This window comes from Antechinus flavipes, chromosome 1, assembly GCF_016432865.1.
Source record: "Antechinus flavipes isolate AdamAnt ecotype Samford, QLD, Australia chromosome 1, AdamAnt_v2, whole genome shotgun sequence".
Taxonomy (NCBI): Eukaryota; Metazoa; Chordata; class Mammalia; order Dasyuromorphia; family Dasyuridae; genus Antechinus; species Antechinus flavipes.
In genome coordinates, this window is record NC_067398.1 from 9,315,299 (window position 1) to 9,456,349 (window position 141,051).

The window sequence follows — 141,051 nt, forward strand, 5'->3', positions numbered from 1 at the left end:
ATGTAAAGGAACCTCTGAAAACTAGAATGAAAAAACTAAACAGAAATTAATAATGTGAACTAACAAGAAATCTTAGAACAAAATGAAATGACTGAAAAAAAGAAGAAATGTAAGCTATTTTAAGCAATTAACATGGAAAAGAAGTCAAGAAAAAATAATTTAAAATTCATTAGTCACTCTGAACATTATGTTTTTTAAGGCCTGAATACTATTTTTCTTTCTTTTTCTTTTTTTTTTTATTATACTTTTTATTTACAAGTTATATGCATGGGTAATTTTACAGTATTGACAATTACCAAACCTTTTGTTCCAATTTTTCTCCTCCTTCCCCCCACCTCTTCCCCCAGATGGCAGGTTGACTAATACATGTTAAATATGTTAAAGTATAAATTAAATACAATATACGTATACATGTCGAAACAGTTATTTTGCTGCACAAAAAGAATTGGACTTTGAAATAGTGTCCAATTAGCCTGTGAAGGAAATCAAAAATGCAGGCAGACAAAAATAGAGGAATTGGGAATTCTATGTAATGGTTCATAGTCATTTCTCAGAGTTCTTTCACTGGGTGTAGCTGGTTCAATTCTTTACTGCTCTATTGGAACTGATTTGGTTCCTCTCATTGCTGGAGATGGCCACGTCCATCAGAATTGATCATCATATAGTCTGAATACTATTTTTCAAAAAATAATAAATTATCTGAAAAACCTGAAAAGACTTACTTGAACTTATGCTAAGAGAAGTAAACAGAGCCAGGAAAACAACATGCATAGTAATAGCAATATTATGCAATGATCAACTATAATAGACTTTGTGCTTCTCATTAAAGCAATGATCCAAGATAATTCCAAGGGACTTGTGTTAGAAAATGCTGACCATATACAAAAAGAAAAAAGAAAAAAAAAAGAACTATAAAGTTGGAATACAGGTCAAAGGAGAATATTTTCACTTTTTTTTGTTTTTTGCTTTTGGGTTTTTTCCCCTTTGGTTCTGAGTTTGTTTTTGTTTTTTTTAACAACATAACTACATTTGTAATAGAAATATATTTAATATGATTGTACATATATAACATATCATATTGCTTGCTATTTTGGGGAGTGGGAAATAAAGGGAGGGAGGGAGAAAATTTTGGGACTCAAAATCTTTCAAAGATGAATGTTAAAAATTGAAAAAAGTAAAATACTATTAAGTAAAAAAAAATCATAAATGAAAATAATTTCAATTAAGTCCAAAGAACAAAGTAAAAAAGAAAGAATCTAGCAATCTCCTCTTGAAGGGAACCCCAAAAAAGAAAAGTTCCAGGAATATCATAGCTAACATCTAGAGTTCCTTCATTCAATATATATATATATATATATAAAGAGAGAGAGAGAGAGAGAGAGATGACATCCTGAAAAAAAGCATTCAAATACCCAAGCTCTAATTAGAGTCACACAAGACCAGAGAGCTTCTACTAAACACAAAATGAAATCTTAGGAAAGAATATTTCAGAAGAAAAAAAACCATTAGCTTGCAACCACCAAAAACTTACCCCAAATAAAACTGTTGAGGAGGGAAGTGAGCCTTCAGTGGAATAGGAGACTTTCAGGTATTTCTGATGAAAATGCCAGAGCTGAATAAGAACTCTGCAATATCAACAGGAGTTCAGAGAAACTTAAAAAAAAAAAAAAAAAAGTGAATTTATTTTAGCAACCGGAAAGAACTGAATGAGGATCTAATATTAATATTCTAGTGGGGAAGTATTAAAAAGCATCCCTTCAGAAATTCAATTTCATCAGCTTATAGGAGGGAATTAAATTAAAAAAAAAAAAGAAACTGTTGGTCACTTCAGGTTATTCTTGGCTCTTTGGATTTCAGAGTGCTGGATCTTTAGGGCCCTCTCTGGTATCTTAGGATAAAGTGCTCTGGTCCTGGGCTGTTCTGATCCAAGTACTACTTGACACAGCACTGGTCAGTACTTTGATAGTCGATACCTGCTAGTGCTCACTCATACTCCTCGTGTCTTTCAAGGATTCCATGTTGGTGTTTCTGGTGATGTTGGACTTTTCTCAGGGAAGCCTATGCTCTTGCTGCCCATGATATAGAGAGCCACCTCTGTCCCATCTCTGACACTTGTATTATTAGCAAGGCTCCTTCTTCTATTGCCTGTGAATTTCTTGTTGGCCTTTTTTGCCATTCTGGGATGGCAGATTTCTCTTGGGTTTTCTTAATCATCTTTTAAGCTGGTATAGGCAAGCCTGTGTCTCCCAGGGAGAAATGAGTTCTGTGCAGAGGGTCTGAGGAAGAGGAGGGGGAGGAGAGAAAAATAAGGATAACAGCGTGAATGTGCTCATGTAGGAAGGCAAAAGAAGGGGTGGAATTTGCTATTTCTTATAATTGGGGTACATGAAAATATACAAACACGGGAGAGGGAGTGGGGTGAGCTTTAGAAAAGCCTCACTCAAATGGACAAAGAAGATTCAGAAAAAGAAAGCAAAAGGGCATGGGGACAGGAGTTGAGAGGGAAGGTAATTTAGAGAGGGAACAGTCGCATGCAGAGCTGACTTCTTGACTCTAAAATGCAGATTAAACGGAGGAAAGGAAAGAAAAGAATTAGAATCTAGGGGGGGGAGGGGGGTGCTTTCCATTGCCTCAGATAATTGTGGAATGTCTGAGCAAATTGTGGTAATGGAACAAGATTGTGCCATAAGAAAGAACAAGAGAAAACAAAGAATTCTGGGTTATATGAATTAATAAGAATGAAAGAAGCAGGAACAGGAGGATAATGGATACAAAGGCCATACCCTGGTAAAGGTCTGAAACCTTTGCCAGTAAAAATCATCATCATCATCATCATAATAATCTTGAAATAAGGACTCTGATCAAAGAAATGACTTAACAATGTCTCCAAAAAAAAAAAAAAAACCTGTGATGAGGTATGTTCCCATCTTGTGAAAGGAAGGTATGAATGTATGAAAGGTGCAAAGATTATATTGTAAAGATTGCTTTTCTTTGACTTGTCTTAATGGGTTTTTTCCGCCTCTCAATTAAGGAAAAGGTGGGAAGGGTTGGAGAGGGTTCATTAAGAATATCGATGCAAAAAAAGGTGGGGGGAGGGGAGAAACCATTGAATTTTTTTTTTAATGCACAGAAGAGAATAGAAGGAGATTCAGAAGGAAGCATAAGCAAGCCAGAGTTTCAAAAATAACATGTGGTATTTATTATGCACTTAAAAAAAAAAAAAAAAAAAAAAGCAAGTCTTGGAAATAGAGATTCATTCTTTCATGTAGAATCCTCTTTTGTTTTCTCCTATATATGTGAAAGTGTGTGTGGGGAGGTTAATTTTGGAATTTAAAAATAAAATTGAAAAAGAATGTAATGGGATAAATGTAAATTCTTAAACTTGGATTTCAAAGATTGACTTCACAAGAACAAGATGGGGATTTAAATATGGGACAGAATCCTTTGAAAAAGATGTGGAAATTGGAGTGAATTGCAAGCAAGCTCATTGTGAGTCAGTCCCATGAGGAGGTAGTCAAGGAAATTAATGTGATTTTTTTTTTAATTTCCATATTAGTCATGCTGTGAAAGAAAATACAGACCAAAAAAAACAAAACACAAGAAGAACAACAACATTATAAGATGATCAATTCTGATGGTCGTGGCTCTTACAATGAGGTGATTCAGGCCAATTCCATTAACGTGTGATTGAGAGAGCCATCTGCCCCAGAGAGAGAGCTGTGGGCACTGAATGTGGATCACACCAGAGTATTTTTACCCTTTTTATTATTGCTCTTTGTTTGTTTTCTCACTTTTTTTCCTTTCTGATCTGATTTTTCTTGTGCAGCATGATAATTGTGGAAATATATATAAAAGAATTGTTCGTGTTCAACATATATTGGATTACTTGCTGTCTAGAGATGAAGAAGAGGAAGGGAGAAAATTTGGAACACAAGGTTTTGCAAGAGTGAATGCTGAAAACTATCTTTGCATGTATTTTGGAAATAAAAAACTATTTTAAAAATATACAAGGAAGTAAAGTGAAAACTAGCAAGCTTCAATTTGCATTTTGATGCCATCAGTTTTTTCTTTGGAGGTGGATAGTCCATTTCCAACAGGAATTCTTTGAGATTGTTTTTAATCATCGCATTGCTAAGAAGTGCTAAGTCATTCACAATTTTTCATCATATATTATTGTTATCACTGTGTGCAATGTTCTTCTGGTTCTACTCATTTCACTTTGTATCAGCTCATATAAGTCATTATGATTATTTTCTGAAATCATCCTGCTCATCATTTCTTAAAGCACAAATTTTTTCCACTACAACTTGTTCAGCAATTCTCCAAATGATGGACATCCTCTTAATTTCCAATTTTTGTCACCACACGGGAGTGCTATAAATATTTTTATATAAATAGGTCCTTTTCTCTCTTTAAGAAAATCTCTTTGGGCTACAGAATGTGATTTCTTTTTTGAAAAAAAGAAAGTTTCAAGGCAGCTAGGTAGCACAGTGGATAGAGCACCAGCCCTGAAGTCAGGAGGACTTGAGTTCAAATCTGACCTCAGACACTTAGCACTTCCTAACTGTGTGACCCTGGGCAAGTCACTTAACCCCAATTGCCTCACAAAAAAAGAAGAAGGAGGAGAAGGAGGAGGAGAAGGAGAAGGAGAAGGAGAAAGTTCCGGTGTCCTGGGACTGGACTAAGAAAGGTCTAGCTCTCAGGAACCAAGCAAGTGAGAGTAGTCTTTCATGGTCATTCCTCATTTAGATCATCACCCTTGGTTCTGGGCACTACTTTGGGAAGGACTCCGTAATCTGGACTGACCAGAAGAGGGCACCCAGATGCAAAGAGCTCTGAGCACATGCCATAGGAATCTGGCAGAAGCAGAAAGTTTCTCCTGGAAAGGGAGGCTTTAGGGGATGATGTCATGGAAAAAGAGGATTCAGAGCATGATGTCATAACTATATTTAGTACTTGGAGGGCTGTCATGTTGAAGAGGGATTCCACTTGTTCTGTCTGACCCCAGACACAGAACCAGATAAAAGCTGCAGAAAGGCCAACATGGGCTCAATGTTAGGAAACAAAATGGTAACAGTTGAAGTGATCACCAAAGGATCTGGCTGCAGAGCTTCCAATGAAGACTGGGTCTCCATTTGGACATATTCTGGGAGACTCTTTTCCAGACATGGAACACACTAACTGCTGAGATGAGAGCCCTTCCACTTGTGATACCACATTAAGGTGACCCACATGGGGAGGGGGCTGGCTTCTTTATCAGCATTATTTTAAACAAGAATGAGTGATTACTTGTTGAGTTTGTCACTTAGGAAATTCTTTTTCCATATGAAACGGACTAGATAGCCTCTGAGGTCTTTCCAACTCTGTGGTTTTGCTCTGAGGTTCCCCATAACTCAAAAGATTCTGTCTTCCTGACTGGAAACATCCTACCTCACGATATTGGCAACAGGTCTAATTTTGTCCTACCTCATATGGTGAAGAAGGAGGAGAGAGACTCTGCTGTAAGAGGAAAGGCCAAGAGAACTTCTCCCATAGACTATCTGACTCTCAAGAAACAGTTCTGCATAAATGATTTAAAATTATGAATAGGCAATTTTTGGAGGAAGAAATCAAAGTTATATATGGTCATGTGGAAAAATGCTCTAAATCACTATTGATTAGAGAAACCTAAATTAAAACAACTTTAAGATTCCATCTTATCCCTATCAGGTTGGCTAAAATGATAGAAGGAGAAAATGGCAAATGTTGGAAGGGATGTGGAAAAATTGGGACACTAATACATTGTTGGTGGACATGTGAAATGTTCCGATCATCTTGAACAACTATTTGGAATTATGCCCCAAAAGTTATAAAACTGAATACTCTTCAACCCAGCAATACCACCGTGAGATCTATTTCCCAAAGTGATTAGGAAAAAAGGAAAAAAACTCATATATTCTAAAATATTTATAGTATTTCTATTTGTGGTAGCAAAGAATCAGGAATTCAGAAAATGTCCATCAAATTGTGATAGGTGATTTTAATGGAATTATAATTTTATATATATATATATATATATATATATATATATAATATATATATATATATATATATATATATATATATATATATATAAAATGAAAGCACAGTGGTATTCCATTAGAATTAGAATTATATAGTTTTATTTATATATATTATATTACTCCAGGGCTGGATGAGGACACCACAAAGGACAGAGTGAGAAAACATCACTAAATTAAGCTCTGGGCTGAGAAGCAGGAAGAAGATATCCATTGTTACCCTTAATGAAGGATATATGTGTCTCATATTCCAAACAGCCTCAAGCTGGCTCTGGCTGAAGTCTGACCTAATACTCAAAAATTCCCAGAAGACCCGAGAAAACCATGATGTTCTGCTGGTTTACCCCCTCTTAACTCTAAGCCAGTTGTTTACCATTTTGAATTGAATTTCCAGCTGTTGCTGCTAGGAAATCTGCTAATGCACTGAGAAGGGAGACTGGCTCTCGCCCTGACCTCCCACCCACGGTCCTACAACGAACTTCAAAGCCAAGTAATTAATCTGAAGCAGAAAGGTGGAAGTCATGGCCAATGACTCCATGAGGCTATTAGCCACTCTGTTGCTTGGATTGTCTTGGAGCCCAACTTTAAGGCTAGAGCTAACCCAAGTTTCCCAGCTAGTGCATCTAGCTCCAGGATGGGAGGATGAGGAAGAGAGCAAATTACCTGACTGTGAGTGTCATGCTGTGGGCAGTACTACACACCCATGGCAATCTGAAGGCTTTCGCTGGGTTGGGCAGAGATGACACCGGGCCCTGATCAGTGACTACTCTGCTCCTCTCCACCTCTCCAGGGCTCCAGAAGCTGGAGGTCACGGGCCCTGACACATCTGTCCTAGAATTTCCTCCTCCCTCTAATCCCAGCTTGGGAACAGTGAGTCAGCTTTGGGCTCCATCATAATCTGAAAGCCTTGAAATTGTTCCTAATGATGTGTCAGTCAGTGCCAACTGCCAGGCAGCTGCTCCTGTCTCCGAGGAGCTGTCGTTGAGTTGGACGCTGCCAGTCCCAGAGATGTGGCAGCACTTCAGGGATAAGATCCATGACTTTAAATAATAGGAGGTTAACAACAAGCTAGACGGATGACAGGCAACAGCTGAGGTCGTCCGCCAAAGACAAACCCCAAAATCTGTGTATTTGGACCAGAAAACCCCCACCATAGTTAACAGTAAGAGTAATAGTGTTAAATAATATTTAACAGTAAGAAAAATATTTCTGTAATGCTCTCTGTGTGCCAATCACAGTGCTAAGCACTTTATAAATATTATCTTATATTATCTCATTTGAACCTCAGAACTCTGGGAGGGGTTTTTAATCTTCATTTTACATATGAGGAAACTGAGGCGAACAGAGGACAAAGACACAAAAAGTATCAAGGAGGTCAATTTAGACCTCAGGTTTTCCCAACTCCAAGCACAATGCTCTGCCCTCTGCCTACATACGTGGATAATTGGTTGGTATTGTAATTAACACTACAGCATAAATGTTAAACTGACCCACCGTTTGGGAGCTTCAGGGGGTAGTTAGTGTAAGGGGAAGTTGTTGTTCAGTCATGTCCGACTTTTGTGATCCCATTTGGGGCTTTTTTAGTAGAGTTGCTGACTAGAGTATTTTGCCATTCCCTTTTCCAGCTCATTTTACAGATGAGGAAACTGAGTCAAGTGGGATTGTATGCTTCTATCTTGCTTCGCACATACGGTGTTTACAAATCGAAGGCTTGTGGTACTCCTGCATCCAACAGCACATCTCTCGCTACCATTTTCCCAACAGTGTAAGCTCAAATCATGTCACTGTGTCCCATTTCAGTCATCCTCCCAAAATTTCTAGTTTTTTAGTTATTACATTTGTTATGGTAATCTGTGAATAGTGGTTTTTTAAAAAATATTTCCCCCAATCACAATAAAGACAAATTTTAACATTTTTTTTAATTTTGAGGTCCAAATTTTCTCCCTCCCTCTTATGTTCCCCCCTTCCCTAAGACAATAAGCAAACTGATATGGTTAGATATCTGCAAGCATTAGTCATGTTGTAAAAGAAGTAACAGATCAAAAGAAAAAAAAAACCAAAAAAAAGTAAAAACCGTGCGCTTTGATCTGTATTCAGATTCTGTCAGTTCTCTGGAAACAGCGCTTTTCATCATGAGTCCTTCAGAATTAATTGTCTTGGATCATTCTGTTGCTGAGAATAGGTAAGTCATTCATAATTGATCATCATACGATGTTGCCTTTACTGTGTACAATGTTCTCCTGGTTCTGCTCATTTGTGATCAGTGATGTTTGATGTCATTTTTATAATTTGTGGGAGTGCCACAAACTATGCCCAGACAAGACAGCGGATTTAATCTCTAAATGTGTGTGTTGTCTGTCTACTCCAACGCCTAGTCGTTTCCCCATCTCTCTCCTCCTCCTTGGGCCTCCCGGAGACACAGTCATATTGAATTTAGGGCAGTTAAACCTGTAATATCCTCTAAGTATTCAATTGGAAGGAAGAGTCAATCTATGCGGCAAATTTCAGCGTCAATTTACTTGGAGAAATTGCCACATCCACCCCAACCGTCAACAAGTAGCATCTTGTTCAGTAAGTAGCCATCAACATCAAGGCACAACTGTCCACCAGCAAAAAAGATGGCTGACCAAAGGCTCAGTACTTTTTAGCAATAAAATATCTTTTTCACTTACTAGTATTTTTTTTTTCTAATAACATGTAAAGATCGTTTTCAACGTTCATTTCTGTATGATTTCGAGGTCCAAATTTTTCTCCCTCCATTCCTTACCTCTCTTCTTCCCAAGACAGAAAGCAAGCTGATCATGTGTAATCATGTTAAACATATTTCCCCATTAGTCATGTTGTGAAAGAAAATCAGAACAAAAGGAAAAATCCATGAAAAAGAAAAACAAAAAAAGACGAAAATACCTTGTTTCCATCTGCATTTAGTCACCGTAATTCTCTCTCTGGATGCAGATGGCATTTTCCATCCCAAGTCTATTGGAATTGCCTTCGATCATCACATTGCTGAGAACCAAGTCTATCGCAGTGGATCATCATGTAATCTTGCGGTTACCGAGTACTGCATTCTCTTGGTTCTGCTCACTTCACTCAGCATCAGCTCATCTAAGTCTTTCCAGACTTTTCTGAAATCAGTCTGTTCACTTTTTAATAGAATATTCTATTATACAGATATAGAACAATACATTCATGTACCATAACTTTTTCAGCCATTTCCCTAATTAATGGGCATCCTCTCGATTTCCAATTATTCGCCACCACAAAAAGACCTACCGTAAATATTTGTGTGGGGTCCTTTTCCTTCTTTTATGATCTCTTTGGGACACAGACCAAGAGAGACACTGCTAGATCAAAGGGTCGGCACAGTTTTATAGCCCTTTGGTCATAATTCCAAATTCCTCTCCAAAATGATCGCATCAGTTCACAACTCCACTAACAAGGCATTAGTGTTCCTATTTTCTCACAGCTTCTCTAACAGTTATCATCCTTTTTCTGATTGGTACAGGCGGTACCTCGGAGTTGTTTTAATTTGCATTTCTCTAGTGAGGATACTTTGGACCTCAACCCTGGGGGCAACGTGCCCCCTGGCACAATCTCTCCCTTTCAAATAAAATATTAAAACTCTCTAATCTCTATCTTGCCTTAGTTTCTCTAGCATTATAGTGATTTGGAGCATTTTTTTTCTCCATTACTAAAATAGATTTAGCTTTTTGATTGAGAAACAGTCAAAAGGACAGTAAGAAAACTTGAAAGGTAGGAGGGGGCTGGTTATTAAGGACTTTGAAAATCAGAGACTGTGGAGATCATTTAGTCCAGCATCTCTTCATTTTATACACAAGAAACTGAGGTCCAGAAAGACGTAAAAGGAAGTAATTTAAAATTACAAGATTCAGCCCCACACCTTCGGACTTGACCCTGAACCCAACCCTCTTTTTGTAGTCAATAAATATTTCTTAAATCCTGACTATAGCTGGGAATTCAAAGAAAGGTAAACTCCACCCCTCAAGAGTTCTCTGTCTCTACCGGGGGGAGACAAGATGGGAGCAGCCCAGTACAAACAAACCATTTACTGGATAAACTGGAGGTAATTGCAGAACCCACTGGCTCCAGAAGGCTGAGGAATGGCGTCCAGTGGGAGGTGCACTAGAAAGAAACCAGGAGGTGGTGACAGGAGGGGGAGCATTCCAGACTTGCTGATTAGCCCAGGGAAATGCCCGGAGAGGAGGTGGAGAATTTAGGAGCGAGACAAGATCTCTGCAACTCGGAAGGAAGGGATGGGCCATGGGGAAGGGCAGTGTAAGGTGCTGGGAGAATGGAAATGTGGGGGAGGGCCAGTTTATGTAGGGCTTTAAAAGTCAAACCAAGGATTTTACATTATATTGGGAAGACCATTGGCCTGGAATGGGAGAATGACGTGGTCAGACCTGAATGTTAAGATCATCAATTTATCATATGAATGGAAGATGGCTAGAGGCAGGCAGACCCCACCTCCATCCCTCCCCCCAACAGCTATTCCAATATTCCAGGCAGGAGCTACTGGGGGGGAGAGGGGAGGGGGGAAAGCTGCACTAGCTGTGTCAGAGAGAAGGGGTGGGGGCCCTTGTGAATCGTTATTGAAGATAAAATTAACAGGCCTTGGCAACATGTCAGATGGGGGGGGGGGGAGGGGAGTGAAGGAAAGTGAGAGGAATCAAGAATGACAAATACATTGCAGGTCTGAATGACTGGGAGAATGATGGCGTTCTGGATGATAAGAGGGAAGTTAGAGGAAAGGCAATGTTTGGGGGCAATTATTAATAATTCAGTTTTGACACGTTGAATTTATAAACTTAAATTCATAGAGTTTGAGATACCTAATAAGCAGCTGGGAATCAAAGATCAGAGGTCAACAGAGAAACTAGAACTGAAAAAATAAATCTGAGAATCAGATCACTCAATTCATGGGAACTGAAAAGATCACCCAGGGGAAAGAGGAGAGGGAGGACCCAGGCCAGAGCCTTGGGGAACCTCCAAGGAGACTCGGATGGAAATTAAGCAAAGTAGAGGAGAAAGATCAAAGAGAAGAGAGAACCAGGAAGGGTCAGTATTGAGAAACCTCTAGAGAAGAGCTGGGCTATGTAAAGGCTGCAGAGAGGTCAAGAAGGGTGGGAACTGAGAACACTGGATTTGGCGATAGTGAGATCACTAGTAATCTTGGAGAGAGCAGTTTCAATTAATCTTTGAGGTCAGAAGTTAGACTGCTAAGAGTTAATGAGAATGGCAATAGAAGCACTTAGTCTAGAGACTTGAGGGATGGGGGATTCTTGGGGATGGATATGTGATGGATAGATGAATGGGTGGGTGGATGGATGGATAGATCAAGGGAAGGATTTTTGAGGATGGGGAAAACATGGGTGTGTTAGTAGAGAGTAAGGAAGCAGCAAGAAGACTGGGAGAGATTGAAAATAAGGGAATAGGGATGACAGGGGAGGCAACCTGCTGGAAGAGAAGGGAGGAAGAGAATCACATGTGTGGATGTGAAGAAGTTTACCTTGGCAAAAGAAGGCAGAATGAATCCTCATTGTGTGCACTGAAGTGGGAGTGAAGGCAGAGATATTGGCAGAAGTCATTTAGGAAACGATAGGAGGAAGGGAAAAGTTCTCAACAAAAGATCTCAATTCTTTCAGGGAAATGAGGAAAAGTTCTTAGCTGAGAAGGTGGGGGAGGGTTTAAGGAATGATGAAAAGGCTTGGGAAAGCAGCTGTAGTCAATTCCGGAGCGATTAAAAGGGATTGCTTTGCAGTAGTGAGTGCTCAATCGAGATTACTTAGCATAAACTTGTGAGGGACGCAGGGAAAGGCTCAGCATATTGTTTCAAGAGCAGGCAGAATTTGACAATCCCCCAAGCTCACCTAGAACTTTCCAATGAATGCTGGGTTCATTCTTTGTAGCAACGAGCACCTAAAGGAGTATTTCAAAGAACTAAGGATCAAAAAAGCTAAACCCATTGATTTTCAAAAACTAGGATGCCAGCGTGGAGTGGGAATGGTTGGACTAGAGTAGTAGTTTCCAACAGAAATTGAGACTCTGTATGAAAATGGCAATAGTAATAATATTTCCCTTCTTGAATATTAAACCTAAAATCCTATATACAAAAAATATACTTGTTATAAGAGCTATTTATCCAATGGGGAAATAAGACTTCATTTCCTCTATTTTCTCTAAAATGTCTTAGATCACTTTTTTATGGACTTATGGGAGCTCTCAGCATTTATCAGAAGTAGTGAGATGCCAAATTGGTTTGGGTGGAACTGGAGTGGATGAACACTAAGGTGTCCTTTGAGTCTTTGATTCCTTGCAACAAGTTTAGATGTCTGAATAGTGTATGCTCTAAAATTCAGGTGATATCTCATCTAAAATAAAATGGATTTCACATATGTGTGTGTGTGTGTATCTAATGCATATGTATATAACTACATAATAAAAATTATTTTAAAATATGATTTACTGTAAAAGATACTACCCTGTACAGGAGGATGAGGATTATCCTCCTCCCCCCTCTGTGACCCAGCTGCTAGTGTTTTCACCATTAAGCTGGTATGTCTCATATACACACACTATACATTATATGTTCATATACATCTGCATATACACCCATACACTTATATATACTTGCACCCATATATGTCATCTCCTTCCCAGTGGAGTGTAAGCTTGAGCCCTCCCCTGTCTAGCACAGTGCAGACAGCAGGCACTTAATGTCTGTGGGTTGTTTCCTTGATCCCAGTGTCAGGATTTCAGTACGGCAGCTTCCTAGACCAACCACCACCTGATCAGGAATCTGCTTTGCCGGATACCCCACAGGGAGTCTAACCCTTGAAAGTGTCCAATGAGTTCCAAGCCCCAGTTTTCCTAGGGTGGACCCATTCATTTCCCTTTGGGACGGCTCTCACTGACAGGAAGTTTTTACTGTATGTCAAACTCAGCAGATCCCACCCTTTGCTCCAGATTCTCTGGTTTTGGAGCCAAGAAGACTAAATCCTTTCCTCACATGACCGCCTTAAATATTTAAAGACAGTTTTTCTGTCCCCATCTCCAGGACATTTCTGTTCTAGGCTAACCATCCCCAGTTCCTTCTACTGAGTCTCACAGAATGGGAATTCAGGACTGTTTGCTATCCTGATTATCCTCCAATAATAGACACAAATTCATTGGGACTCCCAGCACTGGGTACACTGTACCATCTCTTCATCAAGGATCCCATTACACCCATCAGAGGAAGCACCTTGCTATAGGGACAAATGGTTTTTTTCCCTCGCCATTTTCCTGGATCTTTAGGGATTGAGGAGAGAGTGCTGTCAGATGTCAGATCACACTGTCCTTGCCCTAGCCGGGTTGGAGGTACAGTGTTCTCTTTGTGGCATTTGGTCTTTTGAGATGGCAGAATATTCTAGCTTCCCTTGGAAAAGCTTGGGAAATAGCTATGGCCTCGGGGAATTCCCTGGAACTAATCTATAAACTAATGTCCAAGTGGCCATCTGGAACACGGGAGAAAAAGGAAAAGGTCATTGGGGGCGAATCAGTTTCCCCCTTTTTCCTTTTGATTTTGACCCTGAGAAAGCCTGATAGCACTTCTCTACAAGTGGCCTTTGGGGCCATCTGTCCTACTATGAGTTGGAAGGGGCAGAATTCAGCATCGAATTCAGAGAATTCCGATTTGGCCAGAGTGGAAGCAACTCGTTTTAAGCCCTTTGGTTGTTGTGATTACAGGTAATTTTCAATTTCCTCTTATGTTTCCTTTACTTTATAGGCCATGTGAGTGAATTATTTGAAGGACACTGGACTAGGAAAGGAAAAGAATAGGGACCGGAGTGGGGGCAGGAGCCAAGAGATCTGAGGTCATTTATTTAGTATACAAGGAAGCTTTAGAAAAAAGTTGGAAGGTTTCCCAGGTTCAGAGTTTCTGGGCTTGCTAGAGTCTGGTGAGCCGGTAGCCCAAGCTTAGGCTTGTCTTCAAACGTGCACAGTGAGCAAACTGGCACGGTCCAAGCTTCAAGCATCATCTGGGGACTCGAACAAGGCTGAATGGCCCACGCAACATCCCCCTGCTCAGCTGCAATGTCCCCAGGGAGTCCCTAAGAGGGTTTCAGGTCAGTGGAGTTAGGGCGGGGCTGGGCAGAGTAGGACACATGAATATGGTCAGCTATCATCGGGGATCCTGCCCAAGACCATGAGGGAGGCTGGAGATCATGTTGATCTGGCAACTATATCCCTCTGTGACTCTTGAGCTGTTGGTCCATTAGAATCACCAGATCCTTTCCCAATGGGTACCCAGTTACCTCTAACTGAAAATGTGTCTTCTCTCTCCGATGCCTCTTCCTAACTTCTCTAGACCTGTTGACTGCCATTCCTCCCACTGCCTGGCTGGAGAAGATGGGTTTTTCCCCCTCTCTAGTTCTCCTTTACGCCCTCACAACAGTCCTTTCACAAGGTCTCTTGTATTGGGCATTTCACTCTGGGGGGGGAAGGGGAGAGGTGTATGGGCCTAAAGTAGGTAGGGAGATAAGGCAGAAAAGGCAGAAAGCTATGGAAGAGAGCTTGGGGTCCAAGGGAAGAGAAGTCCATGTCCCTCCCCCCTTCTTCCTTCCCACCTCCACCCCACTCTGCCTCTCCCAGGCGGCACACGGTGGCAAGGAGGCGGCGGCCACGTGGGCTGGGAAGCGACACTATGTCGTGAGGGATTTTGCCACATCAGCACAGCTTCCAATGATAAAGAGGCGCCTTGGGGAGGGCTTGAGCAAGAGCTCCCGGTGCCAATCTGCATTAGAAGGTATAAACAGGAGAGCCAGGCTTGGTAGAACCCGAGCCCAAGGCCAGGGGTGTGAGGGAGCCAGGCTGGGTTTTTGCTGCGTCTACACAACTCCCCATGACAGAGAGGAGCCTATGGGAGGGGTAAGAAGGGAAGGCTGGGTTGCCAGACAAAAAGAGCTCTTGATGCCAACTGGTTGCGGAAGTGTGGGCAGGGGAAGCTGCATCTTGGCACTGGTTTAGCAGAGGGCTCTGCTTATAGGGGTTCTAGCAAATAGATCTGCCTCTCTGAGTCCCACGTTAACAGCCCCAGTCCCATGCCAGTGTAGAAACAGGTATTGCCAGAGTCTCTGGGCTACAAGATCAGCTGATATAGCAAAGCCTCCCTTCCCCCTTCCTCATGGGCTGGGGTTATGCTCCGGGATCCACCAGCCAACCCCAGGCTGTGGAGGACCATGCCCGGGGGGAAGGGGCAGGTTTCTGGGAGCCGTGGAGATCACTGAGCTCTTAACACAATTTACCCATGAAACATCCCTTCGAATCATCCCTTCTTCTGGGAAGAGGCTGCCAGGCCAGGTCTATTTCCCGGCACTGCCCTGAGCCAGGTGGCAGAAGGGAGTGCTGGGAGCGTTCCAAATGTCATGGCCTAGTAGGAAGGGGAGGAAGAAGCTTCTGTGGAAAGAGCCTCGCTGCCGGCCTGTGGGATTTGGCCTTTCTTGGCATCCACAGCACTGAGCACGGCACCTGGCACGTGGGCAGCGGGGCTTAATTGATGCCCGTTGGTTTAACTCGGGTAGAAAGGCGCTTAACAAACGCTCGGGACTAACTGACGAAGTCCCAGCCAGTTGCAGGGCTACGAGAGGAAACCCCACAGAAAGAGCTGGCCTGTTCTCGTAGGAAAACACCCACTCTATGTATATTTCTGGACTCAAATTCTGAACCTGCTACTTACACTGGGGTTGAATGGAACCTCAACTTCCTCATCTGCAAAGTGGGGGGATGGGATCCTACGACCCCACGGGGGCAGCAAGCTGCCGAGGTAGAGCTGCCATCCCCATTTTACAGATGAGGAAACTCAAGACTCCTGAAGGTGGAATGAGGGTCACATAGGTAGCAAGTCAGGCCTTGGAGTCCCTGCTTGATGCTCCTAGTGTCCCGGGGCCGGGAGCCCGAGTCCCTGCTGGGAGAGCCGCACTCCAGTGCGCCCCGCCGCAGCCCGGGGTTCCCGGGCCGAAGGAGCCAGTCCGTCTACTCCGCCCCCCAGCAGCCCGCCCCCGGAGCGTTTTCGGACCGTTACTCCCGGAGCTCGGACCCTACTGGATGCCCAGGGCAGACACCGGAGCCACGTCAGCGGTCAATCATCGGGAGGCGGGGGCGTGTCCCCTTCCGCCCCGCCCTCCTTTCCTTTCAAAAAAGGCCAACAGCTGCGGAGACCCGGCTCCGGCAGGCCAGGCTGTCCAGACCGGAAGTGGGAAGAGGGGAGAGATACAATGTATCGGGAGGGAGCGGCCGGCCTTCAGTGACGTCAGGCGTGCCGGCGTTCCAAAGGAGATCGGCGTTCTTCTTCGAGGCTCTCCGGGACCAATAGAGCGCGGCGGATATGGGGGGCGGTCCAAGGAAAGGGGCGGGTCTCCAGGAGGGGGGAGGGGAGGGCCTGGGCGGGGCCGAATGAGCCTCCTGGGCCTTGTAGTTCCCCGGACCGGCCGGGAACGGGAGGGTACTGGAATCGAGCCGAGCGCTTCGTCTCGCCTCGCCTCGCTGCGCTTGGGGCGGGACCGGCGGCCCGACGCTCCTCTGGGCAGACGCGGTAGCGGAGGCGGCGGCGGCGGCGGCGTTCCGGGTGAAGGAGGTCCCCAAGGACCGGCGCTCGAAGCCGGAGCGGAGCCAGGGCAGGGCCAGGGCCCGAGGAGGCCGGTGGGGCGGCGGCGACAGCGGCAGGGACGGCATGGTCTGAGGGCTGCTGCAGCCCCATCCCAGGCGAAGCGAGCGGGGAGCCCCGTCTGCCGCGAGCCGCGGGAGGCCGGCATGGGCGGCCGCCGTCGCTGCCGCCGCTGAGGGCCGCCCGGCGGGCAGGCAGGCACTCTCCCGGCGCCGCCCGGCGCAGCGCAGCCAGCTTCCCCCCGTGTCCGCCCCCGCCCGCGCCCCGCACCCCTCCGCACTCAGCCGCCGCGGCCCGGGACCATGGCGGGGCCCATGGAGGAGGAGGAGTACACCAAGCTGGTGATGGAGTCGCAGCCCGAGTGGCTGCGGGCCGAGGTCAAGCGGCTCTTCCACGAGCTGGGCGAGACCACCCGCGAGAAGATCCAGGCGGCCGAGTACGGGCTTGTGGTGCTGGAGGAGAAGCAGCAGCTGAAGCTGCAGTACGAGGAGCTGGAGCTGGAGTATGAGACCATCCGCAGCGAGATGGAGCAGCTCAAGGAGGTGAGTGAGCCCTGCCGGGCCCGCCGCCCCCTCCCCCCCACTCCCGGCCTGTCAGGCTGCGCGCCGTGGGGTTCCTGCGGCATTGCGGCGCCGCCTGCCCCTTCCCCGGGGGAGGGGAGCCTGGGCGGGCGCCGCTAAGGGTCGCCGGCCCTGCCCTGTCCCCCTCCCCGTCCTCCCGCCGCCCCGTCGGCCCCAGCTGCCACTTCCCGACTCCCTCCTGGCCAGCGGGGATCCCGGGAGGTCATCGCCGCGGTGCCACGAGTCGGTCCGGGGCACCTTCCGTGCCAGCTCCGGTCCGTCATTAACGGCAAGGCTGAGCAAGCTTGCCTGCGGAGAGATTACTGAGCAGAGGAAAAGAGAAGGGCCTTCAGCTGGCAGGGAAAGGGGGCAAAACGGTTTGGCAGGACCCTCCTGGGCCGCCCGAGCCCTTGGCTGAGGGGCTCTTAGGCAGTACAGTCTCCCCTTTCCCCAGCAGCTCTTATGGCCTTTGTGTGTGTTCTGGTGGTCTGGAAGCGGATCCGAACCCGGGAGCTGCTGCCTTCCTTCAGTGCCCCTGCCCCAGAGGAGTATGTGGCACTGGAGCATTTTCTTGGCTGGGTCTTGGCAGTAGCTGAATCGCCTTCTGGGATATCAGTGCGTGTGCGTTTGCGTGTAAGATCCGGCAGCAGCATCTAGAATGCCAGTCTCAGACGGAGGCTAAAAACACAGGAAATGGGTCCTGGCTGGCACTGTCGGCCAGACTTCCCTCCTAGATAGATGCCCTGGCCCAGATGGCCAGGGAAATCGCAGTGGACAGAGACAGGCCGACTGGAGGAGCATTTGTGTGCGGCAATGCTGGCTTGCCGTCACTGGAGTCACTTGCATCCTCTCTGGAGTGGGACATAGGTCATTTGATCGGTTATATAATTCTGGGTTCTAAACTCAACAGCTTTCAGCCTGGAGGAAGCTGGGGGAATGAAGTCGCATATGTGTATGTGTATGGATGAGAGAGAGCGAGATCTGGTGCCTAGAGAAGGTTCATTTAAGAGGGGCTCTCCCCTCCTCTCCCTCCCAGGTATCTTGCTTGGAAGCGTCTCCCTGACTGATTCCAGCAGGGGACTCTGGGTAGGTGCCCTCCCTTTTCAGTGTGCTAGTGGGAGAGCAGTCAGAGGAAGCTCACAGCAAAGGGACCTGGGGAGAGAGAATCCATGCGGGGAGCAGATGGCCTGTGGGAAACCCTCCCAGCGGGGGGGACGGCTAGAGGGAAGCCCCGATACTGCTTGGTGACAGATTCCCAGTAGAGGCCCAGAGAGGGCTACTGAGATCAAATGGAAAGAAGCTGCTGTGTGTACTTGGAAGTTCTGCAGACTTGTTTCCCATACTGCCTCGGATACAATCAGTGTTCTGTCCATCTTGAGTCTCGGTTTCTTCTTCTGTAAACTGGGACTGATAGCAATAAATTCACTTGAAGATCAAGTGAGATAGATAATGTAAGTAAAGCACTCCATGAACAGTAATACATCAGGTACACTAAATCAACTTGGCCTTAGTAGATTGAGTTACTGTGCTTGGAGACAGGAAGAACTGGATTTAAATCTCACTTCCCCACATCTTAGCCATCTCGGCGCTCCAGGCACTAGGACTTTTGTAGAGTTGCTGCCGAGTAGCCTGATGGGAAGGGGGTTCTCTCCAGGAGCTCCCCATCTCGAGGAAATGACAAGTCAGACAGAAAGTCTGAGGACTTCCCAGGTGGGAAAAACTCCCTCTGTTAATGCAGGTCAGCACACCTGTCAGCTCGAGCAGAGGTGGGAACTGGGCTTCCTCTCCACCCACTACTTCCTCAGTGACTTTATTTCCTCAATACCCTTGTGGAGACCACCTGATATTCTTACAGAGGTTTTTTGACACACTCATTTTTTTTTTCTTACTTTGTTAACCTATTATCTATATTAAGTCACTTTTTTTCAATTACTGAGCATTTCTTTCCTTCTCACCTTACCTCCTCCCCCTGAGAGTAGTTTTCAATTATATGGTTTTTACAACTCTTTCCTCCAAGTTGGAGGCCCCGTGCTAAGCTCCGGGGAGCCAAAGAAAGGCAGAAGTCTGGTCTCCGCTCTGGAAGAGCTTTCCCTGGGACGGAAGAAGAAATTGCAAGAAAATTACTCAGAATTGCTTTCTCTTCTTGTCTGATCTGCCTGTGGCTCCCTTTTTAGTAGCTGATCAAGGAGGCTCTTTGGAGGGAAGAGCAGGAGGCTCATTTGGGCCAGAGGGAGGCTCATTTGGGTCCGATTTCTCTCCGGATTTCTATGTGAAGGAATTTCAGTTCTCTGGAATGTTTGTCCTTGGAAGCCCTGGAATTCCTTCTCCCTTCGGAGATAAGGCTGGGGCTGGTTGCGTGATAAAGGAGGGCTCCGGGCTCCTGGGGGAAGGAACCCTCCCCGTGCCCTCTACTATAGTTCTAGAGTTGATTTGGAATTAAGTGATGATTGTGGGAACGGTGGATGGGACTACTGAGCTACAGTCTGGAAGATCTGAATCCAGATCTGACTCTGGATACTTCCTAGCTCTGAACCTGGACTAGACATTTAACCTCAGTCTGCCTTCGTTTCTTCATCTGTACAATGGGGATCATACAGGCACTTCCCCTCCCAGGATTGTGCTGAGGATTGCCTGATATTTAGAAAGCGGTTTCCAGACTTTAAAATGATACACACCTGCCTTATTATTTTGTGGTGTTGTTTTATTGCTCCAGACCCCTTTTGCAGCCTATCTAAGCTCCCGTTTGGTTTTGAGGGCTTGCTCTGCCCAGTCGGCCTTGTTTCCTCTCACTCCTTGCCCTGTCCTGCTCTAGGCTTCGGAGCCTGGGGAGCCACTCGGCCTTCATCCGCCCCCTCCAAACTCACAGGATTCCCAGCCTAGGCCTCTTGCCTCGGCTTTGGGGTGGCTTGGGTGTGCGCCGCGGTCATCCCGAGCACAGGACTCGGTTACTTTAGACTTCTCCTTTGTCCGCTGTCCCCTCGCTCCCCGGTGCCTAGACAGTGCTAAGCCCTCAGCAATTCCCCAGCAAAACAACTGGCCGCTTCCTCTGCAGATTCTCCGGGTGTTTATCCCTCTCTATTTTTAGTCTTTGTGTACTGGAGGGAGAGATGGTAGGGGAGGGGCTGCTCTTCCCTTCGGCACCTCCTCCTCGCCCATTCTGGCACAGGAGCCTTCATCTGAGGAAGGAGCCATGGATCTGGAAGGAACACGGGCTCTAGGAGCCAACGGGTCACTTCCCATCACCCCCTGCTGCTTTCTTTCTCCCTGTGGGAGCAATCATTCACTCTCCCTGAGCCCCCCAGCTAGCTCTTTGGTAAAGTAAGGGCCTTGGGCCTCTAGGCCTCTTCCAGCTCTCCGTTTAGGCTACTTTGGTCATCCGGCCTCCGCTCGAATGCTGCCCGGGATGGGACCCGCTGCCTTCCAAGGCGTGCCCATGTAATGTGAGGCCACTTCCTCATATTGGGCAGAGGTTCTATGAGCCTCAGCTTTCTCATCTGTAAAATGGGAGTAACAGGATCCTGCCTCACTTCTGTGAGCCCCTCCCACGGACCCTCAGCTCCTTGAGGGCAGGGACTGGCTCCATTGTGGCTCTGTAGTCCCTCAAGCCTGACACACACAGTTGAAGCTTAATAAATGCCTGTCCATTTACACAGTTGATGCTTAATAAATGCCTGTCTGTTTCATTGAATTCATCAGAAATTCAATCAGAAATCAGTAAGACCACCCGGCCCCCCAGTTTCAGTGTCACCAGCCGCCCTGCAGCTCCTTTAACTTGCTCCTCCCCCCACCCCCCCAGACTAACCCATTCTCCATTCCTTCTGCTGATCCCTCCCTGCTCTGTGGATGTGCCGGAGCTTCATCATCCTTCCTTGAGCACCGACCTCCAGACGTGGCCGTCCAGGGGCAGAGCAGGATGGGCCGGGCGAGTGCCGAAAAAGCCCCCTTCCCAGCGCTTTCCCGGACCTCGTCCTACACCGAACTCTGCACTCAAAGCCCCGGTACCATCCGGGGTACGGTTTGAGAGTCATTGTCCTCAGAGGTGACTGAAAGGGCCGGCGGCTCACCTGCCTTTTCTCCTGGCAGGGAGCTGTTACCCCCTCACCAGAAAAAGATCCTACTTTGTTTCTATGTTTAAAAAAGAAAAAGTTTATTGACACTTTAAAATCGCCACTGTTGCCCATGGTGGCTCCTTTCCCCTTTCCTCATTGCAACTTGTTACACGAAGTAACAAGTCTGAGCAAACAAAACAAGCCTGTGGGTCCCTCGTGTCTGAACGTGTTTGCTGCGTTCTGCCCCCTTGGCCACCGCCTCTCTGGAGATGTTTCACCGAGGCCGGCTCCCTCACAGTCACTAACGGAGCACTTCTGGAGCTCTGGCCGGGCCCGCTGCATTTATCCCAGCCGGGAGAGTCCTCCGTGTCGTTTTCCGTTCCGGCCTGCTAGCCACCGGCCGGCTTGGTCTCCCCCATCTGCCTGTGGGAGCCGGCCCGGCTTTCAGTGGCTCCTTCAAATCCATCTCTTGCAGGCCGGGACTAGTTCTCCCCCTGGGATCCCTCCTTTCCTTTAGCGGCTCCCTTTCCCGGGTGCCCCCTTGATCTCCGGCTTTTGCTACTATTAAAAAGGGGGCGCCTATTCCTATTTTAGCATGAATGGACTCGTGTCTTTGCCCTCCCTGTGGCCGCCCAGACCCTCGTCAGAGAGACGGCCGAATTACTTGGAGGTGATGGTTCCAAAGTGGTTTCTCATCTGGGCCCAGCCAAGTGTTGGGGGGGGGGGGTCGCTTGTTCCTTGGTCATTAACCTCTGTGGTTCAAGACAGTGAACCCCTAACGTACCTTAACAAGCTTTGTTATTGCACCCCGCTCCTACCTTATCCTTTGTAGTAATGATATTAATAGGGTGATATTAACACTAATAGCATCATCTGTGTGCGTCAGAGCCACAAAGGAGCCAGTCCCTGCCCTCAAGGAGGGGCTCAAATAATCCTCCCAGAAATAAGGCAGAATCCTGTTACTCCCATTTTACAGATGAGGAAGCTGAGGCTCAGTCTCTCCCCAATGAATATTTACTAATAAATATTAAATTTGCAGAGGGTCTTACAAATATCATCGCATTTGATCCCCACAGATTTGGGAGGAAAGTGCTATTATTATTTCCATTTGAAGTGAAAAAACGGAGGCAGGCAGGTTAAATGACTCACCTGGGGTCACCCAACACTGGTTTTCCCCGTCTCCACATCCCACCCTCTGCTCCCTCTTCCCCCCCCCCGTCCCCCCCCGTCCCCCCCCACCCCCCCAGCTCTGCTAGTTTGCCTGTAGGAGTGGGGATCCCAACAAGAGGTGGAGCTCAGATTGAATTAATGAACCAAGTAATTGCTTTGCAAGCCCCTCCTGAGTTGGGCAGTGGATGCTTTGTCCTCATTTCACGCTCAGAATCGCCCAGAATTGTCCGGGGTCCTGGCGGCCTTGGCTAGAGCTCAGGGTGAAGGCCAGACCTTGACCCCAGTCTCTTTTCTTCCCTTTTTACTCTACTCCTTTAAGTGTCATTAGTCAAATAAAAACAAAGATTTCAGTCGGGAACTGAAGGAAGGAGGAAGGGGGGGAGCTTTAAATCTTTTTTTATATGTAATTGGGGAAAAAATCAAATATTTTTAAACTAAAAATGCTGCTCAGGTACCCCCCCCCAAAAAAAAAAAAACTAGGTAAGCCACCTGCCTTTAGAAAATAAATTTATTTTTGCACTGAACTTGACTGAATGGGGGCCAGAAAGGCTTTGCCCTCCATCCCAGGGATGAGTTCATTCTCACGTTTCTTGTCTTGGGGAAGGGTCAAGCTGGACATGCTGGGAGGTTGTGGCCACCGGAGAGGGGGGGAGGGGTGCTCTGTGCAGATTCTGACTGGGCCATGGCTGACCTGGAAGGGGCCATGTAGGTCATGAAGGGTCCGAGCGTGGTCCCACAGGTCCCAAAACTTAGACTTGATTTCTCCCAGTTGGGGTCGAAGGCCGTACAGAAAGAAGGCAAGTGCAATTGTGTCATCCGCCGTAAAAGCACAGATCGGGAGCCCCAGAAGCGCCCCCCATTCCTCTCCCATGGGGCCACGTTTTGAGTCCTTGGCAGAGCCGGGGGCCAGATTTTTCTTGGCTGTTTGACCTTGGTGTGTTGTGATTTAAGTCCCATTTTGGATCCTTATTGCTCTCAAAATAATCAGTTTTCTAATCTATAAAATGGGGCCATAAATATTGGTGGTCCATATTTAACCTACATCCAATTGCTTGTTGTCTAGGATAGGGGGAGAAGAATTTGGAACACAAAGTTTTGCAGAACTGAATGTTGAAAACGATTTTTGCACGTGTTTGGAGAAATAAAATCCTGTTGGCGAAAAAACAACATACTGTTGGTGTCCCCCCCCACAAGGCTGTTCTTTGCCCCCTTCCCAAATCCTACCCACCTCCCCTCATCAGTTCTTATTATTGGGTCAGTCACAGGAGTCCCCATTTGTACAAGGCTGCTCCGGTGATAGTGATTTCAGGATCTCCTCCTAGCCCTTTTCTGGCCTCCGTCCTGGCCTCTTTGTGCTCGGGGACACTGGTTTGGTGGTGTTGCTGAAGAGATTGTGCCTGGGAAAGCTGTGCTCTCTGTGGCAAGCCTCCTCTGGCTTGAGGCTCAGTGGAAACTTGGCCGGGCCTGCCATGTGGAGCTGGAGCACCAGGGTCGGAGCCTGACATCAGCTTGGCAGCGCTCTCTGCCCGCCGGCCTCCTTCCCAGCTGATCTCTCACTGACTGGGGAGGGGTAGAGTGGAGAGTGAGTCATGGGAGGCGAAAGCTGGCTGGGACCTGGGAAGGCGGCTAAGCTGACCCGGTGACATGATCCTCCAGTGAGGGGCTTTGTAGCCTCTGCTCCCAAGGCTTTGGGAGCAGAGAGCCCACAGTTGCCCACAGTTGCCCAGGTTGCCATTCTCACCTGTCCCCCTTCCCGATGCCGGCCCAGGCCACCCGTGCCGGCCCGGGCCACCCGTTCCGCCCCGTCCCCCTTCCCGACGCCGGCCCAGGCCGCCCGTTCCGTCCTGGCCACTGGCCTCCCTCACAAGGCTGGACTCCAGGGGCGGCACCATCCTTTGTCCTCTGTAGCTCTGTTGTCCGGGAAACGTCCAGCTCCCATCTCTCAGCAGAAGCTTACTCACCTGAAGGTTGTTTTTTTTTTTTTTCCTAAACCATAAGATCATAAATCTGGAGCTGGAAATGCCCCCAGTCAGCCATCTAATCTCTCCCCAGCCACCCAGCTCACAGCCGAGCAGAACTGAGACCCAGAATGGGAACGTGGCTAGCCTCGCGGGCAGTAAGTAGCTGAGCTGGGATTTGAGCTCGGCTCCCCTGGGTGCTCTTCCCATTACCCCGCACTGCCTTGGCATATAAGACGCCCTGGGCACGGCGGGTCTGAGAGGAGGCGGCTTTTGAAGTCCTAAAGGCTCAGCTGCCAGACCATCTTCTCTCAGATAAGGGTGGGGTCGAAGGCCCCAGATAACTGTCTCTGTGGTAACCCGAGTTCTCAATGCCCGAATCATCCGCCGATATGGCAGGAATGAGACCGCCCGGTCCGGAGGCACGCCCGGCACGCCAGGCATGGCACCAGACCCGTCGCTTGGCGCGACCCTCCGTGCCCCGGGAGGCCTCGGGCCGAGGAATGAGGGGGAGCCTGCCAGGGCTCCTGGCCGAGCCGCCGCGGGCTTCACGCTCGCTTTATTATCCGTCCGCCCTTGGAATCCCGGTCTCGAGTTTCAGGTTTCCAGATTTAGCCAGCCCGATCGGCCTTGTGAGAATCCGAAGGCAGCCCGCGCTCGCTTGGTTCCCCCGGGGAGGACGGCCTAACGGAGGGTGCTCTGAGAGCGTCCTCAGTGAGGCTCAGAGAGGGCCCCCGAGTTTCCAGATTGGGGAAATGAGGCCCAGAAACATACCATCGTTTCCGCGGTAGTGAGAGTGATCAGAGGCCAAATTTGGGGTCCAGCCCTCCGTGTCCAGAGGATTCCCAGCTTCCCAGCCAGCCAGGAGTAATGATAAAAGGATAATATAATAATATGGAGTGATGATAGTGATCGTGAGAGGGGAAAAAGCCTTCTTCCAAGAGGAGGGAAACTCACAGTAATATATTTTTTTGGATGGTTGTTTGCCAGTTGGGAGACAGTCTGAAATAGCCCAGGACTTGCCTCCTCCCCCAAGGAGATCATGAGCCCCCAGCCCCCTTAAGGTGATATCAAACTCACCTGGAAATGGTGGCCATGAAACAGTCTGTACATAAGGATCCCTGGGAGCTGCAGAGCCACCTAGAAAACCACATATTAACATTAGCTGTGTCCTATTGTATTTTTTATTTTATTTTATTACTTGTTTTCCCAGTGTGTTTGAGGAATAAGAGGGACTTTTACTTAAACTTTTTATTTTTAAAAAACATGCATGGGTAGGGTTTGTTTTTTTTTTTTAAACACTGATCCTTGTAAAACCTCATGTTCCAAATTTCATCCCCCCTTTTCCTCCATTCTCTCCCCTAGATGACACGTAATCCAATATAGGTTAAACGTGTTTAAAAATATATATGTTAAATCCAATATAATGTATGGATATTTATACAATTAGCAAGTTGTACAAGAAAAATCAAATCAAAAAAGGAAAAAAAAATGAGAAAGAAAATAAAATACAAGCAAATGGCAACAAAAAGAGTGAGATGGCTAGATTGTGATCCACACTCGCTTCCCACAGCCTCCCCTCATGCTCTCTTCATCACAAGATCAAAGCCCACTTTTAAGAGTCCTAGCCTTGTGGCAAACCCACACCCCTGGTCCCTTTTCAGCTGCCCTGGCAGCTTGCGGGAGTCACTGGCAGGTGCTTGATGGCTCAGGTGGAAAGGATATCAAGTGAAGGAGAGAGGTCATGGGATGGGCCGGGCAGCAGGAACAGCCAGTGGGATAGCCCATCGTCCCACCGTGTCCTTACAGGATTTAGGGATTCGGAGGAAGGCCCCCCAGCCCACAGAGCGATCTCCCTGTGGAAGGTTCATGGGAACAGATGGCTAAGAGCCCGTGGGCTGCTCCAAGCCACTGTCGAATGGCTTTTGGATGCGGAAGGGGCTCTGGGGATCGGCTAGTCTAGCGTTACCCCAGCTCAAGTTCAGTGGTCAAGTTTGGGGCTCGGTAACAGATCCTTAAGTGGGGAATAAAGGGGGTCGGGGAGCTTGGAGAGGAAATACGCTCGATTCTCGGATTCCAAGCGTTTTCGGGAGATCCGTTGTTTTGGATTTCCTGTTTCTCAGTAAAACAGGGACTGCCGAGGGTCCTCCCTGGGGGGGGGGGGGGGGGACTCCCCAGCCAGTAGCCAGGAGCACTTGTGAGCCCAGCCCAGGCTTTGGAATGGAGTTTTTTCAGCTTGGCTGGCCCCGGCCCTCCAGGAATGCAGCAGCGGGGATTGCACCTCGGGGTGCTGGCGCGACATCCAAGCAAAGGCCCTGGCCCAGTTGGTAGTTAAATAACAGTTGTGCTAACTTGAGTAATAACTTGGAAGAGAGCTAAGAAAAAGGTCTTCAATTCCCTCCCTGTCATTGGCAGATGAAGTCAGGTGACAGGTTCAGGGTCACCCGGCTGGAAGGTTCTGGAGGTCACGTCAAGGTTAGGAAGAGGAAAGCAGCTGGTACTGTGGAAGGAACCTTGGGTCTGAAACTGGGAGCTCCCTGGGAGGGTCTCAGTTTCCTCATCTGTAAAATGAGACAGTTGGCCCCTCTGGTAGCTGAGAGCAGAGAATGACTGATCTCCTTGTGATGGGGAAGCCCTTGGGCTCTGGGAGGGAGGAGCCATCTCTAGGGGAGTAGAACGGTGGGAGTTTGGTCCCAAGAGTGCCGAGGATGTGCATTCTCTCCTGGGCCGCAGGAGCCCTGCCTCTTCCTGGCCTCATAGGGCAAGTTTCTGGTGCCCTTTTTGAGCTGGGGAGGGGGCTGAGGAAGAGGGGGTTCTCATGGAAACGGCGCATCCTCCGGATTCGTCTGGGGGGCCTCCCCATGGAGTTCACTTATGCTCTGCTTTATCCAGGGGTGGGATGAACACTGCAGCCTCCCCTTCTCCCCAAGTTACAGCCAGATTTCTTTGGGGCCCCAGGGTGGAGAGCTGGCCAGGCTCCCCTAGATCCGAAGGGTCTCAGACCACCCAGCCCAGCCCTCCATTTTACAGATGAGGAAACTGAGGGAAATCACTGTCCCAAGGACACGGAGCTGCCTGATGGGACATGGCCCAGGCCGGGGTGCCGTCCCCTCCTCCTCGGGCTCTGGCTGTGGCTTGGGAAGATCCGGGCGGCTTCTTCTGGCTTCCTGGCCGGGTGGTTCTAATAACTGGCGCTCGGACGGTTCCCCTCTGCGTCCCCCTGGGCAGCAGTGCCGAGAAGTTGCAGTGCTGGGGCGCTGGCTTTCTGCATGGTGGGACGGCGTCTCTTGGGCTCGCACCCTGGCAGGGGTGGCTCTTGGGTGTGGCTGGCAGTTCCCTGGCAGGTGTGAGTAGGGGAGGGGCAGAGAGCCCCTCTCGCCTGAGAACCCCCAGCCTGGCCACTTGGATGGGCACACGCTGCCCTTGGCTTCCAGGAAGGCCCGATCCTGGTGGGAAGAGCCAGTCTCCTGGCCAGCAGTCGCATGGAGGGCGGCACAGGGATGGGGCGCCCCATCCTCTGCGCTGAGCCCCCTTTCCAGAATCCCCTTCCCCAGAATTCTCGCTGGCTCTCCTCTGGGGTGGATCGGAGGCGGCCATGGGGAGTCGGTGGGAGCCATGCTCAAAGCCAGGATGAGCCCTAAGGCTGCCCTTGCCCAGAAGGTGCCAGTCCACTCTGGCAGAGGGAGTTTCCTCATCTGGAAATTCCTGATAGCGGCCCCAGGTCTTATCTGAGCTGCTGCGGAGGGCAGCCCGCCCCCCACTCCTGGGCTGCTGGTGGGGGAGGGGGCATGGAGGGCCTGGAGCTCTAGATTGGGAATGGGGGGGTGTTTGTGACTAATGGAAAGCCCTAGTCTGGGTGCTGCTGACCTCGGCGTAGGGGTCAGCTCTGCCCCCACCCGGGATCCTGGCATTGGAGGGGGTCGGACGTTCCTAGGTGGTTGGGTTGGGGGGGAGGGTGCCAGCTGCAGACCAGGCTGTTGTTCGGTCGCTCAGCCGGGGCCCAGCCGTCTGGGGTTTCTGGGCAGACACCGGAGCGGTTAGCCAGCGCCTTCTCTGCTTTTAGGCAAGGGTGAATTAAGTGACTCGTGCAGGGCCTGATGAGTGTCTGAGGTCAGAGCTGAACGCGTCTTTGTGCCCTGCCGCTGTGGCAGAACTGTGCCCGGTGCCCCAGTACCCAGGCAGGCGGGGCTGGTGTCCCCAACCGCGGGGGGTCCTTCCCAGCGCCAACCCTCGGGCCCTCCCGCTCCCTTCTTCCCGCCTGGTCCCGGGGATGGCAGGAGGCCGCCCGGGGCCTTCCCACCAGCGCCACAGCCTTGGGGTCTCTAGGCAGGGGAGGGGGCCCGGCTCGGGGGAGGGGGCCCGGCTCAGCGGCTGCTCTGGAGGGCACACACCGGCGGAGATGTGGGGCCCGTGCCAGGCTTCCAGGAGCAGGCCTTTGTAAACGGAGCCTCTGCCAGGCCGGTGCCAAGACGCGGCTCCCTTGTCTGCACTTCCTGAAGTAGATTGACATCACGAGTCCTTGTTGCCTTTGAAACTCAACCCTCCCCTTCTTACCCCTCCCGCAGACTCCTCTGTCATTAGTGGTTGTGTTGAAGCAGCAAAAAACCAGCCTGACCCCACCCTTGACCTCTGACCCACGCCCTGTTGCCACCCAAGAGGAGGGGGAGGGGAGGGGAGGTGGGGGAGATGGGCTGGGGGGAGGGGAAAGGAGCCTGCTGAGGCTTTTCTCCCAGGCCCTTTCCTTCCCCACCCTCCCTGGTGGCCACGCGGAGGCTCCGCGGAGAGACCTTTTGAAAGAATTGTGGGAAGGCCGAGCAGGATTCCTTTGGAGAAGAGGATGTTGGGGGGGAGGGGGCAATGAGGTTAAACTGATGGGGGGGCGGCTCTCTGGGCAGTCGGGCCCGTGGGCCCGGAGATGGAATTGCCAAGTGAAAGGGAAGGTCAAGGGCCATGGGGAGCAGCACAAACACACGGGCTCGGTTTCTCCAGATTGTTCTGGGGAGGGGAGGGGAGGGGCGCGCCCGGGCATGCTGGGTAGTGAGCAGCCCGTGTAAGGGGAGGAGAGGGCCTTCCCCACCCCCAACGTTCTCCCCAAACTGCCAGCATCGGCCGGGAGCCCGCCCCTGCCCCATTGCTCCCCGCTTTGGTTCTGGCCACTGAAGGCCTTGCGCCTTCTGGGATCCCCCGCCCTGCGCCCCCAGACCGGGCCCTCACGGGCTTGGTGAGGACTTCTCTTCCCCCAGGCTCCCCCACAAGGAGCCCCCCTCTCCTGGGACGGTTCGGGGCCAGCCCACGTGGGAGTGATCGCCCTGGAGCCCAAACATTGCGGAAAGTGAAACTTGGGCGGAGCGACGCCTTCTGACCTTGGGCGGCTGCTGTGCTGCCGCAAGCACTGGCTGAGGCCCCCTGGGAGGCCATTAGTGACTGACCCAGAGGCAAGTGGGCGGGGCCGTGGCCAGGAGCCTTCCTGAGCAGCTGTGGGCGTGTCGCCAGCCCCTCCCAGCCTCAGTTTCTCCATTTGTAAAATGGGTGTAGTGACGGGATTGTGGGGAGCCAGTGAGGGCACAAGCATTAAGGGTCACAGAAGCGTGCGACTCCTCCTGGCCCCGGCTTGTCCAGGCCTGGCAGCCTCTCCGCCCCCCCACCCGCGGCCAGGACTGCGGAGAAGTCCCTGGGCCGGGCATGGAGGCGCCTCCTCAGGCAGGGCGCAGTGGGAGGGCGCAGGGCGCAGTGGGAGGGCGCAGGGCGCAGTGGGAGGGCCCAAGGGGAAGAGCCTCGGGCCAATGGGAGCCGAGCTGGGCTAATTATGGACATGACAGCCGGGCACGTGGTGGGCTCCGGGACTGCCAGGGCTTGCCTGCCGGTGGAGCTGGAAACTCTGCCGCTTTCCGCCTCGCCCTGCGCCCTGGGTAGGGGAGGCCTTCGCTCCATTTTGCGGATGAGCCCAACGGCCCGGAAGTTCAGGGACTCCCTGTTGGTCCCGCGGCTGGGGAAGGTCATGGGGCTCCGATGCTCCTGTTAGTGGCCAGTTGGAGCCGCCCTTTGGAGAGCGGGAGCCAGCGGGGAGAGCTCGCAGTGCCCCCCCCCCCCTGGGGGTGGGAGAGCATTAAAATGACCACACCTTCCCCCTCTCCCCAACCTGTTTCTTATTTTCCCAGCGCTGCTGGTGGAGAAGGCAACTCCTCCCAAGTCAGCTGGCCCGGCTGTAAGGGCCCTCGGGCATCCCTGGGGGAAAGGGAAGAGACCTTTATGGGGAAGTGGTTTGTGTTTTGTTTTCACTGAGGCAATTGGGGTTAAGTGACTTGCCCAGGGTCACCCAGCCAGGAACTGTTCAGTGTCTGAGGTCAGATTTGAACTCAGGTCCTCCTGACTCAGGGCTGGTGCTCTGCCCACTGCGCCCCCAGCTGCCCGCATTTATGGGGTACTCTTGCTTTGGGGCCTTCTCTCTGGCCTTGGGGAGGACGCTTGTGCAGTCATGGGAATGGGTGGCTCGGCCCTTCCTTCCCCACCTCACCAGTCCCTGTGGGGAAGTTCCTGGGCTGGGCATGAAGGCAGCCCCTCAGGCAGGGGACCCGGATCTAGTCCCAGGGAGCTGCCCTTGGCCCTTTGGCACCTTTCCTTTGCCCTCCCCGCTCCTCTCTGTGTTCTGGCCCCTTCCCTTGGCTCGGCCCCTTCCCTTGGCTCGGCCCCTTCCCTTGGCTCGGCCCCTCTCGGGAAGAAGCAGGCCAGGATCCGGTTTCCCAGATGAGGAACCTCGCGAGGCGTGAGGAAGTGGCAGCCACCTCAGACTCCACGGCCATCGCTCTCCTGGCTGTGGCACCTGCTGGCCCAGGAGGCCTTGCTCTCGCACTGGTCTCAGTCACGGATGTGTGACTGTGACCCCTTTTGGGGGGTTCCTGACAAAGGCAGTGGGAGTCGCTTCTTCTCCAGCTCATGTAGATGCGGGAACCCGAGGTAACCGGATGGAGTCACACAACCCATGGCTGGCAGAGCCGGCCTCCGGGCCTCCTGACTCCTGCCCAGCGCCCTTTCCCCTGGGCAGGGGGGGCTGTGGCTTGCTCTCTGCTCCATGCTCTGAGGGTTGTTGGTTTTTCAAAGCTTTTCCTAACACAGAAATTCCAGAAAAACTGGGGAGCGCAGACAGAGTCTGCAGGAACCCCAGGTCAGCCGGGACAGCCCCTCAGAATCTGGGCTGCCTGCGGGCAGTGAAGCAAAGGAGGACTTGACTTTCATTGGCAAGAGCAGAGGCCGCTGCCGTGGCCCTTCCTTTGGGCTGAGCCCTTTTCTCTTCGCTCTGCTCACTGACCCTTTGATCTTTCTGCAGCCTAGGAGGGAGCTCCCTTTCTGGGGCACTGCCTCCTGCCCCCTCCTCTTCCCCCCCACCCTCTAGTTTCCCTCTTCTCTTAGCTGGAAAAGACATCTTGTCATTCCTCTTGCCCATCCTCATGTAAGCTGCTTGAGGGCTAGAGCTCTCCCTTGAGGAAAGGACAGATCCTCGAGGTTGGGCCATGTGGGAGCAGTTCTCACATGGGGCACCTTCCTCACGTGGGGTGCCTCCCTTGGGGCTCCTCCCTCCCTCGGGGCTCCTCCCACGGAGCCGGCCAGCCAGTGGGAGTGGCCCTTGGGTGTAAGTCTCCCCAGAGTTGTCATGAACTCCTTAGATTAGTATTTCAGGGATCCGTGTTTCACTGGTGTGGGTGGGCATTTTACTGATGGAAATTGCCATCCCTTTATGACTCAGTAAGCAGTTTTCAATACTTGTTGTGAGGAAAAGATCCACTGCCTGCCTGCCGATGAGCCTGTCTTGTCTTGATGGTTCCTTAAGTGGCCATTCCCCTCTGAACCTTAGCTTCCAAAACCTTCCAGATGAAGGTGTGGCACAGCATGGGGCTGGGGACTCCCAATGACTCCAGAATGAAGGCATTTAGCCCTTGGGAGATGAAGATTGATCTGGATCAGGAGCCGCTGAGATCCCACTGTTGCCTTGCTGAGGGCCAGGTGCCTTCTGGGTCGCTGCTTAATTCAACCGTTGCCTCTTTTTTAGCAAAAACAATTATAGCTGATCACCCAGGCCAGCTCATGGGCCTGTGTCCCACTGGAAAGAACAAGCTGAAATCCATCGCCCCCAGAACCTTCCCTGCCTCGGTGAGAGCTGGCTGCCAAGGCCGGTTTCCCCTGGTATATTTGACTAGAAGGATCTGGCGTAAGAGGGCTTCTTCTCCCCCTCCTTTTCCTTTTCTTCTGCTCTTGCTCCTTGACAGTCTTAGAATTTAGACCCGGCATTGGGGATCACCGTCCCATTTTCCAGAGGAGAAGATGGTCGCGGTTAATTGGAAAAGCTTGCCCACGGTCACCCGAGTATCAGTTCACTGTGCCTCTCGCTTGCCACATTTTTCTTGTAACTCGGCAAAGACGCTGATGGACTACTAAAGAGAAGATTTAACCCCCCACCAAAGTATGGTGTACAGTTCTGGTTCTCAACGGGCTTTAAACCTAGATAAGGGGACACAACTCGAAACAATTAGCGAGTGATAAATGACTAAGTTGCCAGTAAAACATGTGAGAGACTCAGAGCAAATAAGGAGCAAAGATTAGAGAAAGTTTTGTGAGAAAGTTGGGAAATACAGGCTTGATTTTATACCGACTAGTTCCTTTAGTTCCTTTACTCTTTTTCTTGCTGCCATAGTGTATGGAGTGATCAGTTGGATCTAAGTTTTAATGTCACTTTGACCAAGATGGCGAAGAAATGGATTTGATTCCTCGCTGTTGCCTTGAGACCGTAGCTTTCTCAGAGAGTATCCCATATTTTGGGCATTTAGGAAAGAAAGCACTACTAGGGCTTCTAGTACTCGGTACGACTGGGAGAAAGCCGGCCAAGCTCTCCGCCACGTTTTGTTTTGTTAGAGGTCGTTCCGGGAGACTTTAGCATATAGTTTGTGCTTTGCCATGTGTTCCATCGGACCATGTTTTTTGGTCCAATAATCGGGGCTGCCTGCGGAAATTCAATAATGGTCCAGGGATGGACTCTGTAGTTCTTTATTCTGATCAACACTGTCTCCAAATAAAAGATAATCAAATAAAAAAGAAAAGAAAAGAAGAAATTAGATTAGGAAGGAACCTTAGAGTTCCCTATCTACGGAGCCCGCCTGCCTTTCTCTTCTCTTCCTGTAGGCTAGTCCATTTAATTCAGATCACCAAACATTAAGTGCCTACTGTAGGCTTAAGTGCTGGAGGTACAAAAACTAAAAAATTAAACAGAGGTCTCTGTAAGGGTGGGTGTGGGGGCCTGGAATAATACTCCATCCACAGAGAGAGTTTTATTTTTTAGATCTGCTTTGTGTTTGCTTAGTTAGGAGAGAAAACATCACCTGATGAGGGCAGGGAGAGATTAAGAACTGCTGCTCAGCATGGGGGACCCTCCCCCCATGTGGGAGGAAACTGGAGATTCTGTGAGGAGGAAAGAATGCATTTATTCATGGGGGGGGGAAGGAGAGAGAATGGGATATTTGGGGAGAGGAGGCCCAGAAGGGAGGCCTAGATGTGGACCTTGGAGAGCATCCGAGATGCTATTGAGCATTGGAAGACAAGCTGGCCCTTCTGGCCCTCCACACACAGCAGTCTTGGGTTCCCCCCCTTCTGAGTGCAGAACCTCTTAGAACCCTGGGCTTCCGGCTGTCGGCCCAGAGGCTGCCTCTTGTGCCTGGCCTGTTGAGGTGCTCGGCTCGCTCCTGGACCGGTAGGGAGTCTGCATTTTCTCTCCATTAACTCTGCCTGTTGGATGGAAGAGGCTCAGTGCTCCCATCGGCCCCCACGGGTATGGAGGAGGGAAGGAAGGAGAGAATTGTTGGGACACCGCGGCCTCCGGCGCTTTTACCTGTCACAGGTGGTCACATTGTAACTTGCCTGCCACCATTGCCACACAGCTGGCTTCCGTCCACCCTTGTGAACACCGAGACTCCCAGAGTTCCTGTGCCCCAAATGCCTTAGTAACCAGCAGTTGCAGGGCCTGAGAGGACCCAGAGCTCCGGAAGGAGAGTCCCTCCCCTCAGGAAGCTGACCATTTAACAAAATTAAAGGTTTTTTTATTTTCCTGTTGCTTTAATTTCCCCTTATAGTCCTCCCTTTCCTAGAGACCTTTCCCCCTACAACAAAGGATTTCTGGGGGTTAAAAAACAAAAAAAGCAAAAAAAAAAAGCAAAACTAAGGGATACTTTTAAAAACCAGATTATCCATGCACAACTCCACACCCAGGGACCATCCCATCTCCTCTGCCCAGAATAGGATGGGAGTCTGCTGACATTCTGATGGAATTAATTCTCTCTGTGAAGGGCTCCCCCAGGGTCTGCCCAGCCCCACCTCTCCCAGGCTCTAGACCGGTCCTGAACGCTCAGTTACCCACAGGACCAAAGTCACTTGATCTTTTTACTGAGTGACTGGGATTTGTCTGAACCGATCGTGTCCACTTAACCGACTTCTCTTCCCTAGTGAGCAGCAGGGCTTTTATTTTCCAAGAACTTGAGTGCTCTTGCACTTCTCTCTCCTTCGGTCCCCTGGCTCTACTGGCCATTGATTCTTCCTGATTATTCTTCCTTGGAAGGCTGATTCATCTCGCTCCGGCCTCCTCATCCTGTGCACTGCATTCAGAGCTCTCTTCTTCAACACTGCTTCCATTCATTGCCCTTCCCTGCTTCTGAATCCACAATGGTGCCCTCTCTTGCTTATCAGCTCAAATCTGAACGTCTTATCCCCATGTTCTGCATCCTCCCTCTCACCCCATCCAATTAGCCAGCTCCACCTTGTTGCCCAACTTGTTTCCCACCATTCTCCATCTGCTGTGGTTAGCTTAGCTAACCAAGTACCATTTGGGAATTCATTAAATGAGCCGGGCGGATCGGAGACTTCGGGCAGGAAAAGCCCGGGACTTGGCGTTCCGTCCCCTCCTTAGAGCTGTGTGACTCTTAAGCAGCCTCTGGCATCATTGCTGGCCCCTCTCTGGGGGATTTCCTCTGTAACATGAAGAGATCAGACGAGATGGATCTCGGAGTTGTTTTCCAAGGCTAAGATTCTGTCGGTCACCTGGTATTTTATTGAGGGCTTAAGCCAAGCCCTGGGTAAACATTCGGGATACAAAGAAAAGCCAAACCATCCCTGGCCTTCTGGAGCTTGCATCCTAGGGAAGACAGGGTGCAAAGGTCATCTTACCTCCACTTCTCTTGCTCCCTATTAGGAACATTTTCTTCTCTTCTGAGGGACCATAAATCCTATCGTCACCCCCCACGGCTGCCCCAAACTCCAGTGATCTGGCCCTTCTCAAGGGCCACCACCGCCAAACACTTCTTGAATATGTCTTTTGTGCTAAGAATATGAAAGGGAATAAGGAAGTCCCTGTCCTTGACACTGACAGACTTTCTAGCTTAGAGGTAAGAAAGACTTGAATTTTCTGGTGAGAAAACCCCCTTTCTTATTGAATGCTTATTTGCATCCATGCTTCCATTTTTAAAGACTTGCCAGACTGCTCACAGAGAATTTAAGTTACTTCGCCTGTCCAAGGCAGGACCTGAGGCCAGATGTACACACGTGTATCCCATATTTGGACATACACATTTACATATAAGGTTAAAATAAAATCACAGTGCCGAGTAGCATTTCATGGATCGGGATCTTAGATGTGTAAGAAGTCTTTTTTTTTTTTTTTTTTAGATTGATAAAAGAGGTTTATTATTAGATAAACAAAGTTAAAGTATAGGAGAAGGTAGAGATAAGGAGGGCACTGGACAGAGGGTCCAGTGGACAGAGGGTCCTCACATGGTAGCCATGTTTGGAATCTCTGCCAATGTGTAAGAAGTCTTTCAGATCATCTTGGCTAGTGGATCCCAATGTTTCTTGTTCCTCAAATCCCTTTATGAAAATAATGGGTTGTAAACCCTCACTATAACTCAAAGCTTATTCATTAAGTGTTTATAATAACTATAATGACAGCTTTTGCTAAAATAAAATAACTATAAAATGATAACTTTTGCCCTCAAAAACTCTAAAATAAAATTATAAAATATAAAAATATATAATACATAAAGATAAAATGTATAAAATAAATTATAAAATGTAAAAACGGCATTTAGAATTATAAAAGAAACATCCATAGTATCTCGATCATGTCATCATGTAGCAGAAGAGGTAAGATTACAGGATGACGGGAATGCTGCTCCTCTGGAACAGTGGACAGAACATAGATGAGGAGATACACGGGAGTTTGACTGTCTACGGGGAATCGGCTTGTGCAAACAGAAAGCCCTTCTGGCTGGTTTGGAAACAATTTGATGATTGAGAAACGAGAACACATTGTATCACCGACAGCCATCGGGAGTGTTGAATAGATACAATTTGTCCTGTATATGATCATTTTGGTTTTTGTATCGCTGCAGAAACAAAAGTATAATGCTTTCAAATGCACGAAGCTCATTGTCCCAGAAGAAAAAGATATTGGTAACAATTGGACAAATATTTACTCTTTAAGCACCATCAGTTTTTTCAGTTTGAGCCTCTTAGACCATCATGAACCTCCATTGAAGGAGGAGGGGCTCAGTACAGGATTTCCCATCAGCTACGCTGCTTTTGACTTTTAGAAGGCTCTATACCTTTAGGATGTTCCTTCCCTCTCAGTTTCCTTTGTGTATTGTTTGATCCCTTTAGGATGGAAGCTCCTTGAGGATTGAATGGTCTTTGTTTTTTCTCTGCACTTAGTACATAGTAAAGGCTCAATAAATGTCTCTTGATTGATGAACTTGTCAGGAACATGGGATAACCCCTTTTCAAGTAGCTAAAAGGCACTGTTAAGGAAAAGGGATTAGGCTGTTCTGCTCAGTCCCAGGAGCGGTGAGCCAAGTTGCTAAGAAGCACATTGTGCTTCTAGGGAATGGGCTCCAGTAGCACCGAGTTGCCGTCCCTGGAGAACTGGGCAAAAGGTGAATGATCAGGGAGTGAGGAAGGAGGTTTGTGTTCAGGATTGGCCAGAATTTTCACCTTCTGCCTTTTGAGGATCCCGAGGCCGTTTGCAGCCACAGTGTTCACCAGTTATTTTGGGGGGCTAGAGTTTGGGGAGAGTCACTGCCATCTGTCCGTCTCTGGCTTGGATCGGCGGGGCGAGCGGCATTGTGAGGCTGGCACAAAAGGCAGAGAGGGACTGGGTGTTTCATTAGTGCAGAGTCACGATTCCCTCTCCAAGGCAAGTTGGTGCCCTCTGGACCATTTACAAATCAGAAGTTACAGAGTTCTGGAGTCGTGTCCACAAATATCATCGAGCGGCTTCTCTGTGTATTCTGCTTGTTGCTGGAAACTCAGAAAAAAAGCAAAAATCTCTGCTCTGGAGAAGCTTTCGTTCTAAATGGGGGAGAAACATAAACATCGGGTAATTAAAGAATAAGCTGGATGGAGATACTCTTGGAGGAAAGGAACTAAGATTAAGTTAATCGTGATCCCATTTAGAGTTTTCTCAGCAAAGATATTAGTAGTTTTCCTTCCCGGGTTCATGTTACAGATGAGGAAACGAGGCGAATGACTTGGCCAGGGTCACACACGCAGAAAGCGTCTCTAGGCCGGGCATTCTATCCCCTGCTCCAGGGACTGGGACGGCCACAGAGATCCAGGGCTGAGTACCCAAGGCTGGGCACGGCTGCGTTCCAATCAGGCCCTGCCAGACCCTCCCGGCGCCCTTGCCTTCTCCCCTAAAACATCTGGGTGCAGGCGGGGAGGTGGAACAGAGTAAAGAGGCTCGCTTCATTGGCCTAGAGAAGGTGTAAGAGAGAGATGGCTGAGGCAGAATGTGTGTGAGGGCCTGGAGTTACTCCCACCCCCCATTCCCTCTGTGCCTTGGGCCGTCTTGTATTTACATATTTATGTATTCAATAGAATAGAAATTCTGTGGCTTTGTCTCCTGGTCCCCACAACTAACACAGGGCCTCTCCCTTATTGTGGACAGATTTCTAATGCTCTAAGAGTGAGGGAATAATGAATCCATTTCTCTAGCACTTTGTCCCCATTAATCCCAAGGCACAGGAAGTAAAGGACTTGTATAAGGTCACATGGCTAAGGTCAGAGCTGGTCTCCTGACTGAAGGCAGTAGCCAGGTGGTTTTTACTCCCTACTGAGCTGACAAAGTGAAAGGCAATCGGAAATTTCTTTGGTTTTATTCATGTGGATGGATGGATGGAGGGATGATGGATGGAAGGAAGGAAGGGTGTGTCGGTGAGTGGCTGAGTGAGTGGATGGATGGGTGGATGGATTTCCTTGGTCTTTCCTGTGCACTTGAGCTTGGACATATTGGAGTTAAACTCCAAGCAAGGCTTGGAAGAGCCACACATGGATCCCCTACAGGAAGGAGCCCCAGGGGCTCTCCAGATCTCTTTTCACAGATAGGGAAGCGGGATTTCAGGGAAGTTCTTTCATTTGCCCAAGGTCACAGGTCAGAAGTGGGATTTGAATCCAGAAACTCTGATTCCAGAGCTCGGCCATTTACACAAGTGTGGGATTGTGGGCAAGCCTCTTCCTCTCTGTTTCTTCATTTGGAACATGGGGATCATAGAGCTTGAACTGGGTCGCTTACATGGTTTCTAAATTGTAACGCTTAGTGTAAATGGCGCTGTTCGTAAGAGTTGAGGGGGTTTGGGGCAAAGGGACGTTGGGGGCAGGATCCCTGGCATTCTCCGCGCTGGGCTGAGTCGCCTCTTGTTGGACCTCGCAGGCCGGGAGACCAGCTGGGGGACTTTGTGAATGACTAATTGTCTAGCCTGTGTGGCAGGGACAGTCACCAAGCTGGGACACGACAAACCCTGACTCTCCCTCCGGCACCTGCTGGTGGGATGGCACTGCCTACGGGGCCCTCAGCCATCACTCTCCGGCACCAACATCATCGCCTTGGCCACGTGGCGACGCCCAGCCCCATTTTCACAATCTAAAAACTGAGGGAAATAATGGCTGGGGTCTGTCTCAGAGTTCTGAGAATCATGAGAGGAACTAGAAAGGCATTGGAGACAGGTAGAAACTGAGGCTGAGGATCAGTACTCAAGGCCACCCAGCTCGTGAGCCTCAGAATCGGGGTTTGAACCCGTTTTGGCAGTGGCAAGTCCTTCTGGTAGGATGAGGGCTGTGAAGTGTCCAGAGTTTGTAGCAAACTTGAAAGTCTCTGTCCAGGTCAGCTGGACCTGGAGCTCCGAGGCTCACACTGGGCAGGCAATTGAGGACGCTTTTGTTCCAAAGAAATCTGGTTTTCCAATTTGAACTTCAGGTCTTCCTGAGGGAGAACAAGACCCTTGGGGTCTCCCTGCGACCCGATGGCTCCTGACTGTGGAATTCATTTGGGGATGGCTCCTGACTGTGGAATTCATTTGGGGGTGTCGGGTTTGGTGGGATGGAAGGATCACAAGACCTTGACCCCTGTCGGGATGTTTGGCCCCGAGCAGGGAGCCCTTGGGAGGCCGCCTCTGGCCAGGGAAGGCGTGCTCGGGCTCACCCAGCCTGTCCGGTCAGGGCACGGGCTCGGCCGGTTCTGGCCTCCCGCTCGCCACCGCTTCCCGTTCCCTGAACGTGGCCCGTTCCGGGCTTTGCAGTCATGGACTCTCCGAACCCTGGTTTTCTCCTGATAGATGTGAATTTCACAATATGGCAGCATTGGGCTTTGGTTTTTTTCCCTCTTCAGTTTCCCTTTTCCCTGATTTATGATTCTCTTAAGAATTTAAAACAACTCCAGTGGGCTGAGCAGAGGGGAGGGGAGCACTACAAGTTCTGCATCTCCTTTTCTCTCCCCTCCCTTCCCTCTCCTCCCCCTTATTTTATGGCTCTCTGATTCTCTCCCACCCCTTTTCTCCTCCTTCCTCTCATCTCACTTTCCCTGTTCCCCCTTCCCTTCCTCTTCTCCCTCCCCTCTCCTCCCCCACCTCTTCTCTCCCCCCTCCCTTCTGTGTGCCCACTGCTCTCCCCTTTCCCCTCTTCCTTCTCCCTCCTTTCTCCCCCCAGAGACAGTCCTTCTGTCTCCCTTCTTGGTGAGCAGTGTCCTTGAGGGCGAGCCCCTCATTAAGTCTCCTTTTCTCTCTCTGTAAGTACAGGGTCAGGCTGTATTTCTTTGGCTGTTTTAGTCCAAGATCCTTGTAGATTTGGAGCCCGGAAAACCTGGGTTCAGATGCCGCTTGTGCTTCTTGCTGTGCGTTCATGAGGGAGTCTCTGTAATCGGTCTTTGCCTCAGTTTCCCCGAATGTAAAGCCCGGACGACATTGCCCGCAGGACCTGCCTCTGACGCTGAGCACTGCCCTGCGGCAGCAGTTTGGGGGATTGTTGTTATTGCCGCCATTACCCCTCCGTGGCCGGAGGAAGGGCCAGAAGGCCGGGCCGGGACCTGCGGGGTGCTGGGAGGGCGGCAGAGGAGTCTGCCTGGCCTGGGCCTGGGCCTGCCGTCAGCACATTCCCAGGGGGTGCTGGGGGGTGGGGATGCGCAGCTGTCAGGAGAGCCCTTCCCTTTATGGCAGCGGGTGGGGGCTCCTCCCTGCGGCCTGACCTGTGGGCTGCTGAATGGGGGTCTGTGTCTCCTCCGAGGCCTTCGCAGCTGTGCTGGAAGAATGGCTGGCTCCTTCTCCCTCTCACTGCCAGGCGCCTGCCCTCACCCTTCCCTGCCGGGGGAGCCGGGTGCCCCGGCCTGGGCGCTCCCTTGCCCGCTGGGTACGTGTGACGGCTCTGGCTTGGTGGCCAGTGCCAGGAGGGGCTTTGGCCCTGGCAGCCTCTGGGTCGGGGCAATTAGGGTGTAAGCTTTTCTAAATGGGGCCTGATTCATCGGAAATCCCTCCCTCAGGCCAGGATTGGGCCTGAATTGCAGATTACAGATCTGGGAGCCTGCCCAGAGCTGGGCTGCCCGGCCCCCTGTACCTCCCCCCAGACCCAGCTCCAAGGCTGAGGCACCCAGGGAGCCCCCAGAAAGAAGCCCATCGATCCCGCAGGCTCTTGGCTCTAGTTACAGAGCTCCTCCGAGGCCGTGTGGTCCAGGGGTCCAGTCCTTTCACAGACAGGGCTAGAACGGGAAATGCCCGCCTTTGAGAAGTCTTCTGCCATTCCTCCAGCGGCTTGGCCTGACCCGGAGACCCGAACTGTGGCCCAGAAGAGGCGGCTGAGCCCGGAGCCCTGCCCCCCTCCGGCTGCCTCCCAGGCCGGCGGCTTCTGCTCCCTCCCATCTGGTCTCTGCCGCCCCGTCTGCCACTTTGGCCCCTCTCCCTCCCCTGGGGGCCAGCCTCCATCTCTCCACCTGCTCCCCCTCTTTCTGCCTCCAAACACTTCCTTGGGCTGAAAGAAACCCTGATGTAGCTGCCTGCCTCCCTAAGGAGTCTTAATCCCCCGGTTTGGGGGGTTCACAAACCCCAGGGACTGCTGGGAGAATTTCAGGCGGGCAGAAGGGCGTGGCTCCGGGCGCAGGGAAGGGCCCCGGGGGGGGAGATAAGGTCCCCATTGTCCAGAACCTCCCCCAGTGTCCCAGTTGGAAGGGGGATGGAGGTGAGACCTGGGGGAGGGACCCAAGAAACCCTCCAGGTAGACACCCCCACCCTGTAACAACACAGAAAAGGCCTGGCCGGGCCGTCCCAAGAGGCCCTGTGTTCCATGGTTCTCCTTGGGCCCGGCCCCTTGGTCTCCATCCCGGGATCCGAAAGCCAGAGATGTGCTTGAGAGCAGAGAGTCCTTCCAGAGAATAAGCCAGTAGGAAACGGGTCCTTCGGGTGCCCGGGAGGCTGGCTGCGGCCCTGAGCGACGGCCCGGCTCGGGTTTCGGGGCAGCAGAAGCCGGGCCGGAGCATCGATTTCTGGGCCAGAGGCTAAGGGCACTCCCCTGAAGGACCGGAGATGGAGGCCGATGGCCACGGCTTCCCTCTGGGCACCGGCCTCCGGGCTGGAAGCCGCCAGGGCAGGTCGCCCTGTGGGCCGGCCCTCCCCCGGGGCCAGTGGCTCGTCCCACCAGAACTCCCGAAAACCCCTAAATCAGAAGTGAGAGCAGCAGGTCGGCTCCGGGAGAGAAGGGCCCTCATCCCCATCTTACAGAAGAGGAGACTGAGGCAGAAAGAGAGAAAGCGACGGCCGTGGCCGTACAGCTAGCGGGTGTCTCCAGTGCTCTGTCCCCTGGGGCCCCCCATGTGGGAGGTAGCACAGCCGGCGACGTAGAAATGCTTGTGGAACTGCCGAACCCCCGAGTGTCCCCCTCTAGTCTTAGCGGGAGCCTGATCCGGGCGGCTCCGGGGCAGATTCAGGTCCTGGGCCTCCTCACGGACGCCTTCTCCGCCTCAGTCTCCTCGTCTGTGCCAGGAGGGGCCGCCGGCCCACGGGACGTCAGGAAGGTCGGGGTCGGGGCGCTCGCACGGGTTCGCAGTCGTCCGGAGGTTCCGGGGCCTGGCTTGGGACCTTCAGCCAGGGACTTGGGGCCGCCCGGCTCCATCTTCCTGCCCAGTCTGAGGAAGCTGCGCTCCCTGGCCCTGGGTGAAGGCTCTGGGGAAGGGGGAGGGGAGGGTGCCAGCCGTGCCCGGGGCCCAGGCTGGGTATCCTTTGGCCTCCCTCATTCTAGCAGCTGGGGGGGGGCTCCCCCAGCACTGGGGCTACTGCTTCCTGTTCTGGGTAGCACATGGCCTGCTGAGCCATGACCTCATCTGGGCTGGGGGCGGGGGGAGTAGCCGCCACATGACTCGGGCTTGGAACAGGGGGATTTGCTGCCAGGGAAACCAGGAAGCCCCTTCTCTGGGGGGGGGGGAGGGACAGCCCGCCCCCACCCCCGCAGTGCTCGGAGGGCAGCCTGGGGAGCCCTCCCCGGGCTTGTGCTACAGACCCTGCCGTGGGGGCCCAGACCGGCCCTCTCTGGGCTCTGAGGCTCGGCCTCCTCGGCTGGAGCAGGAGGGCCTTGCGCCTCCCTGAGGGCTCTGGTCCCAGGGACTATGTCTGCAGGGCCGGTTTTTCAGAGCCTGACTGTACCTGTGGGGGGCGCAGGGACCCCCACGGGACCCTTAATCCCCCTAAAACGCAGCTTTGGTTCTCTGCTCCTTTGCCCGGGAACCTTCGCTGGCTCCCTCCTGCCTACAGGGCCGAAGGCCCAGCCGTCAGCTTGATGCTCAGGGATCGTGCCGGACCCCCCGCTTTTCCTGTGTAACTCAGTCTTGGGTGTGAGGGGTGGGGGCAGGGCCTCCGAGTCCCCCCCCATCGGTGTTACCCCTGTAGTCGTGGGGAGCCACTGGCTCGGCCCCTGCTGCCCACCCTCACTCTCCTCCTGCGGACAGGGGGGGAGAAGGTCGCGGGGGCTCGGTCTGTGGCCTGGGACTCGGGGAGGGACTCGTTCTTCCCTCCCGGTGCCGGGTCCGAGCGTCTTCTCCTGGGCAAACCCTGGGCTTAGACTCCACGGGAACACTGAGAGAAGCCCAGCCGGGATCCTCCGGGAGCCGCAGTCTGGGCCCGTTCCCTCTCCACGGGCCGCGGCCCATCCTCCCCCTTGCTCCGGGCTGGCTTTCTGTCACTCAGCAAACTGAGCCCTTAATTACCGGCAGCGCTCTGGACCCCGGGGATGTCACGGCCTTGGGGGCGCCCTCTGGAGGCCCCTGCCCGGCTGGGGGGGCTGAAGGGTGTGTGAGGACAGGAGGCCCCAGAGTCCCGGCCCGGGGAACCCTGACGTGGCGCTGGAGGATGCTGGGGGCGCTGGGAGCCGGCCAGCAGGGGAAGGAAGGCTGGCCCTCTTCCTGTTTTGCACAAAGAGGCTCTCCCCAGACTCCCTGGCGGTCCCCCGGGCAGCGCGAGCCCCCGGGCTTGGGGTCGGCCCGCACAGGAAAGGCCTCTGAGAGGATGGATGGGGTGGGGGCTGCGGCCTCCCTCCTGACCTCCCGCCCCTCCTTTTCCTGCCCCTCCCGGCCCTCCCGCACGTGGCCCAGTGACCCCGGTCAAGAACCTTCCAGGGCTCCCTCTTCCCTGCTCTGCCGGACAGCTCCTCCTCAGCCAGAGCAGGCCCTCTGCAGGGCTGGCGACTGTACGGCCGTGTGCTTCCTCTCGCCGAAGAGGCAGGAGGGCAGGGGGGCGGACCCCGGCTGGAGAGTCGGGACAACCTGGCTAAAGGGACCTCTCCTCCCCTCTACCTCCGATGGCCTCCCGGGCCTCGGTCTGCTCCTGGGCTCAGGATGAGGGCTTTGGGTCAGTGGCTCCCAAGGTGCCAGGGAGAAATCTGCCCCTGGGCTGCCCCAGAACCAGCACTGGCCGTTCCCGGGTCCCAGCTCCCTCCCCCGGTTATTTCCGGGTCCCGGTCCCCTCCCTTGGCTGTTCCCGGCCCCCTCCCCCAGTTATTTCTGGGTCCGGCCCCCTCCCCGTTGTTCTCTGGGTTTGGGGCCTTCCCTCTGAGTGCCCCAGACCGAAGACTCTCCGGCTTCTCTGCCTCCCGGCTCCCCCCGCCCACAGGAAGCCTTCTCGGGCCACCTCGGTTAACGATTTTCCGCTTGGGCGCTGTGTCTCCCGCGTAGTCATCACTTTTGTTGGCTTGTTCCTCTCCCCGCTCCCCATTAATTAGACCGTGAGCTCCCTGAGCGCCAAGGGCAGCCTCCGGCCACTTCTTGTGCCCCAGCCCAGTGCCCGGCACGTAGCAGGCGCTCGATAAATGCTTATTGATTTGGAAATGTAGCTATGCTGTTAGACTGGAGGGGTTTCCACCGGGAGATGGGGGGACCCCCAAAAGCAGCTCGGAGCCTGCTCCCTCCCACTCTGGGTCTGCGAGGAGAGGGTCCCCCGACCCCAAGTGACCTTGACCTCCACCACGTCCCGTCAGAGCGGCCCCGGAAGCCCCTTGTGGCCCCGGAAGCCCCTTGTGGCCCAGAGGAGGGGCTGCCAGGAAAGCGTGGCCGCCTCTCCGGAAGGGCCAGGGCTGGCGGCCCCCTGCCCCGTGGGAAGCTTCCCGGGCCTTGGCGTCTCTGGTGGCCCGGCTCCCAGGGTGCCCGGGGGCAGAGCAGGCCCGTGGGTTTTGGCAGGAGCAAACTACAAGCCCAGACTGTGAGGCGGCAGTGGGATTTGAACAAAGGAAGCTGCCTCGCTTCAGACATATTAATGAAACGACTTCCTGGAACTCTTTCTCAGCTAATTAGGAGGCTCGGGCTCACCCCGATGTCTCACGTTGTGTGGGAGCCTCGAAATGGCCCGACGGGTTTGAAGGGAAACTTTTGAGGAGTCCCTGCCCCGCCCCAGGCAGAGAGCCCAAGGGGGACCCTCGGGGAGATCGGGGAAACTGAGGCCCGGAGGAGGGAAGCACTGCGAGCCTGGGGGGGACGAGCCACAGAGCCAGGGACAGGCGTGGGGAAGCCCCAAGCTCTCCGAGGGCCCGGCCTCTGGGGCCGCCGGCCAGGGCCTGGGGTGTGAGGGCCCCGCACGGGCTCCTGATCCGGCCGCTCCCTCCCAGTCCCGGCTCTCATTAGCTGTGACTAAGAGCCGGAACGCCCACGTGCTCGCACACTCACAGTCACACACGCGCTCGCACACACTCGCCCCCAGGGAGGCAGTCGCCCACACTTGATGGGAGCCCCTGTTCCCGCACCTACGTTCACAGCCCTTCCTCCTTCAGGGCCTGGAGCCGCCCTGCAGTCTCTGGGGGAAGCGGGAGGGGGTCAGTGGCCAGGCAGGCAGCGGGGTGCTCTGGGGGGCGGCGGGAGATGGACAGTGGCTGCGGCTCTGGGGCTGCCGACATGGCTCTTCCTGAGATCACAAAGAGCAGTCTCCCTGACTAAAGAACAAGTTGAAAATGAGCCAAGACTTTGCCCCTTGTGTGTAGACAAGAAGTTGGTGGGTCCTGGGTTCAAGTTCAGCCTGTTGCCCCGTGGCTGGAACGCAGGGAAGACTGAAAAAGCATTTCTCCCGGCAACAGTGGAATCCTGCCTGACTCCGCCCCTTCTGGGCCCCAGTTCTCCTCTGTAAGGTGGGGGGGGGCCCTGCCCAGAGCCCCCCGGCTGACGAGGCCGCCCTCCCGGTGCGTCTGTGGGCAGGCCGGAGCCCGCTCTGTTTCCAGGCGACTTGTGTCGTTACTTCCAAGGGAGACGGCCCGCCGACTGGCGAGGACGGGAGAGGCTGTTGGGAGAGGAGGGGGGAGTTCCGCTTCCCGCTGAGACAGGTGGAGAGAGCGGGATGCGGCCGGAGGGATCCCGGAATGCAACGTGGGCCCTTGCCTATCCTGGGCAGGGAAGATGGCCGCAGACCCCGTTGTGGCTCCTGAACCCGGAGCTCGACGGGAGCTTAGAGGCCGTTTGCTTCCTTCCCCCCCCCCGCCGTTTCATAGATGACCGAAAGCGTCCCCCGCGCAGCTCTCCGTTGTCCCGTCCGGTCCCTCGTTTCTTTTGGCAAGTGAGGGCCCGGCTGCCCGAGGGCGTGGAAAGCGGGTCCAGTTTCAGGACCGGGGCCCATGGTGGGAGACCCCGCCGGGGATGGAGCGGTCTCGTGAGGACTAGGAGTGTGCTTGGCCGCAGATCCAGAAATGGGAGGGGGGAGGGATGGCCTCTGGGCAAAGGCGGGGGGAGGGGGCGGCCACCCACTGACGGTCTGCAGGGTCTGGGGTCTGCAGGGTCCGGCTGCCGGCGCGGGGGGGGGGGGGGGACGCTCTGCAGTGTGAGCTTGGCGCTGGGTCTCGGAGCACAGGCTGGAGGAATCAGAGTTCCCCTTCCCGAGTGTCACTGGCAAGGTGGAAGGGGCATGATGGGAATGGGACTGGGAGGGAGGGTCTCTTACAAGCCCGTTGGTGAACAGGGGCTGTGGCAAGGAGGGGCCTCGCCCTGCAGGGGAGGGAAATGGGGAAACATGGAGAAAACGAGAATGGATGGGGGGGCCTGACGCAGGCCGGAGCCTACGGATGATGCGTTCTAATGGCGGTGATGGATCTGGCGCGGAAGCTTTCGGCCAAAGGCTCTGTGGGTGTAAAGGAGCTGCCTGCGGCGCATCTTAGCTGGCGGCCGATTCCCCGTCTCTGCTCGGGTCCTTCCTCTCCAGGGCCGACTCTCCGGCTCCTTCCGACTGCCTGGAGGCCTGTGACAGTCGCTCAGTCTCCCGGACACACCTTCCCCCAGCGCCTGTGCGCGAGGTCCCAGAGTCCCCTACCCGGGGGTGAGTGTCCGGGCCGGGGCCGGGGCCCTTCGCGGGGAGACGGGATCCTGCCGGGGGCCTTTTCTTCCTCTCATCTCGCCGCCGGCCCGGCCCCGGGACTCCCGGCTTTGTCCCCGGGGGTTGCTCTGCCCATCTCTGAGGTTGATGCCTCGGTCCTGTGACTGCCGTGGAGGAGCTGACATTCCCCGGTCCTGTGGGATCTCGGGGGGCGCGTTTGCCCTTGGACTTTGGGGTCCTCTGCAGATGCTCGGCTTCATCCTCGCGGACGTTTGGAGCCGGGACCTGACCCGACGGGGGGAGAGCGTCCATGGTCAGAAGGCCCGGGCCCGGCCGGGCCTTGCTGGGCTTCTCCCCCCTCTGGGTCGCGTCTGGTTGAACAAGCAGCTTGGTGGTGGTGGGGACTTGGTGACAGTTTCCTCCCTTGGGGAGTCTGGGGGAGCCGGGGGTGGGGGGCCAAGGGCAGGGAGTGGTGAAGCGACCCTTGGAGGCGGTCCCGGCCCATCCCCGGGTTCCTCGGAGCCGGCGGCGCAATGGGCAGGGACGCACCCCCCGGCTTTAGGAGAACAGATTTCAGAAAGAAAAGACTGAAAGAACACAGCTTGAGGGCTGGGAGGCTCTAAAAACAAAGTTCCGAGGCCGTGATCCTGGTGCTGGGAAGATGGGGAGGTGCCCGCAGAAGCGGGTGACGGTGCAGGGAGGGGCCGCCAGCCTCGGGCACACCAGGGGTGCGGGGGGCTGCCGGCGCTGACGGGGAGCGGGAGGAGTCTCGGGGTGGGGCCCGGCCCAGCGCTTGGGGGGCAGGAGGAGGGACCACGGTGCTCCCAGGTGACACACAAAGTCCTGAGCCGGGCGGCTGCTCTGCTTAGCTCATCTGCCGACGCTCAGACCTGGAACATGGGCAGGAGGAGGCGAAAGCGACACGTGTGCCCGGAGCTTTCTTAAATGACGTCAGCCCCGGGCCCCGGGCAGGGAAGGGCGGGTGGGGGACGGCACAGAGCGGCGGGCGGGGGGCGGCACAGAGCGGCGGGCACGGGGCGGCACAGAGCGGCGGGGGGGCGGCACAGAGCGGCGGGCGGGGGGCGGCACAGAGCGGCGGGCGGGGGGCGGCACAGAGCGGCGGGCGGGGGGCGGCACAGAGCGGCGGGCGGGGGGCGGCACAGAGCGGCGGGCGGGGGGCGGCACAGAGCGGCGGGCGGGGGGCGGCACAGAGCGGCGGGCGGGGGGCGGCACAGAGCGGCGGGCGGGGGGCGGCACAGAGCGGCGGGCGGGGGACGGCACAGAGCGGCGGGCACGGGGCGGCACAGAGCGGCGGGCACGGGGCGGCACAGAGCGGCGGGCACGGGGCGGCACAGAGCGGCGGGCGGGGGGCGGCACAGAGCGGCAGTCCAAAGCCGTGTGCTGCTGGCTGTATCCCCCCCTCCCCAAACATTCGCACCTCTGCGCCCGGGGAGGTGGGGGCTGGACATCCTCCCTCTCCCTCTGGCCCTTCCAGCTGTGGGCTGCACCAAATGGCCGGGGCCCCTTCCCCCGGGCTTGGGGGGCGCCGTCGGAAGAGGCGGGAGGAGGGGAAGCGGCCGGGCAGCGTGAGGCAGGATTCCCAGGAGCTCAGGAGGCCGCAACCATGGCTAGGCCCCAGACCAAGCCGAGGTGCGGGGGTCACTCCTTTGGTTTTAGCCCAGGATAAAGGTGGAGAAGAGATGGCTCGGCAGCACTTTGGGAGGTGGGGCGGGAGAGTCCGGGGGGAGCATCCTGTCCCAGCAGGCGGCCCCCAGGATGGCGGGCGTCCGCAGGTATCACTTGTGCTCTCTGCACTGTAGCTCCTGCGTGCCCGGCATGTGCCGGGGCGGGGCCTGGGCTCCAAGTGGGCCGGGATTTCTAGGTACAAACTCTGAAATCGTTGGGGCCTCCTGAGGCTGGCGTGCAAAAGGGCCCCAAAAGCCCAGAATGAAGGTAGCCGGGAGGAGGGAGGGCAGCGGCCTCCGATGTGGAAGCACAAGGAAGGTTTAAGAAGCCTCCTGAGGAGGTGAGAGAAGGGTAAAAGAACCAAAGCTGCCGGGCTCCTGTGACAGCGGGGGTTGTAGTTTGTGCTCCAGGGGCTGGGAAAGGTCACCTCCCCCCCTTCCCTCCTAGCCATCCCCTCCAGAGCCCCCTGGGCCCAGATAAGATCTGAGAGGGCCCAGGACCCCGGGGGAGGGGAGAGACCTTTAACCCAATCACCGATTAAGGCTAGATAAGACTTGAAGCGAAGAATGGCCTCTTTTACCAAAACCTTGGCTATTTACACGTCTCTGGGCCCAAACAATGACCACTGGGTTAGTGGGTCCACAGGAGAGATTTGGGCTTAGGGCGTGGTCCGGGAGGAAGAACCACAAGCCCCAGTCTGGAGGTTGTAGTGACCTGCGTCCCACCGCGGCCCCTCTGGCGGGGCTGGGGACTGGAAGGGAGGGAGAGGGGGGACAAAGGGGAAGCACAGGGGGGCCGGGGGGCCCGATGGCCGGCTCCGCGTGGCTCCCCGTGGGCAGCTCCTGCTCCTCCCAGACGCCGCCCCTCGGCCCTGTGGGCAGCCAGGAGCTGCGGGTCCTGGGAGCGCTGTCGGAAGCTTGGGTGCTTTGGCAGGTGATGAGGGGACCAGACTCTGGGAAAGATGCTAACGTGAGGAAAGGGTGAAGGAAAAGGGAACGAGGGGGAGGGGTGATGTCATGGAAACAGTGAACGGGAACTTGGACCCGCCGCGGGCTCCCCGAAAACAACAAGAGCCTCCAACCCTGATTTGTCCCAAGTTCCCCTTTCTGGAGAGCGCGAGCGCTTCTGTTACTTCCCCTGCAGCCCCTGAGGAAAGTAGTGAAAGTCTGGGTCCCCATTTACAGAGGAGGAAACCGAGATTCTGCAGGGTCTGCTGGTTGGTGGGATCCCAAGATTGCAGCGAGGAGCATTTATTTGGCGCCTCCTGCATGCAGCCCCAAGGCTGCCTGGAAGCTGTCCCTCCCTTGGAGGTGGATCCAGGGGCGGGAGCGCCCTCTCCTGTTTCGCTTGGAGAAAAGGAGTAACAAGTGAAAGGGGCAGCTCCACCCCCCCCACCCCCCCCTCCCCGAGCCTGGGCTCAGGGGGTTGTTTTTCTTAGTTTGGGGCTCGGCTCTTGGGGCCCTGTCACCTCGGGTCCCCCTGCGTCAGCCTCTGCAGCTCTTCCTGCGCTGCCATTTTGTTGAGTGACGGCTCCGTTTCCCTCTCCCAGCTCCTTCGGGGGAGAAAGTCGTTGCTCTGGGGCTTCTTTCCTGGCCCCGAGCCCGGGCCCAGCCGGGTCAGCCCTGACGGAACCAGCGTTGTCTGGCCGGAGACCCCAGGGCCTGGCTCTGTTCTTCCTTCCGTTCTTCCCTTGGATCTGCTCCTGCCCCTGTCCCTGCCTGGGCCTCCTTAAAGACCCCCCTTGAAAAGCCCAAGGCTGCTCCTGCCCCTGGGCGTCTCCAGCGGTCCTGGACCCCCCCGGCCCCCGGCCCCCGGCCCACGAGAGGAGAAAAGGGGCCGGGGCCGGCCGCCCCTCCCTGAGGTCCCGGTCTCCTCTGAGGATGAAGGGCCAGCCTTCCTGCAGTGGGTCTGATGGAGCAAGGCCCTCGGGGGGCCGGGAGAAGAGCGCCCCACCCAGAAACACCCGCACGGCACAAACATACGGGGGGCTGCAGCCCCCACCCTCAGGGCCGATGGAGGGAGGCACCAGGGGGACGTGTACACTACATACGGGGGGCTGCGGCCCCTTCTCTCAGGGCCGATGGAGGGAGGCACCAGGGGGACGTGTACACTACATACGGGGGGCTGCGGCCCCTTCTCTCAGGGCCGATGCTCTGACATTCCCTTTGCTTCTCCCCTCCCTGCCGGCCACGTTCCCGGCCAGTCAGCAGCACGTAGCGAGCCCCCGCTGTGTGCCAGCGCCTGCGTCCCTCCCCCTCCCAAGGACAGGAGCTGCTCACTCGAAGCTTCCCCATCACTGGGCACTCGGAGGCCTGTGAAACTGGGTTGGCTTGGGAGGAGCCGGCGTCCCTCCCCGGGGCTCCCCTTCCCTTGCCCCTCTCGCCTTTCAGTGAGAGCAGGTTTCCCTCCCAGAGAACAGACGCTGAGGAACGATGGCAGGAGAGCGGCCGGGCAGTCGGTCCTCCTGGCAACAATCTGGGAGCCGAGGGAACCCCGGCGGGTTGTCATGGCAACGTGCAAGTGATCAGCGGGAGCGTTTGGCAGTCACGGCCCCTCCCCCCCAGCCACGGGCCGCGGTCCCTCCATCTGCGCCCATCCGCGGGACAGTGTAGACGGGCAGTGTCCGTCCCCACTCCCCCCCGTCCAGGTCCTGCCGGAGGTGACCCCATTTGCATCTCGAACCTGAGACGGGCACGGAGGCCGAACCCCCCGTGACCCCGCTCGCCCGTTGGAAGTCTGTTGGCTCTTTGGCCATCGGCTCCGGGAAGCGTTTCCTGCTTCCCTCTGTGACTTTTGCCTGCGGGATATTTTGTTTAAAATTGCTGCCCGGCGGTCCTTACGCTTGGCTTTCCTGGTGCCCGGCGAGGGCGCGCTGGGCGGGCGCGCTGCCCCGGCTCTCTCCCTCCAGCCCCTCCCCAGTCTCGTTCCTCAAGCTCGGGCTTGCCCACGTCGCTGCCCGTCCAGCCCGGGCTTCCCACGCGGGACCCTCGGCATCGAAGGGCCTCCCCCAGGCCAGACTGGCTTCTGGGACATCTCGGCCCCGCCCGGACTTTGGCCCGGAATGGCGCTTCTTGGAACCCTTTGTTTCCCTAACTCCTCCAAGGCCGGGGGGAGGCCGCTGTGTGTGTGTGTGGGGGGGGGGCGCCGTGGGTCTGAGGGCCGGGGCCGGGGCGGGGAGGGCCGCGGGGTCCCGAGGGTCTCCAGGGCCCGCTCCCGGCCTCCCCCCTGAGGGTCGGTGTGCTCTGTCTCCGCAGGCCTTCGGACAGGCTCACACCAACCACAAGAAGGTGGCCGCGGACGGCGAGAGTCGGGAGGAGACCCTGATCCAGGAGTCGGCCACCAAGGAGGAGTACTACGTGCGCAAGGTCCTGGAGCTGCAGACCGAGCTCAAGCAGCTGCGCAACGTGCTGACCAACACGCAGTCGGAGAACGAGCGGCTGAACTCGGTGGCCCAGGAGCTGAGGGAGGTGAGCCCCCCGGGCCTGGGGGTGGGGGAGTCAGGGCCCCGGCCATTCCCAGGAGGCAGCTCCGAGAGGAAGAAAGGGGCGGCCCCCAAGGTGGGCCGGCGCGGCGAGGCCTCCTCCGGTGGGTAGCTGGGAGCTTCAGAATGTTGCAGGGGAGAGGAGTGACCAGATCAGAGGACGGCTCCTGACGGGCCCCGGGCCCTCCGCCCCCAGGGAGCCAAGCTGCCTCTTGGGCAGAGGAGCTTAGGTTCCGCCAGGAGGGTTCAGCGGGCAGCGCTCTGGGCCAGTCTCCCGGGGGGGGGGGTGGCGCAGGAGCCCCGGAGAGCCCCAAGACCGGAGCGAAGCAGCTCTGTGGCCTGCTGGGAGGGACACTCACGGAGGCAGACATCCTGAGACTCGGCGAGCCCTGGGCGCAAATCCCACCCGGGGGACCTTGACAAAGGGATGCTCCAAGGTCACTCTGAGCTCCGCTCCCTTCGTTTTTATCTGGAATTCTTGTGAAATTGTGACCTTGGGCCCTGATGGGAGAAGGGGATTCTGGGACGCGGGCCTTGGCCCGGGTGGGCCCTTCCCGAGAGAGGCGGCCCCAGAGGCTGGGGTCGGGTAACAGGACCCAGGGGTGAGGGGACCCTCTGAACCTCAGTCTCCCCACCTGCAGCTCGCTGGGATGGCGACCTCAGAGGGCTTTTCTGGCCCGGGACTCTCTCTGTGGGCCGGCGGGGTCAGCCCGGGCCCGGGAGTGGGCGACAGGGAGGTGCCCTGTCCGGGGAAGCCTCCCGGCCCAGAGCGTTCGGTCTGAGGCTGGGGAGGGGGCCGGCCCGGGGCGGGGGAGGGAGTGTCCGCGGGGGCTCCGTCCTTCCTCCGGCCCCCAGCAGCCGGCGGCGCCTCCAGGCCGCACAGGGAGCTTTGGAGGAAGGAGGATCCGCCCAGGAGGCGCCAGCTGCTCCCCTGCCCTGCCCCCGGACGCCCCATGGTCCCCAGCTGGCCTGTCCCCCAGCCAGCTGCCCAGGCCCCGGGAGGGCAGAGGAGGTAACCGAGCCAGAAGCGACCTCCGGCCAAGTGCGGCCCAGGGGCCTGCGGCCAGGGCGCATCCCGAGCACCCCATGCCGGACAGGAGCCTGCCAGCGTCCTGGGAGAGTCAGAGACGGGAGAGACGGACAGACAGAGAGAGAGAGGAGAGAGACAGACAGGACAGAGAGACAGAGAGACAGGACAGAGAGACAGAGAGAGGAGAGACAGACAGACAGGACAGAGAGACAGACAGGACAGAGAGGCAGACAGATAGAGAGAGAGGAGAGAGAGACAGGACAGAGAGACAGAGAGACAGGACAGAGAGACAGGACAGACAGACAGGACAGAGAGACAGAGAGAGGAGAGACAGACAGACAGGACAGAGAGGCAGACAGACAGAGAGAGAGAGGAGAGAGACAGACAGGACAGAGAGACAGACAGACAGGACAGAGAGACAGAGAGAGGAGAGACAGACAGACAGGACAGAGAGACAGACAGACAGGACAGAGAGACAGAGAGAGGAGAGACAGACAGACAGGACAGAGAGACAGACAGACAGGACAGAGAGACAGACAGACAGGACAGAGAGACAGAGAGAGGAGAGACAGACAGGACGGAGAGACAGACAGACAGGACAGAGAGACAGACAGACAGGACAGAGAGACAGAGAGAGGAGAGACAGACAGACAGGACAGAGAGGCAGACAGACAGAGAGAGAGAGGAGAGAGACAGACAGGACAGAGAGACAGACAGACAGGACAGAGAGACAGAGAGAGGAGAGACAGACAGACAGGACAGAGAGGCAGACAGACAGAGAGAGAGGAGAGAGACAGACAGGACAGAGAGACAGACAGACAGGACAGAGAGACAGAGAGGAGAGACAGACAGACAGGACAGAGAGACAGAGAGACAGGACAGACAGGACAGAGAGACAGACAGACAGGACAGAGAGACAGAGAGAGGAGAGACAGACAGACAGGACAGAGAGACAGAGAGAGGAGAGACAGACAGACAGGACAGAGAGACAGAGAGACAGGACAGACAGGACAGAGAGACAGACAGACAGGACAGAGAGACAGAGAGAGGAGAGACAGACAGACAGGACAGAGAGACAGAGAGAGGAGAGACAGACAGACAGGACAGAGAGGCAGACAGACAGAGAGAGAGAGGAGAGAGACAGACAGGACAGAGAGACAGACAGACAGGACAGAGAGACAGAGAGAGGAGAGACAGAGAGACAGAGAGACAGGACAGACAGGACAGAGAGACAGACAGACAGGACAGAGAGACAGAGAGAGGAGAGATAGACAGACAGGACAGAGAGACAGACAGACAGGACAGAGAGACAGAGAGAGGAGAGACAGACAGACAGGACAGAGAGACAGACAGACAGGACAGAGAGACAGACAGACAGGACAGAGAGACAGACAGACAGGACAGAGAGACAGAGAGGAGAGACAGACAGGACGGAGAGACAGACAGACAGGACAGAGAGACAGACAGACAGGACAGAGAGACAGAGAGAGGAGAGACAGACAGGACGGAGAGACAGACAGACAGGACAGAGAGACAGAGAGAGGAGAGACAGACAGACAGGACAGAGAGACAGACAGACAGGACAGAGAGACAGACAGGACAGAGACAGGAATCTGCCAGCATCCGGAGAGAGGCGAGGAGAGAGTCAGAGACGGGAGAGAGAGACAGACAGACAGACAGGACAGAGAGAGGCCAGACAGGAGACAGACAGGAGAGGAAAGCGGGGGGTCCGGAGGCAGGACGAGTCGGGCGGGCAGAGGCCAGGCCGGGCAATGGGGCTCGGGCACTGCCCAGGGGCTGGCTCATCTCTGGGGAGGCCAGAAAGGTCGGCTGGGTCCCTTCACTGCCCCTTCCTTCCCCAGACTCTGGCTCGCCAGGGCCGGCCGGTGTCCACCGTAGGCTGTGACGTTGGGGACCGTTCCCGGCTGTCGCTGCAGGGCTGCCCGTGTGCCCGGCTGTCTGAGCTCTGAGACCAAGGTGGCTCGGTCAGGGCCCCTCGACCCCCAAACTGGACTTCTGGGGCTGGCTCTGACCTCTGACCTCCTCCTGGAGGGCCAGCCGGGCCCAGCCCTTCCTCCTTCTGGAAGCCGCCTTGTGGGAGGTCCAGGAAGGGCGGGGGAGAGGGAAGCGCCGATAAGCAGCAGGGGCCATCAGGGGCCATCAGGGGCCGGTGTCCAAGCTGAAGCAGGAGCCGAGGCCGGAGGAAGGAGGGGTTCTAGCTCCGAGCCCCCCGCACGGGGCCCTCCCGCAGAGCACTGGCCGCCGCCCCCGTCACAGCCAGAGGGAGGTCCGGGACTCGCCTGGACACATACGCCGCGGACGTCAGAACCGCTCGCTCAGAGCCCGGCCTCCTGCCCCCTGCCACGGGCTCCGGCACCGACAGTCCCTCCGCCGCGCCGGCCTGTCTGCAGCTGGGCCCCCGGAGCTCCTCCTCTCCTGCCTCTGCGCCTGTGATGCCCTCCCTTGTTTCCCCGGAGGACCCCCCGGTGCCCAGCCCGGTGCCAGCTGCCCCAAATACTAATGAAGGCCTGACGGTGCCCAGGACGGGAGAAGACATGCCAAGGGGAACTGAGAGGAGGCAGACGTGGAGAAGAGATGCCCCCAGAAAGGGCCGCAGGGGAGAAGCCGGGGCAGAGACTGGGCCGGGCCCCTCCTCGGGGACCCCTCCCTGGCAGCCAGCTGGAGAACTTTTAGAAATGGCAAACTGGAAGAGTGATTGTGAGGCCTCTTGGCTGTGGTCGGCGTCTGGACCGGGAGCCCTCCCCGCCGTCCCCGCGGTCCCCGCCACTCTGAGCCCCCGGAGCTGGAAGCTGCCTCTGGGGCTGAGCCGGGGGAACCTGGCGCATCGGCCGGGCTAGAGACGGAGACGCAGAGAGGTCCGGTGGGAGACGCTCCAGCAAGATGGCGCCCGTCCGTCCAGTTGAGCTCGTGGGGCGTGGGCTGATTCATCAAGAAAATTCCCAGGAGGCCCCGAGGGAAAAGGGATCCTTCCACTGGGAAGTGAGGCTGAGGATGTCATGGAAATCAGGGCCTTGCAGGCTCCTGGGACCAGTGTGCACTGGGGCCCTGCCGGGGGGTGGGGGCTGCAGACCCCTGGCGGGGGGAGCGCCCTCAGTTCTCAGGCCAGGCCGGGGCTACGTGTTGGGGCTGCGGAGGTCAGGTGAAGGGGCCCGGGCCGCCTGTCACTGAGGGGTCTGAACAGGGGGGGCCGTGATGCCCTGGGGGGAGGGGAATATGAGAGCCTCAGGGCCGGAGGCACCTCGGTCCCAGGACCAGCCGGACCCCGCCTCTACCAGGCTCTCGCTGCCACTGGAGGCCACGGCTCTCCTCTCTGAACCTCAGTTTCCTCCTCTCTGCAATGAAGGATCCCCAGAAGTCTGTACCTTTGTCAGGCCCAGGAGAGATTTGGAGAGGGCGTGGGGGGGCGGGGGACAGCTGGGGAGGAAGCGGTCAAGACGGGCTCCCTGGAGGAGGTGGTCTCGAGACCAGCGGCCTTTGGAAAGAAGGGAAGAGCTCCGAGGTTTCGGGGGCACCCGCACGTGGACGCGCTTGTGCCCATTGTGGAAGGCGGGGTTTCAGACAGAGCCCCCTCCCAGGGGATTTAGGCTCCAGGCTCCCAGACCCCTAGAACGGGACCGTCCGGAGGCCGACAACAAGGTCGGGGTCACCTTGAGCCTGGGCTCCGGGAGCACAGATGGTGCCACGGAGGAGAAGGCGGGGACTGCGCCCCGGACACGCCGGGCGGCAGCCGGGAAGGGCCCAGGATCTGTGCGGGGAGTCGGCCCGGGAGCCCTGAAGCCGGGGGCAGCAAGAGCCCTCCAGGGGACGGGGCCAGAGCTGAGGGGAAGAGAACTACAAGACCTGGGGTCGAGAAGACTCCGGGAAGGGGCTGAAGGGGCTGCGATGATCAGGGCGGGGCCAAAGTGAGGCTTGGGGCTCTGGGGGAAGGGGGACGTGGAGGAAGGGGGGGAGCTTTGGCAACCGAGTGAACGCGGCGAGGGGAGGCAGGAGAGGCGGAGGATGGCGGGGCTCGGACTGGGAGGTGGGGAGAGGCCGAGGTCACCGAGAGGGCCGTCGGGGAGCCAGCGCTGCGTCAGAAAGCGGAAGGCGCCCACCGACCCTAGATGGCGGAGAAGCGGGAGCTTGACAGCGGCTTCTTTGCACGAAGCATCTGGGCCGTTCTGCCATCCCGCCGCCGCCTGTGGGCCCGGGGGCACCTGGACCTCCCGGGGCGGGGCGGGGCGGGCGCCCCCAAAGCTGGGTCCCAGGGCTCACCTGGGTGCCGTTCCCGGGAATTTGTAAACTGCCCCCGATGTGCTCTGCCAGGGTTCGGCTGCCAACTCTCCGCCCCCCCATGCGAATGACGCCCCTCCTGTGTCTCCCACGGGACTGAGGGCAGGGAGTCCCGGGTCCTCCCGGGTCCTTTGGGCCGGGCGCACCATTGCTCGCGCTCCGCCAGCCCGGGTAGCCCGGATGCTGTGCCTGATGGCGCCCGGCTCCGGGGGAGCCCCCGGCCCAGAGCCCCCTCCCCTCCCCCCGCCCGGCTCTCAGTAACCCGCCCCCGCTGCCCTTTCCCTGCCAGATCAACCAGAACGTGGAGATCCAGAGAGCGCGCCTGCGCGATGACATCAAGGAGTACAAGTTCAGGGAGGCGCGCCTGCTGCAGGACTACACGGAGCTGGAGGAGGAGAACATCAGCCTGCAGAAACAAGTGTCCGTGCTCAAGCAAAACCAGGTGAGGGAGGGGCGGGAGCGGCCCCGCCCCGGGGGCCCTGGGGAGGGGAGGAGCCCGGTGGCGAGGGGAGGAGCCCGGCTGGGAGGGGGCCGAGGACAGAGACGGCCACTCCAGGCTCCCTCCCTGAGGCACGGGGGCTGGACCCCAATGGGTGTCGGGGAGGCGCACTCTGCCGCTGGGGGCCCGACATTGGCGGGGTCCGGGCCCCCTCCTCCTGCCCAAACTCAAGCCTTGCACATGAACTTGTTCTCCCATTCACACCCTGGCTCAGAGCCTGGAGCACCCTGAGCAAGGTGCCCGCCTCGAAAGGCTCACGCTCTGAGGGGCCGGGTCACGCTTGTTCCCCCGGGGGCCACGGGGCCGGGTCACACTCATGCCCCCGGGGGCCACGGGGCCGGGTCACACTCATGCCCCCGGGGGCCACGGGGCCGGGTCACGCTTGTTCCCCCAGGGGCCACGGGGCCGGGTCACACTCATGCCCCCCTGGGCCACAGGGCCGGGTCACACTCATGCCCCCCCCGGGGCCACAGGGCCGGGTCACGCTTGTTCCCCCGGGGGCCGCGGGGCCAGACCACGCTTGTTCCCCCGGGGGCCGCGGGGCCGGGTCACGCTTGTTCCCCCGGGGGCCACGGGGCCGGGTCACGCTTGTTCCCCCGGGGGCCGCGGGGCCGGGTCACTCTTGTCCCCACAGGGCCAGACCACGCTTGTTCCCCCGGGGGCCACGGGGCCGGGTAACATGGGCGCTCCCGCTCCTACTCCTGGCCCCCTCGCTCCCAGAAGAGCCGCGCCGGGGCTCCCCGTCTGCTCCTTGCCTCGGCTGTGAGCCTTCGGTCCCGGGGTTCCCTTAGTGAGAGGAGGGCCCCTGGCCTGAGGCCTTCTTGCCTTGTCTCTGTCCCAGGTAGAGTTTGAAGGCCTCAAACATGAAATCAAGCGGCTGGAAGAGGAAACGGAGTATCTCAACAGCCAGCTGGAGGACGCCATCCGCCTCAAGGAGATCTCGGAGCGGCAGCTGGAGGAGGCCCTGGAGACCCTCAAGACCGAGCGCGAGCAGAAGAACAACCTGCGCAAGGAGCTCTCGCACTACATGAACATCAACGACTCCATGTACACCAGCCACCTGAGCTTCTCGCTGGACGGCCTCAAGTTCAGCGACGAGGCGGCCGAGCCCAACAACGACGACGTCCTGGTGAACGGCTTCGAGCAGAACGGGCTGCACAAGATGGCGGCCTGCGACAGCAACAAGACCTCGACGCCCAAGAAGGACGAAGGCTTCCCGCCGGCCCCCAGCCTGGTGTCCGACCTGCTGAGCGAGCTCAACATCTCAGAAATCCAGAAGCTGAAGCAGCAGCTGATGCAGGTGAGTGGGGCGCCCGCCCATGGGGCTGGCGAATGCCACGGCCGGGGGGCACCGAGGCGGGCATCTGCTCCCAGCTCCCTCGGGCTTTTTGGTTAATGTTTTATGGGTGGAGGGTTTTTCCTTAACTTCACCACTGCTTTTTTTCCAAATTATCATTTATTTCTAGCATTTTTTTTTATTTTCTCCCTCCCACCCTCTGAGAAGGCTGGACTCGATTCCTAACTCCAGAGCCCCTGACTGCTTTCTCTTCTCGCTCCTTTTGGATTTATTTGTGCCCCTGGTGGTGCTGAGGGAGATCTCCTAGAAAGCGAATCGCTACGTCGGCCACGTTTAACAACGTACGCCTCGTTCCTCCCCCACAGCCCGCCGCCTCTCGCGACAGGCCTCTCCCTGTCCCGAGGCCGCCATTGTTCAGTGTGGGGGCCCACGGGAGCCCAGCGGGGTCATCCCTGCCGACCTCCTTCAGCCTTAGTTTTCCAGCTTGTAAAATAGGAGGGCGACGTACCTGTGACTGCTCGATTGGGGCGTGTACCTCGGCTCTCAGGTCCCATAGCATCCTTTCTGTGTCCGATACTAGATAATAAGGAACGAGGGACATACTGTGTCGGATCAGCAGATATTAAGCACCTACTGTGTGCCAGGTACTGGCTTAGGTGTGGAGAATACCATGTGAAAAAGACACGAAAGCAAACTGTGTTTTCGAGGAGCGACTTTCACACGCACAAAATGACTTCCCGAGACTTGGCGGCGGAGCCCTAACAGCTCTCAGCATCCGGAAGGGTCCTGTAAGAACCCTCGAGCTGTCTTTAATGCTTGGGGAGGAGGGGAAGCGGGCGTCCCTTTGGCCCGGTCCGTGCCACTGAGGCGGGGCACAGGTAGCCGCTGCACGTCTGCCGGGGACTCTCAGACGGGCAGACCCTCCAAGGGGACCGAGTTACCGGGGGTCCCAAAGGCAGAGAGAAGGGCTGCTGTGGCCTTCCGCCACCTCCTGCCCTCATCCCTCCGCCAGCCTTGTGAGGAAGAGGCAGGACAATACTGTGGACATTCTGTGAATGTCTATTTCCCATTATCATTATGATTTGTTGCTAATGTTTAAAAATTTTAATAGCATTTTATTTTTCCAAATACAAGCAAAGATGACCTTTGCAAAACCTTGTGCTCTCGATTTTCTCCCTTTCCTTCCCCCCTCTCCATTTCTCAAGACAGCAAGTAATCTGGTCTAGGTTAACCGTGCAGTTCTTCTAACGTTTATCACACTGCACAAGAAACGTCAAAAGGGAAAAACGAGAAAGAAAAAAATAAATAAAACAAATTAAAAAAACAAAAAAAAAAGATGATGAAAATCCCGTGCTGTGATCCACATTCTGTCCGCCTGGTCCCCTCTCTGGGCGCAGGTGGCTCTTTCCGTTCCAAGTCTATTGGAACTGGTTTGAATCTCCTCGTTGTTGAGAAGAGCCGAGTCCCTCACGGTTGATGATCTTGTTGCCGTGTACCACGGGCTCCTGGTTCTGCTCACTTCCCTGGGCATAAGTCTCTCCAGGCCTCTCTCAAATCCTCCTGCTGGTCGTTTCTTACAGAACAATGGCATTCCATAGCATTCATACACCATCACTTATTCAGCCATTCTCCGGCTGAGGGGCGGCAGTTTCCAGTTCCTCGCCACCACAAAAGGGGCTGCCACAACATTCGTGCCCATGCGGGTCCCTTTGTTTCCTTTAAGATCTCTTTGGGACACAGGCCCAGTAGTGACACGGCTGGATCAAAGGGGATGCAGAGTTTTGTGGCCCTTTGGGCATAGTTCCAGATTGCTCTCCAGAATGGCTGGATCTGTTCACAATTCTACCAACAATGCATCAGTGTCCTGGTTTTCCCACATCCCGTCCAACATTCATCGTTATTTTTTCCCTGTCATCCTAGCCAATGTGACAGGTGTGTAGTGGTACCTCAGAGTTGTCTAAATTTGCATTTCTTCAGGACTAGAAATGGTTTTGATCTGAAAATTTATCTGTATCCTTTGGCCGTTTGTCAGTTGGGTTTCCCGTTATTTGGGGGGCACAGGGGAGGCCGCCTCACTTTTGCTCGGGGCCCTGGCGTGGGAGGGTCCGTTGTGTCGCTTCCCCGGGCCTCTGAGCCGAGACAAATGGCGGCTAGAGGGTCACGGTCCCGCTTTGTGCCTTTTCAGATGGAGCGAGAGAAGATGAACCTCCTGTCGACGCTGCAGGAGTCCCAGAAGCAGCTCGAGTGCACGCGGGGGGCCCTGTCGGAGCAGCACGAGAAGGTCAGCCGGCTCACGGAGAACCTCACGGCCATGAAGAAGCTCCAGGTCAGCAAGGAGCGCCAGTCGGCGCTGGACAACGAGAAGGACCGCGACAGCCACGAGGACGGCGACTACTACGAGGTGGACATCAACGGGCCCGAGATCCTGGAGTGCAAGTACAAGGTGGCCATGGCCGAGATGGGCGAGCTGAGGGAGGAGCTGAAGGGCCTGAAGAGCCGCTACGAGGCGTGCGAAGCCAGGTACGAGGAGGAGAGGAGCCGCTACGAGAGCGAGGGCCAGAGCCTGGCGGAGAAGGTGGCGCTGCTGGAGAAGGCCGGCCGGCTGGAGCGCGAGCACGCCGCCCGGCTGGAGAAGGAGCTGAAGAAGGTCAGCGACGTGGCCGGCGAGACGCAGGGCAGCCTGAGCGTGGCCCAGGACGAGCTGGTGACCTTCAGCGAGGAGCTGGCCAACCTCTACCACCACGTCTGCATGTGCAACAACGAGACGCCCAACAGGGTCATGCTGGATTACTACAAGGAGGGCAAGGGCGGCGGGCGCATCAGCCCCGAGGGCAAGGGCCGGCGCTCGCCCGTCCTGCTCTCCAAGGGGCTGCTGGCCATCGACCTGGGCAAGGCGGAGGGCGGCAGCGGCGACAGCTCGCCCTCCCCCGGCTCCTCCCTGCCGTCCCCCGTGTCCGACCCCCGCAAGGAGCCCATGAACATTTACAACCTGATCGCCATCATCCGCGACCAGATCAAGCACCTGCAGGCCGCCGTGGACCGCACCGTGGAGCTGTCCCGCCAGCGCGTGGCCACGCAGGAGCTGGGGCCGGTGGTGGACAAGGACAAGGAGGCGCTCATGGAGGAGATCCTGAAGCTCAAGTCCCTGCTGAGCACCAAGCGCGAGCAGATCGCCACCCTGAGGACCGTGCTCAAGGCCAACAAGCAGGTGAGGGTGGGGCCGATGGGCGAGGGGGGCGCGCACGGCACGCAGAGGGAAGGCGGACCCCCAGAAAAAACTGTGGAGCCAAAGGGGTTCCCTCCCCGGACCCCGGGGCTCAGTGCCCTTGTCACCATGACATCGGGCCGGACTCCGTCCCCGCCTTCGGTCGTTGGAAGGTGTTCTTGGGGACACGTCCCCTTCTGTTCCAGCCGAGTAAGCCCCAGTGCCTTCGGCCGGAGGGGGCAGAGGTGCCCCTCGTGGGCGTCCTCCCAGGCTTCCCTCTGCTGCTTCCCCTGTGTTCCGGCGCAGTGCGGTCAGCTTTTGGGTAGCGATTTCTGCGTCCCGGCTGATGACTTGGGTGCCCCCTGGTCTCTAGCTCTTCGTTGCCCTTAATTAACCAGCGGGCGTTGGTTAAGGGCCTCCCCTCTGCTGGGCACGGCTGCCCATCCCAGAACCCGCTGCCCTTCCTCTCTGTGCCGTTGGTGCTGGGCCTACGGGCACGGTGAAGGGTGCTTTGCCCTCCCGGGGGGTGAGGGGAGGTGATTGGGAGGAACAGTGTACAGGACACAGAAAAGCTCCTTAAACTGGGCAAGCTGGCGAGCCCCCAGCGCTGTCCTTGGTGCTGGGGCGGGACCGAGGAGAAGGCGGCGTGTTCTGCCGGTTAGGGGAGGAAAAGCCAAGATGGCGACCAGTAAGGATCTGGTTTCCAGACCTGCCAAAGGCCAGGGTAGACAGATGGGAGCTATTTCATGATGGCTCAAACTCAAGATCCCTCAGTGAAATGCGGGGATTCTTGCCTCTGGCTGCCTTGTCTGGGGGAAGCCGTGGTGGAAGGCTGGCTGCCCAACTGTGGCGGGCGGACCGGGGGTCGTGGCAGGGAGGCCGGGCCGTCGCCGGCCGGGGAGCACGTTGGCCACTCGTGCCTCGGCTCGTTACTCCCTCCCCTTAGTCAGCCATAACTAAGTGGGGCCCAGGAAGCTGCTGTCAGGCAAGCGTGGGCTCGGGGGTCTGACCCAGAGCGGGGCCCGCGGCCAGCTCCGGCCTGAAGCTCCTGGGGTCTCCGAGCAGCTCCCCGGGCCTCGGTCCCCTTGTTTGTAGAATAAGGCGGTGAGCCTAGAAGGCCAGAGGCCTCTTCCAGCCCCATGATGCTGCAGTTGCTCTGGGCCTCTGTTTGCCCCTGTCACGAGAGGGTGGGAGGGACGGCGGCCTCTGGGCCCCCGGTTCTGATGCCGTGATCCGAGGTCAGGGGCGGGTAAAGGTTTAGGCCCCGAGGGCGGCAGATCCCTGACCCCCACAAAGCGGGCAGCCCCGTACCCAGGAAAGCTGCTGGCTCGGCCCCTCGCCCGGCGGGAGCCTCGTAGTTTGTGGGGGATCCCGGGGGTAGGTCCTAGCCCTGTTGGGACACTCGCTCACGCCCTTACCCTGGCAGACTTCCAGGAATTAAAGTCCTTTCTCCAACCTGTCTCAGCATGTCCGGAGAAGCAGGCTTCCTACTCAGAGTTCTACCCTCCTCGGAGGCCGTCGAGCAGAGGCTTGGGTGACCCCACAGCAGGCAGGTGGTAGGGAGGGCTTGGCCGGGGGGGCGGGGGGCGACCCGGCTGGACCCTTCCAGCTCCCAGAGGCCGCCATTAGGCGGCCACCAGCTCCGGGGGCGCCCAGCTGCCTGGAGCCCCAAGCCGCGCCCCTCACTGACCTCTGCCCTCTGTCCTCCCCAGACGGCCGAGGTCGCCCTGGCTAACCTGAAGAGCAAGTACGAGAACGAGAAGGCCATGGTGACGGAGACCATGATGAAGCTGCGCAACGAGCTGAAGGCCCTCAAGGAGGACGCCGCCACCTTCTCCTCTCTGCGGGCCATGTTCGCCACCAGGTAAGGGCGGGGGGGCAGCGCCCACAGGCGTGATCCTCGGGGTAGAGCACACGCAGAGGTGGGCGGCAGTTTGTCTTGTTCGGCCCTCACGGCAGTCCTGTGGGAGGGCTCTTGTTGGTGTCCCGTTTTGTGGAAGGGGAAACTGAGGCAGAGAAAGTGAAGCGGCTTGTCCAGGGTCATCCGCTTCAGAGTAAGGATGTGGGGTCCGGCTCCGATCCCTCTGCGCCGCCCGTGAAAGGGGAGCCCGGGCATGGGGGCTTGTGCCATCCCACCGCTGCCCAGGCCCAAGCCCCAACTCTAGCTTTGTGCTTGCCCCGCCAGGGTTGTTGATCATCCCTGGTAACTGAGGGGGGAGAGATGGGGTGTCCACACGTGTGTGTGTCTCTGTGTGTCTGTGTGACCTTAAACCACAGTCTCACCATCGGCTGCTCGTGAGCCGGTTCTCGTGGCAGGGGCTCGCCTGGGAAGGTTTTCCCAGGGCATTTCTCAGGGAACACCGGGCTCCCCGGGCTGCATCTAGTCCTTGCCAGGGAAGAAACTGGCTTTGGCTCCCTGACTTTTCCCCTGGGGGGACCGGCCCCCTTGGGCCCCACAGGCGGCTGGCTCTGAAGACAGACTTTAAACTCTGGCCTGGTTTTCAAAGACGAGGTGATGTCACCCTGTGGGGAGACCCCGAGCGGGGCCTGGTGTGGGGACGAGGGTGGTGGCCACGGGCGGCCCTGCCGGGCCCAGAGCTTGCCTTCTCTCCGCCAGGGAAATCTTTACTTGTAGAGGCCGAGCCGGGCGCGGGGACCACAGCTGGCATCCGGGCCATCCCCCCGGACAGCGGGCCTCCCGAGCTCTAGGAAGGAGCTGAAGGCAGAGCTCCGTGGGGTGGGGCCCTTGAGCCCTGCCCGGCTGGGGCTGCTGGGGCTTAGGGGAGAGGCCCAGGGTGCGAGCTCCCAGGCCCGGCTCACTCTGTCTCTCCTGAGAACTTGGGGAGGGGCTTCCTAAGGCCATGAGGGAGCCCCAGGGGACTGGACATCAGCAGACAGGGGAGAGGAGAGGAGGGGAGGAGGAACCTTCTCCCCGCTGGTGCCGGGGTGGGGGGAGGACCGAGGGATTTCTCGGTTAATGCCGTTCTCACATTGCAGCTGCTGAGGGGGGTGGCTTTCCTGCTTGGAGCCTCAGCTGATCCCATTATGTGTAACCCAAGCAGGGGGGTGGGGAGAGGGAGGCAGGGCAGGAGAACCAGAGCTCAGAACTGGGGAGGCCCGTGGGCCTCCTGACCTGCCGCGGGGGAGAACCAGCCGAGATTTCACAGGGTGGCAGGGGCGCTTTAATTGGGCTTGGAATGCAGGGCGAGTCCACAATGGGCACAGCTGCTGACGTGCAGCGGAGAGGAAGCCTCAGCCGGAGGGCCTCTGATGCAGGGCGGGCCGGCCCGGGATCTCCGGCTGCCCGGGTATCGGTGCCGCTGGCGGGGGTTGGCGTTGGCAGTTCCCCACGAGCTCCTCTCTGTGGCGATGGCACTTCTCTTGGCCCGCAGCCCCCGCCCAGCTCCATCCCCCGGCCCTCCATCACACTCAGAAACTGGCGTCTGCTGCTCAGGGCGCCCTGGGCCTTCCTTAGAAGGGAACGAGCCTGGCATTTCTTTGGGTCGTCCTAGCGCGGGGCTGGAAGGGACCTTCCATAATGGAGGCTAAGCCCTCATTCAGCCATCCTGGGGGGCGGAGGAAGCTTGCCCAGGGCCAAGCAGGGAGTCAGGGAGAGGAGGCAGGATTCGCTCTTCTGCCTCTAGGTAACTTGCCAGGGCCACACAACTAGGAAGGAGCAGACCTGGGATCCGCAGACTTGTGGTCTCTTGGAGGGCCGGTCCTGGGAGGAAAGTTGGAGGCCACCGGGGGCAAGCTGCCCAGCCTTTAAAGGAACCGCCATGGCTGCCGGCAGCACCTGCTCTGATTTGGTCCCTGCGCTTTCTCGGCAGCTTCCTGGGACTGGGTCTGGTTAAGGCAAAGAAATGAGGCGGCCGCTCCCAGAAACAAGGGCTCCGGCGCTGGGGCGGGCACCAGCCGAGCTCGAGGCGAGACACACACGTGGGAGGTTGTAGAGGTTGTACTGCAAGGCGCAGTTTAAGACGGGAGCTGAGTGGCCGCTCCCAGAGCCACATGGTCGCTTGGCCACGCTCCGGTGGGGCCATTTTAATGGTCGCCCTCCCTGCGGAGAGAGCCGTGGGTTATCTAGGTTAGTGTCCAGATTGGAGCGGGCAGCCTCCTTGTGGCCGGGAGCTCCCCCAGGCAAGGTCATCCCCGCTGACCCCCAAGACTCCTTGGGGTGGCCACTGGTGGCGAGTCCCCGGCCGAGAATGGGGCGGCCCTCCTGAGACTTCTCGTGGGCGGAACGGGGGCGAGTGCGGACCCCCGAGGCCGGGCCTCTATGCCGGCCTCCCTCACGGGGCAGCCGGGGCAAAAGTAACCTTGGAAGCAAGATGGAAACGGGAACTCTGGGTCTGCCCAAAGCTGGTGCCGGGCTTGGAGCGCCGGGCTGGGCGGCAGCGCGCTCCGATTCAAATCCCGCCTCATTGCCTAACTCCCCATGAGGCCTGGGACAAGCAGCCCGTGCCCCAGCCTCAGGCCTCCCCAGCCCCGGAAACACAGGAGACCGGACCACTCTGCTGGGTTCTGTCTCCCCCTGGTGGTCAGCACGGGATCCTGCGGTTTCACACTTCCTGAGGAAAGTAGCCGGGACTAGCCTGCGGTGTGGGAGGTTCTTAGCTGGAGCGCTGCCGTTAGGGGGAGGGGCCGCCCCGGGGCTGGCAGGCTCCTCTGAATAACAATAGCCTGTATGCACATAACACTTTTTACGGTTTCTAGCCTCTTTTAAGACCCGAAGTGGGAAGCTGCTGCTGTTACCATTTTACAGATAAGGAAACAGATTTAAGTTAAGTGACTCGCTCAAGGTCACAACGTTAGTAAAGTGCCTGGGGCTGGGCCGGCTCCCCTTGTCCAGGATTTCCCTTAGTCCATCGGCAGTATTGGAGGCGAGGGGGGAAGGGCTGCTTGGAGACGGCATCCGGGCCGGGTTTGAGGACGCCCTCTCCTGAGCTAACCTTTGGCCGGCCCAGCTCCGGCCTCTCCCGGGGGGCAGCGGGGTCTCCTCTCAGCCCAGGCCTTCCCCCAGGGGGCAGCGGGGTCTCCTTTCAGCCCGGGCCTTCTCCCAGGGGGCCGCGGGGTCTCCTCTCAGCCCGGGCCCTCTCCCGCCCCTCAGGGTCTTCTCTCAACCCGGACCCTCTCCCGGGGGCCCGCGGGGTCTCAGACGCCTCCCATCCTTTGTCGTTGCAGGTGCGACGAGTACGTGACGCAGCTGGACGAGATGCAGCGTCAGCTGGCGGCCGCGGAGGACGAGAAGAAGACCCTGAACTCGCTGCTGCGCATGGCCATCCAGCAGAAGCTGGCCCTGACCCAGCGGCTGGAGCACCTGGAGCTGGACCACGAGCAGGCCAAGAGGGGGCGCACCAAGTCCGCCTCCAAAGGCAAGAGCAGTACCCCAAGCGTAAGTCACCTGCGCTCCTGCGCGGACAGGCCCGAGGGGGCCGTGCTCGGCGGCCAGGTGTTCTGCAGCGAGAAGTATAAGATTTACTGCGACTAGGGGGCTCTGGGGAGCCGCGGGGCCTGGGCCAAGCACCCCGCTGTCCGCTGGCTTCTCCGTTGTCCGCTTACGCCCCACTAACGTTCCAGGGAGAGGCTCCCGCTCTTTGTCCTTCCCGCCCCCGTCACACACGCCGCGTCGCGCCGGGCTTGGCCGTGAGCATCCGCGAGGGGGATGTCCCTAGTCCCGGGTTATTGTAGGGGAGCGGACCCTTCCATCACGACCGTGGGTGGGAGGGGGGACTTTTTTTTTTCATTTCTATTGAAAGGGAGCGTGTACATTGGGAGGCCCTAGCTGTAGGTGTAGAGCACAAACATGACTTCCGCCCCTTCCCGGGCTGCGTTAAGCACACGTCAAATTGCCCGGCAGGCTGGAGCTGATGAGGGCGGGTGTCCCGGGAGCCCGGGTCCTGCATTTAAGGATAGCTGGATGGCTTGCCCATAGGTGGGAGTCCGACACCGGCAACAAAGGTCCTTAGAAGGAGGGGTGATGGGGGGCCTCCCAAACTTGCACATTTCATGTTTTCCGTAGAGATTATCAAGTTATGCAATTGGACCCCCTTCGGGAACACGACGTAAGGTAGTAGGGTGTATGTTGACGTAGTCTCTGGGTCACCTGACGGTGGCTCTTGGGCCAGCCTTAGGTAGTCTCTTGCAGCATGCGCATTTAGGAGAAGAAATGCTGTGTCCACAGGCCATCCATGCATGAGCTTAGTTAGGTCGGTAGGGGTAGGGATGCCCGAGACCGGACCCTGCTCCCCGGGACTGGCCCGAGTGGGCGTTAGCCCCGCCCATGGGGAGCAGGTTTTCCAAGTGAGCAAGAAAGGATCCTTTAACCACTCCCACGCTCACACATTGACCACATGAGCAGAGTCAGCCGGAAACAGAGGAAGTTCATCTGGCCAAGGCCGACTCTTTTGCAAGGTCCCGAGTCCCCGGACAATTCTGGTGATCCCCGGACTTGCCGGAGACGTTTAGGCGCTTGAGTCCAATTTCCAATGAAACAAAAAGGATCTCTGGGACTGGTGTCTGGAGAGCTAGGGAAGCCTGGAAACCACTGCTTCTGGAGTGGGTTTGGGGATTGGTGAGGCCCAAGGAGGCACAAGATTTTGATTTTTTTTTTTTTAAGTGCCTAAGACTCTTATTTTCCTTTTCCACGGAGAACCCTGCCCCTCCCCCCCCCCCCCTTTTTTTTTTAAACCTTTGGAATATCCTAAAGAATGGAAATCGCCCATGTGGGTGTGATGTAAGGGTCAGCAGATTGGAGAAATGGGAGGTTGGTCTTGATTTTTTTTTCCCCAATAACTAAATTTTCTTAGTAAATAACTGAAAAAAAGAGCAGGAAAGCTCAGTACATAGTCTGTCTCCTATAATAAGCACTCATTTTCATGAATTCAAACTATTTATTTTGCCGGTGAGCTGCTTGTTATTTTAGAAGCTGATGTACTCATTCTGCTACTGTACCAATCCCCCCTGCCCCCACCGTGGCCCTGTCAGTCTCAGGGGCTTCCCGTTGGGCAGGAAGCTGCACACACTCATACACCCACACTCTCACACTCACACACACACTCTCACACTCAAACACACTCACACTCAAACATACACACATACACACCCCGTCCTGGAGGACCTCTGGCTCTGACACACAGCCCAGTGGGTACAAAGACAGATTTTGGGAGACGAGGTGTCCAGTTCACAGTGACTTTCCTAGTCCTTGAGATACTAGTAAAAAGGGATCATCATCAGTGTTACGGGGACCTGAAGTGATGTGACTGTTTCCGTGCCCTGTTATCAGTTTTGAGTAATCCCTCGGGTTATCTTTAGTCTCCATCATTTCTCAAAGTAGTAGCCAGATGTTTGTGATCGGGTCCAAAACTGAGGCTGTGAAAAAAAAGTCCATGGCACCAGTGTGGCTGCACGTGTAGATGAGGCTCTTAGGGAAGCATTGCGGGGCTTGTGTGTTGTTGGCTCTTTGCTCCTGAGCTTGGTCTGTGTCCAAACCTCGCCCCTACTTACTCGGCTCTTTGGGATTCTTAACGTGGGAAATTTCTTCAGCCATCACCTACCTCCTCGAGCAGGCTCTTGTCGGTTGGATTTCGGCGCTGGCCCGCATGACCCACACTTCCTGCATGTTTTTCCAGAGACCGTTTAGCTTCACTGATAAACTCTTCCGATGCTTCTTCCCAGCCGGCCCCTTGCTCCTGCAGCCTCTCCCTTCAGTACTTGTAAGAAATCTTTTCTTCAGCAAATGGCAAGCCCCAGCCCCGGGGTTCCAGTGCTTGGGCAGCCCCCTTCTCTCTTTGCCGGCTCAGGGGCCACCCCTCTAACAGACAGACCGTCGGGTCCTCTCTTGCCACCACACTAACCCGCTCTGTAGCTCTCACGGCGCTATCAGTATTAAGATGTCAGACCTCTTAGCGGGATAAGTAACCTGTTTTTTCTAATGTGATTTCATTTTTCCCCCTCATTTTCAGCTGTAGAGTAGTGCCCGGAGATGGAATTGGCCTACAGTGCCCTCGCTCAAATTGCAACTTTCTTAAACTGTTCATGCTGGTGGCTAAACCAGCCCAGGGAGTTCTGGTTGCCCAAAGGAATGGACAAAATCCCAATTTCCACTCTCTCTTTTTTTCTTTTTGTCACGAATAAACTACCTGCACTCATTTTCAAAATTGCATATCCTGGGTTGGAAAAAAGAAAATCTGCACGCCTCATGTGCCGATATTGCTGCAGGAAACATTTTTTACAAGTGCTGAAGAAGCCGCCTTCAAACAAACAATGAGTCTACTAGAAATGTTCGGACGGGGTCGGGGGTCGGGAGGAGGGGGGGGACCGTCGGGGGAAGCCATTTTGGTTGTTACCTATATTCCTTTCTTATCTGATTGTTAAACCTGTGCACTTTTGATATTTTGATATTGTATTAGCTTCCTTAATTCCTCATGTAGAAAAGATCTATGAGAAGCAATGGTTTATGCTCACGGTAGGTCTCCATGCATTTGTACTTGTTGATTTCTCCAGAGGCATGTTGCAGAAATCTGTAAGCTTTTCGGGGTTGTTTTTTGCTCTAGACTCCGTTTAGATGAGAGCCCCGGCTCCAGTGGGGGAGGGGGGCGGCTCTGCTAAACTGTTACGTGCTGTGCTTCAGCAGCCTTTTTTAATTATGAAATGTTATGGTTTATGTTTTAAATGACTGATTTTTAACTGCCATGTTCATTAAGAAATCCAGGGTATTCAAATTCTGGGGTTTTTTCATATTGTATTATTATTCTTAGGAATAGTTCAATGTAACAAGAAGAAACTTGACTTTGCTCTGGTTAAAACAGTAATAGGCACTTGAAAAATAAAATTAAAGCGATGAAAGCAGTAGTATTACCTGCAAACTCCAGAGATTCTGGATTGGAGGAGGTTGGGAAGCATGACTGATTAACAGAATTTTCTACAACTGTACCAGTGAAATTCCAAATTGGAATTGTTTCGTTACCTCTTTGTTTGTTGTGCCAAATTATGGTACATTTAGAAAGAAAAATTCTAAAGTTGTCAATTATAGGGTGTTCAATTTCAACGCCTTTTTGTTATTCATTGTTGCCAGTAGTGCCTTTGCTAATTTGAGGGAGAATCCTAGGATATAGTTTTAGTCTAGATAAAAAAAAAAAAAAGGAACAGGGACGAGCTGGTTGGGAATTGGAAGATGTGGAGCAATAAAGAAAAGTAAAGCAAGCGCCTCAGCTCATTTGTTTTTGAAAATGGGTCTCTTCGTATCCTGCGAGAGATGAGAAATTGTGCAAAATTCTGTTAGTCAGTGATACTTTACCAGGCAGATCCTGGCAAATTCAGGGCTCGAGAAAGAAAAGCAAATGCAAAACATTGAATACACTTTGGGAACCAAATGGACTTTTACTGAACAAAGAAGCAAGCTGTGCAAAAGAAGGAGGACGTTTCTGGTCACGGCACCGACGGGTGTTGGCTGTGGATCTTCTGTTCGCTTTCTGTGGCAGCAGCGGTGGGCATGGTTTAACCATTAGTATTCTTTGCGAATGTGAAGGCGAGACATTAATATCTTCTCTTGCATGTGGTATCTAATCATTGTAATTTCAGGAAACAGAAACGAAAAACAAACAAACAAAAAAAGACATCAACAAAAGTCGGAGCCCGAGCGGCTCGGGGCATTTGTTGAAGCTGGTGGGAATGATTAAATTGGTACTTCGGGAGGAAGAAGGAGGCATTTTTTTCCTCAAAAAAGTACAAATTATAATAATAAATAATAATAATATAAATGGCAGGAACAAATGAGTTCTGTTTGCTGGAATAAACATTATTATTCCTAGATGTGGGGACTTCTCTATTTTCACCTTCTGTTACAGTATTGATTTATAAGAAATATTGTTGCATTTAAAATAACTTCATCTGTCTATATGTGGGTATTTATTTGAAATGATGTCTACGTACTGTATTCTGTTCTCTGTGCATTACCTTTAGCGGCGGATTATCGGTCCTTATTTTAAAGTCATATGCATGTACTCCTGCCAAGGAACCTTTACACAGACCCGAAGAGGCAAAAGCGTCCTCATTCTTTGGGGAAAGGAGGAGAAAGAATGAGGACGAGAACTCTCAAAGAGTCTAATTTTCACGATTGGGTAACTCTCTGTTGTCTAGGGAGTGCAAAAGTATGACTTTTAAATTAATCCCAAACCAATATTTATAGAAAACAGCCGGCCTGTGTAAAGAGAGTCACGTTGGCAGTTATTCGATAATAAAAAAAATTTTTTTAAAGATTAAAATGTGTCTTGGGTCTCTCGTATTTCTCATGTCGAATTCTGATCCATGAGAACCCTTTGGGAAGCGCGGTTTGGGATTTTCTGAGCTTTTGGGCGTGGAGATGACCTGAAAAGTTATCTAATCATGATTATCCATCATCCCTCCAGCCCCATTTTCCCGATGCTTCTCTATGGGGAATCTAGAAGACTTAAGTCCACGAGTTGAAAGGAAATGGACAGAGGGTGCTAATTAATAGTAAATAAGCTCCCAATGAGCTCACAGATCTAAGTGATAGATGGAAGGAAGAGAAAAGAAATAACAAAATCCATTTTTTTAAAAGAGAAAGAGAGCCCAGCCAGGAGAATGCAGATGTGAACCTAATGGAAGCCTAAAGTTTGCTAATGTTTCATCGCTGCATTTTGCATTTATATCAGTTATTTGAATCCAGACAGCCCTGCTCATCCCCACACACTCACACCCCAATTTGAACTCTCCTTTGTAGCAAAGATTAAGTAAAAATGACCGATAGCATAACCGTTGCCGATGATGTGTACCACGCGAGATGAGAGGCTTAGAACTGTCAAGGACCTTGAAAGCCTTCCAGGGTAATCCCCCTTCTTTTCCCAGGTGAGGAAAAGGGGTGCAAGGATGGCGGGGCGTGCCCAGAGTTACGCAGATCACCGGGAGTAGTAGAGCCTCCTGGCTTTGATGGTTTCCCTACTGGTCACGCATCTGCCCCGTGCTTCCCTAACCCTAACCCAGAGTTTGGCTTCCTTAATTTATAGGATTGTGCTCATTACAGCTTGCTCCTTCCATTTCTGCTCAGTTCATACGAATCTTCCCAATTCTCATTCCTTAGAACGCAGCAACGGTCACATACATTGTTTTAGCCATTCCCCAATTGCTGGGCACCCGCTTTGTCTTTCAGTCCTTTGCTACCTGCCCCCCCCCAAAAAAAAAGGGAAATGGTTATAAATAGCATGCTCCATATTGGTTTTATCTTTGCCCTCTTTTGGAGAATTGCTCCAGAATTTAAGGGCTCATAGCCAATCTTCTTGGAGAGTTGAAAAGATCGAGGGTGAACAATTATAGGCCGCGATGAGGTAATCGAACTCCCAGGTACAGCCAGCTGAAATGGAGAAGGGGCACGTGGTGGCAGCTGACTCTGTTACGGTACAGCTCCTGGTATCAGTGAGTGAAGTCGGTTTACAAATAAGTTGCTGGTAGGACACATCTGGGATGGGAGAAGAAGCAGCTATTTTAGAGTCACTGCCCTGCTGGTGTGGAAGGCAGGGAGGTAGGGAGCTGTTAGCCATCCTCTTCTCTGACCTGCTGCCCCAGCTGACCTTGTGCTCACTAGTCTCATCTCTGTTCATGGGGTTCCAGAAGGCCTTTAAGAGCAGAAATCTGTTTTAAAAGAAAGCCAAATGTGCTTCTGCCCATCTGATGCCCCATTGGGTAAGAGACAGGAGGGGTCACGAGCGTCCCCTGCCGTCAGGATTAGCTCAACTCTGCATATAAAACAGAGACAGATGTCCTAGCTGATAATGACTATTTTTGTTCAGCCTTTAACCCTGGAAGCTCCCTTTTTGGATGCCCAGGAATACCTACATCCCTGTGGCAACCACATTATTTCTACCTCTGGGAATCAATTGCCATCTGAATTTCAATTCAAATTATCGGATGTTTACGCCGCACAACATACTAGTGGCAGAGGAGGAAGAAGGAAGGCTTTGCCTTTTTAGATCCAGGTAATTTGAGGAAAGAGCCCTTCTGCATGGGGTGAAAAAGGATCCATGGGAGCACCTGGGCTCAGCCTTCAAGGTAACTGGAGAGGGGGAAACAGAACTTCTGGAGGGGTGGGGGAGGGGAAGAAGTGTGCAAATATTTGGAAATGGGAAATGGAAAGGCAAGTTCTGGGCCCTCTTAGCCATCTTGGCTACTTTACTTGGTGATGCTTTCAGCCCCCTGGATTTGATTGCCTTCTCTCTGTCCAGTGATTCTCTTGCCCCAAACTCTGCTGACCTCCAGCCTTGCATCTTCAACGGTCTTTTAGACATCGCAAAGTAAAGGTCTTAAAGGTTCTTTGCCCAAAACCGCTTTGGCCCCTAGCTTCCCCGTTACTGGAGAGGGCAACACTGTCTATAAGCTCACAACCCATAGGTCATGCTGGTTCCCCTCACATCCACTCTGTTAGCAAGGTCTGCGAGTGTCGCCCCTTCCCTCCTCGTGACTCGGGCCACATCGCCTCAATCTGGACCATTGCAGGAGCTGCTGCCTCCTCCAGGCTCTCCCCCCTCCCACTCAGCCCCTAAAGTCCAGGTCTAACCATGCCATCCCTTCTCTCCACCACCTCCTCCATACACACACAGGCTCAGGAAACTCCAGTGATTCCCTACCATCATCTCCAGGGGCAAATACAGAATACGCTGTTTGGCATTCAGAGCCCTTCATTACCCATCCGCCCCTGATCCAGTCGTCTTACACTTTAGACCCCAGCATATCCCTTTGGCTTCTGCTCTGCAGGATGCTCCACAAACGACCCTCCATCAGTCCTGGAACACGCCCCCTCCACATCTCGGCTTCTTGGCTTCCTTAAGTCAGTGAAAATCCCTCCTTGGACAGGAAGCCTTCCGGAGCCCCTCTTAATCCTGGCATCTTTTCCCTGATCTTTATTTCCTATTTATCCTGGATAGAATATTTGTTTGCATGGGAATCTCCCCATGCAGGGGCAGCCTTCTCTTTTTGTATCCCTGAAACTTGGCACTGCCCCCCTGGCACACAGTAGGCATTTAACACAGTAAATAGTGATTCTTTCCAAGGACCAAAAAAAAAGCTTCCTCTCCTCACACGCCCTCCCACCCACAGAATACGTGGTGAGAAGAAGCCATGAGAAGTTGGAAAGCGCTTTAGCAATATTATTTCATTTGAGCTTTACAACAACCCCATGAGGTAGCTCACAAGCCCATTTTATAGATGAATATCCCGACCTTTGACCCCCTTGCCCCCTCGGGGATCTTTTTTTTCTTTGCAAACGAGTGGCCACGATCCACGTGTACAAATCACAGCCCACCCTGTATTTGTAAAAAAAAAATTCTTCCCTTAAGCCCGGGATGAGGAACCCACCAATCATCCTCGCCTTTCTTCCCCTCCCAATGCACGGGGCCTCCCCCGCCTTTTCCATCCCCGGATCTTGGCCATCCTTGACATCAGTGCTCTCTGACTCCAGTAGAAACGAAGCCATTAAACTTAAGGCTATCTGCCAGCGGCACGTTGACTTAGGAAACCATACATTGACCTCATATAAGTTCTATGTGTGTCTATTTATTTTGTTACATTTTCATGTTTCCTGGCACTAGGGGGTGCTCCACAGCCATGACTCCTCTGCCTACACACTCTGCTTCTGTGAGGGAAGACTTTGTGGGGCCGCCTTCTCCCACCTGGTTTTCCCTCTGTGATTGGTTGAGGCCCCAGCCTTCACGAGGGACGCCTTCACCCGCCTGGTTTTCCCTCTGTGATGGGTTGAGGCCCCAGACACCCGCGATTGGTTGAGGCCCCGCCTGGTTTTCCCGCTATGATTGGTTAAGGCCCCAGCCTTCACGAGGGACGCCTTCACCCGCCTGGTTTTCCCGCTGTGATTGGTTGAGGCCCCAGCCTTCACGAGGGACGCCTTCACCCGCCTGGTTTTCCCGCTGTGATTGGTTGAGGCCCCAGACACCCGCGATTGGTTGAGGCCCCAGCCTTCACGAGGGACGCCTTCACCCGCCTGGTTTTCCCGCTGTGATTGGTTAAGGCCCCAGCCTTCACGAGGGACGCCTGCACCCACCTGGTTTTCCCGCTGTGATGGGTTGAGGCCCCAGACACCCGCGATTGGTTGAGGCCCCGCCTGGTTTTCCCGCTATGATTGGTTAAGGCCCCAGCCTTCACGAGGGACGCCTTCACCCGCCTGGTTTTCCCGCTGTGATTGGTTGAGGCCCCAGCCTTCACGAGGGACGCCTGCACCCACCTGGTTTTCCCGCTGTGATGGGTTGAGGCCGAAGTCTTCCATCCCGGCCGCCAGGCAGCGGTCCTAGGAAGAAACGAGCCGAGTGGCCGCGTCCCTCCGGCTTGCCGGCCCGGGCCTGGCCCCTCCTGGCCCTCCCTGACTCTCTCCAGCCCACCCAACTGCTCTCATTTCCTTCTCCCTCCCTTGCCTCCGTATCCCCGTGCAGGTCGCTCCCCGTCCCAGCCAGTCGGAATCCCGCCTCTGGAGCCCGGGAGGCCCAATGGAAAGCCCGCGAGCTGGGCGGCCCCTGGCCCGGGCTCGAAGCCTGGCCCTGCTCCGTGTTCCGCGGGCCGCCGTCGCCTCCTCGCGTACAAAGTGAAGGGAGGCCCGGGGGCCTCCGAGGTCCCGAGATGCTTCACGAGCTCACTCAGAATGCGCAGGCCCCTTGCAGCTCTCAGGAAGGGAGGCTTTCTCCCGGCAGACCTCTGCACCGCTTCACTGGTAGTACCACAAGGCGTCCACCAGATGGCGCTGCTCTCCCAACCCGCCTGGCTCCCCTCTCTTAACCCAAGGTGTCAAACCTTCCAGGAAAACCAAACAAATTCGGACCCGCCTGCCCTTCCCCTCCCTCCCTGCACACGCCCCGGGAGAGCAGCCTGGAAAGGGAAAGGACAAGAGCCAGCAGAGTGCCACTCTTCCCCCGGGGGCGGGGCTGTGATCCCCAGAGGGTGGGGAGGCAGCTGGGAGCGCTGGGGCATTTTCCCCGCCCAGAGTCAAAAAGCGGGGCTGCGAGTGAGCTCGGACCCTGGCCTGTCACGTGGCACAGCCGGCTTCCCGACTTCCTCTGCGGCCTGGGGCTCAGTTCTCCGGCTGCCCGCGTGCGTGTGAGAGACTGACATGTGCATACACACACATGCACGTGTCCTTGCGCAGACTGCTGCCCAGCGCCCTCTGGGATATATGCGTATGCACATAAATACATGCACGCGCACGTGTACACACGTACATTGTACACACGGGAACTACGTGCATACACGTACACACGTGCAGAGTGTGCGTATGGGAACGTGGCCATAGGGACCTGCTACATACATGCAGCCGGGCCACAGGAGGGCGTGTACCAGCAGGGCGCGGGGCTGTGCAGCGGCCTGAGTCACTGCGGCCGGCACAGACAAAAGCTGCCCTTGCGGCCGCCAAGGCTTGGGTCCGAGGTCAGTTCCTGAGCGGGGCTTCGGGATCCTGGGCCGACCCCACGGCCCTCAGCGGCAGAGGAGGCGGTCCCTGCAGGGCTGAGAGCCGGGTTCCTTTCCCGGCCTGCAATGGTGGGGGGTCTCTTGCCACCTAGACCCCCATACCCGGGTTTGCCCCCGCTGGCAGCTCCCTGCCTGCTCCCTGTGGGAGCCCCGCCACCCTCGAACGTGGCCGAGTTACCCAAACACAGAGTGAGAGGAAGCCGGGATCCCAACAAGTGCGCGCTGGGAGCGGCTCTGCCCCATCCTGCTACACGCGGGGCAGGCTCCTGGAGACGGGCCTCAGCCAGTAAGTACGCACGTATTAAGTGCTTACTGTGTACACCGTGCTAAATGCTCAATACAGGTTTCAGAAAACAAGCCCGGTGGCCGGGGCAGGGAGATGGCCCTGGGGACGGCAGCCCGCCAAGCTTCCAAGCATTGAAGGGAAAGCGGTGGCAAGAAAGAACATTCTAGAGCTGGGAGACGGCTGCGGCTTCAGCCCCTGTTGGGAGGTTCCCGCAGCGCCCAGCGTGGGCCTTGGTTGCTGCAGGCCCTGACCCACCCTACTCCTTAGTGTGTCCCCTGATAAATTCTCCCCTCGGCAAACCCAGCCTAAAGGGCCCTGGGTGTCAAACATGGACAGCTGATGTTTTCAAGCCCCAGAAGTCAACGTGAAGTAGATTCAGGGGTGAGGGGGGTTCCCCAGAGCACACAGTAATTCTAAGTTGGATTTCCTCCTGGAAACTCTGCCCTTCTCTACATACAGTCTCCTCCCCATGCCAATGGACCTGCCAGCACTTGGGAGTCTGAAAAACCCGCATGGGAAGACCCCTTATTTCTCCTAGATCCCTTCCCCAATGGGTGGGTTCAGGAGGTGCAGCCTCACGTGAACCTTTCTTCAACACAGAAGCCGAACCTTTGGTGACTTAGCGCCCCCAAAACCTCATCTCCTGCTCCCCAGATCCCTGGCTGTGGAGGGAGCTTAGGGTGGCAATTTGTTAGGCCCCAAGCTGTTGGATAGAAGGCACCTTGGAAGCCAGCCAGCACGGGGTTCTTGGAGCATCTGGGAACGATCTTTAAAAACGACAACCTTGGTAATTTCCGGTTTAATATTTTAATAACTCTCTTTCCTTTATAATCCTTTGTTTTATTTTATACATTTAAAAACATTCCAAGGGCAGTTAGGTGCAGTGGAGAAAGCTGGCCCTGGAATTAGGAGGACCTGAGTTCAAGTTCGACTTGGACACGACACTTAATCGCTGTATGAATCTGGGTAAATTATTTGATCCTAATAGTCTCATCAGGAAAAAAAAAAAAAAAAGAATTAAGGTCCCAAGACATTAAATGGTTTTCTTAGCACGGGGTTGTGCAACTAAAAGATCCTCCTTCTGCTGAACCTTTATATGTTCTTAAATGACTGATAAACTTGTGGATCTTCGGATAATATAAACTACCACTGGAAAAAATATTATGAACAACTTTATCGGTAATTTATGTAGTCATTTACCAAATTATGTAGTCAATGACTTAAGAAGACCCATAGCTAGAAGTGTAGAAACCCACTGGAAGCCCCTTCTAGGACCGCTAGGAGCCCCTCTCAGCTAGGACCGGTAATGGCTCCAGCCTCTGTTCCCTGGAAGCTCCTGCCCCTAGGTCTCAGCTAGGACTGGCTCTCAAAGTCTTTGCTCTTGGGTCTCAGCTAGGGCTGGCTCTAGCTTCCTTTCTCTGGAAGCTCCTGCTCTTGGGTCTCAGCTAGGACTGGCTCCAACCTCTGTTCCCTGGAAGTCCTGCTCTTGGGTCTCAGCTAGGACTGGCTCCAACCTCTGTTCCCTGGAAGTCCTGCTCTTGGGTCTCGACTAGGACTGGCTCCGGCCTCTGTTCCCTGAGAACAGAGCCGACTGACTGATGCAGGCTGGAGAGATCCCTCCATTTCTGAGGGAGACACCCGATCTCCAGCTGGACAAAGAGGACTCATCATGAATCCAATTTCAAAAGCACATTATTGGAACCTCTAAGATTTAGGACGGTGCCGTGTTTTTAGAACATGTTTTCACAATTATTTGCATGGACCGATTAGTAAAGTTTGACTGCATACAAAACAACAAAAACCTCAGTCTTCCTGCCTTCAGCTCCAGCAGGCACACAACCTGCCAAAGCTCTCTTGGGATGGCCCGAAACCTGCCCCAACCTGCTCCCCGGCACAGCCTTCCCAGGCTCACCTCCCTGCTATCTTGAAGCTCTGGGGTAAAGGCTTTTGGAATTAACCGTTTCACACCTGGCCACCTGATCCGCCAACTCTGCAAATAGCACAGAGAAGGGACCTCCCTCATCCAGGGCAAAGCCCCCTTCTCCACTTTAGGAAACTGAGGCCCAAGTCAGGTGGCTAACTTGTGTTTGGACTGCAAAAATTAGCTTTAAAAAGCTTAATTAAAGCTTTTTTTTTCCAAAACATAATAAAAACCCTAGCAACACCTTGTGTTCCAATTTCCCATCCCCTTCCCTAGATGGCAAGTAATCCAATATGTCAAGTAAATCTATATGCATACATATTTATACCATTATCTTGCTGCACAAGAAAAATCAAATCAAACCAAAAAAAAAAAAAAAAAAAGAAAAAGAAAATAAAACGCAAGCAAACAACAAAAAGAGTGGAAATGCTATGTTGTGATCCACCCTCAGTTCCCACAGTCCTCTGGGCACAGATGGCTCTCTCCATCACAAGACCATCGGAACTGGCCCGGATCATCTCACTGTAGAAGAGACCGGCTTCTCTTCCCAAGCCAGGCTTTTCTCACTGCACAAGGACAGGGAGAACAGGTTCATTTCTTTCTCCGATTCCAAATCAGGTAAAAGGAGAAGCCTTGATCAGTAAAGGGTTGCCCTCAGCTGAGAAAAGAAACAGATTAACCGAGCCCTTCCTCCTCCTCCCTTTCTGAGGCTCTGGCCAAGCCTGCTCAGCTCCCTAATACACGGTGCCCTCTGACCCAGTGGGAAAGAGAGTCTTGGAGGAACAGGTTTGATTGGCCGGAGAGAGGGATCATTTGGTTTGTAGGAACGCTGCAAACGGGGTGCCAGCCCCAGGGCAGATGTGCCAAAGCTGGCAGCTGGCAAGGGGTCACAAAGGCCTCCGGAGTCTTACCTCTTTCCAACCAAATCAAGATTTTATCCTTGTTCCTTGTTGCTTTATCTATCCCTTGTGGTGGGCTAACAGCAAGCAATTTGGAGCTTGGTTCTTGTAGCTAATATCAATTTTGTTTTTAATCTGTGGCTGTTTGTTTTCACCCCCGGAGACAGTAAGCCCCACAAAGGCAGAGAATACATCCATTTCACCCTTGCCTTGTAGCCCTAACGTCCAGCCCAGTGCCACGTTTACTAAGTAGCGTCTGTGAATGATAGAAAATAACATGGGCTGGCAACATTTTCTCAAAACACTTTTATTATTTTCATGGATCCGCGATAAACAAAAGTTACTCGATGTGGTTAAAGTTACAGGAATGTTTCTCTCCCTCTCTCTGCCCTGCCCCTTGTTTGGCCCCGAATCCCCAGCAGACATCTTAGCCCTGAGACACGGCCGTCTTGACGGCCTGCACGATGGCGTCCTTGTCGATGCCGAACATCTTCAGCAGCTCCGCGGGCTTCCCGCTCCTTGGGACGCTGGCGACCGCCAAGCGAGTAAGGGTCACGCCGGGTTCGCCCACGACGGCAGAAGCCACAGCCTCTCCTATGCCGCCTGAGGAGAAGAGGAGATGAGAGGGACCGAACCTCGGTCGGCAAGGGGGGTCTGGGGGGTGGCACTGAGCAAAACCTTCCGTTCTCCATCTTTGGAAGCGGCCGAGGTAACGCTCGAAGGGGTTGTTCCAACAGGGGACATGGGAAAGATGGAGAATCCCTCGCTTTCGCTCCCAGCCCTGGCACTGAGAACTCTGCGGGCTCTCTGGGCTGCCATTTTCTTTTTTATAAAATGAGGCGAGGGATGGGGGGAGAGTAGGAGACCCTTAAGATTTCTGCCAGCTCTGTGAGTCATCCTGAGCGCCATCTGGGTTCTACCTGCCAATTCCCAGGCTCCCAAAGGAAGCTCTCTTAATGGTATCTCCAAGCCAATCACACTTTTATAAAAAGTCAATCCACTGCCAAGCAGGGGTGGCTCTTGGGAATTCCTTTAGTGTCTCTTTCTTTTTTATTTATTTATTTTGTGTATCTTTCTTTTTTATTATAGCTTTTTATTTACAAATTATATACATGGGTAATTTTACAGCATTGACAATTGCCAAACCAATTTTCCCCTCCTTCCTCCTTCCTCCTACCCCCTCCCCAGATGGCAGGTTGACCAATACATGTTCAATATGTTAAAGTATAAATTAAATACAATATAGACATAATATCTCTTTCTATAAGGGGTGATCAGAAATGGGCTGAAATCAAAGACCCCCAATTCTTCCCATTTCCAAAGCTTCTGGTCTACCTCTCCCCAAGCCAAAAAGTCCCACCTAATCCCCAGACTCCACCCCCACCCTCCACCCGCTGAAGGCCCCGAACATACCTTCATAATAATGATCCTCCACAGTCAGGATGCGGCCGTGGGTCGCACGGGCACTTTCAAGGATGAGCTTCTTGTCCAGGGGCTTAATTGTAAAGGGATCAAGCACCCGGATGTTGATCTTTTCTGGAAGCAGAAGGAAGACACAAGCAGATGAATCCAATCAGCATTTCCTGCATGTCAGTAAATTAATTCAGCTGGCATTTCTAGAAAATCTCCTGTCTGCTCTGAGAGGAACAGTCATTTCCTGTATCTGGGAGCCGAGAAGCGCCTGGGACAAGGGAGAATGCTTAAGAAGTGCCCGAGTCTAATGATGGAAATAGCCCTTAGTGGGACTGGGGGGTATAAGGAATCACATATTGGACTTTAAAATACCAAGTTCGAATCATGTCTCTAACACTTAGTGGCTGTATGACCCAGGCAAGTCAGCTCACCTCTCTCAGCCTCAGTTTCCTCATTTACAAAATGGGATAGTAATAGCAATGACTCAAAAAACTCGCATGAGGTGAAATCATATGTATAAAGCGCCCTTCTTCCTATCCCAGCACACATAGGTGATCCATAAATGCTTATTGGCACTTATCTCCTCATTAGAATTCATGCCGTCACATAAATGGAGAGAGTCCAGGCCCCCACTATCTCCTCCTCATATCCCATGATTCTCTGTTTGCCTTTGCTGCATTGATTGGGAAATCAGCCAGACCTAAGCCATACCCCAGAAGGGCTCTGTTTCTGTCCAATTCCCTTCAACCTGCTTGTTTTCCTAGATAAAAGGTTCCTTGGCTCTACATGGCCTAGTCTTAAAGGTCCTGGCTCCTGAAACTGGGATAGGAACAGAGCCTAGACAAGTTGTCAGCTCTCTCCACTGCTTGGCCATGTAGCCTTGCATGGATCACAATTTCCCCATCTAAAAACCAGTAAGAACCTGGGTCCTAGTCAGCACTGAGGACATAGAAACCCAGGTTAAGAGGTAATAAACAGCTACCGAGGAGTGCCAATGGCCCTTCTGCTAGTTTTTTGTAATGTGACACTGAGTTTTTGTATGCTAACACACTGCCCCCAGGTGGGCAGGAGCCAGGGCCCAGGAGGGCACCAGTCAGCCAGTTGTCCTTGTTCTGGCCAGGCTGTTCTGGCCATCGATGCTCCTTGCTTAGCCTCCCAAAGCTTAGCTGGTCTAGGAGCAGACACCCCTGCAAGCACCTGCCTCGCTGCAGCCAGAGATGGGAGCTTTCTCCCAGAGGCCTTCAAAACCCAGGATCTTCCCTCTGCCACCGGGCAGTGCTCACCACCCAGACTTCAGCCTGTGCTGCTCTGCATTGAGCTAGCCACGCTGTCCCTACCAAGTAGGAGCCCCAGTGCTCTCACTTCTCTGGGTCTCCCCTGAAGCCTCCACGTCATAGGCCGAAGCTGGAGAAGGGCCTCAGACGGAGGCGGCTTGACAGTCCATCTCACCTTTCTTCAGTTGCTCTGCAGCTGCCAGGGCTTCATGGAGGGTCACCCCAGCGCCGATCACAGTGACTTGATTGTCCTTGCTCTTGAGGACCACCTGGGAAGGAGGACAACGGCAGCACCAGAATGAGCACCGGGTTCGGGTACGTTTGTTACCAGCTGCCTGTCTGCTCCCCGATGCCAAAGGATCCAGGGAGAGAACAGAGGAGTTCTTACAGGGGGCGGAGTTCTAGCATATCCCGTCCTCTCCACCCCAAGTTAGCAGGACAGAGGCTCGCTAGTACTGACCTTGGCCTGGCCAATCTGGAAGTTTTCATTGTTGTTGTAGATGATGGCGTTCTCTGGGCGGCTGGTCCTTATGAAGCAGATGCCCTGGGTTGGGAGGAAAATCCTTTGTCACAAGATAGGATCAGACCAGAGGCAGAACAGCTGGCCTCTGCTCCTTACTATCTATGTGACCACATGGGCCAGTCCCGTGGCTTCCTCATCTATATAATCAGGGATCTGAACCTAAAATCTCTTCCAGCTCCACACGGTCATTCCCTCTCTGCCCAATTCCTACATATGCTTTAAGGGTGAACCTCCTTTGGAAAGGTCTGATCCTCTGGCATTCCTCCTCAGAATGATTTCCCTTCTTTTATTTTTTTTTTAAGCTGAGGCAATTGGGGTTAAGTGACTTGCCCAAGGTCACACAGCTAGGAAGTGTTAAGTATCTGAGATCAGATTTGACTTCAGGGCTGGCTCCATCCACTGCGCCACCGAGCTGTTCCCAGTTTTCCTTCTTTTAGACCTTGATGAAATGCTAGCATTCAAGACCCTCTACAAGACTGGAAAGGTGATCCCAGATTTTGAGCTGGAAGGGAGACTTGGACATCTCTCCCTTTCCAGATGAGGAAACAGATAGAAGTGACTGACGGCCATATCTTAGCTAGGAAGAAATAGAGACAGCGTTCCCAGCCAAGTCTTCCAGATCTGCTCTAGCACACTGCCTCGCCCATCACCTACTCCCCTCCATGAACTCTACTCCCCCAACTGGGCTCCTCTGTCCCCCAGACACATCTGCACTCATTTCCCCACTTCTTTCTTGCTTTGCTCTCCTGAGACCCAGCAGGATTCCCTTTTCACTTTTCCCTATCAATCCCTACCCGCCCAACTTGAATCAGGATCCTGTTCAAAACCTGAGAACCAGGAACTTATTTTTCAAAACATTTTGATGGAGTGAGTGGCGACTCCCCCTTTGCCACCCTGTTTCATTCACTGGGGGCATTTAAAAGGCTGATTCTAAGAAGGAAAAGACCGTTGGGCGTTAGCACAATGCTGAAGGGATTCAAGATCCTCCTTCTTTCCAGTCCAGCTCAGGGCCCACCTCCTCCTCCATGGACCCTCATTGCCAGTAGCTCTACCCCTCTCTAAAGCATGCTGTTATGGAAAGTTGTATTGAGGATTCTTGGGGTTTGATTCCGGGTTTCTCTCACTTCCTTCCCTCCATGCAGAAAGGGACTTTGTCTTTATTTCCTGCAACACCTAGCATGTGCTCTGTATACAATAAGTACTTAATAAATGCTGGTTAAATGACTATATAAATATAAATGAAATGAACAAGAATGAACTCAATTGAAATAAAGCAAGAGAGTAAAGTCAGCCCTCAGGGAGGAACATTTTAACTGGAGTCAGCTCCCAAGGCTTGAAGAGAAGGAGCTGGGCCAGATCATCAAGCAAATCACATTTGTTAAGCACCTACTACGTGCCTGGCATTGGTACTAGGGATACAGTGAAAGAGCTCCTGGTGTCGGCTGGGAGCTTATATTCTTTTGGAGAAGACACAAAGATCTCGGTCATTTCTGGAGACTATTTCTGGCACTGCCCGTTTCCCTTGGATGGCTACCCGCTCTACAAAAGCAGAAGGCCCCGAAAGGTCCCCGGCCCCCTGCACTCAGAGGTGACCAGGGCAGAGAACAAGCACCCCTTGGGCCCAGAGATCTCCACAAGCTCTCTGGGAATTCCTATCACTGCAGGGTGTGGGATTTCACACATCTCCTGCAATTCCATTCTCTCCGAGCTCTGAGAGCCAAACTTTGCCCCGTTCTCCCATTTCAGAAGAGTGAGTATCAAGTCCTAAGTTTCCGGGTCCAACTGATGACCTTCCCCCTTCTGCTCTAGTATCCCCTCCCTCTCCCCCCCACAACATACACACACACACACACACAGAGCCCACAGGTAACAAACCTTTGTGTTGGCCGCTAACTCTACAGCTTTCTCAGTGGACACAGCATCACTCGGGTAAAAGACTGTGCCATTGGGAATGCTCCGGAACATGGCAAGGTCTTCAAGGGCCATCTGGGAAGGACCATCTTCCCCTGGGGAGGAAAAGAAATGCTTGAAAAAACCGGCAAAGCCCCCAAGGGGCAGCCGACGACCTCATCTGCCTCCCAAGAGGCCCGCTACCCTCTGCACTGGTGCTTGCGGGGGCCTCAGATTGATGGCTCCCTTTTCCCTTATCCTTCAGTCTTAGTGCTTAGCGCCTGTCAATACTACCCACAATCCCTCTCACTCTCATCCCCCTGTTCCATCATGCACGGTGGCCATCTCTCTCCCTGCTTCATAAGCTAGTAGATGGAACTTCTGGGTTTAAAAATGGTTTGGGGTTGTTTTTTGCTTTTGTTTTAGCCAAAGTAGAGGGAACTTTTGGTGAGAAGTCTCCCTCTAGCAAAGCACTCCGCAGCACCTGCCCCTGACTTGGCTACTGCTCTGGCAGGGAATGGGACTTGTCCAGAGTCACACAGCAAGAAGATCCAAATCCAGAGCTTCCTCACTTACGGGCTTCCTCCTCTCGATAATTATTTTTCTTTTGTTACATATTAGGAAATGGTCCAAAGGCACGGACCGCCAAGGCCTGGGGCACCTTACCGATGGACACGCCGCAGTGGGAGCCACACAGGTTGATGTTGCTCTCGGAAATGGCGGCCATGCGGATCTGGTCGAAGGCCCTGGTGAAGAAGGCGGCGAAGGTACTGCAGAAAGGCACGGTCCTGTCCCGCGTGGCACAGCCCACGGCGATGCTCACCTGGGAAGGGAAGCAAACGTGGGATCCCTGTTCCAAACTACCAACGGGGAAGGTCCAGCCAAGCCAAGCCCCTCTTTTCTGTCCCAGAGAGATGAAATGGCTGCGCGGAACGTAGCGACAGAAACGGGAGCTGCTCCCCATTCTGTTGGACCACCCTCCCCATGTGGCTGCCAGAGCCAGGCCCATCAGCAGACTCCCTTCCCCAGAAGCCCCGCAGAGCCAAGTCTCCTCCGAGCAGCAGGAGAAAGGGGATTCCTGGGTCCTGGCCACTGACAGAGTCACGTCAGACCCAGGCCGAAGCAGGCAAGACGCCCGAATGACCCTGGCTGTTACTGCTCGTGCACAGACAGAGCTGTTTCCCTGGGAGCCTCCTCACCTACAAAACCTTAGCAATGAGCAAGCCCGGGGCATCTGCTCCGTTCACGGCCGAGTGGCCACTTTTAATCCCTATACTCAAAGCCAAATCACACTATCCAACCCCTTCTTACAGATGAGGAAATGGATGCTGGGAAGGTTAAGGGATCTGCCTGAGGTCACACAGCTTGTGCAGGATTCGAACCCCAAACTTCAATCTCCAGAATGTAATAAACTCCCAGATCATGGGAGCCGTGCAAAGGGCTAGCATCCAAAGTGTGTTCTCCTTTATTGGAGGACAAGCTAGGCTCGAGGGAGGGCGTAAAGACATATGACCAAGTCAGCTACCATTTTGGTTAACAAAACATCCTACTGTGTGCTGGATTGGGCAAAATGACCTAACTTCCTCAACTCTGAGAGTCTATGAAATGTTCACTTTGGTTTGAAAAAATATAATTCTATACTTATGATTTTTATATTTAAACCTTTTCAAGGTCCTCTTAAAAGTTACTTAAGTGGGAGCAGCTAGGTGGGACAGTGGATAGAGCACCAGCCCTGAAGTTAGGAGGATCCGAGTTCAAATCTCAAGACACTTAACACTTCCTAGCTGTGTGACCTTGAACAAGCCCCTTAACTTCAATTGCCTCAGTCAAAAAAAAAAAAAAAGCTACTTAAGTGAACCCTTAAATAGAATCAGTTATGTGGCCATGTGCACATACATGCATGAATTGAGCACGTACCACCACGCACTGCAAACATGTATGTTTTGTCTATGTGGTTCAAATCCTGGCTTTGCCATTGACTACTTGTGTTGTTGGGCCTCCATTTCCTCATCTATAGAAGGAGTTTATCAGCTTTAACCAAAAAAATCGAGAGCCTTACACGATGCTTCCAGCATCCCCTGATGTTCCTGTCCTTTGAATCCATGTCTGCATCCCTGTCATACTCCGTCACCACTGCCCCCCCTCCCATCATGGGAGCCTGGGAGGAGCCCAATGGGTGACGTCTCCACGGCCTGGCTGCTTCACTTCTCCCATGTTTTCCTTCAGACTATGGCCCAAGGGCATCTCTGAGCCATTTCCTCCCCGAGCAATCTAGAATCCGTGGCCGTGCTCCCCCCAGACCTACCATGTTCTGTTCGGCGATGTAACACTCGATGAAGCGATTGGGATGCTCCTTCTTAAAGAGTTCCGAGAAGGTGGAGTTCTTGGTGTCCCCGTCCAGGGCGATGACGCGATCGCTGGCTTGCCCCAGTTTGGCCAGTGCCATGCCGTAGGCTTTGCGGGTGGCTAGCTGATAGGAGAAAGAATCCACAGTGGTTAGTGCCGCCCACCCTCCGGGATGTCCCTGATGGATCTGGTGACGGACACCTTCCTTCAGTAATACTCGAGAATGGAAAACCGGATGACAAATGATGCTAGCTCCCGGAAGGGAAGCAAGTGGGAGTGTGACTGCTGCTTCTATTGGGGGGTACCGGGACCCCTCAGAAAGTCCAAAATAGCAGCAACCGGTCCCTACATACACGTGGTCTCATCTATTCTCTTGAGAGGTAGGTGGCGGTGGGGACAATCGTCCCCATTGTTCGTGAGAAAAATAGGCCCAGAGACATGATGTGTCAGGTCAACTTGTTTGTGTTTAGGTTGTGCCTCTGCCAGGCTCTGGGCTTCTGACTAACATTTGTATCTTCCTCAAGTACCCAGCTCTGCCCCAGTGACTCTGTCACTATTCATTCAACTGAGGGGAGAAATCCAGCTCTACTGTCCTTCCGAGACTGTAGCTTAATGGTCCCAGGAGAACGAAAGCTTCCGAAGGGCAAAGACTGTTTCACGCCTCTCAGCGGGCGGAGGATCGGAGCTCTATCAGTTTCTGTAGGGTTATGTTCGCCGGCCACTGCCTTTGGACCCTCCCACACTCGGCAGGTGCGCCGTGCTCTCCCACAGGTGAGGCTCCCCCTCCTACCTTGTCTCCAAGTTTGTAATTTGGGGGAGACGGCATCCGGATGTTGGTGATGTTAACTGCGGGGGCGTCCTCTTTGGGGAGGGTGGCGAGGATCTTCTTCTTGCTTTGGATTTGGCTGTGTATTTCCTCAATGGCCTGTTCCGCCATGTTTTTGGGCAGAGGCTTCCCGTGCCATAATTCCTTATCTTCCACACCTATGGTTGAGGAACAGAATAAAAAAAAAGTAAAACAGAAGTTCCCCAAAGCGCACTGGAGGATGGGCAAGGCTGCCTGCCATAAAGCTACAGCAAATAAGTAAGTAGCTTCCAGAAAGAGCACCGGGTTTCGATGTACAGGACATCAGCGTCGGCTCTTACCACATGAACCTGGGCAAGTCATTTAATCTCTGAATTTCAGTTTCCTCATCTGTAAAATGGGAGGGGGGAGCATATTTATTTATACCTCCTTTCCCCGTTTTTTGCCAGAAATGTTGCTCGGTACTGTAAAACCCCATAGAAATGAAGGCCATTGTCGTCCTCATCCACCACAACCATTGATTAAGTGTTTTACTATACAATCCCAGAGTGTGGAATACAACAAGTGCTTAATAAATGTTTTCCAGGTTAGCTATGATTGTACTAGAAAGGGAAAGAAGCAAAAACTATCACTGCCTTCAAAGAGCTTCCAGAAGACCTTGGAAAAAATAAAGGAGAAGGAAGGGAGGAAGGAAGGAAAGAAGGAAGAAAGGGAGGAAAGGAGGGAGGGAAGAAAAGAGGGAAGGAGGGAGGGAGGAAAAGAGGGAAGGAGGAAGGAAGGAAAGAGAACCCTTTTACAAATTCACATGACATAATCACCAACCAGTACAAAGAACAGGACTTAAGACAAGAACAAATCAGTCCTGGTGGGGCCAAGGAAGGATTCATGTAGGGGATTCCAAGAGAGAATGTGTTGCAAAAATGGGAGACCACCCATGCAAAGACAGACCCCGAGGTGGGAGATGGGTGGGAGATGGGTGGGAGATGGGTGGCCGTTTGCTATTGCAGGAGCTCAGCAGAGAGGAATGGATGGGTTTTCTGGGGGTGGAGGGATTATCAATGCTGAAAAATTACCCATGCATATGACTTGTAAATAAAAAGCTATAATAAAATTTAAAAATGAAGGCGTTAGAGCAAAACAACAACAACAACAACAACAAAAAAAAAAAACTAGTGATATGGCAGTTGTGGAAAGTGGAAACTGCCATAAGTGACAAGGAGCAGGGGGAGAATGTGGCCTTGGGCTCCCCGGCAGCCTCAGGCCAAAATACTGCCCATTAGCCTCCATTCCCCTCATTTATACAGAGCAACCTGTGTGACCTGCTCAAGGTCACACAGAAAGCCCTCCACCTCCCACACAAGCTGTGGGGCAGCTCCCTGCTCCCCGCCCCCTCTCCCAACTGGACAGCTTCCCAAAAGGCCTTTAACAAAGCAGCACAGTGAAGACCCGGCTTCCTCTCCCTTAAAGGGCCTTTGCCTTTTCCCAGCGTTCCCATGGCCCGGGGAGTTTTGCCAGCCGTGAGAAGCGGGCCAGGGCCGAGCCGGCAAAGCGGAGCTTCAGGAAGTCCGGCGGTCTGGGAAGCCCAGAAGGTACTGGTTCCCTAGGGAAGGCCTGGGGAGCTTCAGGAATTTCTCAAGAACAGAGCCCAGGAAGAGCTTTCAGGCTGGCATCCCACCGGCCCTGCCTCCATGAGGCCCAAGGCCCCGGGCAAACAGGCCGGCTGGCCAAAAATGCTATAAACGGGGGCAAATCACAGGTCTCCAAATGAGGCACTTACACCCTATCACAGGAAAATCGTGTCCCTGTGGACAAAACTTAATCTGCTCATAAAAAGAAAGAGGCATTTTCTGGGGGCCACGGGCTCTGCTGAGGGGTGCCCCCTTCCAAGATGGCATCTGGCATGTGCTCACAGCAAAAGCGAGCAGATCGACAGGAGTTGCCGCTGCCAACCCAGGTAATACAGACGGGGCTGGCCATGGAGCTGGCCACGAATGCAAGGGAGAACGGCAGAAGTGACACTCGTGATCTGCGCTGTCGAGGCAGCTGGGGGGTTTAACACAGGGATAACAATAACTAGCACTGGCAAAGTACATAAAATCAGCATTATCTGATTTTATCCTCTTGGCAACACTATGAGATAGAGGCTATTACTGTCCCATTCTACAGCTAGACACTGAGGCTGAGAAGGATGGAAGCTCTGAGACAGGATTTGAACTCAAGTCTTCCTGATCCAGCATTCTATCCAGTCCATCGCCAAGCTGTCTTAGGATCTTTAAGATTTGTGGGAATCCAAGTCATGGTAAAAACAGAGCAATGGATACCCATCCAGTCCATTCAGATGGACTGTCTTAATATAGGGCTGGACAAGGAAGGATCTCGGCCCCCTCGGGAGGCCCTCCAGAGAACCCCGGCTTCCCAGAGACCCCAAGGGGGAGGAAGCCATTGGTGGAGGGGAAGAGGTCGGCCCTCACCTGAGATCCCTCTGCCCTTATACGTCTTGGCAATGACAGCCAGGGGCTTGTGCTTGCCCTGGTCGAAGGCCTTGCAGAGTTCTTCCACGCTGTGTCCGTCCACAACGACTGCGTTCCACCTGGAAGAGCAGAGTGGAAGGCCCGTGATGCAAAAAGCGGCAGAGACAGGGACAGAAGCTGGAAGAAAGTTTCTTCACTGTCTACACAAGGCGCCATTTTTATGTATTATGGGTTGGTACCGAGTCCAAGCCCACCTGAAGAGATTTCAGTGACAAAAAGATCATTTTGTTCCACTGAGGTTCAATAATGACCTGATCAAGTTCTCTTAAGTCCAGGAAAGACTCAAACCTCCCCAACGTACATCAGAGTTCCTCAGACCATGGGCTGTTTTGGGGCCCGAGTCCCAGCCTTCTGGTGTTCTTTAGGATAGGAACCCAAGCCCCGGAGAGGTCTCCACAATAGCTCTGGGAAAGAGGCCAGTCAGGTATGATTGGTATTATCATTTTATGGCTAAGACTCAGGGATCAAGCACCAAAAGGGGTGGAGGGAGCACTGAAACATCCTCCTTCCCAGCCCGGAGCACAATGCTTTCTCCTCCCAGAAGGTGGCAAATATGATAGTTTGGAAGGGGGAAGGTCGGCCTTTCCCTCTTCAAATTTAGCCCTTTTTGCGAGAGACTTGCCAAGTTTCAGAAGCGACTTGGAGCCGCCAGCCCCCAGCAGACGCCCCATACCCACCCGAAGGATTCACATCGCTTCTGGTACACATCCATCTGGTGCTGCAGGGGGGCGGGGTCGCTCTGGCCCAGACGGTTAATGTCAAGGATGGCGACCAGGTTGTCCAACTTGTAGAATCCCGCAAAGGCCATGGCCTCCCACACGGAGCCCTCGGACAGCTCGCCGTCGCCCAGCAGGCAATAGACACGGTAACTGGAAAACAAAAGGATGTCCCATCACCGTCCACAAAGGAGTTATGGAAAAGGGCTATGGGTTCCTCTGCCGGGCCCATGTACTGCCCCCCACACAGGACTCAGCTCTGGCTTAAGTGGCAGACTTGGAAGGAACCTCAAGGTTCACCCAGCACAAGCCCGTTAATCTACGGGAGGAAGTGATGGCACCTCAGTACACTGAGAACCTTGGGAGGTGGTGTCCTCTTCACCATTTCAGAGGAAGGAAAGCACTCAGAGACGGCCACGGCTCGCCAGTGAGCTCTCAGCAAGAGCAGCGATAGGCCAGCTGAATCCTGGTCTTCCGGCTCCCATCCACTCCCCACAATTCTTCACACCTTGTCTCGTACAATTCCCCACATGAGGGGACCTCCTGGCTACTTTTCCAGAGCCTTCATGTTCTCTTCCCTTTCGACTATTGGAACCTATTTTCATTTTTTCCAATAATGTTTTTATTAAAGTTTTTTATATTCACAACATACGCACGGATACGTTTTCCACAATGACCCTTGCAAAGCCTCGTGGAACCTATTTTCAAGGAACAGTCACGAGTCATCCCCCCACTGAGATCAGAATTCCTGAGAACATGTTACCTTCCCCAGGGTGCCCTATTTGCCAAGTCACCGGGTCACGGAATATCACCAGGGACTCTCTAGCCAAAGGGACGAGCCCGAGATTGTGTCATCGGAGGCCCGGTGCCAGCCCGGGAGGATTTTATCCTGCTGGTGGCCAAATGGAGCACGGAAAAATGGCCCATGACCAAAGGAAGGCAAACAGTGGTAGTTCTCACACAAAGGACCCGGGAGTGTTAGCAGACTCCAAGTCTTAGTTAAAATCCAGTGTCCACAAGGTGGGAGACAGTAGTCACTGCTCATGTCCTGTGCTCAATCCTTGATGTCAAATTATAGTCGGGATGAGGGCAGACTAAGAGAAGCCAGGAGGGTGGCCATGATGTCACGGGGCTGAGAGCCCCTTAGCACATAGATGGACAGCCCCCAGCCCCTGCCTGCCCTCCAGGAGCCTGCTTAAAAACTAGGAGACCCTGCCCATGGAAAAAGAGCTTGGGAGAGCGGGCAGTGACAACCGGAAGGGCAAATGACCACCTTCCAGCCCGGGGACCAGAACGACCGGACAAAACCATGGAGCTGGGAAGGGCCCAGGTAGACGAGTTTGTCTGAGCACCGTGATGTACGAGGGCAATAAAGGTGTGGATCCAACATCAAGAGCTGGAGGCAACCTTGGTGTTCAGCTCCATTTCCTCAAACTATCTCATTTTACAGATGAGGAAACTGAGGCCTCCAGGGCCCAAGATCACATGAGTAGTAAGTAACAGTCAAGACTGGAACTCGAGTCCAGGGCCCTCAGCCCAGCATCTCATGGCTTCATGGGAAAGTAGATCAGAGGTCGCATTGGGCCCCACTGTGTCATGGAGCCCCTGACAAATTCTGAACAGGGAGTAATGGGAGGAATTGGGCTGGAGGAGTCTGTGCGGGTCTGAGGCTCTTCCCAGGAAGAGGCAAGGAGAGCCTCAACCCCGAGCAGCCACAAGGGAGGCTTTAGAAAAGACAGACCTCCCCCCCTTGGGACCCACAGAGGAATGGATGGCATGTCTAGCCAGGCTGGGGAGGAGTAGGCGGCTCTAACAGAAGCAGCTCAACTATTTCCTTCGTTCTGAAGGCCCCGGGGCCCGAAGAGGCTGCGCCCGGTGGGCGGCGCTTAGGAAGAAGCGGCTCTTTCCGCAGCCCACCGGCCCGGTCACTGCCCAGGGACTCGCAATCCTGGGTCTCCCCAGCGCCGGGGCTCCTCTCTCACTACTGGGCCAGTCAGAATCCTCGGGGCCAGAGGACCGGGAGGAGCCCCAGGGGACACCGAGTCCCGTTGCCCCATTTAACAGATGAGGAAATAGAGCCTGAGAAAAGTCGGTCTGGGGTCCCCCACTGAGGAGACCCAGGTGTTAGAGAGACCCCTCTGGCCCTGGTCTGACACGGGGAAAGGGGCAAGCCCAGTCCACGCTGACACATCCCATTTAACAGTCACAGTGATTCAGCAATATTGCGGCCGTGGCCAGGGCAGCTCACCCGTGGGTGTGTCCCTCACTGGAGCAGACTGGGAAACCCATGGGGACCTTCCCTTTTCTCAAGAAATAGCAAGTTCAGGGTCCAAGAACAGGCCTGGGCAGGCAGGGAAACCTCAATCCCCTCACCCACCCACCGGGGCACACCTGGGAAAGGCTGAGCCTCTTTTTTCTGGAAGGGCTTCAGTTCTCCCCGATCCATTAGCCAAGAAGCCCTTATCTGCACTCAGTTCCGGTGCAACGGCCGGCCCTTGCCTCACAGTGGCCCTGACGATCAGCACTGAGGGCCCTCGGGCCGGACGGGGGCTGCCGGAGGCAGCCAGGACGGGCTGGGTCAGGGTTCACTCTGGCTCTGCTGGAGCACGGCTGACAGCTGCCTCCCCTACCCCGACCTGGGCTCACCCAGAGCCGAGCCGGGACAGCCAGCGGCCCCTCGGGAGCCAGAAAGCTGGAGGCGCCGCGGGGACATGCGTCCGGCGGGGCCCGGGGCCGCCCTGCATCAGATCAGCCTCCCTCAGAGCCCGCTGCCACACAGGACCCTCGCACGGCTGCCCCTTCCACCCGCTGCCCTTCGGGGAACTCGCTCTGGGAATTAATCCCCAGAGACAAATCCTGCCCAGGTCAAGATGCACCAGCAGGAGTTCCTGTCTAAACCTGAGTCGGCCTCCGGGCCCAGGTGCATTCCCCGGTCTGGCCGCTCGCCACCATTTTGTGCAATGTCACACTTCTGAAAAGCGGTCACTAGACACGCCTTTCCCAGCAGCCCCCGTTCCTTCAGATCTCAATCAGAAAGTCCTTTTCCTTCACGGGGAATTACTTCCTAAGACTTCAGAGAATGACGAACCGAGTCCTTCTCAAACAGAGCCATTGTTCTAGCAATGAATCACTTGGGGGTGTCCCCCACACCCACTGCAGAAAGCCGGGCTCAACAAACACTGGCTGCGACAAAGGATCCTCCCCCATGAGCACCCTTAGATCGCCCCATGTCTCCCCGGATCCTAGAGTGACCAATTCAGCACAGGTTTCTGGGCTGTTCATCGAGCACCTGCTACGGTGCTCACGGCCCGCCCACAGCCCACCGAGGGCCAGCTCCAGACACCGCACTGAGGCTCGTTAGTTCGGTGGTTGGGACCCTCCAGCGTGTGAGTGAGCAAAGTACTGAAGTGGGAGCCCAAGGGCCGGACCTGAAATGACCTGCAGCCAGTGGGAGAGCTCATCAGTCACTGGGTCGGGGGCTATACAAGCAAAGCAGGAAATAGTGAGGTTCACGGTGGGAAAAAGATTGTGGGGTGTTCCCGGGACGGGGGGCTGATACAGCCGTCGATCACTCTAGTGGGTGACCCCAGATAGGGGGGAGAGAGGGGGCTGGGAGGCTCCGGACAAGAGGAAAGCACCGGACCCGTCCCTCGGGGAGCCCAGCATCTTACCTGGCTTTGTCGAAGTATTTGCCGGTGTAGGCCATCCCACAGGCCGCCCCAAGCCCTTGGCCCAGGGAGCCGGTGGCCACGTCTGTAAAGGCTTGTTTCTACAATTAGAAAAAGCGGTGTGAGAAGGGCGCAAGGCAGTGTGGTGCATTGGGAAGGGCGCGAGGCAGTGTGGTGCATTGGGAAGGGCGCGAGGCAGTGTGGTGCATTGGGAAGGGCGCGAGGCAGTGTGGTGCATTGGGAAGGGCGCGGGGGCTCCTCCTTAGATCCGGAGATGAGCTCTGGCTTTGCCCCCCATCCACCCACCCCCCGCCATGGTTGACGTCAATCACCCCTCAAGCCCTTCAACTTCCATTCAGCAAGAAGCAGCTGAAGACCCAAACGTGGGCGCCCGCCCCATCACACGCGACTGATCGGGCAAACGCCGAGTCAGACTACGGGGACCCCAAGCAGCGCCGCAGGCTCCAAGATGGCGTCTGGACCTCCAAGGAGTCAGATGGCACTTTGCCTTTGTTCTTGTCCAAATTCACCAACATGGAGACACCCTGAGGTGAAGGAGCGTCACGGCCCCACTCGGATTTCTAGTCTTGCCTGGAGTCACCCACACCTGGCAGGCTTTTCCCCCCAATACTCAGAAATACTCTTCAAGGGGGTCTGTGCTTGGAAATGTCCCGGGAAGCATCCAGAGCTCGGGCCAGTGAAGGTCCCCCAGCTGGGTCCCCACTGAAAATCTCCACGTGGAAAAGCTCCCCAGTGGCCCCGCCTTAGGAACTGCTCTGAGACTTTCCCATTTCTCAAGACCAAAGGCTCGGGCTGGAAGGAGCCCGAACAGCGTTGAGCCCCGGGCCTCTTTTTGCAGATTAGGAAGTTTGTTAAAGACCCCGTAGGTCATCAGTGAGGAGAACAGGCTGTATTTGAACCCGGGTCTTATGCCTCCAAGTCCAACACCTTCTATGGTGAAACAGGCCATCTCTAGGATATCCGGATGACTCTCCCCTAATAAGGAGGATAATAGGAACGTGGTTCATCCTCCTCATATGGGAAATAAAGGCCCAGAAATCTGATTAGGTAGCCTGGACAGTTTAGTGGCAAGGGTGAGATTTGAACTCTTGGCGGGCCAGGGATGCAGGAAAGGAGACACATCGAATTACCAGAGTCTAAATCTTTCTCCTTTTCCTTGAAGAGCTAAGACCTGGCCAATGGTCACGGGAATGGCCTTAAAGCCATAGGGTCAGGCCAGGGCTATTCGGGCCAGGGTCCATCCAGATTCACACCATGTTCCTAATGAAATGGCCGCGTCTGCCTCGGGCCCGAGTTGGCTTGTCTCACTCGTGTCTGTAGGAACCCGGAGAGGGCGACTCCAGAGGGCACCGTGGGCAAGGGGACATTTCGGGAGAAGTCACCAATCCCCCCTCCACCGCCCCCAGCCCGCCCCACACTTACAGGCACAGGGTGGCCGTCCAGGATGGAGCTGATCTTCCTCAGGTTCAACAGCTCGGCCTCTGGCAGAAAGCCGGCCTCGGCCCACACTGCGTAGAGGATGGGAGCCGCGTGCCCCTGGGAGAACAAAGAGGGATTAGCAAGAGCGGGAGAGGGAGGGCCAGGGACCGTGAGACGTTCAGTGACTTGCCTGGGGTCACACAGTCTATGTCAGGACCATGGCTTAAACCCGGGTCTTTTTTTGTGCAAACCATAAAACAGCCTCCCGTGGAGTTAGGACCCACAGAAAATGGGTGAGTGATGATAGGGCAAAGGAGATGGAAGAACTTCAGAAGCCGGCAGGTTCCTCTTCAGGAAAGAGATGCTACACGGTGTGGGCACTGGTCCACCGGGGGCTGGGGGAGAGCTCGTGGGACATCGGGGTAGCCACCCCGACCCAGCTGCCTCAGGACAGCCGCTTCTCACCTTGGAGAGCACGAAGCGGTCGTTGCTGGCATCCCGGGGGTCCTGGGGTTTGTACTTCATGGTGTGGAAGAAGAGGACCGCCATGATCTCCGCCGCGCTGCAGCATGATGTGGGGTGGCTGCAAGCCAAGGAGACAGTCGGAGGTCAGTGACCCGCCAAAGTCCCAACCGCCCAACTCGGAGCCCCAGACCTGGCAACTCATCCTCCGGAGGCCTCCACCCTTCTTGTTTCCCCAGCCCAGGAGAGGTTGGCACCCTGATCCGAGGCTGCCGGAGGCCCCCTCCCCAGGCTTCTCAGGGGAGCCAGAATGACCCTCAAAAGACGCCAGGGGGTTCAAATATCCAAATCTGGCTGGCTCCCAACATCCTACCCTCAGATCATTTGGGGCTTTACCCTCCAGACTTAGAAGAGACACCTTGAGAAACAAGGGATGTCTGTCAAGTTCATAAGAAAAAAGGATGTGAAGAGATGAGATTGTACCTTACTCCCTTCTTTGCAGAAATGGGGGACTATGGGTGAAGGACACAGGACACAAGGACACAAGACTCAGTTTTGTTGAACTCTTGTTATCCTTCTTTTTTTGTTAAAAGGGACTAATTCTCGTGGGAAGGGCTAGAGTGGGAAGTGTGAGTGATGTAAAATCAGAACAGAAAGATAAGTTTGTTTGTTTGTTTTTAAGATTAAAAAAAGGAGGAGTGCACCTGCCTCCTTCCTCTCAGGTAGAGGACTATGGGTAGGACACACTGCACTTATCAGATTGCATTAAGATGTTGGTAATTTTCTTTTTATTATTATTATTACAAGCTGAGACTCCCTGTAGGGGGTGGGAAGAGCAGGTAGGATGAGGGAGAAATGTTATCAAAAAGGAGTGATGCAAAAAAAAAAAACACCAAAAGAAATCAATTAAAAAAAAAAAAAAAAACAGTTTTCAAAGGAAGGTTGTGATGGGATTCTTTCACTGGAGAGTAGCCAAAGGTGAGAGTCCCAAGAGAAGATTTTCTCCACCATCCCAGAAGCAGCAAGTTGGCTCTGCTGCTTCACACGAGGCTCGAAGAACATGTCAAATCTGGTGGAACTGGAAGGGAGGTTGTTCTCAAATACATGTGAATCTTGGAATCTAGCCCATTAAAAAAAAATCATCAAGAGACTATAAAAGTCTAACCCTTGGGTTGGGGGGTGAGGGGTTAGCAGGGAGTAGGTGCAAAGGGAAAAAGGCAGTTACCATAAAGAGCCTTTGCAACTGCTAGCACCCCTGGACCCACCGGAGAACCGAGTCCGAGACACAGGGTCCAGCAACCGGATCAGAACCAGGCCTTTGGGTTTCCTGAGTTTTTCTCATTGTTTTGTCTTGTGCATAAGTTAGTCACTGGAGGATTCACAGGATTTCTCCCCAATGTACCCTGAGACTTCTGCTCACGCGAGAATCCCCAAACATTTCCTCTCCCTCTCCCTCTCCCTCTGGGACGGGTTCTGGGTGCCGCGGTTTGGCAGCCCGTCACTCTGCTGCTTCTGTGTGAGCCACTCTCGACTCAGACCCCAAATCTTGTTTGCATATGGGACAGTTGGTTCCTGAACACCCTCCCTCCCCAAACACAGCACACAGGGATCCCACGCTCCATGCATGTTAGCGCTGGGCTGGCCGGCCCACCGGGAGACGTGCTCCCTTCTAACACACCGAATCGCTTCCGGATCTGAGGGAAACGCCGGCCACTTCCTTCTCCCAGAGAACAGCCTCCGTATCCGGAGGCTAGGGACCTTCACCCTCTCTCTGCCGAGTCCCCACCACACGGGACCGCGAATAGGAGCGAGTTACTACAACAGTTCCGACAGGTATTAGTGGCAGGAAGGCTGGCAAGAGTTCATCACCAAACCCAAGCACATGCATGTTTAGTGCTGCCATTCCTGGGGTCTCAACCACTTTATACTTAGCCGTTTTCTATGAATTCCCGGTCTTGGGGGGAAACAGACTTAACCTGAAAGAGCAAACACGTGTTCCAGTGAAATTACTCTCTGATGATGCGTAATTTTCCCAATTTACAACACCCCTCCAAACATTTCCTACACATTCAGAGCCCCCACAGCCTTAGGGGAGAAGAAATCCTCAACTCCGAGGCTCAGACTTTTAGAAATTTGTGTCCACAAATCCCCCGGACAATTCGAGTCCCTCTGGCCCAACGGCCGTATTTCTCTAGGAAAACTGCAAGCTTGACTTTGGGCCTTCTTGGCATTTCTAGGCTCAGAACACAGAAGAGAGCGTGACCCAAAGACATCCCAGCTGCCTTCAAGTGTCTGGATTCCTTGTTCTCCTTGGCCCACAGGGCAGATCGGGAATAAGAGGTGAAGGAGGACAACTTATGCTTGAACTGAGGGGAAACTACCCAAGCAGGAGCTGACCCCGGCCCCGGCTGGAATGGGCTGCCTTGGGAAGCAGTGGACCTCTCACCTTCCCAGCAGCCTTCAAACAGAGACTGAAGGAGGCGCTTCAGTGTAGGGGGCTTCAGAGGGGACTAGAGGGACCCCAGAGGACCTTTCTAACTTTGAGAATCTGAACTGGCAGCATTCCTCTGAAAAACTTTAAATATCCTGATAATTCCCCAAGGGGAAAAAGGGAGAGAGAACCAAGCCCTTCCTCCATCCACTCCCATAAACCTGGAGAAGTTGGCCCAAGGGCACTTCCTGAGTCAGCTGCACAGTTCCCAGTGGGAATGACCATTGGTTCAACAAAGGGATCCCATTTTACAGATGTGGAAATTGAGGCTCAAAGGATAAGCGATTTAGGCAAATCCATTAAGTGGCGGAAATGGGATTAGATTTATGTTCATCAAGGTTAGAGCACCAGGCTCTATCTGTTCCAGCACTAGACGGGTGCCTTTCACTTCTCAAACCCAGCAAAGAGAAAACCCCGAGTGAGACACGCTAAACCCGTGTTTGGGGAGAACAGAAGGCCGCGGATTACTCCTGGCGTACCAGAAATGTGACAAGAGAGGAGCAATAAATAACAGCAGACTGGAGGGGGCAGATTTTAAAATTTTATAACAGAAATAAATGAACAAAACTTATTTCCAGACCGGCACACGGATGGGTTCCCATCTCTGAATGCTCCTCCAAGAGAGTGGGCACAGCGTTTATGAACAACAGCCTTTCCTTGGAGATTGGCCAGATGTCTCTAAACCATCCTGACTCGGTTTACTCTGAGAGGTAAGCAGACCCACTGGGAAAAAGCATCCGTAGCCATCAGACCCAGGAAACTTCCTAAGGGGGCTTAGAATACAAGGAACAAGAGAAACCTGCTCCCATTAAGCACAGAATCTGCCAGAGGCCTTCAAAATCATTGAGTCAAACCCCTTGTTTCAGATTTGAAGCAGAAAGACCGATTCAAGACCAGTCAGCCAGTGGCAGAAGGAGCTTCAAAGCAGAAATTACCCCAGAGCAAAGAAGGAAACGGCGACCGGTTAGCCCACATCTCCCTTGCAGAAGGGATTGCATTGATACTGGTTCTGCAAATCCAGCCCCATTCTCTTAAGCAAGAAGGAAAAAGAGGAAACTTGGTAGCCGGCCTGATCAGATAAAGGTGGGGAGGAGGGCTCCAGCACACCGAGAGGGTTATCGGCCAAGTTTTCAAAATAAGAGAACATGAAATTCAGCATGAAAGCTCTCCCCAGCAACAGTGGAGGTCACAGATCCATATTCAGTAAGTCAAAGTTGGAGAGACCTTAACAGCTAGCCCGACAACTTAATCTGACAATGGAGGAAACTGAGGCACACAGAAGGTTAAGTATTCAAAAGCCAACAAGTGGCTTCCTGGGTTAGAAACTGGCCCCAAGACTATCACGGTCTTTCTCTTGGGAAATAATCTTCACTATCTCTCTCCCCTCCTCTGAAGATGCAGGATCTCATTGCCAGCACCCATAATACTCTGACCCAGTGTTTCCCGAGCTTTTCAGAGATTTAAACAAAGATGGCCATGAGCAATAGTCCCAGCTCCCAGAGGAACAAAGCTAGGATGGGCCTGGGCCTTCTGAAGCATGCTCATAAGCGCTAAGGGGCTTGTTGATGATTTTGTCCCCTCCTTCCTCCCATAGTTGTCTTCTAATGCATCATGGAAGCATAGCCAGATGGCATCAAATGATCTGGTCCCCTTTTTACAAATGAGGAAACTGAGACCGGAATACTGAACGAATTGCTTTGGGTCATGCAAATAAGCCACAGGTGTGGGATTTGATTTCAGGTCTTTGGGGAGCTATCACACCCTTTCCACTGTTATAGGCTGCTTTGGTGCTGCTTTGGCCAAGCCTTAAGAAGGATGAAGTTTAAGTGCTGGGGAAGCAAGAGATTTTAGCCATTAACCTAGTCCTGCAGACAGATCGGACCCCGAGCAATGGAAGCTGAAGTGGGAGAAAGCAGTGAGAAGTAATAACTGAACTGTAAGAAGCAATCGCGCTGCCGTGGGCCAGACCTGGGCGTCTCTCCCTATGGGCCGGGCTTTGGTGACTCCTGTCACCAGGAAGGGTAACCAGCAACACCCGGCTTCTCCGGGATCAAGGGAAGTGCCAGATAGGTAGCACGGGCTATAATACTGGGCCCCTGGGCTCAGGGACCTTAAAAGGACAGACGTGGGTGTGGACAGCAAAGGAAGGCTTAAAAAGTCATATAATGAGACAGGAGGAGGGGTGTGTGTGTGTCCCTACTTGTCTAGAAAGAAGTTTCAACATCCCCGAGTCCTGCACAACCAGGGCATTATCGTGGGCTAGATCCAAGACACTGGGTGAGAAAGTGGAATCCCTGAAAGTAGATTCTTAGAGATATAGGGCCAGAGTTAGAAGGGACAAAAGTCACTGAACCCAACCAGCTTCCTTCATTTTTTACAGATGAGGAAACTGAGGCCCAAGAAATTTAAGTGACCCAGCTAAGGTTAAGAATAGAAGTAGGATCTGGACTCGATTCCTAACTCCAGAGCCCCTGACTGCTTTCTCTTCTCGCTCCTTTTGGATTTATTTGTGCCCCTGGTGGTGCTGAGGGAGATCTCCTAGAAAGCCCAAAAGTTCCTCCTAAAATCCAGGACTCGGGGTCGGGAGAGCTGACGCACAGAAGCAGAGAAATCCCAAGCTGAACTCTGACCCATGCAGCACGTCAGTCAGACTCATAAGGAAAAGCCTCCATGCCCTGTAGCTGTGATGATTGCAGTGGGTTCCTGCCAACTGCTCATCCCAACGGGGGGTGCAAGCAGGATGATCCACATTCCCTGATAGAGCTCAGGCAGTTCACCAAGGTCTGGCCAGGGGATGTTTGGACAGATAACCAAGTCACTCTAAGGCTGCGTGCTCCGTCCTCCCCAAGGGATTGAACCCTCACCTCTTCAGGGAGAATCTTGGCAAGTTCACCCTTGCCTCACTTTGATTTAAGCCAGGAAGCCGGTGTCTTGTGTAAGCCTTGGAAGCAAAATTCAGCAAGATCATCAAGTGAGAGTGAGGGAGTCAGAGGATCCCCGAAAAGGGCCTTAGAAACCACCTTGCTCAGCCCCCTTATTTCACATCTCAGTAAACTGAAGTGATTAAGTGGTAAGAACCAGGACTCCTGACTTTACCTTTTATTCCCACAATTCCATCCTCCTTCCTAGCTTCCGGGAAGGGCTTATAGACATAGAGCAGAATTGGAGGATCCTAAATTCTTGTGCTCTGGCTTCTTAGGCAGTTATCTCACCAGCCTGTCGACGAATAATGACAACTTCCAGGTTGTTCATTTCTCTTTATGCATTTTCTCTATTGTGTTCTTAAAGGGAAGGCCCTTTAGCTGTTAGCTGGAGATTTTTAAAAAATCAGCTTTTAGGTTTATATACATATAAACCTTTGTAATAATTGCTGATTCTCAGTAGTCAGAATAGAAAGATGAGTAAACTGAGGCACTGTAGTCAGCCATCTTTTCCCAAAGATCACAGTGCAGTATATAAATTACGCCATTGAGAAAAGACCTCAAAGAGTGAAGATTCCCAAATCATTAATCAAAGAGGCCACCTTTGTGGGCTCACATATAATTCATGTAAGAGCTGGAGAGTTCATGACCTCATGACAAGCATTAGTTTTTCCACTTGTGTTAGGGGGAAAAGAGAGCCCGAACGAAGCGGTGGTGGCCAGGGACATTTCCTAACGTGTCTTACAACATGAGTCAGCCGCTGGTTAGCAACGCTCCTTCCTTCTGCAAAGTTCCAAGTTCAGTTTTTACTCGGGTCATTTTTTTTCCTTTTCCTTTCTTTACAGCATCTTTTACAACTAGACTGTTTCAGTCCTATCAATTCACCTTTTCTTTCTTGACTCTCTCTACCTTTATTCCCGCAGCGCCTTACACACTTCACTCATTTGGAAGCACATAGTAGGCACTTACAAATGGCCGCTTGATTTAATCCCGGGAGATCTCCTAAACCTGACTCGGTTCGGTTCTGAGATCCCAGCCCTTGCCGATTTCTGCCAAGTACACAGCCACGTGGCTGAAAGGATCCTGGGGGTCTAGTGCCTGCTTCCTCCTGAAATTACTTTGTATATATTTCTACTCTCTCATCTGGTCAGATTGTATCTCCTAGAAGAACGGCAAAGTGGGAAGCTGAAACTGTTTTATTTTGTTTCTTCTTTGGATCCTCAATCGAGAGGCTGTGGTCATGGAGAGCAGCCAGCAGAAGCCCTGTCTCTGACCTACTCAGTGCCCCAGAGTGTGTACAGAACTATAGTACCGTGGAAAGACCGCCGGTTCTACAGACAGAGGAGGCGGTTCAAATAGTCCCTGACACTACCTGTGGGACCCTGAGCAAGTCAGTCACTCCTTTCTGGAAATGAGCCGGCCTTTGAGATCCCTTTCATGATTCTATGCAGGTGCCCATCTGCATTGGCAAAGGGTCCACACTGGGAGTTCCCAACAATGAAATTGATGGGGGGGGGGGGGGAAGGGACATGAAAACCCCTTCACCCTCATCCCCACCCTCAGCCTAGCAATGTGCTTTACACACTGGGATTGGAATCAGGAAGATCTGTGTTCACATCAGCCTTTGATACTTACTGGCTGAGACCTTCCCCTGTTTGCCTCAGTTTTCTCCTCTGTAAGGGGGTATTAATAGCAGCTGCCTCCCAAGGTTGTTGTGAGGATCAAATAAGGTAACAGTAAAGTACTCAGTATAGTACCTAGCACAGAGCAAGTGCTTTATAAATGTTAGCGATTAATAAATCAATCAACAAGTATTAAGCAACTACTATGTGCTAAGCATTGTGCAATGTGCTGAGGATACAAAAAGGTGGAAGACAAATCAAAAAGGAGTTCACAGTCTACTGGAGTAGTAGGGGAGCTTATGATCTAATCTAAAACAAATAGGAAGTAAGGAACAGAGGGGAGCCGCTCGCTGGAATTCAGAAAGTTGGGAAACAATGCCTCTAGAAGATGGGATTTTCATTGGGACTCTCCATTCTGAGCTGTCTCTGTCCTCCACCCTAGCATGACCCAAGTTCTGTCCTCCATCCAGACTTCCTGTGAAAAGGTCAGGGCCCAATGTCTTCTAGTTCCCCTGTCACTTGTCCACCCCATACAATACTACTGTTGCAAGACAAATTAGGAAATGCAACTGGCCGGTGTTGGGGTTAAAAAGAGGAAAGAGCCAATGCTTGCACTTAGGTAGCCACTACCAAGCTCTGTGTCCATCCCATCAGTACTCTAAGATGACAACTGTCAAACTCTGTGTCCATCCCATCAGCACTGTCCAAGATGGCCGCTATCGGGCTCTGTGCCCATTCCATTACCACTCTGTCCAAGATGACTACTACCAAGCTCTGTGTCCATCCCATCAGTACTCTAAGATTCCATTACCACTTTGTCCAAGGTGACCACTCCCAAGCTGTGTCCATCCCATCAGCACTCTGTCCAAGATGGCCACTACCAAGCTCTGTATCCATCCCATCAGTACTCTAAGATGACGACTGTCAAACTCTATGTCCATCTCATCAGCACTGTCCAAGGTGGCCACTATCAGGCTGTGTCCATCCCATCAGCACTCTGTTCAAGATGGCCACCAACTTCTGTATCCATCCCATCAGCACTCTGTCCAGGATGGCCACTACCAACCTCTGTGTCCATCCCATCAGCACTCTGTCCAGGATGGCCACTACCAACTTCTGTGTCCATCCCATCAGCACTCTGTCCAAGAGGGCCACTATCAAGCTCTGGCCCTCAGCATAGGAAGCACTTATTGCCTCATTCATTCATTTCCTTTACTGTCAGAGGTGGCAAAGGTAATCGATGATGGACAATTCCGACCCCAATGCTTTCTAATCTGCAGAAAAAATGGCGCGGCAAAAGGAGCAGTGACTCTTCAAGTTAAAAATACCGGGTTCAAACCAATCTCTGGCCAAGTCACTCCCCCCTTCCCTAGGGATTCAGTTTTCCCAGTTGTGAATTAGCAGATCTTGAGAAAAGGCAGTGCTAGAGATAGTATTTATAGAGATCATATTGGTTTCTCTCTATCTAATTGATTGTCTGATAGGGCCCTTAGCTCTGGGATCCTGGAGTCACAGATGAAATCCGATCCAAACTGGTGGAAAGATTTTCCCCCACCAGAGGGTGGATTGCCCAGAGGGGCAATTCCAGACCTTCAAGAGTATTTCCCAAACTGGGTCTTTTCAGCCTTTAAGGAGCAAGGCCACAAAGTCTTTTCTAGAGAGCTCCACCCCAGGGTGGCTAGAAAGAGCTCTCACTTCTCACCAAATGAATGCCTGAGGCCTGAACAAATAACTGCTGCTCTACTTCTCCCAAGTGGGGGAGATAGCAGAAGTACAGCCACTCAGCACAAGCATAATCACTCCCAGGACTTTGAGCCAGAAGATAGAGGTCATTTTAGAAGCAGGAAGTTCTTGTCCGGGGTCCAGCCACAAACTAGCTCACAAAAAGCAGGAGAGGACAAAGGCTCTCCCAGACCCAGGACTTAAACTAGGAAAAATGGAGCTAACTCCAAAGTGAGGCTATTTGCATGAGCAAAGGACTTTGGGACTTTGCAGTCTGGGGGATCACCTTTCAAAGGGAACTCCTCCTACTACACCAAAGCACAACTTAAGTCACAGAGAGGGTCCATTCTATGCAGGTCCTTCAGTTTGCTCTTTCTCCTTTAGCCCATGTTACATAAGTCAACAGGGTCTCTTGCACCAAGCTCTAATTTCTTTAAAAAAAAAAGTATTTTCCCCAATTATATATGTTTTAACTTCCACTTTTTAAAGATTGTTCCAAATTTTTCTCCCTCCCCATCCCTAAAATGGCAAGCAATTTGATATAGATCATTCATGTGCAAATATATGTAAAACATTTCCATAATAGTCATAACTTAAGAGTCTCAAGAGTCACCTGAGACTCAGGTTCAATGACTTATCCAAGATCCTAAGTCTAAAAAAGGACAGAGACAAGACTCGAAGGGAGATCAAGCCTCAGTTTCACACAAGTCGGAGCTGGGGTTGGGGGTTTGTTTGTGTGGTTCCTTTTAAGGGCCCAGTCACAAGCATTTTCCCCTTCCAGGCCAGCTCCGCTTCTCTGGGAGCAGGTGAGGATCCAGCTCCTAAATGAACAAGTCACCAGACTTAAGGGCCTGACCTACATTCTGGGAACGGCTCCCTCGGGCTGCTTAGAAATCCTGTGGATAATGCGTTTTGACTGTTGGGCACAAAAAGAAAATAAGGTGCTGGGGCCCCAGGGAGTACATTGTTTGGCCGGCCGGCGGCACCCATCGGGTGTCCCTCCTCGTGGTCCCAGACTGGCTGAGTTAAGAGAGGCCTTCCCAGGCCATCCAGTAAGAGAAGGAGAGGACAGGAGTGAGCCAGCACTTGGAAGGAGCTGGCTGGGGGAAGAGGCCGCTGGGCAATCCTGGGCCTAGACCAAAGAGCACCATCAGCTCCAACCCCGCAGAGAGCTCCCCCTTTGCTTTGGCTTGCCCCCACCCCAGAGGTGCTTTTGCAGGCATTAGGAGGCCTTAGTGTGGGGTTATTCTCCAATGGGGGGAAGGAGATTATGCAATATGAAGTCCCCCCTAAGAAAAGCCAGTTTTTTTTTCACTAGGGCAAGTTCTTTCCTATCCAAAATTGGGTAGTTTAGGAGTGGGAGGGTCATTGAACGCCATAGGCAGCCTGTTTTCCTGTGGGCTGGGAGTTCAGATTCTCCCCTGGGCCCGAGTATGTAACTTGAGTTTTGTAGGCCTCGACTTCCCCAGATGTCAAATGCCAGTATTTTCAGCTCTAACCGAAACTGCAGATAAATAAAGCGCCCCAAGGGGCAGACCACGTGGCCCAAACCTCTCCCAGGCTCCGGGACCTGGTCCGCAAGCCTCGTCCCATCCCCCACCCGGTGTGAGCGGAGAAAGCTGATCTGGCCAATCTTAATGCCGGGGGGAAATAACTGTTCCCTTCCCCCAGGCTGGGCAGTGAACAGGAATAACCGGAGAGGCCTCCAAGGGCCTCAAGATCAAGGAAGGAACCGCGGGGACCATCCGGCTGCCGCGGGAGGAAAGGGGGCCCCTCCCCAGGCAGCTCAGCTGTGCCCCTAATCTCCCCATCCCCAGTCAGCACGTGGTAGGACCCTCAGAATGTCGGGAAGCTGGCTGGTGCTGTCCAGCTCTAATCCCGGGCGCCCCCCAACTTTCCCCTCCCCCCAAAGTTGGTCCAAAGTAGACCCGGGAGACGCGCTGGTGGAAGCGGGGGCGCAGGCTGGGCCCCAACTACGCTCCCGTTTGGCCAGATCCTTCAGAGTCCTCCCTACCCCCGCCCGCGGAGGCTCCCGACTTACAGCCACCGGGAGCCGGACGGGAGGGAGGCCCCGGCTCGGGCCGGGGCTGAGCTGGCTCTGCTCCCCACCGCCCCCGAGCCCGGGGGTCCCTACTCCCCCATCCCTGCCCGGCCCCTCGTGGGCGAAGTACCCGCCGCCCACCCCGCGGGCCCGGGTCACCGGGACGAACTTGGCCAGCCCGAGAGCTTGGCGGGGATGGGCGGAGCCAGCCTCGCGTTCCGGGCGGGGATCTCAGGTTCGGGAAGGCCCCGCAGGAAAGCTGCGCCAGCCCGGCCGCTCCGAGATCCGCCCCTGCCCCGGCCCCTCCAGCGCATCCCCTTGGCTCCCAGAGGGCTTCGGCTGCAGCAGCCCCTGGAACCCGCACCCCCAGCTTTCCCCTCCCCGGGATCTGGGGCCCCCGGCGGCCCCGTCTGCTGGAGCCCCGCACCCGCCTTCGGGGTCACCCCGACTGCTGCAGCTTCCCGAGTCTGCGCCCCCACCCTTTCCCTCCCCGGGCCAGGGACTGGATGTCCACGCTCCCCCCGCTCGCGGCTCGGCTGCTGCAGCCCCAAAGCCCCCAGGATCCTCCCCATGCTCACTGAGTGGGAGCCCCCGGCTGCGACGTCCCGAGCCCGTGCCCGCTGCGCCCCCGTGCCCACTGCCCCCGGTGCCCGCTACCCTGAGCGCCCGCTGCCCCCGGCGCCCGAGCTCAGCCTCCCAGGGCTGCAGCACTTGGGCTCCCGAGCCCGTCCCCCAACCTTCCCTTCCCGAAGCCGGGGGCGGACGCTCGGCTTTACCCGGAGCCGGCGGCGGTGGTGGCTTGGATGGAGAGGATGCGCAGCCGGTTGGCGGCGTCCTTCAGTGCCTGCAGTTTCTGCTGGTCGGGCTTGTGATAATCCTCCATGGCGAAAGGAGTTTGGCGGGCGTCCCGGGCCGGCGGCACAGACAGTACGAGGAGAGCGGAGAAGGGGAGAGCGAGGAGAAGGGAGGAGGAAGAGGAGGAGGAACGGCCTCAGCGCGCCCTCTTATGACCAGGCCTACCTGCGGGAGGAGCCGGGGGACGTGGGCAGAGGAAGGGGGAGGAGGAAGAGGAAGGCTAGGAGGAGGAGGAGCGAGCGAGCCTCCGGCCCGGCCTCCGCCCGGCCCACGGCGGAGGGGAGGGGGGGGGGAAGAAGAGGAAAAGAGCGGGCGGGGGGAAGGACGGTGCAGGAGAGAGCACTGGACTGCCCGGGTCCCACGCACGATTCCCTGCCTGAAGTCCCCATCCTCACACCCGCCATGCTGGAGAGCTCCCAGAACTTTGCACACCAGTTAGGGCTTTTTGCGAAGAGAAAACTGGCCCGGGGAGGCCGGGGAGGCCCGGGGTCCTGCTCTAAGAAGGAGCATGAAGAGGCCGTGGGGTGCACCTGCCTTTAAGTGGCCCCACCGAAGCTCCACCCCCTCCCTGGCTACCCCCGAGAGCGCCGCTGGCCTCCTTTAAGGGTGGGGAAGTGATTGAGGCACAACATTCTCCATGAGGAATTCGAAAATCTGTGTTCGCAGAATTTCAGCTCTAGCCCTGGAGGGCCCTGGGAGGCTCCTGGACCCGACCTCTGATCTTACAGATAAGCAGCAGAGGAGGCTGGGAAAAGCCAAGCCATTGCCTAAAGTCCCAGAGGGAAGAAGGAGGGAGGCTATTTTGAACCCAGGCCTTAGGCCTCCCGAGCCCCGGTTTTTGTATTCCCTTCTGCCATCTGTTGGCTGTGTGATCTAAGGCTTCACTTGCGGGGCCCCTGATTCCCCAGCTGGACTTCAGATAAGCTGGACTCTCCCACTGGGACCTGGGCCCTCCCTGACTCAGCCTGGCTGTGGGCCTGGGGTCTCCCTCTTCCGATGGAGGCCTTTGAAGGACTAAGCATTCCCTGGCCCGCTTCCAGGCCCCAGCAGCTGCCTGACAGGGTTGGCATGGTGCACTAACCCAGCCTGCAAGGTGCCTTTACCACCACCGGGAGGAGAGCTGTCTTCCCATCAGCTCTCACAACCGAATGGAGCCTTAGACACCACCTAGTCTCTTTTACAGACAGGGAAACTGAGTTTTAGAGAAGGAAAATCATTTGCCCAAGGTCACTCAAGTAGCAAATTCAAGTAGCTAGATTCAATGTCAGTCCCTCTGACCACAGCAGAACTCATTTTGCTGCATGATGTAGACAAGGGATTCCAGATGCAGAACTTTTCCTTTTTCCTTCCTCCCTCCCTTCCTACTTTCCTTTTTTTCTTCCTTCCTTCTTTTTTCTTTTTCTCTTTCTTTCTTTCTTTCTTTCTTTCTTTCTTTCTTTCTTTCTTTCTTTCTTTCTTTTTTCTTTCTTTCTTTCTCTTTTTCTTTCTTCCTTTCTTTCCTTCTTTCTCTCTTTTCTTTTTTCTTTCTTTCTTTTTCTTTCTCTCTTTTTCTTTCTTCCTTTCTTTCCTTCTTTCTCTTTTTTCTTTTTTCTTTCTTTGTTTCTTTCTTTCTTTCGGACACCATGGACAGCAGTTTGATGAAGCTATGGAGAAGCCTCTGCTCAGAATCATGTTGTTCAATGAATAAAACAAAACGCATCAGATTATGAAGAAAAACAATTATGTGGAACATTTCCAGACCTCCCAGGGAGATAGTAAGCTCCCCGTCACTGGGGGATCTTCAAGCCAAGTCTAGATGCCCAGTTATCAGCTGGATTGTAGAAGAAATCCCAGTTGAGGGTGTGTTTCTCAAGGTTAGAGTGCAAAGCTCTATCTGCTCCAAAAAAATAAAATATTGGGAGTTTTTGCTGTTTTTAAACATTTTCTGGCATTTGTTTTTAAAATTTTGAGCATATACATCTATATTAATTTGTAACAAGAAAGTTCACAAGGAGGCAAACTATAGGAAAGTCATTGGAAAGTCATAATGATGGTTTTAAATAAAGTATTACTTAAATATCTGGGTTGGGTTTTTTTTTTTTTTTGAGTTTTTAAGCATATTTTCTGGCATTCATTTTTAAAACTGTAAGAATATAAACTATTTTAAGAGGGAAAAAAAGAAGCAAATCCCTGCTGAGACCGGGGCATCTCCTAAAATTCCATCTGAGAGAAGTCATTTAAAATGCAACATAAAGGGAGCCATGTTCTACTTAATTATTACATGTTCAGGGAAGGCTGCTTTTAATGAGTGAGATGAGGAGCTTCAGAGTTTAAAAAAAAAGAGGGAAAGAATCCATATTTGTCAGGTATTTATCTGTAGTGCAGGCTGGGAATCACAGCTAATACTTATAAAGTGCTTTAAATTTGAGGATTAGGTTCCATTAGGATCCTTATTCTCTGGAGAAAGAATCCAATCCTGAAGAAATAGATTAAATCAATTGTAAGTTTAATAAGGATCACATCATTGCTAGTAAATATTGGAGGCAGGAGATAAACTGAGATCCTCTTGAAGTTCAACCGAGGAACACTTGTTTTGGTTTTACCTTGTTGTTTTTTAAGCAATCAGGTGACTTGCCTAAGGTCACACAGCTAGTACGCATCTGAGGCTAGTTTAAATTCAGGTCCTCCTGACTCCAGGTATTTGTCTACCATACCATCTAGCTGCTCTGGAACAGGTATTTCTTTTTTCTTTTTTTTTTATAATTATAACTTTTTATTGACAGTACATATGCATGGGTAATTTTTTACAGCATTATCCCTTGCACTCACTTCTTGGAACAGGTATTTTTTTAAGCCCACCTAGTAGACACTATGCCAGGAACTAAACAAACAAATACGAAAAATGGACCAATCCCTTGTCACAAAGATTCTACTAGGGGAGATAACATATATATATTGTCAAACTCTTTTGGAGACGCCCTTTTTTTCCAGAGCAGCTTAACAAGGGCTGGCTCCTAAGCTTGTCATAACAATGATCCTCTGCACTCAGAATATCATCCTCTGGCAAAGTGTATGGCATGGACCAGCACCAGGTGTTCACTGAGGGATTTAGCTCCTCTCATTTCCCAGGGCGCTCCATCACATGTTCACAATCCCTACCCTTTGCCCCTGACGGGGACCGAACTCCTGTCCCGGACACAGTCCCACAGATAGGCCGCGACCCTCCCGCACTTGAGACAACGGCTGTTCCCGTGAGATCAAAGAACTCCTGTATTGTCCCAAGAAACACTAGCCAAGAGAACTATCTCAAGATCTAAGGATGATTGCTCTGGGGGGCCAACCCCTACCTATATAAAGGGCCTCCTTGGTGGCAGCCCTAAGTCCTCCTCCTCAGGAGGGGGGTTTCCAGTCTGCAGGTGTTGTTCCTCCCTCTGAAATGAACTAAACTTCCATTTGTGTCCTGATTCTCTTGTCTCTGCTTTGTGGGGCTCCAGCCCCCCACGGGTTAGAGGCCGGCTCCGATTCAGAAATGAAGACAGAACAAAATGACTAAATCCATCATTCCCACGTGGAGTTGTTAATACAAACACGCATAAAGTAGTTAAATACAAGAGAGCTTGGATGGGAGAGAACCAGTGATCAGAGGCAATGGGGAGAAGCTTCCTGTAGGAGAAGGTGCTTGTGTTCTGTCTAAAAGAAGATGGGATTTTTTAAGAGGGGGGAGAAGGGAGAATGACTGGAGAGCAGAGGAGGAGGACAGTATGCTGGATGGCCATAACAAAGGCACAGAAACTGGAGGTGGAGAGAAAAAAAGGCCTGTTGGCCAGATCAAAGCCAAAAGGAAAGAGATGGACCCAGCGAAGCTGCAAAGATGGCTTTGGGCCTAAAGGCCAAAGGGGAAAACATGTTTTATTCTATTTTATTATGGCACTGGTGGTGGTAGGGTGGGAGAGCAACGAAGTCTGATCTGTGGAAAGTTCCTTGGGGAGCAACGTGCAGCGCGAACTGGAATGGAGGGAGGCTTGAAGCTGGGAGCCCCATTAGGTGATCCATTCCCACATCCCAAAATCTTTGACTTGGAAGTCTTTCCAAAAAAAGTGCAGAGCCTAAGTGGAAAATGCCCAAGACCCCTCCTTAAATGGAGGTTTTAAAGTCCATGTCAGAGGGTCAGAAGGGACTGATAAGGCAGGACTAACCAGATCTTGCCAGACATTGGACTTTTACTGTGATCATTCTCTGGACTTCCTTTCAAAATATCCTTAAAGATGATAGTTCATTTGGTGTCAGAATATTTCTCTTTCCTGCATTGTAAAGTAGAAGGTTCCAGTTTCTATCACTAAATAGCTATGTCATTGGGCTAATCACTTAACTTTTTGGAACCTCAGTTTTCTCAGCTGTCAAATGGACATAAGAAATCCCTCCAACATGATTCCTTTCCCCAAACCTCAACTACTAGACATCCCAGTCACTTAAATATATTTCTGATAGACTTTTATGTGTACATGTTGTCTTGGCCCCCATCCTAAGAATGGACAGACCTCGAGAGCAAGACTGTTACATTGTTGTCTTTGGGGGCCCAGAACCTAGCATAGCATTACTAAGTTAACTACTAATTTAATTAAGCTGATTAATTAGCTATTGTGGACCAATTGATCGAAACCTACTTCCTTAGAGAGTCATATTGTTCAGCGAGGTGATTCAGGCCAGTTCCGACAGTCTTGTGATGGAGAGAGCCATCTGCACCCAGAGAGGGACTGAGTGTGGATCACAACGTAGTATTCTCATCTTTTTTTTGTTGTCTTCTGCTTGCTTTTTGTTTTGTTTTGTTTTTCTCTTTTTTTTCCTCTTTGATCCGATTTTTCTTGTGCAACAACAATAATTGTAGAAATATGTTTAGAAGAATTGCACATGTTTAACATATATTGGATTCTTATCGTCTAGGTAAGAGGAAGTAGGAGCAGAGGAAGGAAGGACCACAAGGTTTTACAAGAGTGTTGAAAATTATCTAAACATATGTTTTGAAAATAAAAAAAAATGAATAAGAGAGAGAGAGCAAGAAAGAGAGAGAGAGAGAGAAAGAGAGAGAGAGAGAGAGAGAGAGAGAGAGAGAGAAAGAGAGAGAGAGAGAGAGAGAGAGAGAGTCATGTTGTTGTTGCTGTTCATTCTCAAAGACATCAGGACCAAGACCAGGACATCAGAGAGGTGATACCATGACATGCAAGTGAATTGTTTGGAAGTGAGGGAGGGCTATGCAAGGTCATCTGCTTCACTTTCCTCTCCAGAGCCTTCTGGACCCAGTGACCAGATATAGATCAGGATGAGAGAGCCATGGATATCAAATATCATATGCATAGATGTGAAAGTGATTCACAAATTAAAGCATGATTTATTTTCATTATTAATGACATTACTTATATCCTAATACATAAATCTATTGCTAATAATTCACATATAGTATATTTAAATAAATAGATATAAATTATGAATAATGTATAGGTAAAAGCATAATATGCAGGCACATATACATGAGCAGAAGATGTATATGTGCTTCTTTTTTTTTTTTTTTTTTTGAGGCAATTGGGGTTAGGTGACTTGCCCAGGGTCACACAGCTAGACAGTGTCTGAGATCAGATTTGAACTCAGGTCCTCCTGACTTCAGGTCTGGTGCTCTATCCACTGCGCCACCTAGCTGCCCCTATGTGCTTCTTTAAAAACTGGAAGTAGACATTTGAAATTCTAGATTCCCTGAATGGTCTTGTGTTAAGTCCCTTAATCTCTCAGTTATCCTTCAGTTTCCTCATTTGTAAAATAGTGGCAGGTGGTGGACTTGGGGTCCCTTTTAAATAAAGTTATAGTTCTTTCTGGCCACGTGACCACTTCATCTCCACTTTTGATCACACATTTGTTTAATAGTATTCTTTACACAATTTCTCCTTCATGAACCTTCATTTATTTTCTCAAGAGATTTGAAATACTCTAAATGTCCATCATTCGGCGAATGTCCAAATAAGTTCCCGTCTATCAGCGCAAGGTCTATTATGATGCCATTAAAAATGATACAAATGAGGAACAGCAGTTTGGAAAGACCTTTGTGAAGTCATGGGAAGCAAGGTCAGGCAACCTAGAGGAAGAAAATCACTCCCATGACGACTCTCACAAAGGAAAAATTCCTGGACCAACATCAAAGAATAAGTTGTTGTGGACATGTAGGGAGAAATTAATTTTTCAGCATAATATGCGATTCTTGTACTGCTAGAGATGGATCTTTAATAGGTTTGGTTCCTGTGTAAAGTTAAGTGAGCAATATTTATTTTGTAAAGAATGGGTTATTTGATTTAATTCAATTGAATCAACATGTTGCAAGCAACTTGGGCTAAAAGCTGGGGTTGCAAATAATAATAATAATAATAATAATCCCTATTCTCAAGGAGCTTGAATACATTCTATTGAAGGGGGACATGGGAGAAGAGAGCAGGGATGTGTGTGTGTGTGTGTGTGTGTGTGTGTGCGTGTATCTAGGAATATGTATATATGTGTGTGCACCTATATGCATATAGACTATGTGGTAAGAAATCATATCCATATCCATATATATGACATATATTTGTGTGTGTATATATATTTGTATGTATATATTATGTGTACATATATTTATATATATATACACACACACATATACGCATATATATGTACACATAAACACACAAATAGACAGCACCTACTCTGGATTACTCTCCCAACTTGAACTTTTGGGTTGATCACTGCTGCTGCCTCATGGTCTGGGGGTAACTCCACGAGGCTATATTCCTAAAACTATAGCTTATGAGCCCCCACCGGTGTTCTTCCCCCGATCAACAAATAGAAATCTAGTTGAGCCAAGACATTTGCTAAGATAGCATGCTACAGAGAAGGCATTGGAGCTACAAAGCATTTCTCCTCTAAACTGGAGAGTGACTCTTTCACAGTGGCACACAACATTCATGGGCATAATAGGCACAAAATAGGTACAACAATAATGAGGCAAACTCTAGAACTTCTGGAGATGGTCTCTACCTGAGGTCAATAGGGCAGAATGTCGGCTCCCTTTGATTCCATAAGAGAAAAGCGTTTGGGTCTCCTAAAGGGATCAGTAGGTGTCAGTGCTCTCGTTGCTTCTAGGTGGCTCAGTGGATAGAGCACTAGACTTGGTATTAGGAAGTCCTGTTCAAGTGAAAAAAAAGTATGAACTTTGCAAACCTTAAAAACACTTCATAAATGTCTGCTACTATTGGCTACTAATTCAGGCAACTTCTGTGAGCCTCTGTTTCCTCATCTGCAAATTGAGGACGATAACATGGACCTCCCGAGTTTTTGTGAAGATCAAATGAAATAAAGTGATACAATTTAAACCTTAAAGTAGTATTTTTTTTGCTACTTGTTAATGTTGCAATTCTATACTGTGACTACAGGAACTAAAGCAACGTGAGGGGGAACCTCTCTCTTTCCATAGGAATAAGTCGGTACAAAATAACACAGTCCTCCTTCAATCCTCGTTTACAATTAAATCCATTCATAATACTGAATATAAGCCAATCATGCTATCATTAGGGAACCATTATTTGTTGTAAGCTTAATTCAATCATACTGAACTAGAGAACTATTAATCACCAGGCTAAACTAGATAACCACTGTCTTATCAATTCCACTGAGTTAACACCTTGTTTAAATCAATATTTAATAGAGGGTTTCAACCCTCTACAGAAAATTACATTAACTCTTGAAGGGAACTAGGGATTCTAAGATTTGGAGAGGAGAGAGCATTCTAGATTTAAGGGACAGTCAATGGAAAGACACAGGTGGGAGATGTTAAATCATGTGGGAGAAAAATCAATTGGACTCATTTGGGTGAAGTGGGAAAAGCAAAGGGGGGGAAGAAAGTGTTCTACTATCAATCAGTCAACCAATGAGCATTCTTTTTTTTTTATTTGTTTGTTTGTTTATTTAGGCCAAAGCAACTGAGGCTATGTGACTTGCCCAGAGATACACAGCTAGTTAAGTGTTAAGTGTCTGAGGTCAAATTTAAACTCAGGTCTTCCTGACTTTAGAGCTAGTACTCTGTACATTTCTCCATCTAACTGTTTCTTCAATGATTATTTATTAAGCACCTACTATGTGCCAGGCACTGTACTAATCATAGAGGATACAGAAAGAGGCATTTTACCCTCAAGGAAAGGATCCCTTCTAATGTTACAATGTACGGATTCAATAGATACAATCTAATTTACTAAATAAGCTGCATTTCTTTTTGACAGTGAATGCCTTAATGTTACTTCCCCAAAATTTTCAGCAAGGCCCCTGGTAAAGTAAATATTTTCTGTGATAAACGGACCATCTTGGGCCAGAAGGGGGCTCAGTGGTAGTGGGGACTCCTGTATGGCCAGACCAAAAGGCCAATAGTTGATTTTGCTATGGAGTTCTTATTCAGTATCATCAAATGAGAAAGCCTGAAGGACTTTAGAGCTCATTTAGCCCAAAACTCACTTTTAATAAATATTTTCTCTTTTTTTTGGTATTTTAAAAAATATTAATGACTTTTGCCATCACATCAGTCATTTCTGAATCTTCCAGTTTTAAGGACAGAAGAAATGAACGAGAATGTATATAGACCCACTGGGGGCCGAGAATCGTGCTAGCACTTTATAGATAACATCTCATTTGGTCCCCACTATAACTTGAAAAGTAAGCATTATTATTACCCCCATTTTACAGTTGAAGAAACTGAGGCAGAAAGGTAAAGTGCCACACAATGAATAAGTGTGTGAGAATGGCTTTATACTCAGATCTTCTTCTTTTTTTTTTTTTTTTCCTGACACACAATGTTTATTTAGTTTCATTTTATATGTGCTTGTCTCCCAAGAAGAGATGGGGCTAAGCTGATAAAAAGGAGGAAAAAAAAGTATTGCTTCTACTTATGCATTTGAGAGATAGTTTAAATATACCTGATCTGTTCAAACAAAAGGTGATATATATGAGGGAAGATAAGTAAGCTTTATTTGCTGATGTCGAATTGTAGAAAGACTGGATTTTATGAGAAGATCTGAGTTTGAGTTTTAGCTCTTATGGCCAAAGCTAATTAAGGAAATTGGAACTTTGTGCTGTCTCTCTCTCTCTTTCTCTCTCTCTCTCTCTCTCTCTCTCTCTCTCTCTCTCTCTCTCTCTCTCTCTCTCTCTCTCTCTCTCTCTCTCTCTCTCTCTCTCTCTCTCTCTCTTTCTCATTATAGCTTTTTATATTTTTATGTTATCGCTTTTAATTTACAAGATATATGCATGGGAAATTTTTCAGCATTGACCCTTGCAATACCAACTTTTCCCCTCCGTCCCCCACCCCCTCCCCTAGCTGGCAGGTAGTTCCATACATGTTAAATATATTAAAGTATATGTTAAATACAATATACATATATACATCCATACAGTTATTTTGGACAGTAGTATCTCTTTCCAAAGATCTGCTTCCCAAAGAAGTCAACCTTCCCTGGGAGTGCTACCTGGCCACATGGGATACCTAAGATAATGGGCCAAGACCACATGCAGTCAGCATTTTTGTACTCTTTCCTTCACAGTAAATAAACTAAGAGAGAGCATTGCTAGTCTTTATCTATCTGGCTCTGCTTTCCATAATTCTAACTCTCACTTTTCTTTTATTTTCTATTTGCTTTCCTCTTGTTACCAATCCCTCCTCTTTTCTTTTCATCTTCTTTCCATATCCTGATATCCAACAAAGTCTATCTTTCTTTTTTTTTATTTGCCTTTTCTTTTTCTTTTCTTTTTTTTATTACAGCTTTTTATTGACAGAACATATGCATGGTTAGTTTTTCAACAATGACTCTTCCAAAACCTTCTGTTCCAGCTATTCTGCTCCTTCTCCCTACTCCCTCCCCTAGATGGCAGATAGTCCCATACATGTTAAATATGTTAAAGTACATTTTAAATATAATATATGTATACATATTTATACAATTATCTTGTTGTGCAAGTAAATTCGGATTTAGAAAGAAGGTAAAAATAACCTGGGGGAAAAAAACTAAAATGCAAGCAAACAATAGCAGAAGGAGTAGAAACGCTATGTTGTCCACACTCATTTCCCAGAATTCTTTCTCTGGGTGTAGCTGGTTTTGTTCATCACTGATCAATTGGAACTGAATTAGATTACTCAGGTCTTCTTGACTCCAAGCCCAGTGTTCTGTTCCCTATGCCACTAAAATGTCTCTGGTAACAAAGAAAAATAAGTAAAAATGCCCAATCCAATGACAACATGGGAAAACATATAAAACCTTGCCACTTCTTTGACATGTGGAAGGAGATATTGATCCTCCTGGGCCACGGGTTCTTAACCTGTTCCCTTTTGGCCACTTGGGGAAGCTTAGAGGTTTTCAGAATCACTTTATTAATACCCAAAATACCGAGGCTTATTAAAAGTCAAATTTATTGAAATAGTTATAATTTTCTTTTAATTTTCCAGACCTCAGCTTAAGAACTTAGGCCATCGTTGGATTTTTGATTACTTAAAATTCACCTTCCTTTTAATGTTCCCACCATTTGCATTCCTGTATTTATGTACAATATTCTGTGGATTCTTCCTGCACTTTTCTGCATTGATTCGTACACATGCCCAGGCCCTTCATTTTACAGGACCCAAATTTAAGCCTCAGGAAGTTTAAAGGATCTCTTTAAGTTTGTACAGGAAGTGAGTACCTAGGTACCAAGTAAGCCTTCAGTGGAGTTCTCCGATGATCCGTTCTTGAATGAGTGAGGCAATGATGGACGAGGAGACATTTATTAAATGCTTACTTTGTTCAAAGCTCTAGAAAAGCAGCACAGTCCCTGCTCTGAAGGATCTCACCATTTAATGGGAGAGATAACACTTAGCGCTGAAAGTCAGATGGGTAAGTCCCATGGATCTCAGGGGCAATAGCAAAGTAGATGATCAGGCCTCTTCTTTTTATTCATTCATTCATTCATTCATTCATCTATCTATCTATTTATTCATTCATTCATCTATTTATTTAATCGCTCATTTGTTCATTTATTTGTTCATCCATCCATTTATTTATTTGTTTGTTTGTTTATTGTTGAGGCAGTTGGGGGTAAGTAACTTGCCCAGGATCACGTGTCTAGGAAGTGTTATGTATTTGAGATAAGATCTGAATTCACGTCCTCCAGATTTCAGAGCTGGTGCTCTATCCACTGCTCCATCTAATCGCCCCAGGCCTCTTCTTGATTGACATGTTTACTGATAAAATCCTTTGGGATTGATGAGCCATTTTGGCAGAGTCAGGAATACTTGGGATCCTGTTTGGTCCAGTGGTTTCTATCAGAGATTTAGATGGCATAAAGTTGGCACAAGGTCTCAAGGACATCTCAAATAAGAGTAATAATGCCATCTTTAACTGCTTCTCAGGACTGGTGTGAGGTACTTTGAAATATAAGTCCTTTACATAAGATGAAAATCCTTTAAAGTGTATTTCCCAAACAATTTACAAATAAATGTGAAGAGCTCTTTCTGGTTCCTCAGTGAACACCTTGTATCAGACATGATGATATTCTGTCCTTCAGTCGCTGAGCATTTGGGTGGACTCCCCAAAAATGGGACTGCAAGATGCTCTGATCAACAGCAAACCCCCCCCCCCCAACTTATCTCTTCTTTTACCTTAATTTCCACTTTAGTAAAATGGGTTCAGCTGGATTTGATAGAAGGGACAGCTAGTTAAAACTAACAGAGCGTTTTGCAATCCCATTTTTTGGGAGTCTGCCCAAATGCTCAGGGACAATTCATGGGCAAACATGATTGCCCATGCATGTGGAAGGCTCGATGGGTGGATCCTATCCTGCACACATACATACACTCACTCACACACTCATATATACTTGCACACTTGCACACTCACACACATATACTCACACACTCATATATACTTGCACACTCACACACACACATATACTTGCACACTCATACCACACACATATACTCACACACACACTCACACACACAAATGTCAGGCTAGTTCACTCTTGCTGCCACATGGTGATTTGATCCACAGTGGCGTGAGGATTTGGGGTGTAACCTTGGCCCTCTCTTGCAATAATTAGGACGTCTCCCCTTCCTCCCTGGCAGCCAACAGCTAGGGTCTGGGTCACCATCTTTGTGTCTCGGATCCTTGGGCATAAGACAAATGAAGCTCCCGGCCCCTTCTCAGAGTTTCAAATGCGTGAAAAAAGCTACACGAGGCTCCAAAGGAAGCCTGGGGGGGGGGGGGGTGACAATAAAAAGGTCCCTATTTCCTGAGTTCATCCCACCCTGTCCCACATCTGTCCTTGGATCCTTGGGATTGCAGAAGGGGATAGGTCCCTGAGAAGAGCAGAGAAGTTCAGCTGGGCAGCTGGTACAGAACACAGAGCAGGGAGCCCCTGGGACCCCAGGTTGGGTGTCCTGCTTTGTCTTCTCCCCCGGAGGAATATATACCTTGAAAAGTCAAGACTTTGGGGAGTTGTCAGAGAGAACTCAGAGACGTCCAAATTGTCCTTACACTATATAGAGTGTTTGTAAAGCACTAGTAAATAACAGCTATTATTATGGAGGGTGAGTGGCTGGGTGCTGGGCTCAGAGTAAGGAACATTTAAGTTCAAACTTACTAGCTTGTTATTACCCTGGGAAAGTCATTTTACTCTGTAAGTTTCTTCATCTGTAAAATGGGCTGGAGAAGGAAATGGCAAACCACTCCATTATCTTCTCTAAGAAAAATTCAAATGGGATCACAGACAGTCTGGACATGAACTGAACAACAACAATAAAACCCCGTTCTCGGACTTCTTTGCCAGAGACCATGCTCTTCAAGACCATGTCCTTGAACACTGCCAGAGGCCATGTCCTTGGACGCAGGAGACAAAGAGCTAAGAAGAGCAGCAAACACCCTAAATTCCTGAGATTAGATAATGTGTGTCCCAAGAAATCGGTCATCTCCGCCCAAGATCTAGATAACAGTATACTCTAGGATTTCCGCCACACCTATGGTCCGACATTCTTCTCATTGTAACCCCCCACTCAGAAATCCTATTTAATTAAACTCTCTTCATTCATTAAACAGAGACATTCACCATCTTAAAGCTTGAGTTGCCTCTCTGTCTCTCCGATTCCATTCCAAAGCGCGTGGTGCTTTACAGACTGGTTGTCTTACAGAGCCTTTGCTCCCCCTCGGCCCCGGCTCCACTCGATGACCCACTGTTGATGTCCTGCCGGACAGGACAACTGGCGCCCAACGTGGGGCTCTAAGTGGACCTCGGCCCGACATCGCCCCCGAGCATTCCGGGAGAGAATTCACGGTCTCTACGGAACCCCATAAGGGTAGAGGTAAGTTTTAGCGATTGTCGGTAATATGGAATCGTATTTATCTAAAGAACAAATATTCCTTAAAGATCTTAAAGGAAATCTTAAGGAAAGAGGCATAAAAGTAAAAAAGAAGGACCTTATAAAATTCTTTATATACATAGTTAAGGTCTGTCCTTGGTTTATTGTAAATGGCCCTGAAATACACCCCGGGAAATGGCAGAAGGTTGGCCGAGACCTAAAACGAGAAGGGCCAAACGTTGTAAATGTTTTCCCCCTCTGGGCATTAATTAATGAAGTCATTGAAGGAGCCTCTAACAACGGCAAGGTTCGGCAATTACCCCCGGGTCCTCAGATAACTTGGGAAGACGCTGAGGGAAATAAAGGCACTGTCCGCCCTTACATAGTTCCTAATCTACCTATTAACCTATGGGGAAGAGATATTCTCTCACAAATGGGTATTATTATGTACAGCCCCAATTCTGTAGTCACAAGACAAATGCTAAGCCAGGGTTTTCTCCCTCAACAAGGATTAGGGAAAAATAACCAAGGTATCAATCAGCCTTTACAAGTACAGCCGTACCCTGGCCGTGCTGGCCTTGGTTTTCAGAACCATTTTTTATAAGGGCCACTGGTCCGCCCAGCCTGCAGGCGGACAAGATCAAAACACTCCAGTCTGGTTTGACCAGTGGCCCCTTTCCAAAGAAAATATGTTGCGCCGTCCATAGATCCTTTTCGCTTGAAATACCCCAAACCTGCCACTAGACCTTAACCCTAATTTCATTTAGGTACCCCAAAGCTAGACCTCAACAAACACCGGAAGCTAGATAATTTGGCGATCAAACTGGACCCTGACCTTTTCGGGGCACACTCAGAACCAATCTGGGTTTTGAGCTGTTCAAGCAGTATTCTTCCGGGAAGAATCTGCGTTCTTTCTTTGGTCTCACTCTATCTCTAAAGGTGGTGGGGAGAATATCTGTGTTCCGTCTCACCCTACTTCCATTTCAGGTGAAAAGGCTTCTCTAAAGTCTTTTCATGGAGCAGATGCTTTGCTTGAAGAAACTCCCACTGACCAAATCCTTTAGAAAGCGAAAGGCCCTTCCTTTGCATCTCAATGCATTTCTAATCTTTTTTTCCTGTCACCAGATAGTCCTGCTGTCCAGCAGGAACTGTTGAGACACGAGAGGAAGTGTCTCTTTAACACCACCCCAGACCAAAGAGTGGTCATGTGGCCGTTCTGGGGACCTTTCCCTTCTCGGGGGTCCCAGGCCAGCGCTCTCTTTGCTCTGTTCTGGGGAGATAGCCGGAGAAACGTAAGAGGAGCTGTGTTTGAGCCCTTCTCCCATGCCACTGTTAAATGCAATGGAGTCTCTAATGGTCAGGCTGTAGCCACGAGGAGAAAGGTCACTAAATTGGGGTGAGTTTAGAGAATGTCTCTGCCCACGGCAGCTACTCCCTGGACAGGGGTAAGCAGTCTTCCCTTCAGGTTTTGCTCTCCCAGTAAGATTTGGGGACTTAGATGAGCTGCCCTGCCTTCAAGTTCCAGCGTGGAATCGCCAGAGGAGCCCTCGCCATTCAAGACGCACTGCGCTGGGTAAGATGGCATCTCTTCCTCCCCAACCCTCGTTCTGCCCTTTTCTCCCCCTTCTTACATGGAGTGGGGAGTGTAGAACTCGAGGCCTGGTTCGGACCTCTCCCATGTGGCTTGGCAACCTGCCGTTTAAATGCTTCTATCCTGCCCCCTCCTTGGGGTTACTGTACAGTGGGGAGATTGGGGACTCAATCTTAATCTTCTCTAATTTCCGGAAAGGTTATCACCAACTTTTAAAATAGAAATTTGCTAGCAATTTGGACAAGTGGGCCGCGCCCCTTCCAGACATTTACCTGGCTCTTAAAGCCGCAGCTTCTAGCCCTCGGGACGTGTGCTCATCCTATACATTTAAACGGGACTCAGTTTCCCTGATTTGGTCATCAAGGCTGTCTACAAAGATGGGATTTTAAACTGCTCTCGGTTTTTTTCTTAGCTTCAGGGCACTACTTAAAACTTTCTTAGCTGCTTATGGAGAGATAATCTAGGTAAGCCAGGCTAGGTCTGTCTGTCTCACACTTTCCTACCTAACCCTACAGGTGGGAACTCTTTTTTGCTCCTAATTTTCTTAGTCCTAAAACCTTTTGCTCTTAGCACACTTGGTTTCTATTCTTTTCTGGATTGGCATTCTATGTCCCTGCCAACAAAGGATTTTTTCCTGGGCTCCAACCCTGGCCAGGTTGCAGCTTCAAGAAAGACCTTTGGAATGATGGCTGGGAATGAAATTTTAGGTCAAGGCAAATTAAATTCTTTAAAAGATGGCTTTTTATTTCCTTTCTCCCCTCATTCCTTGACTGCAGCAAGAAATGAGTAAATGAGAGAAACTGAAGCCATTCAAGAATTCGGTGAATACCCTTAGGAAAGAAGTCTGCCTTTCCTGTGTGCTTTTCTATGTTCTCTAGACTTGTTCCCTGTTTTCCCTCCTCCATTCTTTGAGAAGTTACTGAGGGACTAAGATGGGATAGTTTACCTTCCTACTTAGATGGTGTGTTTTCTAGAGGTATTGGGTAATTTGTAACTGAGTTATGCCTTAAAATTTGTCATCTCTGATGGGCAATTGTAAGTTATATGAAGTTTGGTTCAGTTACTTGTGAACTTCAAGATCTGTGTAATGTTAAATTTAAAACTATCTACTTAGATAAGAAAAATAGTTGTATAAGCTGTAAACCCTTTACTGTGATTCTTGAACTAGATTTTATCTGAAGTCCTTGATTAATGATAACTGATGTAGAAGATAAAATCCTTTGGGACTGCAGCTAATATTTACTGGGAGTTTTGAGTTCAAGTGTGATTGCATAGACCAGAAGTAGAACTGCCTTAAATAACTATTTTAATTTGTGGCCACACTATGATTGTTGCTAAGCTTTTTTCCTGGGGCTAGAGTTTCTTTATCTAAAGGTTTACTTCGCCCAGGTACTTGGGGCCGCTCCCACCTTGCCTTTTGAGAAAGATGACCGGCCTTTTACAATGTATGTTGATGGAAGGCAGGGCTAGGCCCCTGACTTGCGGCTCAAATGCCCGGGCTAATTTGAGCTCGCTGGGAAACTCTTGCAGTCTTGGGGGGATTTGTCGCTCATAGGACTCTGTGAGGCCCTGAATCTTAAACTCTAGGTCTCTGGACAGGTAGGCTTGGCTAGGCCTTCTAGGGTGACTGGAGTCAATTGGCGACAATTGGCGTGTTTGGATGTTTTTGGAATTTAGATTCTGTCCAAATCCAATGGGTGTGGCCCAGTCCCAGCCAGCCCTCGCGGAGAGAAATGAGAAAAATGATCAGAGAATATCGGTAGATAGTCCCTTGGGAAACAAATTAAGTAATTGGAACAAACTGCCAAAATATAAAGGAAAAAGCAAGAAAAAGATGATAAGGTATTGCTACTTTGTCTGGGGTGACAAAGACATTGGTGGAGGCACTATTTGGCCTAAATTTGGCTCCCTTGAAGATTGGGTGTGCCAAATACTGAATTTGTGGGTTAATAACAAAGAACCTGTTAATCCAGAGGAGGTTCTATATGCAGGACTATGACTTTCCGGGGCTTCTATAATGTTGAGTAAGAGTCCAAGTGTAAAGGACACGAAGGAGGAAACTTTAAAGACCCAGCAATGGGACCCATTGTTATCTCTCAGTCCTCCATACTTATCCCCACCCCCAGAAGAAGCCATGGTTTTAGGAAAGGGAAGGTAAGGACTTAATCCCATCAGCTCCTCCAGGGCCCCTCAGGGCACGGGAGGATTTAATTCGATTGACCCCACCTGGACTCCAAAAAGAGTCATTCTCCTCTTTAAGGAAGGAATTAGATCAAATTCAAAGAGATATCCGAAATTATCCTTTGCCAGGAACTAAAACCCCAAGTCCTAAATTATATCCATTAAGAGAGGTTCCTTCGGCCCAGGGAGGTATAGGATTTGTGAACGCTCCCCTGAGCACCACAGAAGTCAGGGCCTTTAAGAAGGAAATGAGGTCCTTGATAGAAGACCCCACTGGGCTAACAGAACAGTTTGATCAATTCATTGGAATTTGTCTCCTAGGACCTAACATGCTTCCTCCCAAACAGCTTGAAGGCGTTTGCAACCACACCATACCTGTCAACCTGATGTGGCAATATGTGGCCGCTCCTGACAGCTCGTATTTTGCCTGCTCTGCTGGCCTTACTACATTTCTGGATGCCCGATCTTTTATCAAAAAACGCGATTACTGCGTTTCTGTCTTTCTCTTCCCTCATATTAATATACACCAGGCCGATGATTTCCTTGATATCTGGGAAAGAAAAAGTACTGGCAATTTCAGGACCAGGAGGGAACCCCTTACTGCATTAACCCTGACCGTCCTCCTTGGCCTAGGAGCGGTAGGAACAGGGACGGGTATAGCCTCCCTCCTACAAAATGACAAACAATATTCCCAATTGAGCGCTGCTATAGATAAGGATTTACAGGAATTGCAAACAGGACTTAAACACCTTAAAGACTCAGTAGCATCCTTAGCTGAAGTCGTCCTGCAAAACAGAAGAGGCTTAGACCTTCTCTTCTTACAACAAGGAGGTCTTTGTGCAGCCCTCAAGGAGGAATGCTGCTTTTATTCAGATAAACTTGGCCTTGTTGAAAACAGCCTACAAATAGTTAGGGACAGTCTGGAAAAAAGAAAACAGGAAAGAGAAAAAAATGAATCCTGGCATAAGAACTGGTTCTCCACTTCCCCCTTGCTATCCACTCTTCTCCCTAGTATTCTCGGCCCTCTTGTGGGACTCCTTCTCCTTTCTTTTGGCCCTTGGGCCTTTAATAAACTAACCACTTTCGTTAAATATCAAGTAGATTCTGCGATCACAAAAAGACACATCTTTTATCATCAGTTACGAGACCAAGACACCTTGGAACCTAAAGAGAAGATCGAACCACTCAAATTCACTGAACAGCTCCTGAAACAGACAGGGTGTCAACGATTGAGAAAATTGTTGTTCTCATGTTTAATCTTGAATGTCATGGAATCTGTATAACTGTAGTCTGTCATATATGTTCCATGTTCTGTGTGGTTTGTCTGTTATGTTGTTGTTTGGAAAACAACGTTGCAACTGTACATAGTAAATTGGAGCTCCATGTTTGTTTGTGTGTGTTTGTGTTAAAAGTTAAAATAAGCTTGTAAGAGATAAGGATTCAGCCTCTGTGTTGCAGACTTAGAAAATATCAAGAAGCTTGAAAAATCTTTCTCTCTCTCTCTCTCTCTCTCTGTCTCTGGCTGACTGCAGCAGCCTGTGAGAAAAAGGGAGAGAAAAGAAAAAAAAAATAGATTGAAAGGGATTTGAAAGTTTGGAAAGTTAATATACAGCAGTATGCTAACATTTAAAGGAAAGACGTTTGAATAGAATATCTAGGCATTCTCTGTGAAGGCAGAGTAAAACACTAAATGGGCTTCCTTGGAAATTCACCGAAGCCGCTTTGGATTTTGGAATGGGAAAAAGGAATTCAAGGTGAAACATTTCTCTCTGAGGGTGGGGAGTTTTTCCAGGACTAATCTGCCCCTAATCTGTTTTTGCTGATTTAAAAGCTTTGTTAAGTTTTAAGAACAATGATTAAGGATAATTTGCATGTCTTTAAGGAAAAGCCTGCTAGAGTAAAGAACTATAAAATTCAAGCTTAGCCTGACCTAGGCAATAAATAGCTCTAGAGATAAGATGATAATCGCTGCTAGAAGAAATGTGGTAAAACTTTTAAAAACAGCTGTATTACTTTGATTCAGTTTGTTACCTTCTGAAGTTTGTTAACACGAGTTAATACTTTAAATCCAGCTCTGCTGGACATGTGTGGATTTTTGGAGGTTTATTATTCACTATAGGGTTGAATCTTACAGGTTTTTGATGGGAAAAGGAAAGAGGAATGCAGGTGAGTTAGGAAGGACTGATTTGCTAGGGAAATTAAAGGTTCGATTGGTATCAGAAGGGTGAAAGAAAGACTTTTGGGAGTAGGTGAAGAAGTGGGGGAAGGAGTCACCCACCCCCACTGCCTTCTGCTACTTTACCAAAGGAGTATCTGGGAAGGAAAGTTCTTTAAGGAGATTGTATAAGTATGTAGTCAGAAGGAAAGAGAAAGTTGGAAATGGGTGGATTCGGGAAGAAACCTGATATTGGGAAACTGATGGGTTAAATCTTGAAAAGGATCCCCATGTAGGAAATTGAGTGGGGAAGCTGAGGGAAGTTTTTTTCTAGGGGGTCAGGAGTGGGGGAAGGATGGCCATATGGAATCTTCTCCGCCCCTCACCTCCCTGAGTATGTTCCTGCCGCTTTTTTTCTTAACTGATTTACAGCCAGTGCAGCAAAGTGTGATTTTTAAGGACATGCTTATTTTAAGTTAATTGATTGAATATTTGTTTCTTCATAAAGGTTTTCTTGGTTAAGAGATATGGTCGTAAATATGATCCATAAAATGTGATCCATACTTTGGTCTGAGTATTTCTAAAAGTTTAATTGCTATGTTAAAAAACCTTCTTGAATTCTTTCATGTGGAATTGGGTTTTTTGTATAAGTTTAAATTGATTGTATTGGGTCATTCTGAGGTTATTTAAAGGGCCTCTGAACATAATAGTTTTTTCTCTTTGTCCTTTTGAAAATGTTTGTTATGGACAATATGCAATTTGGGATATTTTTCTATGTATTGGGTATTTTAAAAGCAAAATGATTTGTATGTATAATGTTCACTCATGTAACATCTACCTAGATATGATAATTGTTCTAAGTTGTGAACTTACTGAGGCGAAATTTCTTTCTGTTATTACTGTAAGGTTATGGTAACTCTTTAAGATTTATCCGAAATTTGATGACATCTGTTATTGGAGTTTTTGGGCTTAGAGTTAATTAGTTAATGCTATTTGGGAGTTTTAAAGCTCCACCCTGTGACAGTTAATGGGACAATTGATTGATAAGCTGTTAAAACTCAATTGCTTATGTTATGTTATAGTTATGTTCTTGAATTTTTCCTTCTGTAACTGATCTCTCTGATCAGAGCAATGGTCAATAGAATTGTTAATGCAATTCAATTATGTCATGCCTTGCTATTTTCAGTCTGGTTATATGTAATCATTGTATCCTAAATGCTTGGGCAACTATTTCGCCTAGTCAACTGTCTGTTACTGGATATTTGTGTTTTGTTCCTTTAAGGTTTCTACAGGATAAGTGGACAATTAACAAGGGTCTGTAAGACTGCAGCTGTTTGCTTGGCCTGTAAAGCAAACTCATCTCTTCACATAGGAAACTGCTCGTCAATCCATTTTGGCCTCCTCATGTTTTGCAACAGTCTGGTGAACTGAGTCTATCTGAGACTGATCTAATCTTTGTGCTAGATTTGTGTTTTTGTTCTAGATTTTGGTCAAATTACAGATATTGACTTGCTTCTGGAACCTGGATCAGCTTTGATCAGCTTTGATTGCCAGCATGACAGACCCACTCTGCAAGGAATGAGAGCCTCCTATCACTTCACAGCCTGAAGCAGCAGTTTTAAAATGAGACCATGGACTTGATCCTGCATCGAGTGTACTTTGGACTGATATGAGGGACTTTGGGAATGGTTGATGACTGACTGTTAAACCTTACCTGGATCATCTATTACTGTGTGTTTAAGACTTGGGATGGGATTTGTTAAAACTGTAATTGCTGTTATGTTTGAGGGCTTTTTAGGAAATGCTACTGTATTAGTCTGTTATGTATAGGGATTTTGATTTGCTCTTGGGATTTATACGGGGAATGGTCATTTGAAAAGGGGAGGTAGAGATAGAACATTGGGGAAACTGGTATATTTTTTCAATATACCTGAAAGAATGGGAACTCTTAGCTCCTATTCACTTTGCCTTAAGCACTCTTGCCCCACCTCCTCCTCATATCCATACAAGGTCTGGTCTCAGGTATTGCCCCCCCTGCATTCAGTAAATAAGCTGTGGGTGAGCCAATGACGGGATTATTGTGGCCCCATATTTCAGGATCATCATACCCTCTGGCTGCAGGAACACCCAATGACGGGATTATTGTGGGCCCGTTTTCCAGAAGCACACCCTGGAAGTTTGATGCTGGGGTGCTGGGATGGATGCCGCCCACATAGCCTAAGACAGGGGTCCTGCCCTTCTCTGGCCTTTTAAGGTCGGATTACTTGGGTACTGAATATGGATGCCGGCCACATAGCCTAAGACAGGCCTCCCACCTATTTAATAATAAGGAAAGGGGGATATGCCAGAGACCATGCTCTTCAAGACCATGTCCTTGAACACTGCCAGAGGCCATGTCCTTGGACACAGGAGACAAAGAGCTAAGAAGAGCAGCAAACACCCTAAATTCCTGAGATTAGATAATGTGTGTCCCAAGAAATCGGTCATCTCCGCCCAAGATCTAGATAACAGTATACTCTAGGATTTCCGCCACACCTATGGTCCGACATTCTTCTCATTGTAACCCCCCACTCAGAAATCCTATTTAATTAAACTCTCTTCATTCATTAAACAGAGACATTCACCATCTTAAAGCTTGAGTTGCCTCTCTGTCTCTCCGATTCCATTCCAAAGCGCGTGGTGCTTTACAGACTGGTTGTCTTACAGAGCCTTTGCTCCCCCTCGGCCCCGGCTCCACTCGATGACCCACTGTTGATGTCCTGCCGGACAGGACACTTCTTGACCTGCTGACTCAGTAAAGCTGGGCTATCACACCATGATCCTCTCACTTTATGATTGTCAATAATTAGACTAATAAAATAACAATCCCATCTCTATGGAAGCAGAATTCGAACTCGGGCCTCATCGTCCTTCTGCTTTCTCTAAGACATAATAATTCCCCATCATTTAAAGCTTCCCCATCCACTCCCAATGACACTGCCATGTAGGCGGGAGGTGAATTATTTCCTCCAATTGACAGACAAAGAAACTGAAATTTTGAGAGGTGCCTTAACCAGCTTACGGAGCCGACCGGGTCAGGAGTGGGATGGAACCCCATGTTTGTGGCAGGGTGCAAAGAGCACCAGATTTATGTTTAGAAGACAGGGGTTCAAGTCCAGGTTTGCACTTCATTTCCTTGTGGATCCTTAGACCATTCATGCCCAACCGGCCTCAGTTTCCTGCTCTGTAAACTGAAGGGATGGAGCAGATTCTTGCTGGGTAGGGCCCTTTTCAGCTCTAGCTGCAAGTACTGCAAGTCCAGTGAACATTCTACACCTCCAGGCCCACTGAGCACCAGACACCAGGCCCTTTGGGAGAGGGGCATGCTGGCACAAAAGGGTGAGATCAGGCAGACCAAGCCTGCTTCCCTTGTTTTTCTGGGCCCTGCCCTGGCTAGGGGACATGGGGGCCGAGGCATCTCTGGGCAGGCGCTGACTGGTGACTTATTTTTGAAAGCAGCCAGCTGCTCCTCCGGGGAGCCCCGCTCCGATGCCCAATTGTGCACCCCTGGTCAGCCGCCTGGGCACGCATCCCCATCGGGCTGCCCCAGGAAGTCTCCCTCCCTCCCCCCCCCCCCAAGAAGCTCTACCACTCCTATAAGGCAGTCCAGCCCCAGGATATCGTCTCTCCTTCCCGCCTCCCTTCCCACAGCCCCACCTGGAATGCCTAGTCATCCTGGCTTGCAAGTTGAGAGCGCGGGCTCTGGAGCAGAGCCAGGACTCCACCCAGAGGTGCCATCGGAGAGCCCTGTGGCCAGCCTTGCGCTTCTCTGCAGCGGGCAGGCTGGGAGAGGAAGAAGTGAGCAAGGACAAGCAGCTACCTCACTCAAAAAGGGATGGGATTGCAGTCCAACCCGGGACTGGTGTTCAGTCCTTTCAGTCATGTCTGACTTCTCAGGGGCCTACTTGGGGTTTTCTCTATGGAGATAGCAGGTTTGTCATTTCCTCCCCCAGCTTCTTCCTTCTCCAGCTCCAGCAAGAAAATTCAGATGAGGAAACGGAGGCAAACAGAGTGAAGTGACTTGCCCAGGATCCCACAGCCAGAGAGTGTCTGTGGTCACATGTGAACTCAGGAAGGTGAATCTCCCAGATTCCAAGCCCAGCACTCTGTGTGCCCCCTAGTGACCCCAAATCCCATCCCAGAAAGCTTTGCGAGAGGAGTCTTTTCCTGGGTTCAAAGCCAGACTCTGCTCTCTAAGCTCTCTGACTTCTCTTGGTCCCTCTTTCAGCCTCTACAAGTGAGGGGGGAGGGGGGGGGTATGTGACAAAGTTAGGAGTTCTTGATCTGGGGAACATGAACATTAAAAATAAAATTTTGATCAGCATTTCAATATGGGTGGTTACTGTTCTGATCCTATTTTGTTTATTTTGTTCATTTAAAAATATGCTGAAAAGGGCAGGTAGGTGGTGCAGTGGATAGAGCACCAGGCCTGAAGTCTGGAGAACCTGAGTTCAAATCCAGTCTCAGACACAACACTTCCTAGCTGTGTGACCTCGAGCAAGTCACTTAATCCCAATTGCCTCAGCCAAAAAATTAAAAATAAAATAAAAATATGCTGAAAATCAATATTTGTGGAAGTATGTATAGAAGAATTGCACGTGTTTAACATATATTGGATTACTTGGCATCTAGGGAAGGGAGGGAGGGAAAAATTTAGAACACAAGATTTTGTAAGGGTGAATGTTAAAAATATCCATGTATATGTTTTGAAAGTAAAAAGCTTTAATAAAAAAATGCTAAAATAACTGTAGGGACGTGTGTTGGAATCTTTCCAAACTGCTAACTCATTAGAGTTGATAGATTATTGATCTGATCTTACAAGAAGATGTTTTGGACCAGAACCTGAAACAAGGTACTAAGCAGAACTAATTGATACAATGCTTGTGTTCACACCTTTACTCATTGGAGTTTACACCTTTGGGAGATTTCAGGGTTTAGTATGAGATATCCAAATTCACACTTCCCTTGAAGCCCTTAGGGCCAGACAGCACTATGGGAGAAACCCATAATCCCTCTCTCTCCCATCACACAATCCTTCTCTCTAAGGAGCATAAATAGAGCTTCAGTGAGCCCAGTCAAGAGAGTGGAGCTGAATTTAGATTGAGAAGGGAGCGTCAAGTGAGTTCAGCCAGAAGCCCTCTCTGAGGGAGGAGTTTTACTTCGGAACATTGACTGGGGTTGGAGAGGAGCACTCTGGGAGATTGAGAGACAGAAGCCCTCTCTCAGAGGCAAGACAGATTCAACTTAGTGCTGGCTCTAGAGGCTGAAGAAAGCAGAGGCAGAAGCAAAGGACAAAGCTGCAAGAGCTCTTAGAACCAAGCAGAGAGATAGGTCTCAACTAACTAGGCTATTTTGGAAGGAGAAAATAAATGTTTGCATTTTTACCAGTTGGCTGCATTTTGGGTGATTATTACTCTTAACCGAAACTAAGGCTGCCTCCAGAAAACCTCCCTAAGAATCTTCTCCCAGAGAGAACCTTTATGTTATATTTAAAAGAAGAAAATCACATACTGCAACATATCCAACATATAAAGGACTGCTTGCCATCTAGGGGAGGGGGTGGAGGGAGGGAGGGAAAAAAAAATCAGAACAGAAACGAGTGTCAATATAAAGTAATTATTAAATAAAAATTAAAAAAAAAAAAAGAAAATTACCACAGACATGTATACTTATATTGTATTTAACTTATATTTTAACATATTTAACATGTATTGGTCAACCTGCCATATGAGGGAGGGGGTGGGGAGAAGGAGAGGAAAAGTTGGAACAAAAGGTTTGGCAATTGTCAATGCTGTAAATATGCGTTTATCTTGTAAATAAAAAGCTATTAAAAATAAGCACGCACAAAAAAAAAAAAAATATGCTGAAATTCCAGTAGACGTGGGATGGAAAGAGCCACTGTGGAGACTGAGTGTGGATCAAGGCAAAGTGTTTTCACCGTTTTGTTGTTTGTTTGCTTTGTTTTTTCACTTTTGACTTGATTTTTCTACTGCAAAATGGAGAATATGGAAATATGTTTAAAAGAATTGGCCATGTTTATTGCTTGCTAAGGAAGGAGGAAAGTGGGAGAGGGGGAGGAAAAATTTGGACAAAAGGTTTTGCAGAGGTGAATGTTCAAACTATCTTTGCATGTATTTGGAAAAATAAAATATTAGTTTAAAAAATTTTTTAATATGCTGAGAAAGGGTTCACGGGCTTTCCCAGGTTATCACCAAAGGGTTCAAGGCACACAAAAAGGTTAAAAACATCTTGACTATATAATAACAGTAGCAGAGATTCATGTAAAGGTTTAATATTTACAAAATGTTTTAAAATATTGAATTAATTTCTGGAATTATTAAATAGGGGTAGGCAACTCAGTACTTTGGGTACTCCTCAGGAAATGCCCAATGATTGTAGAAAGTAGTGCTTCAATCACACTTTAATAAGACACAGAGAAGGGAGGGGCCATAAAGCCTAAGGATATGGGGACTGGGTGGGATGGTGGAAGAGGCAGGGAGGAGAATGGGGAGAATCAATTATGTAGCCATGGATTGGAATTGGGAGCATTCAACAGATGGACTCAGATAGTGACAGAAGAGGCTGGGAATGGGAGGAGTTTGGGGTTTTGTTTTTTATAGGATTGGTGGCAGACTAATTCTGTTTTTTTTAATTAAAGCTTTTTATTTTCAAAACATATGCATGGATAATTTTCAACATTCACCCTTGAAAAACTTTGTGTTCCAAAATTTTTCCCTCCCTTTTTCATCCCCTCCCCTAAATGGCAAGTAATCCAATATATTCTAAACACGTGCAATTCTTGTACACATATTTGCACAATTATCGTGCTACACAAGAAAAATCAGATTAAAAAGAAAAAAATGAGAAAGAAAACAAAATGCAAGCAAACAACACAAAGAGTGAAAATGTTATGTTGTGATCCACACTCAGTCCCCATAGGCCTCTCTCTAGGTGCATATGGCTCTCTCCATCACAAAACTATTGGAATTGGAGACTAACTAATTCTTAACTCTACCGCCTTGGGGTTAGTTCATTGACAGGTACGTCCACATTGTCTCAGAGTTATCAGCAACATCTAGGGCTCTCCTGGGCTTGCTGTGTATGAAATTTGGATCTTATCTGAAGCTTCTTGAGAATGGCAGTTAGCAGGATCAAAAGGATCTGCCAGCAAGGTCTAGATGGCTGCCTCTGATCTAGCACATAGTCACAGAATGGGATTTTTAATTAATCATACAGTGTGCAAGTTCTGTTCCTTTGATCTATATATGGGACAGTCTGTAAGTGACTTCTGCCTTCCCCCTTTGCAATCTCACTTCTTGCTCTTGTACTTTTGTGCTAGCTACTTATAAATGTCCTTGCTGTTGTTATTTGCCCTTCATTCTCCAAAATGACCGAGATGCCATGGCCAGGCAAGTGAATTGGATTTAAGGGAGGGAAGGCTGTGCAAGGTCACCAGTCATCTGGATGCAGTGGTCAGATATAGATCAGGATGACTGAAGATGGCACAGAAGCAGTGAGACAGCTAGTTGAGTCAGTGGATGGATCACTAGCCCTGGAGTCTAGAGGACTTAAATTCAAATTGATACCTACTAGTGGTGTGATCCTGGGAAAGTCACTTAATCCCAGTTGCTTCACTGAAAAAAAAATTGCATTTCTCTCATTAATAGTGATTTAGAGCATAAATTTACTTGCTAGACTTCGGGGGTGTGAGATTAGAAAGACCTGAACAAGATACAGATTTAACACATGTATATTATTCAATCTAAGCAATGATTCAGGCGGGTCTAGATATATCTACAAGTAAGAAAATGGAGTTGTAGATTGGTAAATATATATTATTTATAATACATAATATATGTTATTTACATATTACTATAATATATATTATATAGAGACATATTTATAGCTCTGCTATATCACATAGCTAGCAAATATCAGAGGAAGGATTTGAACTCAAGTTTTCCTGACTCCAATGCCAGGCTTAGGCTGTGCTGCCTCTCCGTGTAGAAATGATCAAGAGTATGACATAATCCAGAGAACATCAGGTCTGGGTTGAGTTCCACCGAAGTCATCGGCCAAACATGTCTTGGAGTTTTCCCTATACCTGACCCTGATAAAGAAATCGATTTTTCGAGGTAGCTGGAGGTCCCATGGATAGAGCACTGGGCCTGGAGTCCAGGAAATCTGAATTCAGATCTGGTCTCGGACACTTACTGGGTGCTTCCAGGTAAGTCCCTTAAACCTTTGCCTCCATTTCCCGATCTAAAAAGGCCATGACAGTAGCAGCCACCTCCCAAGGTTGTTATGAGGACCAAATGAGATAATATTTGTAAAGCTCTTAGCACATGCTAGGCACTTAATGAGTATTTGCACCCTCTGATCATTGGGACACAACTGGCAGTGTATGGGAAAAGGTGAAGAACTTACAGATTGAGCACATATTGATCAGAGACTGTTAGCTAAAGTAGATCAAGCCTATAGGCCTCAGTTTCAGCTTCTCCGGAGTCACATGATTTTAAGTAAGGCCTGGACTACATTCCATTGTCCAAAGAAGTGATTATGTGGCCGAAGAAGCCGTATGTCACCTTATCTACTGCATCCCACTGACCAACTAGGGGAATACAGGCTTATGTTGACCAATCACAACATATAGAGGGTGGGATTTTGGAGGTTCTTTGAAATGTATAAAAGCTGTAAGCATTTTCAAGGCTCTGGCCCTCTCCTGCTGTGAATTAAGCTCACAGACTAGGATGGGGTTCGCTTCTCGAGATTTTAATAAATAACTCTGCTTTCTATGAGTGATCTTGGTAGTAGTCAATTTGGGTAGATCTTTTTGTCCCAAACGCCAGATTCTGCTCCTTCCTGGGTGACCACTCCTCTCATTCATGAGATCCCTCAGGGTTCTGTGCTAGGTCCTCTTCACTATTTTTTATCATCTCATTTTTTTTCTGATTATAAAGCAAATTAATTTAATATACATTTCTTTATGAAGCATGTTGGGAGAGAAAAAGCAGAATAAAAGGGAAAAACCATGAGAGAGAGAGAAAAAAAAAAGACAGAAGAAAAAGGAAAAAAGGGAACATAACATGTGTTGATTTACATTCAGTCTCCATCTTCACTGTCTACACTATTTCCTTTAATGATCTCATCAGCAACCAGGGATTTAATTACCATGTCTATGCTGAGGATTATCTACTCTTTCTATACTGTCCCAATTTCTCCGTAGATGTCCAATCTCGTATCTCCCACTATCTTTCAGACAAGTTGAATTGTATGTTAAATAGGCATCTTAACCTGCAACCCTTGTTCCACTGGCATGGGAATCTCCCTATTGGTAGATATAAACATCTGCCCTAGTGAGGTGGGGCAAGAGTTGGGGACAGGCAAGAGCTTCAGTTCTCAGCCAATCCTGCCTTTGGGGACTCTTCAAGTAAAATCTTCTTTGAGTTTAGTCTTGAGCGAGCTTCGAGCTTTGAGAGAGAAGATGAAAAAAGATCAATCTTACTTCTGGTTATCAAAGGAAAAGATTCTGGAAGACTCTAGAGGAACAGGAAGTCTCAATCACTTTCCTGTCCCCAGGCTGCATCCTCGAGGCTTTGGGGAGGTTCCATCTGGGAGAGTTGCAGAACATTCTCTTTTGGTTGAACTGAGTTATCTCACTCCCAATGGGAGAGCAGCACCTTGGATATCCTGGCATTTCTTCTCCTTTGGAGGCCTTCTCCAATTTATGTTTTGCTAAGATTTAGATAAGGGGGCGTCTTTGCTATTTATTATGTGTCAAAAAAATAGTAATTTTATTAATATTGTTATATTTTATTATTATACACAATATAATATAATAATCACATATAATATATAAATATAATCATTACACAACAATATAATGATAAAAATTGAATGAAGTGAATTGTAAAAGTTGTCTCACAAGATGGAGACAGTATTCTAAAGAGTGAGTGAAGGTCAGCTGGGCCTCAGGGCCAGGTTTCTCTCTCCAGACAACATGTGGTTTTAGAGGAGTGGGACTTTTCTTTGCGAGACTAAGTTGGGGCTACCTTGGCACTGAAACTCCCAAATAAGGTAAATCAGTAATCCTAAAGATGCGGTTGGTTGAAAATTTCCCTCATGTATGACTTAGAATGTAAGGTCATTTGTCCTGGCTAATCAGGACAAAGATCCAGCCTAGAGGGAGTGTTAGCCCCGGCCCCTATATAATTCTTGTCTGTTGACTGGGCCTTGCCTCTCCTGACCTATCTGTTTAAGTGAGGAAGGAGATGCCCTTTCTTGCAAGATTGTAATAAAATTCATTTCTGCTTTTGCCTTGAGAAATCTCCTTGACTTATTTGAGCTGGTGATCTTATCCCACACAATATGATGACAATCAGTAATTAATTAATATATTATTGATATAATATTAATAATTATATAGCGGAAATATAGGGAAATTACTCATTTACATTGTGGAAGGGATTGGTGGAAAAGAGTCAAACATTGGATATAGACCTTGGGATCTACCTTCCCCCCAAAATGACAAAGGGAGCAAAAGTTAGGTTGAGCCATATTTACAGGAACAGATAAATTTCTAGCCTGTATGCCCTGTCTCTAAGGAGAGCAGGATGGTGACCTTTGTCTCCAGCTTCCTATTCTTCTCCTTGCAGGAATAGAAGTCCCCCCTTGGAGAAAGGGGGAGGGGAAGAAGAGGCTGGAGATGTCCCTTCTGCCTCCCTTTGAGCCACACAGGATGACAGACCCTTTACCACACATGTAGAAGCCACCATCTTTCTCATCACTACATGTGAACATATCTCTACGCACAGGCATTCTGTAGGAATATAACTTTTCATTTTTTATATTTTGCAAGATTCTACAATTTGGGGAGAAAGTGCTATTCCTCCCCTCCCCCCCAATTGTTTGGACAATTTGCTTTCAGTCCAGGGCTTCTTTATTATTATTAGCCTTTGTTTAAAGATTAGTCCATTGTATTTCAAATAGAGCTTCTAGATTACACCTTTAAGACCAAAATCTTTGAATGGCCAATAAAAAACCCTCAATCCTACCCAGAGTTTTGGATTTTGATGGATGGAAGTAAGTATAATTAGCAATTGTTTTCTACCACCCACTAGTAAGACTTGGAGATTTTTCCTCTCTTTAATCCTAACCCCCGACTGGTGTTTTCTTTTTGTGGGGGGTTTTGTGATGGTAAATCCTAAAGCCATCTTCTTTTGTCTTTTGTGATTGAATGAGTCTCCGGAAATGCCCTGAATTTGGAAAGAATGGTTTTTTTTGCTTGGGCTGTTCCCCCACTACCCCCATTTTTGCTTTTGGCAATTCCCTGGGACCAGATTAATTTCA

General features: G+C 51.5%; 2 protein-coding genes and 1 long non-coding RNA gene across 5 annotated transcripts; 1 reads left to right on the forward strand and 2 right to left on the reverse strand.

Moving 5' to 3' along the window:
- The first annotated feature begins 17,015 nt into the window (after positions 1-17,015).
- Positions 17,016-73,335, forward strand: BICD2 (BICD cargo adaptor 2). Of its 3 annotated transcripts, none has more exons than XM_051978858.1 (8): positions 17,016-17,267; positions 52,520-52,732; positions 58,359-58,511; positions 59,410-59,868; positions 62,051-63,073; positions 64,783-64,934; positions 68,255-68,465; positions 71,035-73,335. In XM_051978858.1, exons 1-8 carry the CDS (start codon positions 17,028-17,030, stop codon positions 71,038-71,040), a joined length of 2,457 nt encoding a protein of 818 aa, XP_051834818.1. In that variant the 5' UTR covers positions 17,016-17,027; the 3' UTR covers positions 71,041-73,335. The 3 variants fall into 3 exon arrangements, with proteins under 3 accessions (XP_051834818.1, XP_051834826.1, XP_051834809.1); XM_051978866.1 differs by having other exon boundaries at positions 68,255-68,445; XM_051978849.1 differs by having other exon boundaries at positions 68,255-73,335.
- LOC127550177 (uncharacterized) lies at positions 72,432-77,387 on the reverse strand. Its single transcript, XR_007950784.1, has 3 exons — positions 77,319-77,387; positions 77,139-77,258; positions 72,432-72,633 (listed from the first exon to the last, which is right to left on the reverse strand). It is a non-coding gene; the product is annotated as an uncharacterized LOC127550177 (long non-coding RNA).
- A 4,560-nt stretch (positions 77,388-81,947) lies between these two features.
- Positions 81,948-110,545, reverse strand: TKT (transketolase). The gene is made up of 14 exons (XM_051978884.1): positions 110,298-110,545; positions 98,728-98,845; positions 98,266-98,379; positions 96,826-96,923; positions 93,116-93,307; positions 92,379-92,497; positions 89,893-90,086; positions 89,062-89,226; positions 87,423-87,579; positions 86,742-86,872; positions 84,804-84,887; positions 84,519-84,612; positions 83,070-83,192; positions 81,948-82,259 (listed from the first exon to the last, which is right to left on the reverse strand). Exons 1-14 carry the CDS (start codon positions 110,402-110,404, stop codon positions 82,084-82,086), a joined length of 1,872 nt encoding a protein of 623 aa, XP_051834844.1. The 5' UTR covers positions 110,405-110,545; the 3' UTR covers positions 81,948-82,083.
- Positions 110,546-141,051: the final 30,506 nt, after the last annotated feature.

Coding starts and splice junctions, on each gene's coding strand:
- BICD2 (XM_051978849.1), top strand. CDS start 17,028: ATGGCGGGGCCCATGGAGGAGGAGGAGTACACCAAGCTGGTGATGGAG. Junction 52,733..58,358: donor TGGCCCAGGAGCTGAGGGAG/GTGAGCCCCCCG, acceptor TTTCCCTGCCAG/ATCAACCAGAACGTGGAGAT. Junction 58,512..59,409: donor CCGTGCTCAAGCAAAACCAG/GTGAGGGAGGGG, acceptor TCTCTGTCCCAG/GTAGAGTTTGAAGGCCTCAA.
- TKT (XM_051978884.1), bottom strand. CDS start 110,404: ATGGAGGATTATCACAAGCCCGACCAGCAGAAACTGCAGGCACTGAAG. Junction 98,380..98,727: donor ACCGCTTCGTGCTCTCCAAG/GTGAGAAGCGGC, acceptor TTGTTCTCCCAG/GGGCACGCGGCTCCCATCCT. Junction 82,260..83,069: donor GGAGGATCATTATTATGAAG/GTATGTTCGGGG, acceptor TCTTCTCCTCAG/GCGGCATAGGAGAGGCTGTG.